At 36.4% G+C, this 112,229-nt stretch overlaps 2 protein-coding genes and 1 long non-coding RNA gene across 10 annotated transcripts; 2 read left to right on the forward strand and 1 right to left on the reverse strand.

The window, feature by feature from the left end:
• The first annotated feature begins 3,476 nt into the window (after positions 1–3,476).
• On the forward strand, positions 3,477–51,670 carry LOC138691472 (zinc finger protein 79-like). 7 transcript variants are annotated; one of them, XM_069813426.1, is made up of 5 exons: positions 3,477–3,655; positions 16,433–16,530; positions 25,787–25,924; positions 26,585–26,667; positions 30,058–37,253. In XM_069813426.1, the coding sequence occupies exons 2-5, from the start codon at positions 16,438–16,440 to the stop codon at positions 31,028–31,030; spliced, it is 1,287 nt and encodes a 428-aa protein (XP_069669527.1). In that variant the 5' UTR covers positions 3,477–3,655; positions 16,433–16,437; the 3' UTR covers positions 31,031–37,253. The 7 variants fall into 7 exon arrangements, with proteins under 7 accessions (XP_069669527.1, XP_069669529.1, XP_069669530.1 ...); XM_069813428.1 differs by lacking the exon at positions 30,058–37,253 and adding an exon at positions 29,538–30,046 and having other exon boundaries at positions 3,492–3,655; XM_069813429.1 differs by lacking the exon at positions 30,058–37,253 and adding an exon at positions 26,917–28,214 and having other exon boundaries at positions 3,494–3,655.
• A 2,503-nt stretch (positions 51,671–54,173) lies between these two features.
• On the forward strand, positions 54,174–88,287 carry LOC138691473 (zinc finger protein 664-like). Its single transcript, XM_069813433.1, has 5 exons — positions 54,174–54,297; positions 56,375–56,463; positions 63,782–63,919; positions 80,191–80,273; positions 86,295–88,287. Exons 1-5 carry the CDS (start codon positions 54,279–54,281, stop codon positions 87,115–87,117), a joined length of 1,152 nt encoding a protein of 383 aa, XP_069669534.1. The 5' UTR covers positions 54,174–54,278; the 3' UTR covers positions 87,118–88,287.
• Positions 88,288–93,016: 4,729 nt separating this feature from the next.
• LOC138691479 (uncharacterized) lies at positions 93,017–103,364 on the reverse strand. Of its 2 annotated transcripts, XR_011329879.1 has the most exons (4): positions 102,671–103,364; positions 98,921–99,611; positions 97,185–98,830; positions 93,017–96,989 (listed from the first exon to the last, which is right to left on the reverse strand). It is a non-coding gene; the product is annotated as an uncharacterized lncRNA (long non-coding RNA). The 2 variants fall into 2 exon arrangements; XR_011329878.1 differs by lacking the exon at positions 102,671–103,364 and having other exon boundaries at positions 98,921–100,022.
• Positions 103,365–112,229: the final 8,865 nt, after the last annotated feature.

Here is a 112,229-nt window from a genome sequence, read left to right on the forward strand (position 1 = left end):
AATATGACAGAAAAGAAGACAAAATCATGGTGCCTCATAATAATAATGGCCAGGTGCCTGTTTAGTCATTGGAAACAACCCGTTTATATAGGATTTGACAAGAAGGTAACAAAAGCCTTACTTAATGAAATCATAACCATATTACATGAAGTCAATTACAGTGTAGTTTCCTGTGTCTCGGATTGTGGGGGAGGAAACAGGGAGCTATGGAAAGAGCTGGATATCAGCACAGAAAAAAAAAAACATTTTCATCCTGCCACTGAAGATAGAATTTTCTTTTCCACTGATGCTCCTCACCTACTTAAATTAGTAAGAAATTGGTTTATCGACACAGGGTTTTGTCTCAATAATGGAACAATTGTTAAAAAGAGCCAGTAGTGTACTTCAATAGGAAAACGAATTCTGAAATCAACAGCTGTCATATACTTACTTCCCTTCATTTGACTTGCGAAAGGGTACAATGACAGAATGTGGCTTTAGCTACTCAATTTTTTTCAAATGACACGGCAGTAGCATCAAATAGATATTTGTCTGGGGACAACCGTCAGTTAGCAAGAAATGTCGGGAACGTCATTCAATTAATAAGCCACTAGTTTTGCATCATGAATATCTACAACCCCGTAGCACAAATTCCACTGTCACAACCATATGGCAGGAACCTAGAGGCCCAGGATGAGGTCTTGATAAATACAAGTGACACTATATCTGAAATGAGACGCTTAAATAAGCGAACAGAAAAGATGCTTCGAACAAGCCAAATATTCCTTCTGTATTAGTGCGGAGCTTCGCCAGACAGTTTCATTCGAATCTGTTATCTGAACAAGATTATGAAGGACAGAATCTCCACTACTTCTATGAAGAGAAAATTTGATTGCGATTCACGAAGAAAAATAAATAAGAAAATTATTGGATAAAATTCTTGTTGTAATACAAAATGAAATTCTTGTAATGTTGTATCCTTTTTATGTTAGATATAATATTTTAAAACGACTGTTTATTGTGTTAACATTGAACACTTACAAGCATTATATCGATACTACAAATCGACCTGGTTGGCGAGTTGGTATAGCGCTGGCCTTCTATGCCCAAGGTTGTGGGGTTGATCCTGGGCCAGGACAGGCTCATGTCAGTAGATATACTGACATGTAAAAGAACTCCTGCGGGACAAAATTCCGGCACATCCGGCGACGCTGATATAACCTCTGCAGTTGCGAGCGTCGTTAAATAAAACATAACATTTAATATTTTCGGTACTACAGTATTTCACCCACAGAACTAAGAAGTACAGCAAAACAAAACTCAGTGAAAATTAGCTTTTATAGTGCCTCGGCTGACTTCAGTGAAAAATAACAACAGAAAGAATAATTTGGTAAGTAATTTCAACGTACCAAGTATGTTTAGTTGCATGTTAATTGTTAATACAGTCATGTGAATTGAAGTTCAATACACTTCAGATGGAAAAATTAAAACGTAGTACAACACACTGTGACGTTTTCCCGCTAACGCTCTCATTGGTCGAAAGTTATGAGGCATACTATGCGCCAGCTTGTATACCTTGCGGTTTTTTTTAAAGCAAGACGTAAAGCGCTGCAGCAAGACCGTTCTTTTATTACATTTGCTTCACCGTCGCTGCAGCAGCGCTGTAGCAAGCGTGCAGCAAATCAGAACTTCGCTTTACGAGTTTGCTGCACGATCCATCATGGCGGAATGTGTGTTTTGGTCTCAACGAGTTAGAAAGAGAAGACTATAGAGTGGCCATGTTGTCCTGTACAGGTCTCTTTGCGGTGCCACCGCGAAACACGGCAGATCTGAGCTAAGCGCCCACCTTTGTAAAAATTCGTCTGCTTACAATGAATGTTGTATAACGGAGGTAAGAAGTACAAAAAAAAAAAAAAAAAAAACGAAGAAAAAACATGCCTGTTGTGTGTGCTGCATATAACTGCAATGTCAAAAGGAAAAAGACAACTGATATATCATATTTCATGTAAATTTTATGAAGTTAAGTCCATAGTTTTGTTAATTAGCAGCATTTTTTTCATGCATAAATGTGTAACAACGCCCGGCATAAACAAAATAAATGGTTCACTGGTAATGTACTTAAACTAAATACGGATAAAACCAATACAATTCCGTTTCAGACCCAGTGAAAAACAAATAGCAATATCATATTAAAACTGTATTTCGACACCGGCATCCTTTATTTCTGCTCCTTCTGTCCTTATTGCTTATAGAAGAAGACGATGAGCTGTAGCTTATAAGAAGTAGGCCTATTTCGAAGACAAACAATTAATCAAATAAATGGTTCACTAGTAATAAAGTTAAACTAAATGCGGATGAAACGGCTACAATTCCGTTTCAAACCTAGTAAAGCAATCAAATATTAAAATTGTATTTCGACACTCGCATCCAAAATAACGCAAAACTCTGGGGTAGGTCGTATTGTTGTTAGTATTTTGACTGGAAGGACATGAAAGAACATAATTGAGCACCCACGTGCAATAATGGGGTAAGTATGAATATAATTTGTAACTACTTACCCCATTATTGTACGTGGGTGCTCAATTATACACTAATAATTATCTGTGGTGCCACAGCCCTTGAAAGGCTCAGACAGACCAGCCGGCTGTTGGCCTCATGTTCACATTCTATAATAATTATACTTTACTGTAACAAAAAAACTGAAAGCGTGTTTTGTCATGTTTCACCCACGTTACAAGCTTGGAGGTAAAGGTTGTTTACTACAGATTGGGCCACTTTCATTCTATATATATGGTATAGTAAATAGTTTTGCAACGTGTAGAGACTGGGAAAACAATTTAATAAAATCATCCGAATCATACTTGTTCATTTTATAGGCAATCTTGCAGGTCGCATTTAAAAGAACCTAGGAATATTAACATTTTCTTCAGTATATTTGCTAGGACTTCTTGTCATACTACATGACAATTTTGCTTAGGTTATTCTTTTAAGCATTCCTTCTAGGAATAGCTCAAGTGTTTTAAATTTAGCGTACATAAGTTTAGATTAAGTTCCTAGCACGTATTTGACGAAATACTAGGTTTTTCCACTTCAATTTAACTGATTTATGCAAACGAAATTAAGACAGCTGACGATTCTAATGTCAGTTATCACCACGCCTACTTTGTTTTGGGCGCATAAGTTCATTACCGACCGTCGTTCAATTTTCTTCAAACATGGCGGCGCAATGACCACTCTATATCTTTCTCTTTCTAACTCGTTGTTTGGTCTTTTGCAACGTTTATTATTGTCAAAATCGTCTAGTAATAATAATTCCATGTCATTATCATGGAAGTCGAAATTATTTAACTGTTTGGTTCTTTTAGGGTTAAATTTATTACGGCAGAAACAGAAGCCAATATTAATTGTCCACCATTTTGCAGTCAGTTGACCTACTTACGTTTTTTTTTTCGACCCTCATTTTGCTGCAGCAAAGGCATGAAGCGCTTCAGTGAAGCGCTTTAAAAAAAAAAGCACGGATAGTCTCGTAACCAATGATTTTTCTATTGGTGTCTATTGTCACGGCTCGCTTGATCGTAGGGTAAGCTGTTAGTTTGGTGGGAAGTAATCGACATTCTGTACGGAGAAGTGAAGATATTCTGAATTCGGTCCATTTTCATTTTAATACTTTATAGAAGTAAGTATGTAGCCGTGTATAGCCAGTTTTTGATTTCGCTTAATTATCATTCTAGTCTTATTTGCTTATCAGAAATTTATACATCTACTTGAAGGCACTTGGATTGTAATGTTTGTTAATTGGTAATAGGAATTAATTTTTTAAATGCAATGTGGCACTTTCCCCAAAAAAAGACTCAAATATGGCTTTCCTACAGCAACCAACGCTGAAACTTCAAACTTGCATTTTTCTAAGTCCTACTGTGCGGAAATCTGTGACATATTAGATTAGTTTAGACTTCTCTTATGCCTTGCACGTATGAATCTGTGACAGGTTAGGTTAGATTACTTTACGCTTTTGGTATGCCTTGCATTATACCTGCTAAGTGAAGTGAATTATGTATTTCGCGTTGATTTTGAAGTGTTATAGGCCTAGTTATTTTTGCTTTCAAATTAAAGAGACGTCTTGTATTCTTTATTCACATTCCAAACTACCTTTCCTCTGAAATTTATATAATTGTTGCATTTTTTCGTCAAAAAAAAAAAAAAAAAAAGAACCCTTGACTGTTGCGTGCTATAGAAAACCCCGTAAATACTCAAATGTATTGGAATCCAGCAATATATTACCGCAGTTTAAAAACATTATGGATTTAGAAAACAGAAATCGACACAGAATGGAGCTTTTACTTTGAAATTGCCAAATGAATTCTTTAAATTCGCTATGTATTACGTGTTGGAAAGATATTTTCTAATTCCGCTGAAGCAATTGACTATAGGCTTATAGATTATAATATATTAATAAGCAATTTAAAGTTTTATGGCATTATAAATGTAGGCTAACATTAGGTTGGTTTGCATATTTGGGTGAAACTAGCACTGTGGGAATTCCGATGGTTTTGGAAGAAATTGTTGAATTTATAAGGGATTTATTTTTTTTGTGAACATGCAATTGGTAGTGTAAGTAAGGCATAACAAAAGCCTAAACTAATCAAACTTAACCTGTTACAGAAGGGAACTACCTCAGCGCTAGTTTAGCTCATATTTCTCATCAAATACAAAACAAAGTGCGGAAGAGATGCATTATAGGACCCATCAATGTATTAATTCCATATTGTTGTTTAGTCAACTGTCTGAAGACAGGTCTGAACCTCACAAGTGATGAGAGATAATGGGGTAGGGTGGCCAGTTCCTTCTCCCCTTATTCCATATTATATATTGTATATGTTCAGTTATTATTTCAAGTATGCCATCTTGACAAAACTAAGGACACACAAACATGTATCATTTAATAGAAACAACAGTGGAATTAAGTTCATATTACTCATCTTTATTACACACATATTTTAATGAAAATGAAATTGAAGAACAAACCAAATAGAATTTAACCCACACTAACATTACACTTTAAAACAATAAAACATTGGTATTAATATATAAATGAATTGAAGTTCATTTTAGTCTTATGCTATATTTGATTTAAATTTAATTTAATAAGCAAACCTTTGAAAACTGAAAAGAAAAAACAGTAACAGTGAACTTAAGACAGTAGATCACTGACATTAATAAATCGCAGATTAAATGACTTTTACACGCTAGCTTATCAAAACTTAAAACAGAGGAACATTAAAAACATATAAGAATTCAAACATTGAAAATAATATTATATTACGTAATTTAATTTCTTAACTGTTACAATTATATAAACATGCCAACATTGACATTAAAATACATTGCTTTACTTCTTACTCCAACCAGTTTCCCCAAGAATTTATTTGTAATGGCTTGTCCTTCATTTTCCATTCTTTTCCTATAAATATATTGAGCCAAATACTTCATAAACTCTCTCTCTCTCTCTCTCTGTTGTAGGCTGTAAATTATCCTTTTAACGTGCCTCGTGTAATTTTTATTTTGTCCGCAGGGAAACCTTTGATTTTTAGGGGGAACATAATTCTGACGATTAAATATCATTTTATTGTCCTAGACATGTGTGAGTGGGCGAATTCAGAATTGCATATAGCCTAGACTATTAGTTGGGAGGTCGGAGGGAAATAGACCTTTGGGGAGGCCGAGACGTAGATGGGAGGATAATATTAAAATGGATTTGAGGGAGATGGGATATGATAGTGGATTAATATTGCACAGGATAGGGACCTATGGTGGGTGAGAGCGGCAATGAACCTTCGGGTTCCTTAAAAGCCATTTGTAAGTAAGTAGCCTAAGTAAGACGTGTGCGAGTGGCCTATAAAGTGAAACCAAGGAATGACTATTCAATCATGATGTTTATTTAAAAACACATATTTCTCATGTAGGCTATAATTTTAACGGAGTAAATATACCAATTTAGGAGGATTTGCTTTTATTCAGATATAAGATAAACAATCATTAATATGATAACGTTTGTGTACCCTATATAACTAAGAAACATTGCAATTTGTATTTCTGTTACTATATTTTTAGAGGTTTGCTTACTCTGTCTCTGGTTACTTTATAATCTATCCTTTCCATGTGTTTTTAACATAAAAGAACTATGATGTGAACTCTTGAAATTTTGTATGATTTGAAAGGTTTTATATATATATATATATATATATATATATATATATATATATATATATAAGGATATTTGTAGCTCACAGTGGCTAATTGTATACACACATTCATTTTTACCTAACTTCTTTTTCTACTCGTGCAAGATATTTATTATTAGTCAATAATTTAAATTAAACTGTCAATTTCTACCAACATAATTATTTTACTGATTAAATTGCGAACTTCTTTACCGTGTTAATATTTAGGAATTACCTTGCTTGACAAGTTTCAAAGTCTTGTTAGGGCATTTAGAATAGAAAGTGTGGTAACTTGGCAAACATCTAATGGGACTTTTAAACCTCGTAGTGTCGCCATGGCAACAGAGTGAAACATTGGTGTGGCAATTGTTCTAAGACTGCAGTTTTTCTCTTAACCCAATGTTTCAAATTATCCTCTCTGCAGATAACGCATTTGCTTTTTCACAGGTGTCACTATTACTTGTCTTAATTAGAGGCTTGCTAAGTGTGGTAAGACTGATAATGAGAGTTCTGGTCATTGTTGAGTTTGAGATGTGGACGTGAGAATTGTTCGTTTATTTCAGCTGTGGCATCCGAGACGCAAATCAGATATGAAAGTTAAATATTGTTACAATTAGAAATTATTTTACAAATTATTGTAGATCAAATGACTCCTAATAAACATAAATATTACGTGAAACCACAATGTGTTCGATATATCTATTCATTGAGACATTACAATGACGAAAACTTATGTGTCCTTTTAAAAGGACAGTAGGCATATCCCCATATATTTTGAAATTGTTTCGCTTTTTCAATTTTAGTGGATTTTCCCTGCATAAAATGCTATCTAAGTTTGAAAATTATGCTATGGGCGAAATTTCATCTCAAATACAGACATATAATTATAATGCAGTCTACAAATGCCACTGAAGACGTAACAGACGAGGATGCAGGGGACAAACGTGATGTAACACCTACTAATCTATCTATTTCACAGCTTGCAGCAGGAGCAGAAATATTTCAGCATAGCTTTCTTGAAGAAGAGGGGAAGGGTTTAGGAATGGGGTGACAAATTTGTTGCGTGTGAAGAGCAGACACAAGGTCATAGCAATGCTTCTGCAAACACAGCAAGATCTGAATAATTTCAAGGTAAAAATTATTCTGGGGCCGGGCATCGATCCCGGGATCTTTAGGTTAGCGCATCAACCTCTGCCGACTAAGCTATCCAGGAACTACACCCAATACCGCCTCAACTTTTCCTTTTATATCCACATACCTCAGTGGCCCGACAAGATGCTAGAAACCTAATTTTGAATGCCACTGAGGTGTGTGGATATAAAGGGAAAAGTTAAGACACTGTCGGATGTAGTTCCTGGGTAGCTAGTCGGCAGAGCGTTGGTGCGCTAAGCCAAAGGTCCCGGGATCGATACCCGGCTCCAGAACAATTTTTCCTTTGAAATTATTCAAGTCTGCTTCACAGAGAGATATACCTGAAAGCCAGATTTGCACAGCAAGATCTGTTTACAAGTGGACGACTGGTGACATTCTGGAGGGACGTATTGAACGGACATAAATTTCTATTGTTTTTCATTTAGTATTTTTGGAAGAGGTCTTATTTTCTATCTAAATTGTCATTGTCATAACAATGTAGATTTGAGAAAATGAACTGAAACCTGTCTCTCGACATTGCCACAGCAATTGCTTCATTATATGTATCGTCACTTCTCTCACAATATAATCTCCTCCTCGAAACTTAAATACTCTTTTCGCCTATTACGTATTTTTACGTATCAATAGCAATATGGTACTATTCAATGACGATAGCATTCTAGAGTTAAAACGAATTTAGCCACAATGCATCGTTCTTCAGAATAATATTAGTAATAATAATAAAGAAACTATAATAAAATAACAACCTAATAATTTGTTAATTATAATAATAATAATAATAATAATAATAATAATAATAATAATAATAATAATAATAATTGTAAATTACAACAATTACATTGTTTCCTTTCACGTAAGCATAGTATACAATTCTTCCTCAAAATGTATGCTCATATGCCTACTGTCCTTTTAAAAGGACACCTGTTTCTAGCTCAACCAGTTACAACTAGAATGTTTCGACACCATACGTATACTTCAGTTATATACTGCATTAAATGTGATTTGTAAAATACACAAAAATTGCAAAAAAATATTTCAGGCATATCTGGGTTAATACTGTGGACAGAGCAGGTAGAACTCGTTCTGCTATGGAATTAAGGAGATATTTCTTGTGGTGTTCAGGTGATTTTTATTGTGCCGTTTATGTTAGTGAGTAGTAATAAGCCTAATTGTTTTGTTCTTGATGTAAATCCGATTATATAATCTGTAATGAAGAGACTAGACTATTTTTCAGAAGTGGTGTAGAGCAATTCCACGAAGACAGAAAACTGTATGCTCGTTCTTATATCTGTGATATCCATTTTTCTGCGGTTTTGCTTGTAAGAGCTGATAAATTTATTATTGCCGGTAAAGAGGTAGAACTTCCACGCAAGAACTGGCGACCAAAACCGTATGCCATAACACATATTTTCCCAAACTTGCCTCGATATCTTAAAAAAAGAAAAGAAGAGAAAATATTCAACCAAGAGGACATCAATCCTTTCTCATAACAATGTACCCTTACCAAATACCTTCTGGTTATGACCAATTCCATTGACGGTAAATAACCCATTAGTTGATATAGCATCGTTAAATATCCGAGTAAAAAAATAATTGGATGTGACACCCGAAAATCAGAAGAACACTTTAGCTAATCTTGCTCTGGTTTGCATTTATGTGCCATTACTCCACGCCTGAATGCCCAGAATTATGTCTAGTTACATTGACCGTAATTCCTTCCAGTGAATGAACCCCAGACCAGCATTTCAATCTTTAGTGTGAGTTTTTCAAAATCGATACATTTTTTGGTCGTAAACTGTGATTGTTTCGAGGGATGTAAAAATACAATAGAATTCACAATGTGAATGAACGACCTTGCAGTTACGCTGAACTCAGAGATTCCCTCCTCTGCCCTGTAGAAAAGATCCTAGCATTACACGATTTTAGAAAATATATTACACGTGTCAATACAAAGAATACGTTTGCCTAAGAAAGAACCCTTGAATTATTTATAGTGACAATTCAGAGCACTCACGTAATATATTAATTCTTATGGGATAGCAGATATAAATATATTCTGACAGAAAAAAATTTAACCTGGATCCTCTATCGCGACATTTTGGAATTAGAAAATGATTATCTTGTGATGATCACCATAGACTTTCTAGATCAGAACATTTCTCAGTCAATGTGCCGGTTAAAAAATGTTCTGTATTCAAGTGGGAATTTTGAAGTCCTAATTTAATCCAAGCATCTAGCTTGTATTTTATTTAATATATATGTTTAATTATTAATAATTTTATTTTTAATAATAGCACTTTAGTCGTAATTAACGTAAAAGTTATTTCAGTAACAAAAGTACAGTATAATTCTACTTTGCATCTAGGCTACAACTTAATCTGGTTTACAATTTTATTACATTTTTTTATTACATTTCCACATCATAAGAGGTTTCTAATCAAGCATATGAGAAAGTAATAGATCTCATGGAAAAGTCCTGAATTTAATATTCTCCAGTAAGTAGCATACAACTAGTTAATACAGTGCTACTAAATTGTTTTAATTTTACAAAACACAAAATAACCTAGGTATTTCAGAAGATCAAAACTTACATTAACATAGATATAATACTGAAGCTTAATTTATGAGTCTAAGTTGCATGTAATATTTCTTGTTTCCCTGAATTACGTATAAACCAGATACAACTGCAACTAATGACTAAATAGTAGATAAAAAGTATTGCTGCAAATAAAGTGTCTCCTTTATTATATTACATTCTTTCTTGTATATAAAAAAACTATAATTTCATGTCAATGCGTACTTTGTAATGCCATAAAAATGTTCAGTTTTGCGAGCTGTACTTTTTTTTTGCATATTTCTGGCTGAAGCCGCACAATGTTCCATTCTTCGGTTAATTACACTGGTCAAGAAAAGTTAAGCATGTTTCCAGTTTACCCTATAATACCTGATATTTATGTTTCTTTTGGTTTTATGTGGCACGTATTATGTTTACTAATTCAAATTCTTTCATTTGTTTTATTCTGCATCACTAGGTAACGTCCAAATCACGGCTAGTAAACAAAGCCTGTAATTCGAGCAAAGTTCAATCAGTGTCGTTTTGCTTCATAGTGCTTCATAGTGCAGTAAACAAAGTCTGTAATTCGAGCGAAGTTCAATCAGTGTCGTTTTGCTTCATAGTGCTTCACAGTGCAGTACAATGACTCGGAACACCCTTACAATGGCAGACCGCATCAAAATCATCACTTTGATGGAACAAAACATGAGACAAGTTGATGTTGCTAACATCCTTCATGTGAATCAGAGTATTGTGTCCAGACTATGGAGAAAGTTCCAGGAAACCTAGTCAATAGCACATCGACCTCGCGAGGGCTGTCCACGCAAAACAACACCAGGTCAGGACCAGTATGTAAGGTTATCTGCACGTAGGAACCCTATAGCCTCAGCTACAACTCTGCGCCATGACCTGCGCGAAGCCACTGGTGTTGTTGTAAGTAGCCAAACTGTGCGCAATAGACCTCATGACATAGGGTTGTATGCTCGAAGACCACTCAAGACTCCAGCACTCCGTCCACATCACAGGGGTGCTCGTGCAAGATGGTCTAGAGCACATGAGAATTGGACACGAGACCAATGGACCAGAAATTTATTCTCAGACGAAGTGAGAATGGGCCTACACCCTGACAATAACTCTATTCGCGTATGGAGACGAACAGGGGAACGAAATCATCCCTCAATGACCGTGGAACCTCACCAACAGTTTGGTGGTTCAATCTTGTTTTGGGCAGGTGTCATGTTTGGCCGCCGCACACCACTGGTTTCAATAGAGGAAAACATGACTGCTGCCGTGTATGAGAACAACATCCTCCAACCCATAGTAAGTGGTTTTGCAGAGACTTTAGGAGAAGAGTTCACTCTACAGGACGATAATGCTTGGCCTCATCGTGCTCATAGTGTGCAGCGGTATCTGGTAGAGCATGGGATCCGAAGAATGGATTGGCCAGCATGCTCACTGGATATGAACTGCATATAGCATGGAGCTTTCTCAGGAGAGCCATTTCCAATCGTCCACATCACCCATTAACGATTCAAGAACTCAGGAATGCTGCCTTGGAAGAATGGGTCAATTTGCCTCAGGAGAGCTTAGATGCGTTGGTACTGAGTATGCCCCGTCACATACAAGAGTGCCTCAGGGTTCGTGGAGGACCAACACGTTATTAAACAGGGCACTGAAAGCACCATTTCCTTTTCTTTGATGATGTACGAATTTCAACTTCCCTTATCTTTTCCGTTGTTTCCAAACAATGCAACTTTTTCATTTCATATTGAGTCCATTGTTAACAAATAGTGTATTTCTACTTTTAAGTTTATTCTGTGGAACCAAGAAACCCAATTATAATTTATCTATTTTATTTTAATTAATAAAAACCGTTATATGCCTAATTATGCTTAACTTTTTTTGACCAGTGTATTATATTTACTATTCTGGGTTGTGTTATATAACTCACAATTTGTTAATGTAGTAATATTACATTTTTAAGCAAGTAAAATATTGTAACAAAGTACTCTACAATACATTCTTCTCCAATGGGTTATTTTTAAAAACTTTTTCATTCACTCGAATAGCGATGCTGAAACTGGAGACGGAAAACAGAGCTAGCACCACTTGGTCATGAACCATTGAACTAGAGGAAGTAACATCACTTTCTCTTCTACCCGCTTTGATTGTACAAAGCCTAGTGGAGTCCCGCACTTTCTTCTGGTTTCCTGTTATGGTGGGGTGTGTTCACGATTGTGTCGAAAAGGTTGTGTGTGTGTGTTTTGAAATTGAGTTGAGTGTTCAGGATGTGGTGTGGGTGTGTTTTAGTACCGATATGTTTATTAATTTCATATACTTCTAGGGTGTCAAGTTTCTGTTTTTTTGGCTGTATGTGTAGTATTTTCATGTCGTTGTTTATGTTACTGTAGCTGTGGTTGGAGTTTGTGATGTATTCTGCATAGATTGAATTGTTGTGTAGTTTGGTTATTTAGTTATGGCTGTGATATGTTCTTTGTAACGTGTTTTAAATGATCTTCCAGTCTGTCTAATGTAGAAGTCATTGCAACGGTTGCATGATAGTATGTATACACCTGTTAAGTTGTATTTATTTGTGTGTCTTGTCTGTGTGTTAGGATGTTTTTGTAGTATGTTCTGTATGCAATGTTGTATTTTAGTTTCTTGAATGATGATCCAATTTTGTATGTGTTATGGTTTTCATATGTTAGTGTGATGTATTTGTTTCTTTCTTTTGTTTGTGTGGCATTTTCTTGTATGCGTTTAGTCTTTCTTATGATGTTATCTATTGTGGGTTCAAAGGAATGTTGACTATTCTGTGTATCATGGATCGAAATGCTGCATGTTTATGTTGTGTGGGGTGATTGGAGGTTTTGTGTATGTGTTTTACCGTGGTGGTAGGATTCCTGTATGTTTTGAACATGTGTTTCTTGTCTTTATTTGTTATTGTGATGTCTAAGAAATTTATGGATTTGTTTTTTTCCGTTTCTAGTGTATAGTGTAGTTTCAGATATATTTTGTTTGTGTTTGTGTAGGTTTTCAATCTGTCTCTTGTTTCCTTTGTATAGTATTAGTAGATCGTGCCAATATGTTGTTGTCTGTGTGTTTGCTGTTGTCCTTGTTTACAATATGTGTCTGTTCTATGTTGTGTATCAAAATTTCGGCTAGAATGCTGGAGATGGGTGATCCCATGGGCAGGCCTTCGGTTTGAGTGTAGTATTTGTTATTGTATGTGAAGTGTTCGCAATTTAATCAGTGATATTAAGTGTTAAAAGTTTATATAGAAAAATGAAGAACCATAATTATTTTACTCATACCGGTAATAGATACAATATTTATCCTAATAAGAACAAATTTAGTATCGCTGAAAACTGTTTTCATCGCTATCAATAAATCTCTGTAATATACATAAAGGGATCCTCATTTCAAGTGTTTAAGAGGTCGCTCAGGTCTAAATTGGCGATTAACTTGTTTTATAGCCTTGATGATTAATTTAGTATTAATTGGTGATATCTGTTACTGTTATGATGTTGCTATAGGCCTACATGCTTTGCGTGTCAACAGCATGAATATTATGTCATATATATCATGTTATATCATATCATGTATCATATATATCGTATTGTATCTTATCGTAACATATCATACATTTTTATGTAGTGGTGGAAGTGTGTTAGTTTGTTTTTTGTTTTTTTTTTTTTAAATGAAATAAATTCTACATACGGTTTCCTATTTATTGTATAGCCTTTTACTATGAGCTGTGTACAGTATATAAATAATACCACTTTTTCATTCATAATCCAACTCTTATTTTGATTTCGATGTCTCCAAATTGGCTGTAGGTAGAAAGAAATGTTTTATAATGGAATGTTTGAGTTAGGCTAGAAACAAAGTAAATGGAACACCACTTAAAATAAATCTTCTTCTTTTAAAGTATTAGGGCCTAAAGCATGTTACAATCTAATGGTTGAATTTTCATCCTAGCATTTCATTGGACGATGTAGAGAACATTTCCCATTTGGAGGATAGTGAAAAATGGCTTTTGGATTTTATATATATATATATATATATATATATACACACGCACACACACACTCTGTGTCCCGCGTAGAGGGATCGAGAAATAAATGCTCACCATCAAATGAAGGTATTGTTTTGACTTACATCTGACAAGATGCAGAAACTGTTCAAGTTAATGCACCAATGGTTTAAAAACAGTTGCATGTTCATGCATATGCACACTAACGTTTATCGTGGAATCAAGCCTGGTGTCATTCAGTAGAACATTCCATCAATGGACCATTCTCCTTCATCGAGGCTACAATCAAAGGGAATATGTATATGGACATGTGCAGAACTTTTGTTGTTGTTCAACTCTTCCAGGATCGGTTTTTCAGCAACATGGGGCTTCACCTCATTACTTTGGAGCAGTGCTTGGCTTCTTGAATGCAAACTTTCACAATAGGTTGATCGGAAAAGGAGAACCCTCGCCTGACCACCTAGGTCACTTGTTTTCACGCCCATTGACCTTTTTCTGGGGCTTTATGGCGAATGTTGTGTACCAATATGGTACAGTTGACACTTTGGAAAAACTGAGACAACGCATTATACAGTAAATGCAGCTGTGCTAATCACTCCACAAATGTTACGGAACACTTGGCAGAAGGTTAAGTACTTTTGGATGTCTTCAGAGTAGCTCGAGGCGCACACACCGAGTTGCACTGACCATTCTCCGAAACTCGGAGAGTTTTTACATCAAGTTGTGTAAAAAGTTATGTTTTAAATTCATTATTTATACTTTAAATTGTCCACACCTGTGGAGTAACGGTCAGCGCGTCTGGCTGTGAAACCAGGTGACACGGGTTCGATTTCCGGTCGGGGCAAGTTACCTGGTTGAGGTTTTTTCGGGGTTTTCCCTCAACCCAATATGAGCAAATGTTGGGTAACTTTCTGTGCTGGACCCCGGACTCATTTCACACTGGCATTATCACCTTCATCTCATTCAGACGCTAAATAACCTAAGCTGTTGATAAAGCATCGTAAAATAACCTACTAAATTAAAAAAAAAAACTTAATTAGCACTTATTTCTCGATCCCTCTAAGCAGGACACAGAGTGTGTATGTGTGTATAAAATGCAGATGATTTATCCATTTGTTGATAATGTTGTATGAGATGATATGACTGTTGTAGTTGTCTTTCATTACATCCTCATTATGTTTACATTTATCATACCATTTGGTATATCCTGCTGTTTAAGCATGAGGCAAATAATAATATGCAATCATAAGAAGGATTAACTAGATAACAAATAATACTTATTGAAAGAAATTACCTTCTGAACTATATTTTCCTAAGAAGTGTCCTGCGAAATAAATTAGTGTTTATATTTTGTATCACTGAAATCGGAACCCACTTAATTAGTTCATGTATATGACGTTTAAAGAAATTACCGTCCTACTGTTGCACCTCTTTTATTTACCCTGAAGTGAAAAAGTCAACTCTACCCACAATAATTAATGGAACAGATATCTCTGTATTCTCTATTTCCGTATGGCAGACATGAGCAGAATTTTCAGTTACGTGAGGCACAACATTATGCAAGGCTTTGTTTACTACGAGGTCAGAGTAGATACATACTATTGCAAGCATCCGCTTATCTTAATTCTAGGTTGGTGTATGATACAGTGATATGCTTGCAGTTCAAGTTTTTCTATGATTACGTGTCAATTCACCCCCACCAATTCGCCCCAAGTCACTTACCTCCTGGGACTTCTCAACCGATAACATTTCACCCCAGCTATTTAAACTACTACTTTTTCACACCCGAGAATTCACCCCACAAAGCCTTACATCCCAGCAACATTCAGTACAGTTCATGTATTATTTTTAATAACGAATGACATGTTTATTGTTTTTAACAATAAAATATATGTAATTCTTGTTCTGGAATGCCAATGCGAGTCATATTTGAAACTGCTGTGCATCGACTGGAGTGGTTTGTGATTTTCTGTTTTTTTTTTTTTTTTTTTTTTTTTTTTAACATCCAGACCGTACAATTTGAAATGTTGGCAAACAAAGAAACAAATGCTAGGGTGGTGATAAAAACAAACAAATGCTAGGGAAGCGATAAAATTAAACAAATGCTTGGGACGCGATAAAACTGTGCGATAAGCAGCCATGATTGGTTGAAAAACGTCCTTTCGTACCATTTTATTGGTCAAAAGTAGTAAAATTGTAATAGTCATAATAAACTGTTCCCTTAAGTTGACTAAACATATTGGGAATTAAATCAATGGCTTTCACAAAGCACGCTATGAAATGTTTCATTTAAAATAAGTTTTATTTCGAAAAAGAAGCAAAAACGAGCAAAATATTATTAAACGTGTTTGTTTGAAATATCTCAAAGAATAATCCCCCGAAATTATTGACATTACTTATGGTTCAGCCTGTTTATTGTAACCACTGTGAATAAGCCTCTTTCAACAGCTTAAATTCTGCAGATTACTGTCAATCATATTTCTGTTTCAGTCGTGATGGAAGTGATCAAGAAGGAACCTGAGCTCGATCCATTGGCTATAGAATCGAGTGATAAGACTGATGAAGATGAGAAGAAGCCCTTATCACAGGTAAACCGAAAGTCACTGCTTATTTTTTCTACAGCCGACATATATACTCTTGTAGAAAATGACATAATTTTATATGGGTTTATCTCCCAATTTATAGTTAGCAGACTCTGAGTATACAAAGAAATTCCAAATATAGACCAATTTATCGTGTTTGCCTTCATGTTACATGTTACGCACTTCTTTTTTACTCTTTTATGAAATCTTAAGAGGTGATAATGGGAGTTTTAAGATTACCTTCAATCAAAATGCTCTCCATAGATTCTCTTAATTTGTTAATGCCTTCTGTATTTTAAGGAATTTAGTATGCACGATCAAAAAGTTAAATATTACTACAACGAAGTAGCAGGGTTTAAGCTAGAAAATAAATAATTGTCGCAAAAATGAAAAATTATATTTGTGGAAATTGCGAAATGCTTGTGCAATATTATAAATAATTGAACAGAGAGATAAAATTGATAAAGTTTGCAGAAACAAAAAGTTATGTAATTTCTTTCTTGGAATTTTATTACTTTGGATCCATCTTATCACACTCTAGATATACTTATGTAAGTATTAATTACTAACTGAATTTACATCACATTAAAATACAGTGTGTCTGCAAAAACATTCCGGGCTTATACACTGATATAATTCTGTCACTATGTGTTTTACGAAATTCATACCGGTGTCATTAGAAAGAACAGTTCAAAGAATTTCAGGAAATGTGTAATTAATAATTATTGACCGAAACAACAGATGGCAGCACAAGAAAAAAGAAAAAATCGCCGTTTCCGCGTGCTTTCAGACTGAATTTTCATCATGAGGCACCTACCGACAAAATAATTCTGAAGTGGTATAAAGATTTTGTAGAGGATAGATGCGTATGTGATAAAAGGAAAGGCCATTCAGGTAAACAGCCTGTCAGGGCGGAAACTGTAGAACAGGTGCAGGAGGCGGTTGTACATAGTCCTCGAAAGTCTGTGCGTAGAGCTAGTCTGCAGTTTAACATTTCTAAATCCACCGTTTCCAAGGTCCTATGTTCTCGTCTGCGATTTCACTCCTACAAACCGTAATTAATGCATAAGTTGAAACCTGATGACCATGTAGAACGACGTGATTTCTGTGAAAATTTATTGACACTAATGGCAGAGTGGGAATATCGTCTTGATGTTTGCAGGGTGATGCGTGGAGTACACATCAAGTGTCATTGAGGTTGCAACAAGTCGCCATTGTGCATTTTGTGTTACTTCAAAATGAACGACGTGATTGATAATCCTGCTGACTGTGAGGTGAGGAGTGTGATTCGATTTTTGAATGCCCGACATTTGAAACCTGCAGAAATTTACCGGCAATTGAAAGAAGTGTATGGTGATACTGTAATGAATGAAAGAAATGTGAGAAAATGGTGCGAAATGTTCAACAATGGGCGAACAAATGTCCATGATGAAACTCGACCCGGACGCCCATCACTCATCACAGAAGATCTGAAGACTAAAGTGAACGACAGAATCTTGCAAGACAGGCGCACATCACTCGACGAATTGCATATTGCCTTTCCTGACATTTCTCGTTCTTTGCTTGGTGAAATTGTGTCGCAACATCTTGGCTACCACAAAATCTGTGCACGATGGGTTCCACGGCAACTGAGTGACCAACACAAAACTCAGAGAATGGCCTCAGCATTGACATTCTTGATGCGATATCACACAGATGGAGACGCCTTTCTTGATCAAATTGTGACTGGTGATGAGACCTGGGTGTCTCACAACACCCCAATCACGTCATTGGCATCATCCCTCATCACCCAAGAAACCGAGAAAATTCAAACAGACTCTCTCAACACAAAAAGTTATGGCTACTGTCTTTTGGGATCGCAAAGGTGTTCTTTTGCTGGATTTCATGCCAAAAGGCACTACGATCAATGCAAATCGTTATTGTGAGACTTTACGAAAACTACTGCGAGCCATCCAAAACAAGAGGCGAGGAATGCTTTCGAGAGGAGTTGTGCTTCTTCACGACAACGCCCACCCGCACACTGCAGCTTCAACTCGAGAATTGCTGGATCAGTTCGGTTGGGAAATCTTTGATCATCTGCCCTATAGTCCAGACCTTGCTCCTAGCGATTTTCACCTTTTCACTAAGCTGAAAGACTTTCTGGGTGGTACGCGTTTTGGAAGTGATGAAGAATTGAAGAAGACAGTGAACACCTGGCTTAATGAACTGGCGGCAGAGGAGTATAACACGGGAATTCTAAAGCTAGTGAACAGATACGACAAATGTTTAAATGTAGGTGGTGATTATGTAGAGAAGTAAAGGAAACTTCAGTTATGTAACAGACTTTGTTTTTTTCAAATAAATATATATTTTTTTAATTATTACAACAAAACGGTCGTTATTTCCTGGATCCTCCTCGTATATATCAAGCAACTGATGGCAATGCTGTAGCAGTTTATAACTCTGGAATGTTTCTGCGAACGCAATGTACATTATTTTATGGGCACTGTAAACATTGAAATTATTTACTAGTAGGCCCTGTGGTAACTTTCGAGGAATATCACTTTTGTTGACATCGTACAAAATTTTGTCCAATATTCTTTTGAGAAGATTAACTCCGTATGTAGATGAAATTATTGGGGATCATCAGTGCGGTTTTCGGCGTAATAGATCGACTATTGATCAGATTTTTTGTATTCTACAGATAATGGAGAAAAAATGGGAGTATAAGGGTACAGTACATCAGTTATTCATAGATTTAAAAAAGGCATATGACTCGGTTAAGAGGGAAGTATTATATGATATTCTTATTGAATTTGGTGTTCCCAAGAAACTAGTTCGATTAATTAAAATGTGTCTCAGTGAAACATACAGCAGAGTCCGTATAGGTCAGTTTCTATCTCATCCTTTTCCAATTCACTGTGGGCTAAAGCAAGGAGATGCACTATCACCTTTACTTTTTAACTTCGCTCTAGAATATGCCATTAGGAAAGTTCAGGATAACAGGCAGGGTTTGGAATTGAACGGGTTACATCAGCTTCTTGTCTATGCAGATGACGTGAATATGTTAGGAGAAAATACACAAACAGTTAGGGAAAACACGGAAATTTTACTTGAAGCAAATAAAGCGATCGGTTTGGAAGTAAATCCCGAAAAGACAAAGTATATGATTATGTCTCGTGACCAGAATATTGTACGAAATGGAAATATAAAAATTGGAGATTTATCCTTCGAAGAGGTGGAAAAATTAAAATATCTTGGAGCAACAGTAACAAATATAAATGACACTCGGGAGGAAATTAAATGCAGAATAAATATGGGAAATGCGTGTTATTATTCGGTTCAGAAGCTCTTATCATCCAGTCTGCTGTCCAAAAATCTGAAAATTAGAATTTATAGAACAGTTATATTACCGGTTCTTCTGTATGGTTGTGAAACTTGGACTCTCACTCTGAGAGAGGAACATAGATTAAGGGTGTTTGAGAATAAGGTGCTTAGGAAAATATTTGGGGCTAAGCGGGATGAAGTTACAGGAGAATGGAGAAAGTTACACAACACAGAACTGCACGCATTGTATTCTTCACCTGACATAATTAGGAACTTAAAATCCAGACATTTGAGATGGGCAGGGCATGTAGCACGTATGGGCGAATCCAGAAATGCATATAGAGTGTTAGTTGGGAGACCGGAGGGAAAAAGACCTTTAGGGAGGCCGAGACGTAGATGGGAGGATTATATTAAAATGGATTTGAGGGAGGTGGGGTATAATGATAGAGACTGGATTAATCTTGCACAGGATAGGGACCGATGGCGAGCTTATGTGAGGGCGGCAATGAACCTCCGGGTTCTCTAAAAGCCATTTGTAAGTAAGTAAGGCCCTTCAAGATTTATTGCTACCAGAGTGCTAACTCTTTTACTGAAAAGCGGTTTCTGATTCCAGTGTTTACAAGATTCATGCAACTAAATTCTCGCTCACAATTTACAATATACAATGGAATTATATAAATTAATTAGAAGGAATTGTCCATTTAACTTACATGAATTGCACCAACTCTTTGAAATCAATTCCTGAATTGCACAATACCTTTTTTAACATTACACATCTCATTAGCATTTTATTTAAATTCATATTAATTCAAACACATCTCTGATTTCATTTTCTCCATTACCATCTTCGTTTTTGAAGTACAATGTGGTTGTCGCATTTTTGCACATTTAAATTCAGAGTTTGTTGCATTTTTAGAAGTCGAGTAGCAGATTGCGAGAAATGCGACTGTGGCTTAAACCTTGCGGAGTACTCACATGCATAGCTCTCAAACACAATGTGTAATAGGTTAGATATAGCTCCATTGTAGCAACATCGTAAAAACGTAGGTGAGCCCTTGTGAATGTGTCTGGCACCTATTACTAAAACAGGACATCTTTTTACACTAAATTCTGCATACAAAACGAATTGTAATTTATAGTAACTAATTAAAATTAGCAGAGGTGATGTTTAATATTCCAAATCTATCACGCTGTCTCACTTTGCTGGTCAGGTTTGTGATTTACATGCAACATAAATCTATTTTTTATTTTAGTAGATTATTTTACGACGCTTTATCAACAACTTAGGTTATTTAGCGTCTGAATGAGATGAAGGTGATAATGCTGGTGAAATGAGTCTGGGGTCCAACACCGAAAGTTACCCAGCATTTGCTCATATTGGGTTGAGGGAAAACCCCGGAAAAAACCTCAACCAGGCAACTTGCCCTGACCGGGAATCGAACCCGGGCCACCTGGTTTCCCGGCTAGATACTCCACAGATGTGGACACATAAATCTATGTTAATACAAATGTAACCAATTATTTCTAAGAAACATAGTATTTTCGATTTTTACTGTGTTTACTTACTTACTTACTTACTTACAGATGGCCTTTAAGGAACCGGCAGGTTCATTGTCACCCACACATAAGCCCGTAATCGCTCCCTATCCTGTGCAAGATTAATGCAGTCTCTATCATCCTATCTCACCTCCCTCAAACCTGTTTTAATATTAGTAGAAAAGTTTTCCGGGCTATGAGGCCGTGGTCTGTTTTAATATTATCCTCCCATCTACATCTCAGCCTCCTCAAAGGTATTTTTCCTTCCGGCCTCCCAACTAACACACTATATGCATTGCTGTAATTTATAGTAACTAATTAAAATTAGCAAAGGTGATGTTTAATGTTCCAAATCTGTCACCCTGTCTCACTTTGATGGTCAGGTTTGTGATTTACATGCAATATAAATCTATGTTAATACAAATGTAACCAATTATTTCCAAGAAACACAGTAATTTAGATTTTTGCTGTGTTTATTTACTTACTTACTTACTTACTTACAGATGGCCTTTAACCCTGCTGTCCTGTTCGGGTCTATATGACCCAAAGTGAATATTTTTTCCTTAATATTTTCTTGAAATAGTAAGGTATGCTTATGAGATTCAGTGACTTTGTCTAATAATGCAATATACGTTTGTGATTCAAAAGTAATTTAATTTTTTCAAATAGATTTGTTATAATTTGTAATTGTTACTTATGTAATGTTTGGGTCAATATGACCCAACATAAGATTTTGTTACTTTCTAATGTGGTATTAATACTTTCTAGAAATTGCATCATACTTTTATTATAATGTGTAGAAATTTAATTATTGCCAACAATCAGATACATTCATTTACAACAATGGACTGGTTTCCTGTTATTTTTCGGAATTAATTCCTTCTAAGCTGTGACATTTTACCTGAATAAATATTTCAATGTTGTTTCTCAGTTTGAGTTCAGACACCATGACGGAAAGACCACTGAGTAATGCTCAGTTAGTATCAATTGTGAATTCCTCCGATAGTGAAGAGTTGTTTTAGAATTTGAAGATAATGTAAGTTGTGAATCTGAAAGTGAAAGTGACAGTCAATATTGTTCAGTCAGTTCTTTAAAAAATCAAGCCATAGAATGGTAGTTGAATCCACCTCCACAACAGGGCCATCTTTCTCCCTCGAACGTCATCAAGACTACACCGGGAGTTACTAGGTATGCCACCACTAGAATAACTGATATAAAAAGTTGGTTTGAAGCAATATTCTCTACGAGAATTGAAAATGAAATAATATAGATGGCAAACATAGAAGGACGGCGAGTTTACGGCCAGCAATGGACACATATCAACAGTATTGTTTACAGGCTTATGTAGGACTCTTGCTTCTTGCTAGTGTTATTCGATTTCTTGAGGAGTCAACAAAAAGTTTGTGGTATCAGAAAACGGACAAACATTTTTCGAGCAACTATGTCACTTGAAAGCTTTTGCAAGATATCACGTGTCTTGCGATTTGATAAGAATTCTATTAGAGAATAACGAAGACGCACTGATAAACTTGCTGCTATTCATTGCATTTGGGAGAAATGAGTGGAGGTCCTTCCTAAATTCTTCAATCCTGGCGAAAGTGTGACTGTTGAACAGTTAGTAGGATTTTGAAGTCGCTGTCCCTTCAAGGTGTATATTCCCAGCAAACCATCGAAATATGGAACAAAATATTGATACTTTCTGACAGCAAAACTTCATATGCATTGGTAACACAAGTTTATACAGGGAAAGAATGTGGAGCACTAGAAAAAATCGGGGTTTGAGGGTAGTGTGTGATCTTACCAGTGAGCGAAGGGGTCAAAATGTAACTTGTGACAACTTTTTCACTTCTTACAATTTGGAACAAATACTTTTGAAAAAAATGACGATATTGGAGACTACGGAAAAACAAGTCAGAACTTCCACAGCAAATGAACAACAAGGAAGTACATAGCTCTTCATTCTACTTCACAAATTAAATTACTGTGGTCAATTGTATTCCAAAGAAAAAAAAAAATGTTGTGCTAATGAGTACACTGCGTCATGACAATGAAGTTAGCAACAGGAATGACAAGAAGCCTAAAATTATTTTAGGTTATAATGCATCCAATGGGGCTGTAGATACATTTGACCAAGTAACATATACATATTGTACTTGCAAACGAAAAACAAACAGATGGCCAGTGATACTTTTCTACAACATTTTTTATGTATTTGCTTACAATGCGTATGTCTTGTGAACTTCGAAAGATCCAAATTGGAATGCAAACAAATTGACCAGAAGGAGAAACTTGAAAAATCACAGACAAATGAACATATTTCATCAAGAAAGTACTTTTCGGCTACAGAGGAAGCGTTCAGAATTGTCAAGAACATTAAAAAAACCTGAAAATTTGACTACAGTACCGGTATCGGAGTCTACAACAGGAAAAACTGTAAAACGTGCACGCTGTAAGTTCTGCCCATCAAGCAATGACAATAAAACGAAGCTACAGCAAACATATTAGTAAAGGTCATGTCACATACTTGTGTCCAAATTGTAAGCAATAAGAGAGAATTGTGTTATAAATGTATACTATACAATCATGTGATGTCACATACCTGTGTCCAAATTGTAAGCAATGAGAAAGAATTGTGTTATAAATGTATATCATGTGTTCTAGTTCCTTATGTTATGCAAAACATAAGACAGAAGTTTATCATTGTAACAGAGCACGAGCATTTTGTTCAATCTATAAAATTTCATGGCCTAGTGTTGTATTACAAGTTAAACATTTGAGTCATAAATGTTTCTTCAATTTGTTGTTATTAATGTTTAATAAGAATGCACAAAAATAAAATAACAAATGAATAATACAGGCTAGCAAAATAAAATAACAAAACTGAATAATAGTAAAAAAAGCAAAATAATGCAAAATAATAATAAAATAATAAAAAAATACTAACAGTAATGTTAACAATAACAATAATGTTAAACTATGTTATTGTAGTCATGTTCACAAACATGATTTTGTAATTTTATATGTAATTTTAATAGGTCGGGTCATATTGACCCGAACATTACATTTGTATAGTAAAATGTAACAGAACAGCAGGGTTAAGGAACCCGCAGGTTCATTGTCACCCACACATAAGCCCGTAATCAGTCCCTATCCTGTGCAAAATTAATCCAGTCTCTATCATCATATCCCACCTTCCTCAAACCTATTTTAATATTATCCTCCCATCTACATCTCGGCCTCCCCAAAGGTCTTTTTCCCTCCGACCTTCCAACTAACACACTATATGCATTGTTGGATTTGCCCATACATGCTACATGCCCTGCTCATCTCAAACGTCTGGATTTAATGTACCTAATTATGTCAGGTGTAGTTATGTAGTTATAGTAATTATGTAGTTGGGAGGCCAGAGGGAAAAAAACCTGTGGGGAGGACGAGACGTAGATGGGAAGATAATATTAAAATGGATTTGAGGGAGGTGGGATATGATGGTAGAGACTGGATTAATCTTGCTCAGGATAGGGACAAATGGCAGGCTTATGTGAGGGCGCCAATGAACTTCCGGGTTCCGCATTCACTCACTGAGGCATGCACACACACATACATACTCCAAACACACACCACACAATCTCACTCTCATTCTCTTAGCTCATTGAAGTGAATTGTAAGATAAAATTATCTTCAAGTTGAGGTGTTGTATGATGTTTTCAAAATCTGTTCCTATTTCAAAATTTTTGACTCAACATCAGTGATCAAGCAAATTATATTAGCCTACATGCTCAGTTAGGATTGTAATCTTTATTAGCGATTCTCCATAGCTTAAATAAACGTTGAAATAAGTAATAGCATGATTTGGCAATCTTTTAGAAATGATTGTAAAAGTTTTACGAACATTATGACTGCCAAGAAGAATTGATGTATCTTTTAAGGAATATGATTGTAAAAGTTTTACGAACATTATGACTGCCAAGGAGAATTTATGTATCTTTTATGGAATATAAATTACTCATGTAACTCATATTGAACTGGAATAATTAAATTTATAGTGTCTGTAATATCACTTTTCTTCTTTTACTTGATATGTTTTGTAAATTTATTTTGAGATATTTAGATTCATAGAAAATATGTAACTACAGAAGTAGAGACACAGTACAGTTAATTTCGTAACTTTGACATATTAATTCTTCTCCAAAAATAATATCGATTTATTTTTTTTGTTTCTAGGAGTAAACATTGCCTTTTGCTTATCGTATGTAGCTGTTAATGTCTTAATATTTTACTCTCGATATTTCCATAATACTATATTTCATATGTGCCTCAAATAGCAATCAGGCCTTAGCATAGGGACTGGCATGTGCACTTGGAATCACATTCATAGAAGTTGTTATATGTTACATATGCATTATGTCTCTATCTTCTGCAGAAGGAGAATTTTTTGGATCTCCACGTGGCTAGAATAAAGACGGAATGCGTGGATCACAGCTATGACCTCACATTAAAGACTAAAGTTGAGAAAACTGCAGTGGCAACTGATTTTGTTTCGGCAAAGTGTAAAGCTGAGGTAAGTGTATTCCATGTGGTGTCCTGGCTCTTCTTTTAATTTTAATATTGTATTCTGTTTGTGGCACTAAATTCAGAGGGATTTTAGCATATGATGATCTCATTAATATTTTTTATGAAAAGTTATTTTTTCCGTGACTTCAGCATATTCTAGTTTTCAACTATGATTATAACTTTATATGTATTTTTATTACATTCAGCTCTTACTCATTTACTTTCTAAGGGGTCATGATCTTAGAATCATTGTACAAAGATGTAGTGCCCAGGAAAAAGATTTTAATTTTGATGTTACATTGAAATGTAATGTTGTATGCAGTGTTAAATGCCGAGCATTGTTTAATATTAAATATTGTGGACACGATATTTAATATTAAATATTGTGGACACACAATAAAATACTTAGAAATTATCGAATAGATTTCGATTTCGCTAAATTAAAGACTGGTTAAAGACATATTTACTTGCATTTCTTTCTTACAATATGTGTTCAAATCTTAGTGTAATAAAAACAGAAGGACCTTATGAAATCAGAACTCCAAGGAGTGACGTTTGCTATTCAATTTTCTACTTGCACTCAGTAGGTTTTAAATGCAGTCCTAAATTATGAAGAATCGATGCACTATTCGTGAAAACTTTTTTTCTGTTGTTTCTTCATCTTTAGGAAGAGTTGTGTGACTTGGACACAGTAAAGGACGAGTTGAAACTGGAAATTACGACAGAGGAGAATGAGATTTTGTCCAATAGGTGAGTGTGCTGTACAAATCTTCACAGTGTCGTTTTTTTCATTGCTTATTGTCACTTATGACGTTAATTTGTAATCTGTTATGCTGTTATGGTATAGAATGATTTGTCTGTATAATAGGAATGATATCGAAAATCATGGATGGAGGAAGTTATGAAGGCAATAATCGCTAGAGAGTTTATTTTACATGTATCATTGAATAATTAGTGGCAACATTTGAATTAACAACAAAGAAAACATTTTTGGAACAGTGAGATTGTTGCAGTGCTCAGAAGTAATCTCCAACATGAAGAACCCGCCTCCACATCACAGGGAGACGATGGGTGTCATCCATAGCGTCTTGTTGTACTAATCTTCAAACAGACTTCTCTAATGCTGCTATAATTGCCTGTCAGGTTCTAAAGTGAACTCCTCTAAGTGGTAATTCCATTTTTGGGAAAAGGTCAAAATCACATGGACTCGTACCTGGAGAGTATGGAGTATGCTTCAGAACTTCCCAGTTCCATCTGCGAAGTATATTAACCACAGACGCAGCAATTCTTAGAGTGCTTATGTATTTGTTTTCAGTAATCTTCAACAGGATTTTCTCCTCTCTACGCTTTGTTCGGTATTATGTCGTGTCCATTTTTCTCATTTGCATTATTTGTTCACACTTCCAGTATTTCTGAAGAGATTAATTACAAGTCTAATCATATTGTGGGATGGAACTCTTTTACCAGGAAAGAGTCCATCAAATAGGTCTTTTACCTTCCTCAAAGAATATGTTTCCATACAGTTCAATAAATTAATTTTTTTTTTTCTGTAGTATAATGATCCATTGTTTCAAGATAAATGCCATCAAACAATTTTAGTTCGCAATAATCAGTAGATAGTATTCTTTTCTACAAGGTAGGGTCGACACCTGTGGAGTAACGGTCAGCGCATCTGGCCGTGAAACCAAGTGGCCCGGGTTCGAATCCCAGTCGAGGAAAGTTACCTGGTTGAGGTTTTTTCCGGGGTTTTCCCTCAACCCAATATGAGCAAATGCTGGGTAACTTTCGGTGCTGGACCCCGGACTCATTTCACTGGCATTATCACCTTCATTTCATTCAGATGCTAAATAACCTAGATGTTGATACAGTGTCGTAAAATAACCCAATAAAATAAAAAAAAATACAAGGTAGGCCTATACTAATTTATTATACGTGGTCAGCTATATGAAATTCCACTTTCAAGTTCTTATACATGGATTTCTTGTGATATTGTTAATTCCCTTTGTACTATAGTTTGAAATAAACATGGTATATGTACTTAATCGAAACAATTTATAGATGAAATCTAATGATATCGCTTTTTTCATTATTAATTACGTCCTTCCTTTTGCCCTTCTGTCTTTTGTTTTTTCTTGTGTTCCTCCTTTGTTAGTAGTCTCTTTGTTTTTTAACGCATTTTATCATATGAATTTGCGAGCCTCTGCGAGTTCCAGAAGTATTTCAGACTTTGTGTGCTGCAGTGGAGGTAGGGTTGCCAGGTTGAACTATCGTCATACCCGGAGATTTACGATGTCTTTAAAATTTGTTATTATTGTTATTATTATTATTATTATTATAATTATAATATTTCATTTTGTATATCAAGTTAAAAGATCGGTTGAAAATTCAACAATGTCAGATTTGATTTGATGGATAAATTAATATTTGAAATCGTACAAAAAAAATTACGTTTCCAACAAGTTCCTTGATTTTAATGCCAGATTTGCAAATTTTAGGAATTTATTTCTCCGCCAAATAAAATCCAATCATGGTGAAATTTTTAGACGTGACACAGAAAATATGCTCTCTTACATGTATATCAGTTAATTTTTTCAGAGACTCACATGAAAAAGTTGTAAAATTGTTAAAAATTCAGCAATAATTAAATCTTTACTGTATTAAGAGTAGACGTAGGCCTACGCTAAAACTTGTATTTCTTGGAGTTCCGTGCAGATTCCGTAAGTCTCTTGTTTTCAAGGCTATTTTGTAGAACTCCTGATAGCTTACACTCAAATTCATTTTAATACAAATTTCTGCTTTCACTAGTTCTGTTCATATTCTGTTCCTGTCATCTGTCCACAAACCATTCTTGACACTACACACCCTTTCCACGTGGGCGTTACTGGAACTGCTAGCACATGTCACTTTATTATTAACATATTAGGGACAGAGTTTTTTTTTTCGAAAAAAGATTCCCAAAGTTTGCAACACTGACTTTTTTATCTTTATCTTGCATCAGTTTTGTTATCATCACCTTTAAAATTGACCATTCATTATAGAGTTCATTTCTATCGAACTTGAAAGTAAATTGCAATATCTTTGCTACGTAAACTAAGTCATTAAATGAGAACAGTGATGGGCTGGATAGATCCAAGAACAGATATAATTGAAAATATGTTATTGTCACTAAAATCGTACCACTTGGCTAGATACTGCAACAATCTGTCATACACAGTGGTGAATCTTTCATTACAATTTCGGCCTCTGTGAGATTTTCAGGCGACATATTCACTACAAAACCGAAAAATGAGTCCTTTTTACGACTTTCTATTTGAGTCTTTACTCCCAACATGATTTTGTGCACCTCGGTTGAAAGCGTATTTTCACATTCTAATATTTTAATCACCTTACAGAAAATTGGAAATGTACAATTAACAAAATACAGAAAACTTTCTGCCACTGACAATGAATATTCATTTACTTCATCTTCTAGTAAACATACAAAATTTCCAAATTAAAGAATGCATTTCGTCTTCACCTTTTGCCAAATAGTACATTTTCAAAGCGCGTCGCATTTGATGGGCAGTGAATTTTCACTACAACATTGCTAATTATTAACATTTTAAACCCAATTTTCTCAGGCAAAGGTGTCCTATAGGCTGGAAATGGATTCATAAAACTGGGCACTCCAAGCGGTATCCGCAGATGTGGCAACCCAAATTGGAGGTGATACAGATAGAATAAGAGTTGTAATGTTTAAGTTCACACCTCTGGAGTAACGGTTAGCGCGTCTGGCCGCAAACCAGGTAATTTGGGTTTGAATCCCAGTTGGGGAGGTTATCTGATTGAAGTGTTTTCCAGGGTTTTCCCTCAAGCCAGTATCAGCAAATGCTGGGTAACTATCAATGTTTAGAGTTAACGTGTTATTATACATATAATATTTACATTATTTCACTTCCAAAGCATCTTCAGATTTCATAACCCCAATTGCTGATGAGGTATCCATGTTTGTTTAGTGAACAAATCGTGAATCAAGCAAGTGTTATCTTCTTCACTTCAGCTGAATATGTAGCTCTGAGACACGGCCTAATTCAACCATCTAGTTCATTTGAGTTGTAACTGTAGCGTTGTGACTTTTATACTCTGATGTTTTTATGATAGTTTTTCAGACACACATGAAGGCACCATAATGTCAGAATATGAAGGTTTAGCACACGAAGACAGGATCACTACTTGTCAAACTGCAAAGCCTTCTGTTACCTTGGAGAAAACGTTGCCTTACACAAAACAAAAGCGATTCAAATGCAATGTCTGTGAAAAGAGTTTCTCGTATTCAATTAGTTTGAAGAGACATATCTTGAGACACACAGGCGAAAAGCCTTTCAAATGCGATGTTTGTGGAAAATGTTTCGTGGAACATAGACTTTTAAAATGGCATGCAATTCGACACACAGGGCAGAAGAAATACAAATGTGATACATGTGGGAAGTGTTACTTTTTACGTGGAGATCTGGAACGTCATACACGACTACACACGGGCGAAAAACCATTTAAATGCGATATCTGTGAAAAGTCTTTCTCGCAGTCTGGTTCCCTAAAAAGCCATCGCCGGCGGCATACGGGCGAGAAACCGTTCAAATGCAATGATTGTGGAAAGCGTTTCTTTGATTCGTGTCATAGAAGAAACCATGAACGTTTGCATACCAAGGAGAAACCTTTCCAATGCAATGTCTGTGGGAAATGTTTCCCTCTGGGTGGAGAATTAAAACGCCATACAAGACTTCACACGGGTGACAAACCATTCAAATGCGATGTTTGCGGTAAATGTTTCTCGGATTCTGGTAACCTAAAATCCCATACACGCATGCATACTGGCGAGAAACCATATAAGTGCGACGTTTGTGGAAAATGCTTCTCTCAGTCTTGCACACTGATCACTCATCAACGCCTTCATACAGGTGAAAAACCATTCAAATGTAAAGTCTGTGGAATGAGGTTCCTGGAGTCGGGTTCTCTGAAAAAACATCACCGCCGGCATACCGGCGAGAAACCATTCAAATGCAATGTTTGTGGGAAACGTTTCTTTGATTCGGGTCATCGAAGGAGCCATGAACGCTTGCATACTGACAAGTAATTTGTTTGTGGAAAGTGTGTCTTGCAGTAATGTAATTTAAAATGCATGAATCTAGCATAAAGTTTTACCTCTAACCTACAGTTGAGTCGACTAAAACTAAATTGTCGAAGGAATGCAGGGGAAAATTCAGTGAAATGCAATATCTGTGCCATACACTATCTTCTCCCATTGAATGATTTATATATATACGTGAACTAGGGCACACTGGTGAGAAACTATTCTAATGCGAGTGGGTGTCCGTGCGTGTTTTTTTTTCTTAATATCCTAGTAATAAAAAAAGCCACTTATTGGTGAGAATTTTCTCTCACTCAAGCGATATTTCCATTGTCATGTACTCAAAGATATACAGGCCATAAGCCACGTTACCCCCACCCCAGTTTGATTATTTCTCAACCAACGATTGATATACATACACATAGCACAGTCTAGTATATACAGTCACGAAGCTCAATACGTAGGGAATATGCATCCATAGATAGTTGCTAAGCACTAGGATCGCTACTATTGCTTCATCACAGACAATGCAAAACAGTACCGGCACAGTCTATTGTTCCTAGTACCCTCAACAACTCAAGCTTCGTGACTGTATATTGTAGACTGTGCACATACTTTATTATTGTATCCAGAAGTTCTGTGTGTGTACCATCGTTATGATGACATAACTGAATACGTCGCCATGTTTGACGAAAGATTTTGCGAAGAAAATTTTCTCTTATATTCCTGAATGCCTGTGCCACAGCAAAATTGCAATTGTTCGATTGCAAAATATTAAAATGTTAAACGTAAAATTTGTCCAATATTCTTTTGATAAGATTAACTCGTACATAGATGAAATTATTGGGGATCATCAGTGCGGTTGTAGGCGTAATAGATTAACTATTGATGAGATTTTTAGTATTCGACAGTTATTGGAGAAAAATTGGGAGTACAAGAGCACAGTACACCAGTTTTGCATAGATTTCAAAAAGGCATATGAGAAGTTTTGTATAATATTCTTATTGAATTTGGTATTCCCAAGAAACTATTTCGATTAATTAAAATGTTTCTCAGTTTCTATCTCATGCTTTTCCAATTGATTGTGGGCTAAAGCAAGGAGATGCACTATCATCTTCATTTTTTAACTTTGTTCTAGAATATGCCATTAGGAAAGTTCAGGATAACAGACAGGGTTTGGAATTGAAGGTTTACATCAGCTTCTTGTCTATGCGGATGACGTGAATATGTTAGGAGAAATACACAAACGATTACGGAAAACAGGAAAATTTTATTTGAAACAAGTAAAGGGATTGGTTTGGAAGTAAGTTCTGAAAAGACAAAGTATATGAGTGTGTCTCGTGACCAGAATATTGTACGAAATGGAAATAAGGTACCTGGGGGTATTAAGGCCCAGATGTTATAGGGCCCTCTACCTAGTTTTACCATTAGTTCTACACTTTTGCGCTCGTTCCTCGGGTTCCTCGTGAGCGTTGCTCGTGGCTTTTTTTTATGCAGTGTGCAGCATCCAAAATACGGTCGATTAGCGGCTCTCTCGATTCCAGCTTCCTTTGCTATACCAAGTCTTTGATCCAACTCCAAAGACAGTAAATACTCTTTGATCTGGTACCCTTCTGTTCCAAAAGCGTCATTCATATTCAGCGATGGCACGCAAGGAACTTTCATCCCACAAACCATAAACATACACAATATCGGCGTATTAGCAGTCGAAAATTTATAACACATCTTGAAAAAACACAACTTTATACTTCCGATAACTGTTCAGGAAGGGCTGCCTGGTTAATTCATAAACCAGCCTCGATGGGGTTGATGGTGACAGGCATAGTGCGCGTTTTAGGTAAACTGCTTTGACTTTCTCCATTTCTGCTATGTTCCCTTCTGTGATTTGTGGCCATGTGAGTTCTGTTACTTAGATCAATATTGGCAGATTTTTCATTTTGAAAAGCGCAAGTGCTGTGTTCAGTGAAAATTTACTCAGGCTCCTTATGTAGCTTATGGCCACTATGGCACTTCTAGATTTCTCCTTCATGTGTTTTGTGAATGCTGTTCTTTGCGACTGCAGGGTGATGCCAAGGTAGCAAAAGTTATTGACACATGATAAGGGGTTTCATTGTAATAGATTGTCTTTTTTGATGTTGTTCTACCTCCGCTCCTGAAGACCATCTTTACCATTTTGATTTAATTTATTCTCAAGCGGATTTCAGATGCTCACCTTACAAGATCGTAACTTTGGAGGTGACTTTGCGATTCGGAGAGAATTGCCATGTCGTCCGCTTACTCTGAAGACTTTTACCTTGTCCTTCCTCACAGCCTTGATGGCGTCGATGGTAGCTAGGTTGAAGAGCAATGGGCTTGTAAGATGCCGATGGTTTGTTTAATGAGTTTGGTTGTTTTCAGGTTGTCGTTCACTTGCACGTTTTTTGTGGATAGGATATCTTTTATTAATGTGGTGATATAGTGCTTGGCTCCCATGTTATCGGCTAGCTTTTGTACCATTTTCCCACGATCCAGTAGGTCAAAAGCTTTAGTGAAGTCCACAAAGGTGCATATCATCCTTCCTTTCTGATGTTGGAGTACCTCGAATATATCGTTTAGTAGGCACTGCACAGCTTGGAGGGTTGATTGTCCCTGTTTGAAGCTGAATTGTTCCTTTGATATTGTGTTGTCAGTCAACTCAGTTAGCTTCTTGGTGAAGAGTTTGCTAAAAACCTTGAAAGCAGTACATTCTAAGGCGATTCCCTTGTGTGCATTCATATCACCTACGTCACCTTTCTCTTTGTATATCACTTTCATAATGGATGTCCTCCATCTTCCTGGTATGATGCTTGCTCAGAAGCATTTATTAAAGAACTCTGTCCACGCTTCTGCGAGTATGTGTAGTGATGCTTTTAGATGTTCATTGCAGATATTATCGGGTCCGCTGCCTTGTTGTTTTTTGTCTTGCGGATGGCTTCCGTCCTCTTCAATTGTTTCTCTGTGTGGCTTGGAGTTTCTTGCCGCCGCGCATCTGTTCTTGTGTGCTTCATAGCATCTTGTGTTGAACTAGGGTTGGGCTTGCCTTGAATCTGATTTTGCCGGCATCACGGCAGATTTGATATTTTCCATGGTTTCTATTCTGGCGTCATGTATCCCCTGTTGATATGTTCTATAGCTGAGTTTACTCGTGGGTCTTCAGTCTTCATTTAGTCTGGCAAAAGTTTCTTTGAACATTTCATGCTGGCACTTGGTACGGTGTTCTGAGCGGTAACCATAATGAAGTGCGCGATGATTACTATACTGTTTAACCGTTTATCTGCCGAATTCATTTGCAGATGAATTTTATTTATTTTTCTCATTTCATATGCCTAAACACCAGTCAGTTGAAGAAGGTATAGTGGTGTTTTATTTTATTTTTTATAAATTCACACTTTATTTTCTTGTTCCCAAACGGGAACATTGGCAGGTAAAATTGTCTTTTTTTATTTTTTAACAAAACTTTATTCTATCTCCATAATAGTACAATTACACAAAATTAACTAATTTATTTCTTAAAAAACATACACCAAACTGAAAAAAGATACAATGAACTGGTAAATTACTGTATTTCAAAATATAATTATTTACAAAAGTCCATGAAACAATGGAAAACAATGCAAATGCATATTTCTCGAACATTCCTAACACTGAAGACGTGCATTACTTTTGCATTGCACACAACTTCCCTGTTTGGATTCTACCAGGTAATGCCCATCACTTTTTCTTACGTATGTGGGAGGCTGCATCCTTGGCCCTGGTCTTGATCCTAACCTAGGCTGAGATCTAAGCAAAACAAGAGTCACTTCTCTCCAAAACTCTAGGTATTCTTTCCAAGTTTTCCCATGAAGCTCCCGATGAAGTTGCCATGTTCACTGCATTTGCGAAAAAATTCCACCTCCATTCTTACTTCGGAGCTGAGGTCTGTAGATGGATAGAAGGCTATCAAGTATATCAACGCCGCCCATTCCATAATATTGTAGTTGCGTATGATTCTGGGTTCAGGGATATCTATTTTCTTTTTGTTTTGTCTTGAGTACCGTTTTCCAGTACCCATTGGAAGATGTGTTTGGTGATTAGATGCTAGAGTTACAACGGCATTGTCATTCCATCTACATATGTACACCACCATCACATCGGTAATCAAACGTTCTCCTCTCTGACTTCTTCAGCGTCTGAGATGGTGTAAGTGAGCAGTGGCCAGTTCTCCTTCACGTACAGTTCCTGTAGCTTTGATTTTCATATCCTTCATATCGAAGTATATTTCTACCTGTATCGGATCATGTACAACTCAGAGTAATCCAGTGAGCACACGGGTTCCTAATGGTCCTTGATTTTCAGAATCCTTCTTGCCTGAGTAGATTTCCATAGCATAAGGATACCTGCTACTGGAACACAACACTCAAATTTTGAATCCAAAACGTATTGGTTTACCTTTTATAAACATTTTGCAAGAATCAAGCCCATAATATGGAACCATGGATTCATCGATACTCAGTTTATTGTGGAATATCCCGAACTGCTGAAGATTCTTTCCTAATTCATTAAATATTGGCGTAACTTTACCAAGCTTATCTCCTGCCTTCAGTCCAGTATTGTCCATTAGATGAAAAAACTTTTTCATATCTCTGAACTTCTGTCTGCTCATAACAGTAGGCACAATTTGAACTGAAACATCTTCTGCTGTGCTCCAGTATAGGTCTTCCGCAGGATCGGAATGGTATTCACTTAGGAGAAATAAACCGAAAATTGAGCGATGTCTTCCTTGCTGGTCACGAATTGTGTTCCTTTCTGAGCTGCATACATCTGAGTCATTGTAGCAAGATGATCAAGATAAGTTCCTGGAAGCATCTTGTAGAATGGGTCTATGGCATACATGGGCACAATTTTCGGTTACGTGAGGCACTCGATTTGAAATAGTTTGTTTACTAGGAGAGGAGACTGCAGAGTAGGATGGGAAATATAAACTCCTGTGACCTGCGCCACCTTATCGTAATCACTAAGGCAGTCAGTGGCGAATTATTAGGAAAGCGTTTGGTTAATGTGAGAGACTCGAAAACTTTTATTCAATTTGGCAAATTAATTCGGCAGCTTTAATCATAAACCTCTTTACTATTTATCCATCATTGAATTGATGTAAATCACAGGCGAGAAATTGCGTAACTAGCCATCACGTTGTCTACGTTTATTTTCTTGAATATTCTGGCGTTTATCAAGATTACTTAATAGATTTGCACGTTCTTGACCTAAAATAATTTCAGAAAATCATATTTCGTTATCTACGCACATTTGATATTTTTTTTATAAATTTCTTTTGGAAATGATACGTACAAACAACATTTAATTCCTCGTACCTTTTAATGCAGCGTGTTTAATGTATAATGTCGTATTTAGTATACTATGCAAATGTTAAGATCATAAATTTTCTTCGGAATAGTACGAAAAATAACATTTAATTTGTCTTACCTTCTAATTCAGCATGTTCTTTATGACATAAGGAGTAATGTCGTTGTATATTAAATTTATTAATGCCTAATAGGATTTTCGAGCATAATATACATCGTATGTTCTCCCCTTCTAAACAGCAAAAAAACTTCCATTTCTCATGAAATAATCGTTTTCTAACACGTACACACTGCTTTGATAATGCCATTATGCCACCACTTATATTGCTTATGAAACTGATATAGAACCTGCCCACGCCTAGGAGCTACGTGAGGGAGGAAAGGGGTCTGTGAAGATGTCACTCAGAGTGATAAGCTCTGTGAAGGTCAGTGAAGGTCTCAATTGAGGCACGATGCCCAAGTATGGTCTATGGATTCTAAAGGTATTAGTTCTGGATGCTGGTCTGCGAGAATCTTCTTACTCCTAATTTCTTCAATCTTCTCGCTAAAAATAGCAGTTTTCTTTCAGACAGGGATACTTATCATGGCTTTTTTGGAAGTGATGGGACAGCTAGTTTCTTCTTTTCCTTTAGATTAGCAGTTACCACCATCTCGCCGCAAACATCTGCAGGAATTACTCTCTCCAGAACATTATCTTGAATATTTTCCTCCTCTGTGATGTTACCACTCTCTTAAGGAACCAACTGATTAATTTAAATTTCTTCATTATGACTTACAAGACTTTCATGCTGAAGTACGAAACAAGAATGCGTAAATAAAGTTCAGTTGTTTGTTAAAATAATACAAATTTATTTTCAATCAACAACTACATTTAAATAATAAAAATTATATATATATATATATATATATATTTATATATATATATATATATTTAAAATACTGTTCCCATATGGAAACATTGGCTGGTAAACGGTTTTAATGGTTTCCTGTCTGTGAGATGTAGTCTCTTCATTTTAGAGAAAATGAGATCAATCGTGCTGCTTCCATTGTGACAGATGTAAGTCTTCTCCTGTCTCATTTATCAAAGAGAGTCCTTCGTTTTCTAGATAGGAGATAACAGCAGATGCTTTGTCTTGTGCTATATCTATGTGGTAGTTCAAATCGCCGGCTAATATTACTGTCTTCTCTTTGTTTATTTTGTTTATCACCTGGCTCAATTCGTTGACAAGATGTTGCTCTTCTAGCTCTGGCTGAAAGTATGCGGCCACTATGACAATTGCTATAGTTTTTATAGCTAGTACGCTTTCTGTTTCGTGCAGGAGGTGAAAGGGGCATAATCATGATTTTAAAAGTATGGAGTTTATTGTATAGTGATGTGGAGAGCACCAATCTTTGGTGAGGAAAGTCTCTGTTAGGACAATCACGTCTTTGTCGGTCCAGGTATTTGTGTTCAAATATTGAAAGGCTGTGACTAGGCCTTCAGCGTTCCAGCTCATTATTGTTAGGCGCTTCTTATACACCGAGGGTAACTCCCTCGTAGCGCGCCCTCCGAAAAAGAAATCGGCGGGCTAATACTCCTCTTAGCCAGAAGCCCGCAGATTCAGTTTTCTCCAGATGCTTTTCGTTTCATAAACTCATGAAAAATGCAATATCTGTGTACAATTTGTCAAACCGCAAAACAGTGTCCAAAGTCTTGCTTCCGCGGATGTACGCGATGGAAAAAGAGGAAGTATTGAATGAGATACGGTCTGCGGAAATAGTGACTGTAACAACAAACGGTTGGACATCGAGCAGTAATGAAAGCTATTTATCAGTAACTGCCCATTTCGTGAATAATGAAATGAGCTTCAACTCGTGCGTACTTGAATCTTTCAAGTATGACGCGAAACATACAGGAGAGATGAAAAGAGTGAGAGCAGACTGAAATATAGATGACAATGCTACAGATATTGTGACTGCCATTAGATTGACAGATTGGAACCATATTCCCTGCTTTGCCCATACTCTGAACTTGATTGTACAGTATGACCTTTGGAATATGAAGGGAATAGTGACAAAAATGAAGCAAATTGTGGAGTTCTTTAAAAGTGCCTACAAGCAACTATGAAACTGGAGGCTGTGCAAGAAAACTTGAAAGAGGCTAACCTCAGTTTGAAGCAAGATGTCGTTACGCGATGGAATTCTACATACGGCATGCTTAAACAAATAGTCGATGTAAAGAACTCCCTGATGTAGGTTGTCATCATTCATTACCCCAATCTCCCCAGCATCACAAATGAAGATACCGGTACTATCATTACGGAACAAATTTGTGACCTCCTGAAAGTGTTCAAAGATTATATGAAGAAAATGAGTAGCGAGAAAGAAGTCACCATTTCAAGGTCATACTGCCACACAAGGCTCTGAAGAAATGGTGTTACAAATACTTGAACAAACCATAAATTAATGAGAATGTGCATAAAGTGTCCGAAAAGCTTATTGAAGCTATAGATGAGCGTTTTCGGAACATAGAAGAAAATCTAATTTACATAGAAGAAAATCTAATTTTTTCCCAAGCCACATTTCTTGACGTGCGTTTCAAGATGCATGCGTTCTCTGACCCGAGAAATGCGGAAAGATCAAAGCGGGCAATAATATCTCATTGCGAGAAACTGATCAGTAGCTCACGACGAACATCACCTTCAACAGAGCCAGCAGAAAGTTCAGCTGCAGGATCTGCCATTTGGGATGACTGGGATATGTTTGTTTTGCCATTAATTAAAAACCAAATCCCTAAAGCATTGGCAGTTATCGAGGTCGACAAATTCGTACAAGAACTACTACTAACGAGAAAGGGTAACCCACTTGGTGGCTTGAAAGAAAAGTCATATATCCAAATTTATATAAACTGGCAAAATCTCGTTTTTCTATTGTTTCTACCCTTTGCCTTGTGAGAGGATGTTTTCCAAGGTAGGACACATAATTACGGATGCAAGCAATCATTTGAGTGGCAAAAAAGCGGGACAACTCTTATTTTAAGTGAAAATTTGTAAAGTGTTATTTTAGTTACATACTGTGCTTACTACTCAGTTCGTAACAAGAACATGAATAATTATGAAATGCAATGAAAGGAAAGAAGACAAATAAGTGATATATTTTAAAGGTTGAATAGCTATTATTATGAGTGATGTGAACTGTAGTGACATTTTCTTTAATCTCAGCTGTTGTGGAGTTGGAGGGGATTACAAGTTTGGAACATGCGGTACAATGGAATTTGTTGAGATAATTTTTAAAAGTAATGCAGAAGTACCCATTCAGACCTTTGTCATTGGGTACTTTTGAACTATCTCTAAATCTAGGCATGCCATTGTTCACGAATTAACATTTACAGAAAATTTACACAGAGTTGCCAATTGAGCCAATTCCTGGCTGATTCTCATAGATTTGAATTTCTTAAAGCTGCAAAATATGCTTGTGTGTAGAGTGAATTGTAATTGTATACATTAATTCATGCACAAAAGAGGTATTTTTGCCATATGTGTTAAAATAAAAGAATGGCTTAACAATGGATTCATCTGCTGAGTGCTGTTTGAATTATATCAAAATTACTAGTTCTTAGTTTTTTTTTTACATGTTGCATCAAGTAAATTAATTCTTCACAGTAAACATAGTTATCAGAATTAAATACAAAATATTGTTTCCTGGCAGATTTTCGCACCAGTTTAGGAGATTCTAGGAGTTAGTCGGAATCTGTCTGATATAGTTGGTGGCACAGCATCTACAGCAGACCACATAGCTGACACAGCACAGCCCGGACAAATGATTCGTGAATCATGTGTGTCAACTTTGTGAAGAGAAATGAGAACATTGTAATTCATCGCTATAAAATTAATAAATATAAAACTGAACTGAATTAATCACCCAATATGCAAGCGCAAAACAACAACTCAAAGGCATTTTACATGTACGTGTTCAATTCAGTGTTCGTTCAATAATTGTGCGGCACTCGTAACTGTATGAACTAATCTGAAAATATGGTACTTCCTGCTTAAGTTGGTATTTCTTTTCTTCAAATATTCCAATATTTAGTCCTATTAAAGGGGTCTACCTATATTTAATATATATTTTTAAACGTTAATGCATTTCTATTCCTAAGAAAATATTTTAATAGTTAAAAAGGGCCTAACTAACTAACTTCGAAAGTTTGATTTTTGTTTATCTGTAGATATGGATGATTCTGCTTAATTTTGTTTTTGGTTTATTAAAATATTCGAATATTTACTTACTTACTTACAAATGGCTTTTAAGGAACCCGCACATTCATTGCCGTCCTCACATAAGCCTGTCATCAGTCCCTATCCTGTGCAAGATCAATCCAGTCTCTATCATCCTATTTCACCTCCCTCAACTCCATTTTAATATTATCTTCCCATCTACGTCTAGACCATCCCAAAGGTTTATTTCCCTCTGGCCTCCAAACTAACACTATATGCATTTCTGGATTTGCTCATTTGCCAATCTCAAACGTCTGGATTTAATGTTCCTAATTATGTCAAGTAAAGAATACAATGCCTGCAGTTCTGTGTTGCGTAAGTTTCTCCATTCTCCTGCAACTTCATCCCTTTTAGCCCCAAATATTTTCCTAAGAACCTTATTCTCAAACATCACTAACCTCTGTTCCACTCTCAAAGTGAGAGTCCAACTTTCACAACCATAAACAACAACCTGTAATATAGGCTAATTGTTTTATAAATTCTAACTTTAAAATTTTTTGACAGCAGACTAGATGACATAAGCTTCTCAAGCGAATAATAACAGGCATTTGCCATATTTATTCTGTGTTTAATATCCTCCCGATTATTATTTATATTTGTTACTGTTGCTCCAAGATATTTGAATTTTTCAACCTCTTAGAAGGGTAAATCTCCAATTTTTATACTTCCATTTCATACAATATTCTGGTCACTAGACCTAATCATATACTTCGTCTTGGTTAGCGCGTCTGGCCGCGAAACCAAGTGGCCCGGGTTCGATTCCCGGTCAGGACAAGTTACCTGATTGAGATTTTTTCCGGAGTTTTCCCTCAACCCAATATGAGCAAATCCTCTTTCGGTGTTGGACTGCAGATTCATTTCACCGGCATTATCACCTTCATCTCATTAAGATGCTAAATAACCTAAGGTGTTGATAAAGCGTCGTAAAATAACTTACTAAAACTGAAAGAAAGAAACTATACTTTGTCTTTTTGGGGTTTACTTCCAAGCCTATCGCTTTACTTGTTTCAAGTAAAATTTCCGTGTTTTCCCTAATCATTTATAGATTTTCTCCTAACATACTCACGTCATCTGCATAGACAAGATATAACCCGTTCAAATCCAAACCCTCTCTGTTATCCTGAACTTTCCCAATGCCAGATTCTAGAGCGAAGTTAAAAAGTAAAGGTGATAGTGCATCTCCTTGCTTTAGCCTGCAGTGAATTGGAAAAGCATGAGACAGAAACTGGCCTATACTGACTCTGCTGTAAGTTTCACTGAGAAACATTTTAATTAATCGAACTACAGTAGTTTCTTGGGAATACCTAACTCAATAAGCATGTTATATAAAACTCCTCACTTAATCGAGTCATATGCCTTTTTGAAATCTATGAATAACTGTTGTACTGTACTCTTATACTCTTATTTTTTTCTCTAATATCTGTCGAATACAAAAATCTGATCAATAGTCGATCTATTACGTCTTAAACCACATTGATGATCCCCAATAATTTCGTCTACATACAGAGTTAATCTTCTCAAAAGAATATTGGACAACATTTTGAACGATGTCAACAAAAGTGATATTCCTCGAAGGTTACCGTCCTACATTTAGTCTGTTTGAATATTTACTTTTTAAAAATGTTTGTGCATTTCTATTGTAAAATAAATTATTAAACGCAATTTACTTAAAAGTTAAAAGTATTTCTTTTACAACATATGCCCCATTTTCTCAAACACACTTACATACATCTGCAGGAAATTTTTACCACATAATTCTCAGATGGTACTGGTACTGTGATGTTGCGAGTCTACTTTTGTTATATTTTCTTAAATACTTAATCTTTAAACAAATAAAATGTCTGAAATTTTGTCTAATAATAATTAAAAGTTATTGATGATCAGTATATTCAATAGGAATGTATAAATGTACCATAAAAGAATCACATTTTAAAATCCAGTCATTTGAGATAATTAGACAGAATATTAGTTTGTTCTACTGACTACTAAGTCAAATCTCCATATTAACGAATATTGTTGCAACAATAAACCTCTGTCTTGCGATTAAAAACACAGTTGTCGGCAAAAAATGTATTCATTCAATGTAAAGATTCTCCTGATATTACGATATCCTCTATTGCGATATATCTCTATTGAACGATACACTTTAATGGTCCCCAGTGTAGTGTTTTCTTTCCTTACTACTGTAGAGGACTGGTAACTGTGTCCGTGTGAGAGGGGTCTGCCGCAACTGTGGGGAAGAGGGTAGGTACTAAAGGTTCGGGATGGGGGTGGCTTTGCTATGACATTGACAGACAACTACCAGTTCTGAATATATATTGCGAGAGTGCAGTCAGCTTGAGTTTACAGTATTCTTTCCATTGTTTAATTCAGAACTTCCTTATACAATAATTACAGTAAATCTGTGTAATTTAGTGCAGTACATATATTTAGTACAGGATTAGTATAGTGTAGTGATAAAATAGTATAGGATGTGTATAGCTATAGTATGAGAATAATAGTGCGAGATGATAGAGCAGTGATATTAGCAAGAACTATAGTCTTAAACACTTTCCTTTAGTATGGCTAATAGAATGGCAAATACAACTATTCATAGTGAAGCAAGAGAAATAATAGCTAACATCATAGAGAAGTGCGATGAGGAAAGAGTGCAAAAACATTTGAGGATTCCCTTAAATAAATCAACTGAAAGAGCGGCCGAATACACTGGAGTGGGATATAGTACAATTAAGAAGATTAGGAAGGAACATAAGATAAGAAAAGAAAACAGTCCGGATAGACTTCTGAAATCACCAGGAAAGAAGAGACGAATAATATCTCGTAATATACTGCATGTAGACGACTTCGACAAGTGTGTTATAAGAAATACAATACAAGACTTTTATATTCAAGAAAAGAGAGTGCTGACAATACCTAAACTTTTGACGGTAATTAAAGAAAAAACCAATTTTCCTTGGGGCAGAAAATCACTAAACAGAGTCGTGAAAAGCAAGGGGTTTAGATGGAGAAAATGCCAGTCAAAACAAAAAATCTTGGTAGAAAGACAGGATGTTATTGATTGGAGGGCAAACTATCTGCGTAAAATGAAGTATCGAGAAGAAGGAAATTGTGTACGTAGACGAGACGTGGTTCGATAGCAATCTAACTCACCGAAGATGTTGGCAAAGTGATGACGTAATGGGATTTCAGAATAATATGAATTCGGGGAACAGACTGATCATACTACATGCTGGGGGCGCAAGTGGTTTTCTTGCTGGTGCAGAACTAATATACAAAGCTGGCTCTACAACAGGAGACTACCATGGGCAAATGAATAGCGTCAATTTTCAAAAGTGGGTAGTTAATTAACTTATGCCAAATCTTCAACCAAATTCTGTTGTCGTTTTAGACAATGCACCATATCATTGTATTCAGGTTGATAAAGCGCCATCACCCTGTGCTCTCAAAGGAGACATGATAGAGTGGCTGCGAAAGAAAGGAGTCGAGTGCAATGAGACAATGCGTAAGAACGACCTTTATAAACTGATTCTTCCACTGAAACCAAAGGAGTAGTTGTTTAGAATAGATAACATGTTGTCAGGTAGTGGACATGTTGTGATACGTCTTCCTCCATATATGTGTGATTTAAATGCCATCGAATTCGCATGGTCGAAAATCAAGAGAATTGTAAGGGACACGAATGTTACAGGAGATTTGACTTTAACAAAGCTGCGCAAAACTATGAAGAACGCAATACAGGAGGTAACACAGCAAGATTGGGCAGGTTTCCACCACCACGTCGCCAATTTAGAAGCAGAATAATGGGAAAAGGACAGAGTAGTTCCAGATGTAATTGACCAAATATCAATCAACTTGAACACTGATAGTGATAGTGAAGCCAGGGGCAGCGATAGTGAAAATGGCAGTTCATCTTCTGAAGAATCCGTGTGAAACACGACTCTGTCTGCATCCCACTGCGAGCCTACGCGAAGACAAGGTAAGAGGAAATGTTTCTTGCATGCATAATACTACGTTTACCAATAAGCTCAACTCCCCCCTTCCTCTTCGCTTCCCTCAGAAAACCTTTTCCTCACCAACAAGACCGCGGACACAGTTACCAGTCCTGTATAGTACGATAAAGTCCGGTAAAATGAAATGTTTTTTGCTAAGCGGTACAGTACTTACTTGATGGGAATCTCAGTTTAACTGATCGCTATGCATTTACTTTGGGCAACCTTTCTTCTCCTACCACCAACCCAACATTTTAATTTTCCTGGAGTCTACAAGGGAAGACATAATTGCTGAAATTAGAGGGAATCCTGATGACTAAGAAGAGGAAGAAAGTGACCTGGAAGAACAAGTCACTTCGACTATAACTCTAGGAGAGGCAGTAACAGTGTATGAATCACTTCAACAGTTCCTATCCAGTATTAGTGATGTTCCAGAAGAGTACTCTACAGTATTTAGTGTCTTCTGATTTAATAAGGTCTTTATCTGTGTCAGTTTCCGTGAAGAGAGCTCTGAAACAAACTGACATAAGTGATTTCTTTAAAAAAATGTAGGACAGTACAATGGGCAGCATATTAAGAGGGTTACATTGACCATAATTTTAACACTATGTACCATGATATACACGCCAAGGAAGCTAAATAGAAAGCCTCTTATCAATTTAACTCTTATTTTTAAAGCCCTCCTTATAACAATACATCTCTTTATAACATTATTTTTCTTTGTTTCCTTATATATCGCTATAGAGAGATTTGACTGTGTATGACATTATTTGACCTGCCCAATTGATGCTTTGTCCTTCGGACATGCGTGTCTATGGAGGAAGGTTATTTTCCTAGCCTTGACATTGGAGAGAGGCTCAGTTGAAGGACAGTCTTCTGACTGGTAAGTGGTCTCAAAGCCAGACATACACTGAAGGACGTCATGTAAACATTCTTTTAACATGTCATAGTGATTTCCGTATTTTTGATGTTCGATAGGAGAGGAAAGTTTTTGACTTTGATTGTTTTTCTAAATTCATATTTTGATTATCTCCTTCTATCCCATCTCGGGAGACTAAATTTCATGAGTAATGTTTGACCAGTTAAAGCAGTTTATTACAGTGATTAGTTTCGTGTAATTTTCTTGAGTTTACTATCAATTATCGGACTCTGAAACTTGTACCACCAGAGATTAATATTGTTACAGCTTGGTATTGTATAATTTTCGATGAATTAACATTCTGTAATTGTCACTGAGCTTTTCTAAAAAATTTAGATATTGTGACATCATAGCTTTCGTGACTACACTGATTTATCTACATGAATTCCATCATATATTAATAAATGTTATCTTAAGCTATCCGGCCTCTTGGGTAGCTGAGTATAAGCTTCCTTAATTGTGACCGACCCCTCCTTTATTCCCTAGCTGCTAGTCTGATGCTGCGTTATTATTCCCAGAAGAATTGGGCGATGGAATACTATCACAGACAATGGAGAATTATGGTGCAGTGTGTTTTTTTAACATTGATAATATAAGATAAGATAAAATTAACCTTACAGAGAAAATGAGTTTAAACATGTCGATCACTAAAGCTTACTGTTTTCCGTATTTTCTACATTTATTATTTACATTTATTTACACTTATTACTACACTTTTTTACATTAAAGATATTATTCTCAGCATGCCAGCATTGTATCACAGCATGTCAGAGATTATTGGTTATTAATCGAGAAAAAATTCGCTCTGGCGATGGAGCCCGGGACCCCAGTTCAATGCACTGGGTGCTCTAAATCACTGAGCTATACTGAGGCTCAATCCACAGCCCCGGATCGAATCTTTCTACTTTGGTATTTTCCCTTAGTGGCCTTACTCCATATTCGACATATATTGATACAAGTCACTCAAAAGAGTGTGCTTCTTGTGTGACAACAGTTGATTCAGTGTTCGCTCATAAGCCATTAACATATTGTTTTTACGTTGTGCTCATTACAAACAATACAACAGAACTAAAGCAGAACATACCGCCATGATACAATAGTGCACGATGTCATTTGTCTGCTAATTCCCACCCTACACAAGAACCAATTAGATTCACTGATGGCGGCTGATGGAGACTGACACCACCTCTGTAAGCTGATGGCAGCGGTGTGACACCAGTGGAGCATCAGTGACTCCATCGGTGAAATTCGGAACACCATGATGCCATCAGATTGCTCAGCGCTGAGATTCGGAATACGCTCTGTAAAACATTTTGTAAATATTGGTCAAATCATGCAGATTCATACAGGGAACAAACATACGTGCATTACATACAAATACATTTAATTTATTGAATGTATACATTTAGTTTTGTGTAGACCTACTTGTATATTATAATTTGTCATTTTTGTTTTCATTTTCGTATTATTATTGTATCTATTGTGCGAGCATATTATTGGCTGACTGCTGATGGCTAGCAGATCAATATGAATAATACAATAGAAATTATCACTGTTATTTCCCTCGTATTATAAAATTCAATTTTCATACAGAAAATAATTTTCTACTTATTTATTTCAGCCACAGCCATCAACCAGCTCATTACCGGTACCAACAACTCAGACACAGAGAACACAACATGTCCAGCCACAGTTGCTTCAAAGTAAAATGTCGGTGTACATTTCCGGAAAAGTCACAACACTTAGTAAAAGAAAATATATTAATGTTTACTGCAATTGTTCATACCGTAAAATCGGGTGACTTGATATGCTAGGGGGTGACTTGATACACTGGAGGGACTTAATACGTTTTGTTTCGTTCTGAAACATCAACCTACAAAACGCATCAAATCCGTCCAGCGTATCAAGTCACCCTGTTTTACGGTATTCGATTTCCAGTCTTTTTGGATTGTGGAAGACACTCGATTCAATGCTTTTATGTACACCCTCAATCCAGGATAGGAGCTCCCCAATCGTCAAACAATATTAAATAAAATGATTCCTGCATTGTACGAACGGCGTTTAAACAAAGTTAAAGATGTTATTTTGAACTGTAAGTAAAGTTTCTGTCATAACAGACTGCTGGATCTCAATAGATATTTAATCATATATAGCAGTTACAGCTCATTTTAGAGATGAAAACTTTGAAAGAAAGTCAGTTCATGGATGGTAGTCATACTGGCTATAATTTGGCCCAGAAACTCCAGAGAATTGTTAGACATTTCATTCTAGGAAAATAACTTTGGCAGTATCTGATAACTAAATGTAGGAATTATACCACAACATGAGGATATTAGGTTAGTTGTGCTTAGACTGTTGTTACGTCATGAATGACGTGACGTCTGAGGTTTGGCCAGGTTATAACTGAAATGTGTTGTGATTAGCGGCTATTGAATTTTTCTCGTGCATAGGGTTCAGCGTTGTGCTCCAGAAATTAGTTTGTTTACATTGCACTGCGATTCGTTGATTGATTAACCATATAAAGCTACAACATCACTCTGCTTATACCACGGCAGAGTTCCCTAACAGGTACCCATGCACCTGCATTGCTAGCTACGTCCATACTCTTTTTCAATAACGAACACTCTATGCATACCAAACCTTCTAGTCTTTGTGGGTAAATTGCTAAATTTACTGATAACACAAATCAAAGAAGAAGTCCAGTAAAAACGTCTGGGTTGTTTTGCTCACCTCATCAATCTGGTAGAAAGAGATGGCCTGGAATTAATAAAAGGTTTGCTGGTCGAGGTGAAAGTAATTGTTACAGTTTTCAAAAGAAGTGTATCTGGAAGAGAGAAACTGATGGCATTTCAATCCATTGGATAAAGTCAGTCAAAATCATTCTTGCTGGATGTTCAAACACGTTGGAACTCAACATTTTATATGTTGAAACGTTTTTGTAAACTTGAGGATCCCATCAAGAGTTCAGTTCCACTCATGGATAATGATTTGCCCCTGGTAACTTAAGAGGAATGGAAGATAATCCATGAAATTAATGTTCAAAATACTCAAGCCATATGAAAATTCCACAAGATCATTGAATGATAAAAAATATGCAAGTACAATAGCCACTGGGTAATGTTGAAAACAGTAACGTACTAATGAATTTAAATACTATTATAGTCACAATCATGCCATGGTATGAAAGAAAAATTTCACAACCTCGAGCGGGAATCGAACCTGCGACTTCCTGTTCTCCGGTCAGGCGCTCTACCACTGAGCTATCGAGTTCGTCTCACGCCAAAGGCTTGGAATTATCCTTTCATACTGGCGACTCTGTTAGATGAAGATGAAGATTACATTAGTAACATACTATTTCTATGTACCTTCCTTGATCCACGGTTTGGAACAATTCCATTTCAAGAAACAATGCTGTCAAAAAAGAATGGTAATAAATAAAGAGTGCAAATGGGGTACAAGTTGAGAGAATACATCTTTACTATACAAAGTGCTTTAATGACGTCACGAGTGTGAGTGGAGTTGTACCTCTTATGCTGACCTTATGCTCACAACTCACTGGTAGTGGACGTGATTTCGTAGCATTTATTCACCATCCTTCGGCAGTTCTTTGCTATCTCTCAGTGTGTTTTAATTTCTTATCCTCATATCACAGCCTGGGTACACGTTCTAAGAAATACCGTTTATTATCTATGCCTTGCCATAAAACAGCTCACTATTCTTCATCTTTCACAGCATTAGCAATTCGTTTCTGGAACTCCCTACCCAGCTCCCTCAGGAACTGTCGAACGATATTGCAATTTAAAAGTAAATTACTCAAACATGTGACCAGTGCTAAGCCACATACCGATAACTACTAGCTTCAGATTTAATTTTTCCGTTCCTTTATCCTGTCATGATTGTTTTATGTACTTTTATCACTGAAATTATAAATCTTCATTGTAATCCTACAAATTGTTAATACATATTTTACTCATTGTTCTGAAAATGTTTCTTTTTTTTTTTTCTTCCTCATTCATGTTTAATTCTCCTTTGTGCGTATATGTACTTTTCCTCAGTGTTTTATAGTTATAATTTACGTTTACATTTGTGAATTCTTGTAATTTCTAATATTAATGCACTTACCACTTGCATATTCATTGAGTGTAATTTCCAAGGCTTATACAGTAAAACCTTGCTAAAACGTACCCTCTATAAAAAGGAAACCTGCACAAACGAAAAATAAATTTGGGAACGGAATGATTTCCTATGTAAAATAATACATTAAAACGGAAAACTGCCTAACACGAAAACGGAGTCATTTTTGGGCACCATCTAGGTAAAAAACTTGGCTAAAACAGATAATTTTAAGTGTAACTATTGCTAAATTCTTTCAAACCATTTTTAATTTTGCGATAATACTGTACGAAGCATGACATATTTTTGTGTGACTGTACATGGATGGAAGACTTTCGTTATTCTTTGTCAGGCGTTGGGAGTGAAGCTTCTCTAACCATGTCACTATTCTGTGCTTATTGTCAAGGACCTTGGCAGGTTACTGACCTCCTGTACCGTTACTTCTTTCAACCCTCTGGCATTTTCTTCCATTTATTCTCAGTTTTGTGCTAACAAGCCAGTACCCTAGATCATATATACCCAGACTGCTCGACCTTTATAGGCTTTGACGGTAACAACTTTTGTCAGAATAATTTCGAGGGAAAAATTGTTCCGGAGCCGGGTATCGAACCCGGGATCTTTGGTTAACAGAAAACCACAATTTAAGTCACACGGAGTTAGTGTGCACTCGAAGTTGGTTGCTTGACGGTTGTCAGCCCACTTTGTGGTCTGTGGATATAGAGGGAAAAATTGGATCGGTGTCGGTTAGAGTTCCCGAGTAGCTCAGTGGTAGAGCGTTGGTACGTTAAACCAAAGATCCCGGGTTCGATACCCGGCTCCGGAACAATTTTTCCCTCGAAATTATTCAAATCAACTTTACAGGGAGTTATACCTGAAAATCTTGATTTGCAACTTTTGTCAGGTTTACTATGCTGCCATCTAATTGTTACATACGGAGTCACGTCTTAACTCTCATTTCAATTTCATTAGCGACTGTACTGCCATCTCATGTTCGTTTACGGGTGGCAATCCTGACGGTTGTTCTCTTCAAAGTGCTACCGATTTTAACATAGGAATGAGCAATCTGTTATATATGTGATCTAGGCCAATACAGTGATAAAGGACAGTGTGAGTGGAATAAAACTGCGAATAATTATAGTGTTGTGTCAATTTAGTTTCATATTTCTATTTATTTGTTCTGAGTTTTGTGTTAATATGCCAATACAGCGTTCAATAACAGTGCGAATAAAGTAAAACTGTGCGAAAAAAAGTCTAGATGACCAGTTCTATCATGGAATAGTGGCTTCATAATTTTAATGGAGCAATGAAACGTCAAGGTCGTAAGGTCATACTGTTTTTAGACAATGCTACCTGCCATCCAAGGATTGATTTCTCTAACGTGAAGTTAATCTATTTTCCATCAAACACAACTTCAGTTACACAACCGATGGATCAGGTCGCAGTTTACACTCTGAATTGATGCAGGACGTAAAGGAAATCCTACAACTTTCCCTTCAAAAAAAGTCGCGGCAGTGCACTTTAAAAGAAATGTGGGGGGGCCAAGAAACTAGGACCCAGATAGAGGGAGAAAGAGAGGCTGCAATTACGTAAGTTATTAATTATGAAAATATAATTCACCTTGCGTGTACTGTAGTAACTTTTATTTCAAATTATTTCTTCATTGTGTTCTTCCTACAGTGAGCATATTTTTAGTTTTGCTACAGCTCAACCATTTGTAAAACGAAGACCTGTGAAAACGGAAAGAAAATTCTGGAATGATCGCGTTTCGTTTTAGGGAGGTTTTACTGTATAATTTTGAAATTTATTATTTAGTATGTTTGCATCATTTTACTGAACTTGTGCTTGTATAACTATGTCAATTTTTTTTAGTGTTCTTTAAATATTAGTCTGTAATCTTTAATGTGTAATACTGCAAATTGTATCAGCTTGTTTTGTTTCTGGCTCAATGGAAGAGAAGGCCTCACAGCCTTAACTTCCCAGAATAAATAAATAAATAAATATTATTATTATTATTATTATTATTATTATTATTATTATTATTATTATTATTATTACGTACAGCATTTCTTTACTAATTCTTTTCAATCTTTTCTACTTCTTTACTTAATTTCATAGCATTTATTTACCTTTATTTCAAAACATCGGTATGACATGCTGAAAGCAAGTAAGTCTCAGCATTTGAAATTAAGAGTTCGGACCTCAACACTTCTCTATAGACAGTTTTAACGAGAGGAGAATACTTTTATTATATCAGTAAGTCTAGTTTCCTTAATTGTGTTTTTTTCTAACTTAATTTTAAGAATTCATATTGGATATTGCCTTGCGAAATAGACTAAAATAATGATGTATGAGTAGGTATCATATTTTAAATTCGCCCCAGCCACATCATGCATTGTAGACAGAAGATATAAAGACTGGTTTGCTGAATATCGTAAGAGGTTCACCTCTCAATTCGTGATGAAATGTATTGTCTATTGCAACAAGTGCAACCACTAAGAAAGGGAAAGTAGTGCAAAGTAAGGTAACACACATTTTCTATATGTTGTTGTTTTCTAATGCCAAGCATTTGACAATAAAGTTATTTGACCTCTTGCACTCCAATATTTTTCAAAGATATTGTCATGGTTAGCCACTGATGGCACAGATTTTGAGATGTTCTGAATCCATTTCTTGATTTGAGTTAGGAGAATGATATATTCCAATTCTATGGAGATGCTTGGCCAAACAATCATGGCCTGTTACCAATCTAAATGCAGCTACAGACGATTTGCGTGGGAAATCGGGAATCAACTGTGGATTATGATGCAGAGAGTTCCATTTTTTCCCTTGTAATTGTGTTATGAATTTTGTTTGTTGAAGTCTAAGTATGTAGATTTAATAAATCTTTTCACAGAGTAATACGTAGATTTAGTAACAGGTCTGTAGTTTCTATATATGATTAACTGTATAAACTCATTGCAAATAAGTGTGTTATAATGCTGTAGCACATTGAATTGCATTATGTACATATTGTAAATAAATGTAGTAACTTAATGTGAAATGTAAGGAATAGGTGGTTTAATATTTTGAAGTGCATTTACGGAACACTAGAACTATGTAGCTTAAACGACTGTATCATCAAGTTTAGTTGTGATTCTGGCTGAATGAGGACGGTACACTGCACAAGTTAGGATAGAAGAAGAAATGTCAGAAGGAAGTGAAATTGGGAGAGGAGTACGTCAAGGATGTCCTTTATCACCTACCCTTTAACATTCACTTGGAGAATTTAGTAAAAAACTGTTTTCAGAACATGCCAGAAGTGATAGTAGGTAGAAGAAGAATAAAGTGCATAAGATTTGCTGATGATATGGTGTTGTTAGCAGAAGAGGAGATGATACTAAAAGATATGCTACTGGAGCTAAATGACAGCTGTGAGAAGTATGGGATAAAGATAAAAGATAAATGCAAATAATACGAAGAGCATGGTCATAGGAAAAAAATACAGAAGATAAACTTGCGAATTTTAAATCAGGCAGCAGAGCAAGTGGGCAGCTTCAAAAACTTGGGGTGTACAATAAACAATAACATGAGGTCCTGGTAAGAAGTCAAAAGGAGGATAGCAATGGCCAAGGAAGTTTTTAATAGAAAAAGGACCATCTTCAGTGGACCTATGAAAGAAGAAAGAGGCTAGTGAAGTGCTTTGTATGGAGTGTGACATTGTATGGGGCAGAAACATGGACGTTATAACGAAGTGAAGAGAAGAGAACCATTTGAAATATGGATATGGAGAAGATTGGAAACGTGTGAAGTGGACAGACGAAATAAGAAATGAAGCTGTGTTAGAAAGAGTGGGTGAAGAAAGAATGATGCTGAAACTGATCGGGAAGAGGAAAAGGAATTGGTTGGGTCACTGGCTGAGAAGAAACTGCCTACTGAAGGATGCACTGAAAAGAATGGTGAACGGGAGGAGAGTTCGAGGTCGAAGAAGTCAGATGATAAACGACATTAAGATATATGGATCACATGAAGAAGCAAAGAGAAAGACGGAAAATAGGTGAGATTGGAGAAAGCTGAGTTTGCAGTGAAAGACCTGCCCTCGGGCAGAACACTAAATTAATGAATTGGAGGTATGTAATTTTGATGGGATAAGCGACGAAATGTTAAATTAAATAAAAATTTACAGATATAAACAGAACAAGCCATTTTCTAGCAACGAAATAAGCTTATAACAATAAAATACTAATCAATTAACAGCAGATGTATTGACCCAATTAGCGAGAATCTCTAATTCCACATCGTTTAAATTTTACGTAATTTTTCATTTCGTTAAGTATTTATTTTTCCTTCCAACAAAACTTCATTGTATAAAATATACATAACAGCTGAGCTTGTAATATAATATAAAACAAAACATATGGAACAAGTATTCGCAGAGGCATCCTGTGATGTTCCCGACATGAAAACAATTTTTCAGACTTTTTTTTTTGGTCAATCTGGTATTCACACTGCACTTGCAGTAATTTTCAATTTGTAGTCACCGCTCACTTGATCGTAGAGGGAGGTGCTGATTTACTACTAACTTGTAGGCTTATTTTACATTTTGTACGTGAAATTGAGGAAAATGCTAAAGTGTAGTTTATTTTCATGTTAATACATCATAGAGGTAAGTTTAGGCCAGTGAATATTGCAAGATTTTACTTCCCGTGTAGTATAATTATCATTCTCGTGTATTCGTATAGGCCATTTTCTGTCTGATGCTTTTCCAAACACCACTGGCTAAAGCAAGAAGATGAATTATCTTACCTACTTACTTGCAAATGGCTTTTAAGGAACACACAGGTTCATTGCCGCACTTACATAAGCCCGCCATCGGTCCCCATCCTATGTAAGATTAATCCAGTGTCTATCATCATGTCCACACCTGTGGAGTAACGATCAGCGCGTCTGGCCGCGAAACCAGGTGGCCCGGGTTCGAATCCCGTCGGGGCAAGTTACCTGGTCGAGGTTATTTCCGGGGTTTTCCCTCAACACAATACGAGCAAATGCTGGGTAACTTTCGGTGCTGGACCCTGGACTCATGTCACCGGCATTATCACTTTCATTTCATTCAGACGCTAAATAACCTAGATGTTGATACAGCGTCGTAAAATAACCCAATAAAATAAAAGAAGTCTATCATCATATCCCACTTCCCTCAAATCCATTTTAATATTATCCTCCCACCTACGTCTTGGCCTCCCCAAAGGGCTTTTTCCCTCCGGTGTCCCATATGCATTTCTGGATTCGCCCATACATGCTACGTGCCCTGCCCATCTCAAACGTCTGGATTTAATGTTCTTAATTATATAAGGTGATTAATACCATGTGTGCAGTTCTGCATTGTGTAACTTTCTCCATTTTCCTGTAACTTCATCCCTCTTAGCCCCAAATATTTTCCTGAGCATCTTATTCTCAAACACCCTTAGCCTCTGTTTCTCAAAGTGAGAGTCCAAGTTTTAAAACCAAACAGAACAACTGGTAATATAACTGTTTTATAAATTCTAACTTTCAGATTTTTTGAGAGCAGACTAGATAACAAAAGTTCGTCAACCGAATAATAACAGGCATTACCCATATTTATTCTGTGTTTAATTTCCTCTCGAATGTCATTTATATTTTGTTACTGTTGCTCCAAGATATTTGCATTTTTCCACCTTTTCAAACTTTCAATTTCAAATTTTTATATTTTCATTTCGTACTGTGTTCTGGTCACGACACATAATCATAATATACTTTGTCTTTTCGGGATTTACTTCTAAACCTGTCGCTTTACTTCCTTCAAGTAAAATTTCCGTGTTTTCCCTAATAGTTTCTGGATTTTTTCCTAACATATTCAGGTCGTCTACATAAACAAGCAACTGATGTAACCCGTTCAGCTCCAAACCCCTCTGTTATCCTGAACTTTCCTAATGGCATATTCTAGAGCAAAGTTATAAAGTAAAGGTGATAGTGCTTCTCCTTGCTTTACCCGCAGTGAATTGGAAAAGCATCAGATAGAAACTGACCTGTACAGACTCTGCTGTAAGTTTCACTGAGAATTTTAATTAATCGAAAAATAAATAAATAAATAGATAAATAGGCAGACAGATAGTGGGTGGGTGGGTGGATGGATGGATGGATGGATGGATGGATTAATTTGTAAAAAGTTAGTAATAGCTAAAGCATTGTTTTGAAGATATTAGGCCTATACTTGAATTCTTCCTCAATTATGAGCGACTTATTCTGAGGAATAGTATAAGCACGGCCACACACACCCGCTCGCTATTGTCCTCTCCCTCTTCCCCCTTCTTCGCCTCTGTCCCTCTCCCGTTCCATTCCCCTCCCCCTCTACCCCTCTCCTTTTCCCCTTTCGCTCCCCCTCCCCCTCCCCTCCCCTTCAATGGCTTCTGTCTTCCTCTACATTTCCCTCCTCTTCCCTTCCCCTCTCTCTCTTTCTCTCTCTCTCTCTCTCTCTCTCTCGATCCCAAAGAGAAAAGGAATCTCATTTTATGCACGAGAAATATTTGTAATCCATTGATAACGAATTACCCGCTGATATAAAGGTGTTCTATATTTCTGTAGGCCTATCCTATCTCAGATAATTAGTTCAGAGTGTTCGGAATTTTCAGCAAAATAAGTTGTAGGCCTAACCATTCCAAATAAGACTTCCAATATCTTGTATCCTCCAGATGAATGCCAATCTCTAAAAATGTATCTTTCAGTTGTGATGGAAGTGATAAAGACAGAACCTGATACTAATCTGTTGGCTATACCATCGGATGATACAGAAGAGAAGAGACCCTTATTACAGGTAAGTAATTAAGAGTGACTTCCTAATTTCTTTTCTGTGTTCGAAATGCATGATCCTGTAAGCTGTAACAATAACTGTAGGCCTACATCTTTCAGTTCATAGTTACCAGAATTAGATACGACCTACAGTGAAACCTCAGTAAGACGCTCTTCAAAGGACCGCATAAAAGTAGTGTATTAAATTGGGACCGTGTATTAGCAAGAGTGGGTCATTTTTGGATATTTTAAATTTTAACACAAAGGTATGTATCAGCATAAACATTATTTTGTTGAAGAAATTTAAGGATTAAATACTGTAATTATGCAGAATAAAAGGTTCACGAGTTTTCACTGTTGTTCTAAGCATTGAAGAATGAATTCCTAATGATTCTGCCAACTGTTTCTGATTCATAATGTTGTTGTCATCATGTTTACAGAGAATTTGTAATTTCTCCGATATCGATAAAGCTTTCCGTTTCACTCCTTTATTCATGTTGGCACTAATGAGTCACTTCACACTTGTACACGGTGCTTCAGTGACAATGCAATTTAAAACTGCCAGCAAGAAGGACAGGCTCTGAATACAGTAGTCTTGTAGGTACTCAGGGGTCACATTCTATTTTATTGTAATCACCAAACAAAGATTCCTACAAATCCTTCAATATGCGGGCACTAGCAGTAAATGTAGAAGTCAAGTATCCTTTAAAAATAATATTTTAGAATTTTCAGCAGATGAAAGAGTGTATGAAATGGGATGATGAACATATTAAGTGGTGGATTTTACATGGTTTTATATAGCTATGTCAAGGGACCGGACAAAAAGAGCGTATAATGCTGGATAGTGTAACAAATGGGCATATATCATCGGGGTTTCACTGTATTAGGTTGATATGTAAGTATGTACAGTAGCTTTTTATTCTCGTCGTGACAACACTGGTTTGTTAGAAGCATGTTTACCATTTGTTATTTGGAATGTCGCCTTAAATTCTGGGGATTTGAAGAAAGCTTGTGCTAGTTATGGGCTAAAGAGATTCAGTGTCAAGTATAAAAAATGAACACTTCCAACATATTTTTCTGTTTAAATTTAATAGAAGGGCAAAGTCAGCTGAGGCTGCTCGAAACATTTTTGCCGTATATGGCGAGAATGCCATCGGAGAAAGCACTGAAAGAAAATGGTTCTATTATTTTAACACACAAAATTTCGTGCAATGGTTAGTGGCATTCACAAAATATGATTTTATGTATCTGGTGGGATAAATACTGCGTCGTGCACTACGAATTGCTTCCCAGGAATGTAGTCATAACTGCTGACATTTATTTCAAACTACTCAGACGCCTTGCGGCTGCAATTGAAGGAAAATGACTGGGAAAATTACAACAAGTGCTGCAGCAACATAATAATACATGCCCGCACTCCGCTAACATGACAAAAGCAACTATCCAGCAGCTTCATAGGGAGGTGATTTCACATCCATGTTGTCCTGAGCTTATGATCTCACATTTCCACCTTTTTCTTTTTCTGCCCAACAATCTGCAATTGAACTCCTTTGATGACGAAAATTTTTTGTAAGCTTGCCTTTGATGACTTTTTTAGCTCCAAACCAGCAGATTTCTTCAACTGTGGAATCAAGAAACTATCTCAGCATTGACGGACATTTATAGATTATGTAGAAGAATATACCAACAAATGTCAAGCCAACAGTTGCTTGTGCTGCTAACCATCGCGTTTAACATTCTTGTATTAAACGTCATATTTTAAGAATTGGTCTTATTTGCGGGTTTAAACTGTGTTTTATTAAGCTACCAACGAAATGCATTCATATAAACCATGCTAATGATAATCTCTTCTATATTTTAATGAAAGTACAGATGTTACCTTTGGAAAGACATAAAAGAAAAAGGCTGAAATATGAGAACTGTTGCAATTAATTTTCCAGTAATCTGTAAATACATTCTAGAAGGATTGAACTCTTACTCACATTATGCCTCATCGTGCCACCATTTTGTACACAATACCATATTATGAGGCTTATTCGTAAGATGTGAGATGTAACATCTAAGGGATAGTTTTTTTCAAAAGCTGTAACAATCTCAGTTTCAAGATCATCAATATCCCTAGGTTGCTGTGCATACACATCATTGTGCACAAACCCCAAACAAAGAAACTGGGTGATGTGAGGCCTGGAGAATTTGGATGCTGTGTAATTGGCCACCATGAACTCAATGTTTGATGAAAGAGTAATGGAACAGAGAAAAATTCTCTCCGCCATGGGATTTGAACCCGGGTTTTCAGCTCTACGTGCTGATGCTTTATCCACTAAGCCACACCGGATACCCATCCCGGTGTCGGACAGAATCGTCTCAGTTTAAGTTCCAACTCTTGGGTTCCCTCTAGTGGCCGCCCTCTGCACTACGTCATAGATGTCTATGAACGTAGGACTGAAGTCCACACATGTGCTGAGGTGCACTCATTATGAGTGACTAGTTGGCCGGGATCCGACGGAATAAGTGCCGTCTTAAATCACGAAGTGATTTACGCATATCATATATATTATTTTAATGTACCGAAGTACATATGATATTTCCATGCAGATATTCTGCATCATCATATGATGAAAGAGTAATGGGTATCCGGTGTGGCTTAGTGGATAAAACATCAGCATGTAGAGCTGAAAACCCGGGTTCGAATCCCGGTGCTGGAGAGAATTTTTCTCCGTTCCAATTACTCTTTCATCGTATGATGATGCAGAATATCTGCATGGAAATATCATATGTACTTCGGTACATTAAAATAATATCAATGTTTGATGTTGAATTATTCACAAGCTGCTTTTCCTCTATGAGATGATGCGCAATCCTGCTGGAACACCATGCCCATGTTGTTTTCGTGTTGCATCTGTAGAATGAAACACTAATGTGATCCGTTTCTGGAAATCCACATATTGTAATGTCTGAACATGCTGTATGCAATAGAGGTAAAGTTTCAGGTAATGTTGACAATTCCTTTATAGGATAGCCATCTCTGCAGGCAGCTCTATGAGACTCTTCTTGGGACTTGCTGTCATTCTTGTGCTGTACCCCACATCATGCAACGTAGTTCATAGAGGTCACAGCTTTTTAGCCACTCAAAAACAGCACGAGCTATTCACTCTTAAAGTTGCCCTATTGTAATGTTGAGACTCATTTGCTGTTAGTTACGGTAAGTTAAATACTACATGCACCCAGACACATTATTGTAGCGATGAAGAAGATGAGACGTATGAACTAAGTTGCGTGAAAAGCATTATAACAGCAACTTCGATTTCGAGAACATGCCCATGGACACCAGTGTATGGCATGTTAACAGATACACTTTCTTCATAATTGTAGTAACATAACCTTACCGACTTGTAATTCACAGCTTTCCGAACATGATGCCTATTATTAAAACAATGGCGAACTGATATTAGGTATATACTTCCAAAATTTTCAAACCAGAACTCATTTCGCTAATTGCTGCAGTAAATGGCATTTTCTTAAACTTCCAGGTTTTTGGTGTCATGTTGGAAGTCGATTACCTTTCCTAACACTCTGGTAAAACTTTTGTGGGGATTTTATTTTATTATGTCTTCTTCTAGGGATCAGATGTATGGGAGATTATGTAGTTCAATTTTACTACAAGTGAATAGCTACTTGGATGGTTGTTAAATACATGTCATTGGGCACTTTTAGCTCCTCTATGGCATCTTTGTTGCAAACTGAGATGAATTTTTGTGATTGCTTTAGTCATCTATTTCTGAAAACAGAAAGCCTTTTTTTACATTACTTTCCATACACAAACTGAGTCAAATTCGAAATTATACAAATTAATTATGATCAGTAGAGTTAGTGTTCTACTTCTTCTACATATACTTCTTCTTCTTCTTCTTCTTCTTCTTCTTCTTCTTCACTACAAGTAGCAAGTCAGCTAGCCATAGGGTCTACACTTCAAATGTCATAATTCAATTTAAATCCTCCCCAAATTCAGCCTCGGAAATTTCAAGCGCAATAATTAACAAGAGATCCTTAATAGAAACAACAATAGCCCAATTTCTTGGCTTACAAATCGATATTATGTTAAATTGGAAAAATTATGTTGAAGAAATAAATTCAGCATGTTTTGCTATTAGATCTATGCAAGAAACAGTAAATATCAATAGCCTACCTTGAAAACAATACTTTGCATACTTCCACTCGGTAATGAGTTTTGAAATAATATTCAGGGGAAATTGTACAGACAGTAGTATTTCCTGCTACAAAAAAGAGTAATTGCCAAATCTGAGGAATTGTGTAGGACCATTTAAAAAGAACTACAAATAATGCCCAAGGCTTATTAATATATTTTTTCATTAATAATCTTCCTCATATGTAATTGTGAAAACTTTTAAACTAATTCAACAGTTCATAGTATAAATATTCGTCAAAAAATGTCCTTCATACCCCATCAGCAAGTCTATCATACTACCAAAAAGGAGTGCGTTATATGGCAGTAAAAATTGTTAATAGTCTCCCTATGTATATAAAAGATCAAACTCAAAACATACGATTATTTAGGGCCAAATTAAAGAATATTAGTTCTCACGTCTTCTTTTCTATATGTGAATTTATGATATTCAGCAATGCTTCATGAATATTTCTGTCTTGTATTAAGTATGAACACTAACCCCTTGTGTTGTACTAGTAGGATATTGTAAAACTCTTCTGTTTATTTCAACTAGACTGTGACTATAATTGAAGGGTTCAGAGTCATAGTGGGCCAAGCACCATTTATTATAAATGGGGAAAGCAAGGGTTAAAGTTAAGTGAGTGCCATGAATGAAGATATCATTTAGTTTTAATGTGTATGCTTTATATTACTTGCTATATGTTTCCATTGAATTATGGTAGGTTATAATTTCATTTTAACCCTTGTTTTCTACGATTTTAGTAAATGGTGTTTGGCTCACTACGGTTCTGAACCCTTCAATTAAGACTTTGTAGTAGCCTACTAGGCTATTAAGATTTTTTTGACATGTTCTAGATTCTAGTTCTGGAGTAACGGTTAGCACGTCCGGCCGCAAAACCAGGTGGCCCGGGTTCGATTCCCGATCGGGGCAAGTTATCTGGTTGAGGTTTTTTCTGGGGTTTTCCCTTAACCCAATGTGAGCAAATGCTGGGTAACTTTCGGTGCTGGACTCCGGACTCATTTCACCGGCATCTCATTCAGATGCTAAATAACCTGAGAAGTTAATAAAGCGTCATAAAATAACCTACTAAAATAAAAAATATCTGTATTCTAGCTGTGAAGCAATGTTCGAATACCATGGAATGTAAATAAAGACAATACAATATAACACCAGTGTTTCTTCTTTCTTGCGGCCTGTAAGACTCTTCATCCATTTGTTTCTCACTCAGCAGCCGGAAGTTCTTGTATTCTTGAGCTGTGTCATTGAAGCTATTAGTGTTCAGTTCTTTCCTAATGTTAGTGTTCCTCCTTCTGTGTAATAAAGTATAATCTGTTGTGTATCTTAAACATGTCATCTCAGCTGCTTGTGACCTGATCTCTCTTTTCATGTATTGTCTAAATTTCACTACTGTATAGGTGTGTTGTTGTTGCCCTTACTCTGTAATATTTAATTACGGTATCTCTTCTTACTTTCTTCATCAGTATTCTGCATATTGTGACAATCATCTTGTTCAATCTGCTAGAAAAGTAGTAAAAAAAAACATGGATATCTACTTCTCTATGAAATGATACCTTTGCTTCCTAGGAAATTGAAACAACGGCCTTACGTAATTGATTTGTTATTATTATTGTTATTATTATTATTATTATTATTATTATTATTATTATTATTATTATTATTATTATTATTATTTTAGATCTCATTGGTTCAATGCTTCTGAAGAACATTACTTAGTTTTTTCAGTTCAAAAGTATTAGAGTTAGTGTATAATGATCCAAATCTATTGCTTTCTCTCTTTTTGCTGGTGAAGTCCAGGCATTTACATGGAAAGTTAATTCATGTAAATACAAAGTTAAACATGTAGTTCGAAATTACCGTGGCAATAATATGGTTTGTTAAATAAATTGTATGTACAGTTGAAGTGGTTTTAATGGCGATCACAGTTAGTACAACACTTTAACTACAGTGATAGTCATTGGGAAGTATGGTTTTTATTTTTATTAAGCAAATGTGATTTATTAATTTTACGAGTACACATTTTTTATAACTGTCTCGCTTATAGCGACATTTAAAAACAGTGTAAATTCTATAAAAATCAATGTTCTATGTACATTAAACAGAGGCTGTCGTTGAGAGTAATTTCCAGGTAGTTCATATAATGTCATTACGAGATCAGATCTTGAAGGTCATTTCTAAGGATTGTTGTACCAGATCCATTGCTACTATAAGCACTCAGGTGAGATCTCACGTCATTATAAAATTTCAAAAATCAGTTGTGGAATGTTCTCCTCTCTTGCTTCTACATTAATCATTGACACACCATTTTAAATATCGTCCAGTCAGAAGATTCAATAGCGAACAATTTTTTTCCAAGACATTCCCACACAAATATTGATTTAAGGAATATATATTTTATGTTCTAAAAACTAATGACGTGTATTTTTATTACCCTTTGCTCTTTTTGAATTCTGAAAATTCTCTGGTTGTAACAGATAGAAGGTTAAAAGTGCAGACTCACTCTGAATTGTTCTCTAAGATTGTTTCGTATTTCGCCACTGAATATATTTTCATTGGGTTATGTAAGAACATATCTACGTCTTCTATTAGCAAGGTCAGTGAAGAGTTGAAGACATAGATCAGAAACGGCTGTGCCACAACTTGTCATGAAATGCATTGTATCTTGATTAAATGTTGCGATGATGTGACACAAATTGGTCATATTTCTCGCATTGTACTTGAGAACCAATAACACCAACACATGTTTGGATTTTTTCACTTGAAAAGTACGTTATAAATTTATTTTTAGGGTAGTGCTCAGTACCAAAGTAAAATATCCGATTTGAATAAGAAACATTAGGCCTACAGTTACTGTATAGGAAATATTTTATGTTATGTAGGTCTAATATGAATTGAAGTCCATTGCAGATTTGACTCTATTTTATTCACGTTCGTATGTGAAGCATTACTTTTTTTCGGACATATGCTGCTTTTAAAATCTTCCATTTTTCCTTAAATTAGTTCCATAAGTGCTATCCTCTGCTGCAAGTAATATTGAAGCACTAGCATGCAGAACCAGAGTGCAACTTGTAACACTTGTGATCAGCTTCTGTCACATTGTAATATGTTACTAATTTATTATTCCTCTTTGTTCTTCAGGAAGAGAATTTATTGGATCTGCACGTGACTACGGTAAAGGAGGAATGCTTGGACGACAGCTACGATCACACATCAGAGTTAAAATTTGAAGAAATTATATTGCCAAATAATTTTCCCATAGCGAAGTGTGAAGTCGAGGTGAGTGGTGTTCATTTGTGTGTTGGCTCTTCTTTCTAATGTTTATCTTATATCACCATGTATCAGCAACATGTTTACTGCATGGAATGGACTCACATTCATCATATTTCTACCTACTGTACACTTGGTCAAAATGAAACTGACCGACCTCTTGAGCAGTTAAAATTTTCCAAGTCCCTTCCCGGTCGAGGTGGGTTCCGACCGGAGGGTGCAATGGTGGCTCTCGTGCTCTTCTTTTTGGCCATTTTTCGTCTTATCACCAACCACCCCTTTTCGTTCTCTCGTCTTTTTGATCACTCTATCTCTCTATGCCAGCCACCATTGCATGCGGAACGCCCACCACATCATCACAGCCATTTTCACTTCTCCATCCCCGCTGTTAGTTTTCGCCACGTCCGCCACCATGACGGGATTTGTTAATGCCTGGTGAGGTTACATTATTCTTCCTCTTCTAGTTCATTATATTCATTATTAGGTTAAGGTTCTTAGGCTTATAACTCACGTCTCACCAGTGGGGATCTTTCCTATCTCCGTGGTCCTTTCCCATGGTTTCGAGCGCGATTTCCAACGAAGCAATAGGGGACTCTTCATACTGCCCCTATATGCAAGTTTAAGTGCCGAACCTGGACCAGACGTTAAGTGCACTCACGTAGAGCCCCCATGGGGGCCCAGGGCGATTTAGACGTCCCGGTGACCGACTGCTCATCGAAACGGATATATCGCTCCGACGTGTTACCGCTGACTGATGGGTGTCACAGTGTAATCAACCACAAGTCCCCTGAAGCTGCGTGCGATCTCGGATTGCTCCGGCTTTGAGAGATGGGTCGGAGTTAGCCGAGTAGTCTGGTGGTTGTGTAGTGTAGAGTGGGGAGCCACGGGCGGTTATTCCCGTGGTAGGGGCATAAAACTGCGACACGCCTCTGGTGCAGAACTTGCCGTTTGGTATGTAATGTCCAGTTTGAAGGGTAACTTGCGTGAAGTGGGTTGCTTGGGATCGGGCTGTGGGGGGGGGGGGGGAGGTCCCCACGGCCGGCACAGACCGCGAAGAATATTTCGGTGTCTTTTTCTTCCCCCCCCCCCCCCGGTGGCAGGCTGACGCCGACGGTTCCGTAGAGGGGGGCGGCCAGTTCGAAATGTCCTCGCGCTCCAACCTTCCTTCAACTCAACAAACCAGCAATTCAAAGAAACGGAGAGTGGCAGATGCCATTATGATTAATCCCAACTTAGTAAAGATTGTTGTGCCGCCTGCGAGATATCTCAACATGACCCTTGACAGCACCGAAAAGACGATGACAAACATCAGCCCGTTCTACATCAAGTGCACCCTCGATCAGTTGGTAGGAAAGGTCAAGAATGCAACTCGCCTCAGAAATGGAAGTCTGCTCATAGAAACATTAAATCCGAAACAGAGTGAGACTCTATTAGAGGCGAAGTTGTTAGGATCGTACCCTATTAAGGTTGAACGTCACTCCTCACTCAACAGCACATGAGGAGTCATTCGTACGGAAGCTCTAGATGGTTTATCTGACGAAGAAATTGAACTAGAGTTAGCGGAACAGTCTGTTTCCAAAAAGCTTACCGACTAACTGGTAAGAAGGATGGACAGACGTTCCCTCTGCGTACAATTTTCTTGGCCTTCGAAGTTCTGTCTCTCCCAGAGTGTATCTACGTCGGGTATGAACGTGTTCCTGTCTGTGCATATGTGCCAAACCCTATGCAGTTGCAGTGTTTCCACTGCCAACGGTTCGGACATACGCAAAAGTGTTGTACAAATACCACCGTTTGTGCAAAGTGTGGCGAGTCTGATCATGGTGATGCCCTATGTTCTCACGCTGACCATTGTGTCAATTGTGACGTGGACCATGCATCAAACTCAAAAGTCTGCCCGAGATACACTGAGGAGAAAGACATACAGGATCTTCGTGTGGAACAAAATCTTACCTTTTTCGAGGCGCGGAAGAAATATTACAATGACAAAAAGAAAAATAACAAACCTACGTATGCGTCAATCGTTAATAAATCAATGCAAGGTACTGATGCATCAACAAAAACGCCACCTCTCACAGCTGCTACAGTTTCTGGAAAAGTCGAATCCTCGACACAAACATTTGTCGATTGCGCCACCCAGACAGAGACAGATGATAGCTGTGACCTTACCATCCGGCTGTATATCCGTCAGCCTCTTCCGGAGATGGCGAGTACAAGCGACTCGAAACCTGACAGTAGGTCTCGATGTTGCACAACCCGATCGGAGGACAAATCTTGATCCCAATCTGGACACCGCCGTACGGAGAGCGAATCGCCACAGCCTATCAGTAAGCAGTCTGGAAAACCGAGTGGCGTCAAAGAAAGGAAGAAGAACCGATCCCCTGTGAAACCACCATGAAACTGTTATGTTCATAGATATAATACAATGGAACGTGAACGGTGTTCGCAGCCACTATGCAGAACTACAGCAACTGGTCTATCATGAACAACCTTCTGTTGTCTGTCTTCAGGAAACACACCTCCTGCCCGAACATTCTCTGAGTCTTCGGGACTATAAAGTCTACCGGTATGATCATCTAGTTGGTGTACGAGCCAATGAACATTGTGCTATCCTGACTAGAGACAATATACATTCCTCTGCCATTGATATTCGTAGCCATCACCAACTTACAGCTGTCAGAGTAACCTTACCATCTATCTCTTTTACTGTCGCTTCTATATACTTTCCTCCCAATTTACCATTCACAGAACAGGATTTGCAGATTATTGCCGCACAATTGCCTGCCCCATTTCTCCTTGTCGGAGATTTCAATGCTTTTCACCATAACTGGGGCTCGAATACAGATGATGACAGAGGACGAAAAATAGTAGAAGTCTGTACCCTCCTGAATCTTATTGTTCTTAACACAGGCGAGGCCACCCATCTATCGATGGCCCATGGTACATACTCCATGATAGACCTCTCCATTTGTAGCCCAGTTTTGTCTGCGCACTTGGAATGGTCGGTCATCCGTGATCTTCATGGTAGTGACCACTTCCCTCTTCGAGTGCGTCTTTCCGCAATACGTCGTGCAGAGTCTCGTTCTCCTAACTGGGTTATAAAGAAGGCAGACTGGGTTGGATTTTCGAAGTCCTTGAGATTCACTGAACGTGAATATGATACCGTGGATTCCATGGTTGAGGAATTCTCAAAGAAGGTGATTGAGGCTGCCGAATTGAACATCCCCTGATCATCCTGTAGACCAAGACGCATTCCTGTGCCTTGGTGGACAGAAGCGTGCAAGGAAGCTATCCGCGAACGGAAACGCGCCCTTCGCCTCTTCGATCGTCATCCAACCCAAGATAATTTTGTCCAGTATAAACGTCTCCATGCTCGAGCACGTCGTATTATTTCTGATGCGAAAAGGGAGTCCTGGACAAAATATGTATCATCTTTAACGAAGAATGTCCCAGCTAAGGTAGTCTGGGACAAAGTCCGTCGCATAATGGGGAAATGTAGTTCTGCTATTCCGGGTCTTCTTAATAACGGAGATATAACTACAGATCCCGTAGAAATAGTTGAACTACTAGGTACTTCTTTTGCCCATGTAAGTAGCTCAGCACATTATGACCCAGGATTTTTAACACACAAAAGAGCTGCAGAAGAACAACATTTGTGTTTTACCTCTGATAATGTGACACCATATAGTGCACTGTTCACGTCCGCTGAGCTGCAGGCGGCACTTGAGAAATCCCCTGACACCTCCCCAGGTCCCGACAATATCCATAATCGAATGCTACGCAATTTACCACCAGCTGGTAAGTCCTTCCTCTTAGATATATATAACAGAATTTGGACTGAAGAGACCTTTCCTTCTTCTTGGCGATTGGCCATAGTAATTCCAGTCCAAAAAACGGGGAAGGACCCATCGTTGCCTATTAATTACCGACCTATTTGTCTAACGAGTTGCGTGTGTAAGGTTATGGAGAAAATGATCAGTAAACGCCTTCTGTGGGTACTCGAATCGGAAAACCGATTATCCGGGATTCAATGTGCTTTTTGTAGGCACAGATCTGCTATAGACCATCTAGTCCAGCTGGAAGGTGCCATTAGGGATGCTTTCCTGAAGAAGGAACATCTAGTGGCTGTCTTCTTTGACCTCGAAAAGGCCTACAATACCACTTGGCGGTATGGAATCCTTCGAACTCTCCACAACTGGGGTCTTCGTGGAAGTCTCCCATCTTTTAGTGCCAACTTTATGGCGGAGCGGTATTTCCGAGTTCGCATAGGTACCACACTTTCCACTGCTCATCTCCAAGAAAATGGCGTTCCACAGGGGTCTGTATTGAGTGTGCTTCTATTTTCCATTGCGATTAATAGTATAGCTGACAGCATAGGCCACTGAGTATCGGCTCTTCTATACGTGGATGACTTTAGTTTGTATTATAGTTCGAGATATCTGCTGTCTATCGGACGACAAATACAACTTGCCATCAACGTATTGTCTGATTGGGCTCGTCGCAATGGTTTCAAGTTCTCCACTCAGAAGACGCAATGTATTCATTTTTATAATCAACGTGGATTACATCCCCACCCTGATCTACGTCTCGACGGAGTGGATTTAGGATATACAGACACTGCGAAATTTTTGGGACTCATCTTTGATTATGAGCTATCTTGGGAGGCACATATAGGGGACTTACGATGACGATGCGAAAAATCCATAAATATACTTTGCCTCTTGTCAGGGGTATGCTGGGGTGCAAACTGAACAATTCTTTACGCTTGTATCTTGTACTTATACGTTCAAGACTTGATTATGGATGTTTTATTTATGGCTCGGCAAGACAATCTAAACTTCGAATATTAGACGCAGTACACCACCAAGATCTGAGACTTGCAATGGGAGCCTTTCGAACTAGTCGGATAGAGAGTCTCTACTGCGAGTCTGGGGAATTGTCTCTGTATCAGCGACGAAACATTTTGTTGTGCGCATACGTGTTAAAATTGCTCACACAGCCTGAGCATAATACATTCGATAGCTTTCATTACTCCCTGTTTGCTTATCGGTACAGAGAGAACCCACGGCGTCCTCATCCAGCTGGTGTCTGGTTTCGTGACATTCTCTCTGATCTTGACATCACACTCCCAACAGTTATGGGAATTCAACACCCTCCCACTCTGCCGTGGATAATGATTCGTCCCCTATTTGATTTATGCCTGAGCCAAAGTTTTAAATCCTTTACACCCTCTTTTATTTATCGAAAACGTTTTAATGAATTGCTATCACAATTCCCCGATTTTAGCCTAATTTTTATTAACGGATCCCATGTTAATGATTGTGTCGGTTGCTCCTTCCTCGCAAACGGTCAAACGTATAAGTTTAAGATGACGTCATATACCAGTGTTTTTAGTGCAGAGTTATATGCTGTCTACCGGGCATTGTTGTTTTAATGCCAGGGAACCTCGGGGAAGATATCTTATCTGCTCCGATTCTTTAAGCGTCATTCAGTCTCTACAGTGCTTCTACTCTGACGATCCTCATATTCTACGAACCCAGGCTCTTTTCCACTCAGTCCTGTCGATGGGTTCCGAAGTCGGAGTAGTGTTGATCCCGGGCCATGTTGGAATACCAGGAAATGAGGAGGTAGATGCTGCAGCCAAGGACGCAGCATTGAATGGTACACCGGTGTATTATCGTGAGAGGTGGCGAGACGTCTTCAACACTTTGAAACATTTAATTTGGCGGCAATGGGAGGAGGAATGGTCTACACAACAAGGGAATAAATTACGAATGATAAAGGAAAGTGTTCGGGAATGGGATTCGTCTAAAAGAGCGTCAAGACGCGAAGAAGTTTTAGTTACGTGGTTGAGGATTGGCCACTGCCGTTTTACACATGGCCATCTTTAAAATGGTGAACCTCCTCCGGTGTGTGACTCGTGCCATGTTCCAGTTTCTGTGGCACATGTGTTATTGCACTGTAGGAAATACGACCGCTCTCGACGTCAACATGTGCCAGGGCTCTTGGAAACGATTTTAATCGTGTGAACGCAGTTTTAAAGTTTTTATCTAGTACAGGTCTTGACAACGTCATTTAATTTATCGACCCCTAGACCATTTACATCTAGGGGACCCGCTATTTACATTTTATCTGCTCTGTACTAGGACCTTTATATTCGATTACATTTTATGTATTAATATTTCTGGTCACCAGACATTTTACATCTGATGACGGTTTTAGTAACCAACTTCCTGGTGATATATATGTATATTTTTTATACCTTCCGGTTTTAACACCGAGATTTTAATTGATGTCGCTTTTACGTATACCAGTTTTTAAATGGGTTGTTGTACTGACTCTTGCTCAAGGGCGCAAATAGCCATAGACGCTGATGCGCCCTTTAAACACCATCAATCAATCAATCAATCAATCAATCAATCAATCCAAGACCCTTCGGGTAAGCTCGCAGTTCACCTCCATGCACCGCTGTAGTTAACTCCATAATACAAGGCACTGATTTGGGCTACCTCCACAGCATGCTTCTAATCTCCGTAGAGAATTTTTTGTTCTGTCCTTTCTTTTATTTTAGTGTAATATATTCAAATAAATTTGCTTATGTTAATTCATGTTACTTACAGATAATTACAAAATCTGTCATAATTCCAGGAAATCAGGATATCTTTTGTCATCAGAATTATGGTTTTTCTTCTCTTTACAATTACTACGTTTAGGCCCTGATAATCACAGGTTTAAGTTAGTATAATATCATATTCCCTGTAGCACAACTTGCAAATTAATTATTGCCAATTATTTATTTAACCATCAACATATTTACTGAATGTTACTTAGACAAGAGAATGTAAAGCAGCAGGGATTAATAAAATAATTAACACAGCATTTTAATATGAAAGCCCCTAATTGTCGTCTTTAGTGTTACTTCCATCTAGCATCAAAAGTTTCTATTAGCACGAAAAAAATAATAAAGCGAAAAGTATTCTAAGGATAAAAAAATAACGAAATCTTGCTATATTTTCACTGATGCATTAAAAAAAAAAAGATTTTGTGCCTCCACGAAGATCTGAACTTGCAACCTCAAGAACACTTAGCTAACGCTCTACTACTATATGCTAAGAGTACTACTGCAGTAAGAATGGCATTGTAACGAGCAATGGTCGTATTCCACTTGAGAACCTGTTATACATTATATACTGTCATTCTCTGAGGAGTTTAGTGCTGAGAGGAATGCGGTTCCAACTAGTCTAGCGCGGTACTGGAGTGGGAGGGAACAGTGACAGCGGCAGTCTGGAAGGACGTCAATCATACTAAAAACATTCACCCAATTTACGAGAGGAGTATGTCTATTAGTTTTCTAACGTATTATTGGTGTGATAGAGATACAACCATTCGTGCTTACGTGTTCAGAGAAGGAAAATATTGTAGAAAATATTATTTATTTATTTATTCATTCATTCATTCATTCATTCATTCATTTATTATTTATTCATTCATTCATTCATTTATTATTTATTTAGTTATTCATTCATTCATTCATACATTCATTCATTTATTATTCATTCATTCATTCATTTATTATTTATTTATTCATTTATTTATTTATTCATTCATTCATTCATTTATTATTTATTTATTTATTCATTCATTCATTTATTATTTATTTATTCATTTATTATTCATTTATTCATTCATTCATTCATTCATACATTCATTCATTTATTATTTATTCATTCATTCATTTATTATTTATTTATCCATTCATTTATTTTTTTATTCATTCATTTATTATTTATTTATTCATTCATTCATTTATTATTCATTCATTCATTTATTATTTATTCATTCATTCATACATTCATTTATTATTTATTTATTTATTTATTTATTTATTTATTTATTTATTTATTTATTCTGGTGAAGTTAAGGCCATCACACCACCAGAAATACAAATACAATAAAATAAATAAAAAGAAAAATCATAATAAAACTACAATAATATAAATGAAAAGAAGAATCGCACTATAAAATTTAGTGATTCGTAGAATTGAATTAAATTTGGAAAGTAATGAATTTAAATATACTCTACTCCTGAACTCACTTGAGAAGTAAAACTACTTGATTTGTATTTTAAGATATCACCAACAAATGATTTTCGCATGACATTATAGGGATCTGTTTTTCACGATACCAATCACACATATTCTACAATTCCAATAGAATAAAACCAAAAACTTTTCTACAGCATGTTTCCTTAAAAATGACTTGTAACAGTGAAATATTTAATATGAGTAATTCATATAATATTAACATATCTAACATCAGGGAGTTATAGTACAACTTGAACAGTAGACCATACTGTGTAAGGGCAAAGTCTTGTAATAATCCTCTCTCGAAAAAATAACGTGCTAATATAATGTACAGAACTTCATATATTTTTGTAGCAAAAAAAAAAAAAAAAAGCGAGAGAAAGACAGTCGGATAATCCGACAATCGGTTAATAGGATGACGGATAATCGAGGTTCTACTGTATTTATTGCTTGTATCTTTGCTGCAGAATAGTCTAAATTTAATGTGCGATGTGGCTGTTAAGTTTTAAAGAAAATACTTTCAATGATAATGCATATATTTTTGGCAAAGTATGCAGTCTTGCTATATAGAGTGAGGCACCTAATATTACCATCTTGAATATCCCTTAATGATTGATGTTATCAATATGGTCCTTCTCTAAAATTAAAGACTAGATTCAGGCTCACACATTTAACATACATTAAGTCTGTGAGAATTATAGGAAAATGTTTTCATCACTATAGTTATTTACAATATAAGAGTTGAAAGTAGCATTTTATTTCGTGAGTAGGGATATCTGTGAAACGAGGCCGCTGGTCGATTGTAGCAACCTACGATCAAAATATTATCACTTTTAACAATGGTTGTAACTGTCTTTTAGACAGCCATTCATCCATGCTGGTAGGCTATAGAGATAATCCCTCTTATTCTGCAGTGCTCTTTCCCTCCGCATTGTCTTAGTGAAACATTATCACATTAAAATGAGAAGTGGTAGCTTATAGCCCAATTGTGGAGCATTTGACTAGAGATTCGGTCAAACCTGGGTGTCCTCTAAATTTTTATAATTTCATTTAATTCTCAATTGTTTCATATAGTCATCACTAAAATAGTTACTGAAGCAATTTACGTCATTTATATACCTTTCTTAACTGAAAACAGTTTTGACAGCATCTCTAGCATTCAAATATCTACCATGGTTTAGACAGAACAATATTTATGTTCATAGCAGAAATTGAACTAGATGATATGAGAAGAACAGTGATCCCTGTTATACTTACACAGTGATGGTAGTTCGTGAGATGCTAAAGAAGACATTCCTTTTATTTACTTTATTTTTATTTATTTACCGGTACTATTGCTTATTGTGCTGTACAACAGCCAGAGGCCAATAACAGTTCAGCACAAAGCATAATTACAATATGATAAAATCACAATAAAAGTGCATAAAATAATTATTGCACATAAAGACAATAATTACAATTAACGACAATAATGTCATTGAAAGGAAGGAATAAAATGGATGAATAAAATACATAAAATAATGACAATTAAAAGTAATTGTAATTGAAAATTAAAGAATGGAATCATATAAATGAATAAACTAGAAAATGATATGAAAGATAACGGAAATAATATTATAATACATATTTGAACAAAACACATAAATTAAACTGGTATAACACTCCAAAGGTTTATACTACACATTAAAAGAATCCAAGTTAGATCCATGCAAATTAGCACATTTTATACATCTGCAGACCGGAGGGAGACAGAGATTTAGAATTTCTATTGTAAAACATTTTATCAAATGTTAAACCCTTAGCAGGAATACGAAGACTGATATTGCTTAGGAAAGATTGACAATCAATATCACCCTTAAGGACTTTACAAAAAAATAAATAGTCAAGATTTTGACGTCTTGCAAATGAACTACAGCAATTAAAATATTTGCAGCTAACCTCATGTTTATAATCATCAGAATTAGGTAAAAATCTTTTACAAAGTAACTTAATGACAATATCTATATTATGATAAGTTGGGCATCCCCACATACTGTGTCTACAGCCAGTGACCTGGTTTTCTGTTCAACCAGTCTGGATTTGATGTCCAAGCAGGTATGGTGGAATTTATTTTGGATAAAACAAAGGTTGCAGACATTTCTCTAAGAATACTCCCGTCTCTCTCTGTCATTTCACCATTACTTCGTCTTCTCATGGTTTGAAATAATGAAAAATAGGTTGGGGTGAAGTCAAGTATTCATAACAATCTGTACCTCGAGAACCCAAGCCCAGCTGAAATCATATTCATAATGTGAATCTGCTGTTTGCCTTAGTAGACATGGGAAAAACGACACATCCAGCTGTTTCGAAACATTCAGAACGACTCGGTGAAATGTTTCGAAAGACTGTTTCGAAACTCGACACATCTACTGGGAGGCAAAGTGCTGACTGTCACTGTATTGCGGTTTTGTTTGCCGTCAGATGCGCTGATTGGAAACTCTGTACACAAGATACGACACATGACAACCTTGCGGTACAATACTTGATGTTTCGAGCTTAAGTAGGAACATTTATTAGTAATCACGTCTACTTCAAAAATGTACCTACTACTGTCACGTCATTTTGAAGTAGCTATCAGATTCCAAATGTAGTCATGAGTTTAATCTTTAGTACAGAATAAATGTGATGATTATTAACCATTAAATAAGTCTATAGTTAATGTATGTATGGTATGTATTTGCTCGTAAGTCATAAGTATATAAATCGAAATGCTTTGACCGATATTTACCAAAGTTTGCACATTAAGACTTCATAACTAGGAGAAAAACATAGGCCACATTAACATTGAGCAAATGGACGTTGAATTATTAAAAAAAAAAGCAATAAAAATAAATACTATCAAAAATCATGTATAATATTAAAATTGCATATTCTACAGTCAAATGTTGGTTATTTCTGTTATATTCAACATCGACTTTCGAAAAAATAACATAAAATTAAATAACATTATGAAAGGAAACCCTAGAAAATTCATGCAATAAGTAGTAGGCCTATTCAGATTATTAACGTTATTTCAATACATACGACAAATATTATTATTATTATTATTATTATTATTATTATTATTATTATTTTATTTTATTTTTTTTTTTTCATATATAGCTACTCAGCTTGATTTGAAAGTATGTCGGCAAACTTCCGTTTGGTTTGCAAAGCAGTTTATTTGTGACAGGACACATGGGATGGAATGCAGCTCTGAAGCGCTTTCACTTTCAACCAGTGTTCCGAAACATTGACTGTTTCATTGGTTCTCTTCCCTTACATACATTCGACGCTCGATACTGCAGAGTACAGTCAATACACAGCATCAAACCTTGGTGAAACTGAAACAGTTACTGTGTCGAAACATTTAAGTCCGAATGTTTTGAATCACAGAACATCTCAGTGTGTCGACACACTGTTTCGAAACATTCACTCAGTACTTATTTACTGGCTTTTAAGGAACCTGGAGGTTCATTGCCGCCCTCACATAAGCCCACCATTGGTCCCTATCCTGAGCAAGATTAATCCATTTTCTATCATCATATCCCACCTCCCTCAAATCCATTTTAATATTATCTTCCCATCTACGTCTCGGCCTCTCTAAAGGTCTTTTTCCCTCCGGCCTCCCAACTAACACTCTATATGCATTTCTGGATTCACCCATACGTGCTACATGCCCTGCCCATCTCAAATGTCTGGATTTAATGTACCTAATTATGTCAGGTGAAGAATGCGTGCAGTTCTGTGTTGTGCAACTTTCTCCATTCTCCTGTAACTTCATCCCTCTTAGCCCCAAATATTTTCCTAAACACCTTATTCTCAAACACCCCTAATCTCTGTTCCTCTCTCAAAGTGAGAGTCCAAGTTTCACAACCATAAAGAAAAACTGGTAATATAACTGTTTTATAAATTCTAACTTTCAGATTTTTTGGCAGCAGACCGAATGATAAAAGCTTCTCAACCAAATAATAACAGGCATTTCCCATATTTATTCGTGTTTAATTTCCTCCCGAGTATCATTTATATTTGCTACTGTTGCTCCAAGATATTTGGACTTCCCCACCTCTTCAAAAGGTAAATTTCCAATTTTTATATTTCCATTTCGTACAATATTCTCGTCTCGAGACATAATCATATACGTTGTCTTTTCGGGATTTACTTCCAAACCACTTTCACTCAGTATTTGAATAAATATATTGTTTATTTTTAAGTCAGTGAATGTATTTATTCAACTAAAGATCTTTAAGTGCTATCTGAAAAAAAAAAAAAAAAGGAAACCAAAATGAATTGCAAAATGATCTCCAAATTGTGAATCTGCTGTTTGCCATAGTACTCTGATAATTTATTTAAACTCTGCTTATGTTCGTGTTTCGTTCTTTATGGATAGCATATAGGCATCGAGTCTTTTGTAGTATTTCGTAGACGAAAGTCATGTTAGGTATTGTACAGGAAAATGGTATTTGCAAATGGAGGAAAAGCTTATGATCACAGTGTGTGGTGAATGTAGGAAAAATACAGTGTGCCTTGGTAATTTGTATGCAAAGAAATATTCTGACAGACGTCGACCATCTCGACAAATGGCGAATCTCTCCTATCAGAAGATGCTCTAAATGGTTACACCATAAGCATTTTTTAAATTAAACAGTGATTGATTTAGAGGGTGAAGTTGGTGTTGTAGCTGCTGTTGCTGTGAATCCATTCACTAGTTCTCCTGTTATCTGTCCAGCAAGTGGCATTAGTCAGAGAAGTGTGCCGACATTCTTCATCTTAACAAGCTCCTTCTGTGTCATGGGCACCATTTTATTCTAGTGGGCATTAAGACCTACTTACTAATGATAACGTGTCACTATCATTATATGCTGAACGTCCACCACATCATTCGTCATCCCCCTGTTCAGTTTGCCATGTCAGTTTTCCTAAAGATAAGTTGTTATACTTGCCTGGATTAATAGGCATGTTTCTTCTTCTTCTTCTAGTTATTTATACTTGTTATTAGGGTGCGCTGATGTAGCTCAGTGGTAGCGTGTCTGTCTCCAGACTAGCCAGCCCGGGTTTGATTCCCAGCAGAATCAGATATTTCCATGCAAAATTTCTACCTCGGGACTAGGAGAGATGGTGGTGCACAAATTCTAATCAGTAGATTGTGCACCAGTATGATTGGGTTAAATCCCAAATCTTTTCACAGTGCATATGAAGAGCAGGCATATGTTACTGTTGAAAGTGATTCATCCATCGGACGAGGATGTTAAGCCTGACGATCCCTTGGTGATATTCAACAGGAATAGGCTATGTGCTGTCACCAAGTTTCCCATTCTCCCTTCCTCATCTTCATCATTGTCACTCATTCCATACCCAACACTTACACAAACACTTACACATACACTCACCTTAGTACACGACATAACTCTCCACAGATACACATCATGTACAGGAGGGGTCGTCAGCACAGAGCATGGTGGGGCTAGTGTCTCTTACCCGCTGAAAACGCAGTGCACTTTGGTGCACTCCGTAGCTGCTAGCGGGTATGCTCTCTATCTCTCCCTGCTGCACGACGGTGCACATGGGACAGCACCGCGTACCCTTTGCACATTTGAGCTAGTGCTGACGACCACTGATATACAGCATAAATGGTCCAGTCATCTATCCGCAATATGCAGAACCCAAATGACGGAAAGTGAAGTAGGTAGGCATTACATACATACATACATACATACATACATACATACATACATACATACATACATACATACATGTCGGCCTGGATGGCGCAGTTGGTATAGTGCTGGCCTTCTGTGCCCGTGGTTGCGGGTTCGGTCCTGGCCAAGGTCGATGGCATTTAAGTGTGCTTAAATGCGACAGGCTCTTGTCAGTAGATTTACTGGCATGTAAAATAACTCCTGCGGGACAAAATTCTGGCACACCGACGACGCTGATATAACCTCGGCATTGCGAGCGTCGTTAAATAAAACATAACATACATACATACATACGCACACACGCACGCACACACACACACACACACATACATTATAAGGTTGAATTTCGAGGATTATTACAATGCCTTAGCCACTGGCGTGGCTCAGTTGGTTAAGGCGCTTGCTTGCTGGTCTGAAGTTACGTTCGGGCGGGGGTTCGATCCCCGCTTGAACTGATTACTTGGTTGGGTTTTTCCCGAGGTTTTCCCCAACCGTAATGTGAATGCAAAGTAATCTATGGCGAATCCTCGGCCTCATTTCGCCAAATATCTTCTCGCTATCACCAATCTCATCGATGCTAAATAACCTAGTAGTTGATACAGCGTCGTTAAATAACCAACTAAAATAAATACAATGTCTTACCAATACGCATCTTTCCTGTCTTCGTGGTTCTATCCCACTTTTTCGGACGTGGCTTTCGATTTGTGTGAGTTTTCATACTTGTGGCAATTATTTTCATTGCTGTTTACACTAGTTGAATGATTCATAGAAAACACAATGAATGGTGCGGTATATCTCGATATGCTTGAAAATTTTGCACTACCCCAGATTCCAGAGAGGTTCACCTTCCAGCAAGATGGAGCTCCCCCTCATTATTGAGGACCAGTCGTTGAAACTTTACACAATCATATCCCAGAAGGATGGATTGGTCGTGGTGGTCCTATTGCATGGCCTCCACTATCTCCTGATCTTACACCATTGGACTTTTTCCTTTGGGGATTCGTGAAAGACCATGTCTACAATACCAGAGTGGATAACCTTCAAGTGTTACGTCAAAGGATTATCGACACAGTAAGATCTGTAACTCCGCTGATGTTACACAATGCCTGGAGAGAGATTGAATACAGGTTAGATGTGTGTTGTGCTACTAGAGGGGAACATGTTGAGATTTACTGATTGTGACATAAACTTGAGTTGATTAATATTTTCCCCTGGTTTGTTTTTGTGTGTCATAATTAAGGAATAAATTATTTAGTATCTTTATCGGTTGGTTTCATTTCGGACACAGTGTATAAAATGGAGCAGAAAACAGAAGAAAATAGAGGAGCAAATAGAGTAAAAAATCGAGGGAAAATATAGGAGCAAATGAGGAATAATAGTGGAAAATAGAGGAGAGAATAGATGAGTAAAAGAGGGGAAAATAGAGGAGAATAAACAGGAGAAAATTGAGGAAAAATAAGGAAATAATAGACGTGATAATAGAGAGAAATACAGAGAGAACATATAGGGGAAGATAGCAGAAAATGGATAAAGAAATAGAAGTGAAAATAGAGGAATTATAGTTTATTTCTCCTCTATCTTACCTCTATTTTCCCCTTAGTATTGGCTACATTTTTTCCTCAATTTTCCCTCTAATTTCTCTACATCATCCTTGCTTTCTTATCGATTTTCTTATCTATTTTCCTTAAATTTTCCCTCTTTTCTCCATATTTTCTTCTCTATTTAGCACTGATTTTTGTCCTCCATTTTATCCTCTGTATTACCTCTATTTTCTCTCTATTCGTTTTATCCATTTTTGTAGTTTACTCGTTTTCTCTTTTCTTTTTCCCTCTTTATTTTGTTTAAAGTACCGGTTCATATTCTGGAACCACTTTTTGCATCCCCTGTGGATGATGATTCCATATTTGGACCCATTATTTCTCCTTGCAACAATATCCTCTTCCTAGTAGCAGCCATTTTCACAACACGAATGTTGCTTACCATTGTCTTGACTGGAGTGCAATGGTGTCTCTATTTCAAAATTGTTCTTACAATCTTCATAGATGGCAGAAATGACCAAACAAATTACAGACATGGATAGTAGAACAATGGAACATTCAGAAAGTGGTGTTATCCGTATATGGTCCATTTTGGCACATATCATTGACTTCCCCAAGACACAGAATTGTAACCTGATCTTCCTGAATCCTGCTCACGCATGATTATATTAGAATAAGTTTCCGAGTGTCACTCTTGTTTATTCTTTCAGTTAACTTCTATTTATAGAAATCTTACTTACAGGATATTACTTACAAAATGTCATGTTACTTTGCTTTTGTTTTCTCTAAATTTATTTGCATTTCGTACATTATACCCGCAATGTTTGTATAGTTTACTGGATTAAGTAGGATTTAAAAACGAGTCTGCAGCATATAAAGTACAATCCAGTGATTCTTCAACTATTATTATTCTATATCTTGTTTCTACATAATCTTCTTTTCAGGAAGAGTCATTTGAGTTGGATCAAGTGGAGGAGGAGGTCAAACTGAAAGTAACGACAAAAGAGAATGAAGTCTTAATCGAGAGGTGAGTGAAGTGTCTGAAGCTATACTTTGTTGTAATTTTCACTGCTTTATTGAAATAATGACAAAATAAATATATTTGTAATTGCATGGCCATCTCATATGTGGCGAGCCTCAGCCGGAGTGCGATCTATGCCATGTTCCACTTACGGTGGAACATTTTTTATTACAGTGTAGAAAATACGACCGTGTCCGTCGGCAGTATGGAATTCGGCGGACTCTATGTGATGCTCTTGGAAATGATTTTAATTGTACAAATGCAGTTCTGAGATTTTTATGGAATACAGGACTTGACAGGGTGCTGTAGTTTTTTAGTGACCCGTTTTACTTATCCTCTGGACTCTTTACATCCGGAGGTTACATTTTTTAGTATATGATTTTAAAAAACTTGACATTCGGACTTTTTACATCCGTGCATTTTATAAATGCGCCAGACAATTTATTTCTGGTGGGATTTGTTTTGTTTTGTTGTTTCTTTTTAAATACTACTTGGTTTTTATGCTTCATCTTGTTGAAACTACATTTGTTTGCCTCATTTTAACCGTGACAACGCTTTTTAGTTCTTTTAAGTATTCTGGTTATTGTATTGTGTTTGTGTTTAGTAAAATATTTTAGATAAGGGCGCAAATAGCCATAGTAGCAGATGCGCCCTTTTTAAACCCCACTAACTAACTATTTGTAATTAATTATTTTTAACGCGATAGTTGAAATGAATGACTCATATAGTTTTATTTTCTTTATTTTAAATCCATCAGCAACAGAAGCAAGCTTCCAATTGTAGATGGCTTACATTGATACATATACAAAATACATAATAAGAAAAAACAAAACAGACAACACAAACGAAAAAAGAAAGATACATAATAGATGCTAGAATATAATATTGCAGGTAATATAGTGTCAAATGTCAATATAATAATGCAAATTTATTTCAAAACTAGAGAAAAAACATTATAATACACTTATTCATAATTTAAATATCTAAGGAAATACAATTCTTTTCATATTTATTTATTTAATCTGACAGGATTAAAGCCATAAGGCCTTCTCTTCCATCCCACCAGATAGCACATATAACTACAAAAAATAAATACAGACATTGATGAAAATAATACAAATTAAATTGTAGCCCTATAGAGGGTCAACAGGGTAAAAGAACACTATAGAGCTCTCATCGAGCTTATAGAAGAAAAAAAATACAGAAAAACAGAGATAGCAATGATGATAGTGATAACTGATGATAATAATAATAATAATAATAATAATAATAATAATAATAATAATAAATACATTACATATTAATTGTCAATTTTACAACAGCATAGTTACAATATTTATTATATGTCATGGGTTAAGCCGAAGTTGCGCAACCTGACAGGTGTTCAAAAAGCAATTCCTGAACCAGAATATGATTTTTTAATTTAAATTTGAATTTTGATATTGTCCGACAGTCTCTTACATGATCAGGGAGAGAGTTCCAGAGGCGTGGAATAGATATGCTGAAAGATGATGAGTAGAAGGGTGTTCTGTGCAGAGGAATAGAGAGAAGGTACATGTTCCGGGTTCGAGGTAGTGAAAGGTAAAGAAAACGAGATGCTAGGTAAGAGGGTGTGGCGGTGTGGATGATTTTAAATAGTAATAAGAGAGAGTTGAAGAATCATCTTTCTTTGAGTGGACTCCAACACAACAATTGTAGTGACGGTGTTACATGATCGAATTTTCTAATGTTACAAATGAAACGAACGCAGATATTGTGAACACGCTGTAATCTATGGGCAAGATCAGTATTTAGATTCGTGAATAGAGAGTCGCAATAATCGAAGTGGGGCATCACTGATATTTAATATTGTATGAAATGTTTTAACTGTTAAACTGAAATCTAATTGAGTATTACAGTTTACAAACAGAGAGTTATAAGTATTGCACATAACATACTTCTTGAAGAAAACAGTTCTAGGAATTGGAACAAAAAGTTGCCTATGATGTAATTCTGTTCTTTTTACATTGAACTGAAGGAATTTAAGAAAATCACAGTTATTCAATATACCATTAACAGTTTTATGGAGTAAAATTTGGCCATTTATTAATCGTCTAGATTTTAAAGTTTTATAATTAAATTAAAAAAGTAACTGATTATATGAAATTTCCTTCTCATAAGACGACACGTGATGTTTTTTAAAATATGAATACCGTAAAACTCTTTTCTGTATCCTTCCTATTTGCATCTGATGGGACTGGAACTGAGGTGACCATATTATAGACGCATACTCTAGCTTACTCCTAACTAGAGTTTTATATAGACCAGGAGTCATCATCTCAGTGCACTATGGTGCAGGTACAGTTTGCTCGCTTGCTCAGTTCTATCCATTAGACATCAATTGTGCAGCAGGAGTTGGGGGGGGGGGATTCAGGTGATGTCACTGGCGTCCGTTCACTTGTTCAACCCTTTTAATCAGTCTCTAATAATTATAATAAAAATAAGCACGGAAGAATCATGTACAGTACTTAATTTATTTTAAGAGCAACTGTGTAATAAGTAAATCACTTTTCAGTTTAAGATAAGAAACAAGTTGTATTTTTCCGTTATGTATTGTAACGGTTTTGAAAGTAAATAAATTTTTTCATATTAAAGTAGTTGAGTACTTACAGATCTATAATGCATTTTCACTGTTACAAAATATTAAACAAATCGAATCCATTAGTAATATTTAAACCATGTCATTCTATTCCTTTGTTCAAGTGTCGTCAATAGAATAAAATAAATTATCCATTTTTTATATGACACTATATAGACCTATCACGAAACCAATTATTTGTTATTATAACATATGAAACATATTGTCGTTTCTGTTACAAGACTGAAGTAGGCCTAAATTATTTTATTACAATGTAAATAACAAATGATAAAAATTATTTTCGCTGATGATTAGCATTGGTTTTCCTGGACTTTTTAATTCGTTTTTCCCTCACTAGCTAGTCAATGTTAGGTGCCAATGCTCGTGTAGAACACAATCGAAGAAGACGTTGTAAATTATGGTCAGAAAGTTGGCTTCTGTGATGGCTTGGCTCGACACACTGCACAGTACTACCTCCTCAGCCAGCGTCTTGGCGCTCCGAACTAGTATGCAGGCCAGTTGACCATGACTCATATAGAGTATCAATAGTATTTGGAGACTTCATTGTTACGAGTTACTTGTCTGTCCCTCTGCCTGTCTGCCTATATGTCTGTCTGTACATCTGTCTATGTGAATATGTTTCTGTATGTCTATGATCTGTAGGAGGAGATATTTGATACCGCAAAATGTGGTGAATAGAATCAATTTCAAACATCTCAAATTTTTCACAGGAAAAACTACAGAGGAAAATTTTAGTCATAACCAACTCATGAGACTTTAAGACAGAGTAACCAATTATAATCATAATTCATTTATTTATTTACCCATTAAATATTTTTTTTGTTTCGTGATCCTATTCACCCCTATAATTTAATGCCTTATTCTTTTCCAATGGCCTCTGTGTGAATAGGTTCACTACCAATTTTTTTCTTTTATCCTGACACTGTTGTTAAATGGGAAACGCAATTTATAAGTAATACTCACTGTAAGTAATAGGTGAAATCACAGTAAAACATAATTTGACAAAATTAATAAAAACTGAAAAGATAAATTATAATATGATATGTGCATGTAGTTATATATTCTGAACACGTTGAACAATATTACAGTGAAAATCAAAGACATAGCTGAAAACAAATCAGTCCAGCGACAACCTTAACATAGCAAGTTATTATTAAATTTGGACTTAAGCTGAAAACAAATAAGTCCAGCGACAACCTTAACATAGCAAGTTATTATTAAATTAGGACTTCATCGCCATGACGAAGACAACTAATGACTGACAAAAGTGAAGTGTGCCCTTTCTTAGACTTCAAAACAATGAAGCTGTAACTACACCTATGAAGGTGTATCTTCACTTTATTCACATCAAAAGCCAAGTTATAACTAAGGTACTGGAAAAACGAAATCTAAACTATAGCAGTAGCTGTTGCTACCTTTTATTCACACCAAACGAAGTTGCAACTTAAAAACACCGAAGTGGTAGCTTGATCTACTATTTATTCACTTTACTGATTTAGTTTTAGACTAACACTACACCAATATCCCAACAAAAATCAATCATGTCCACACCTGTGGAGTAACGGTCAGCGCATCTGGCCGCGAAACCAGGTGGCCTGGGTTCGAATCCCGGTCGGGGCAAGTTACCTGGTTGAGGTTTTTTCCGGGGTTTTCCCTCAACTCAATTACGACCAAATGCTGGGTAACTTTCGGTGCTGGACCCCGGACTCACTTCACTGGCATTATCACCTTCATTTCATTCAGATTCTAAATTACCTAGATGTTGATACAGCGTCGTAAAATAATCCAATAAAATAAATAAAAAAATCAATCATTAATCAACGTCTTTCGTCATTTGCAATTTGTTGGCAGTAATCACACAATTTTCAAGATACACTGCACATTTTTGAGCTTCAGAAGATAGGGGACTTTTTTCAGTGTCACTAAATCAGTGGTTCTCAACCTTTTTTGTTCACGGTACACTATCCCATGTAGTGAGTTCCCATGGTACACTAAAGTACGAGTTGGCAACAATGCAAGAGCCTCGGTGTAGCGTGCTCACAGCTTCCCTTCACCAGTCAGTTTGTAGACTTGCAGTCGTAAAGCCATTTTGTCCATATTCTGGCATATTTTGAGGTTGAATTTTAGTTTCACGCGTGTTATTTGCGTTATTGTGTTAATCTAACTTCAGTATGGATAAGTTTTTGATTAAAAGGAGAAAAGTTGAAAATGAGTCAGTGAAAATATTTTAGCAGTAACAGAAGTGAGAACGAACCAATTCCAAGTGTAATTGTCGTGAAAGCAGCACAGAGGGGCGTAGAACCTACTGGAACAATTCGTAACTACCAAGACCAGTATTTAAACTTTGGATTTACGTTCAGTGGACCTGAAAACCGTCCTGTGTCATTTGTGGAGAAAATCTAAGCAACGAATCCACGACCTCTAGTAAATTGAGAAGACTTTTGAATGCCAAACATAGTAACTTATCTGGTGAAGATAAGTATTATTTTAGCCGATTGTTGTCATTGGAAGAAAGGCAAGCAAAAGCTATGGACCGGAGAGACACTATTTCTGAAGAAGCGTAAGTGGCCAATTATAAAGTTGCCGAAATAATAGCGAAAAAAATGCAGCCCCACACTCATTTTATCTGCCTGCAAGGAAATAGTGAGATCAATGTCAGGTGACGGCACCCAGGATATATCCTTGGTTCCATTGTCAGTCGATACTATTTCCCAGCGGATTGATGACATGTCTTCAGATATCCAGTGCCATGTACGTGAAAAGCAAAGCGACAGTCGAGTATTTTCACTACAGCTCGATGTATCAACTGATATAACCTAAGTATGAAATGTAAATTACTGAGATTTGTTCATGAGGATTCGAATATTGAACAATTGCTTGCATGTATTGCATTACCCTCAACATCATCCAGGGCAGATGTATATAATTAGCCAGCATCTTGGAACAAAATGGGCTGGGCTTAAGACACTAACAAACATAAATGAAAAACAAGAAGCGCAGGAGACTTCTCTCAGTTTAACAAGAAATACGTGTGTGTTTGTCTTCAATTTCACCACGAATTAAACTCTTGTGTAAGAAGCAATAATAAATATTGAATGAAAATATTTTAATTACTTTTACCAACAATAAAGTGTCAGAGAGTTTCGCTGCACACCTAGCTGATCTCGCAGCACACCCATTGAGAACCACTGCTTTAAATAGTTTTCAGTGTTTGTACTTTGCTTTGATATGCCGATCTCCCTTCCAACACCAGAGCTGTCCAATATATCTAACCAGATATTCTATGCAAAATCCTAATTTCTTTTCATAGTTTTATGATAGCTAACATCTTTAGTAACGACGTTGATAGCCTTTGTTATAACTTCACTAATGAATTCTTTCCATTACAGCTCCTTGAACACTGACGAAAATGAAACGCCACTGGTGAATTGCACCAATCATGAACATTGTGTCTCCTTGGAGCATCCTGTCAAAGAAAGTACAACTGAACACCAGATTTGCGATCAGTTCCTTACAAGGAATAACGTGGAGGCAGACAGTCTTAAATGCGATTTTTGTGGAATACATATCGTAGGCTTACAGGCGGGGCATCTCCCACAGAATGCATGTAATCATTGTAGCGAGAAACCTTTCAAATGCGATGTTTGTGGTAAATGCTTTTTAAAGTTATATTATCTCAGAGTCCATGGACGTACTCATACAGGGGAAAAACCCTTCATATGCAATGTTTGTGGGAAACTTTTTGGATATAAAAGTCATCTGATTGTTCATTCTCGTATTCATACGGGTGAAAAGCCATTCAAATGCGATGTTTGTGGGAAATTTTTTCGACACACAAGTGATCTCACAGTTCATGCACGTACTCATTCTCGCGAGAAACCTTTCGAATGTAATACTTGTGGAAAATGTTTTGGGCACACGAGTCATCTTTCAGCCCACTCACGTATTCATTCTGGCGAGAAGCCATTCAAATGTGATATATGTGGCAAACGTTTCTTAAATTCCACCAATTTAAAAAGGCATTCGCGTACGCATTCTGGCGAAAGGCCTTTCAAATGCCATGTGTGTGGGAAACGTTCTGTAGATTCGAGTAACCTCAAGAAACATTTACGTACTCACCTCAGCGAGAAACCGTTCAAATGCGATGATTGTGGAAAACGTTTTCGACATACAAGAGCTCTTGCAGTGCATGCAAAAACGCATTCAGGCTAGTGGCCTTTCATACTGTGATGTGCGCGGGAAATGTTTTACAACTCAAAAGGCATTCACTTACCATTTCAAAGAGAAGCTGTTCAAGTGTAATGATTGTAAGAATTATTTTGGACTCTCCAGTGCACAATCAGTGCATGCACGTTCGTATACTTGTCAACTGTCATTCATATGCGATAAAGGGGGAAATGGTTTGTGGAGTCGAAAAGTTTTTCAAAGAATTTTATGCGAAAAGCCATTCAAAAGATGATGTTTGTGGGAATTGTATTGTACAGTGGGGTAATTTCATATTCATTTACACACGCATTCTGGTAAGAAACCATGTGATTCAGGGATTTTGGCCCCTGCAAAAAGTAAGTAGATAGACTAAGAGTGCGTTACTCATCACTCCTGGCGGGCTGGGTCACACAGGTCAGGCCGCGCAGTTATAACACCTAACACTTTCTTCTTATCATGTCACGGTACACTCCATCTTGAAACATAATATTCTCCCACACATTCTTTTACTAACCACTACGTCTATTGACTAAGCAATGTCATGATGGCTTATATTTTCTTGACATGAGTGTCCCTCAGCTTTGAGCATAGATATTTTCATTTTTCCTCTTCCCCTCCTACGCACTTTTATGATTAAATTTCTTTCTTATGACGCAGCACAAAGCTCGCTCACTAGCCAAACAACCAAGGGCAGGGGCCATTAACGCTGAATCGAGCTGTAAATATACTGTCCATAGCAAGGTTCTTCCGTGAGATCATTTTCTTATATTCATGTACGTTTGCGCACCTGTTAGAAGATATTTCGGTATGTTGTCTGTAGGAATTTTTTCTCTTATTTAGTACTTAAAGCCAAGCAAAATTATTACAGTTTAAGAAGCTATCACTTTTTTACGTTCGTATTAAAAATTGCCTACTGGTGAAAACCACTCAAATTTCCCTTGAAATTTTTTGTCTCGTGACATTCTCATTGTCATTCCTTTTTGTTCTTGCGAGTTGCTACACTGCACGCCATTATTTGAAATCGCACTTGTTTCCGTCATTGTTTTTGGTTTCACCTTAAATTTTCTCTTATAGGATTATTATCAGCTGCATTATTATATCTTATTTATTTCTTCATAAAATGCATTATGTATAAATTCATTTTACATTAAATGAACTCATTGATCAACCTCTACATTACTTGATTCATTAGTTTTGAAATGCATAGAAAAAAAATTTCAAAACTTGATCATGCTAATGCGCTGATAACACACAAATTTTGGGACTACAGCGCAGAGGAGGGAATATGTAAACAAAATAAATTATATAAAAATCTTGCTTAATCTATTTTTGGCATTTGTTCTGCTCTTCAGAAAATATGTGCATCCATGCAGCTACTGTCACATTTCTCATTCACATAAAATTATAGTCACTAATTCTCTGAACTTTTTGAACATAATATTGGATAGCTCTATCTGACAATTATTCACTATAAATTAATATTTTATCCAAAATATTGAGCTACGATAGTGGGGTAATATCGATGAAGACAATGGAAACCTTTCCCCCCCCCCCTTTATGTCACAGAGAAGAAAATTTACAATAAACACCATGTCCCGCTTAGAGAGATCGAGAAATAAATGCTAATAAAAAAACTCAGATGAAGATATTGTTTCGATATACAGCTGACAAGATGCAGAAACTGTCCAAGTTTATGCACCAATGCTTTAAAAACAGTTGCATGTTCATGCGCATGTGCACTAACATTTATCGTGGAAACAAGCCTGGCACCATTCAGTAGAACATTCCGTCATTGGACCATTGTACTTTATCGAGGCGACAGTCACAGGCAATGTGTATGTGGACATGTTGCAGAACTTTTTTGTTAATCAACTCCTCCCAGAATCGGCTTTTCAGTCCACACCTGTAGAGTAACGGTTAGCACGTCTGGCCGCGAAACCAGGTGGCCCGAGTTCGATTCCCGGTCGGGGCAAGTTACCTGGTTGAGGTTTTTTCCGGGGTTTTCCCTCAACCCAATATGAGCAAATGCTGGGTAACTTTCGGTGCTGGACCCCGGACTCATTTCACCAGCATTATCACCTTCATCTCATTCAGACGCTAAATAACCTAAGCTGTTGACAAAGCATCGTAAAATAACCTGCTCGGCTTTTCAGGGACATGGGGCTCCACCCCATTACTATGGAGCAGTGCGTGGCTTCTTGAATGCAAACTTTCCCAATAGGTTGACTGCAAGAGGCCAACCCTTGCCTAGCCATCTAGGTCAACCGACTTGACGCTCATTGACCTTCCTCTGGGGCTTTGTGACAAGTGTTGTGTACCAACGTGATATAGTTGACACTGGAAAAACTGAGACAACGCATTATAAATGCAGCTGCGCTAATCAACTCATAAATGTTATGGAACACTTGGTAAAAGGTTTAGTACCTTTTAGATTCTTCAGGGTAGCTCGACGCTCAAACATCGAGTTGCACTGGCCATTCTCCGAAACTCTGAGAGTTTTTACATCAAGTAATACAAAAAGTTATGTTATAAAACCATTATTTATACTTAAAATTAGCACTTATTTCTCGAAAACATTTTAAAAATTTAAGTTATGGTTTATTTAACGACGCTCGCAACTGCAGAGGTTATATCATTGTTGGTGGTGACCCGGAATTTTTGTTCCACATGCCAGTAAATCTACTGAGATGAGCCTTTCATATTTAAATACACTTAAATGCCATCGACCTCGGCCGTGATCGAACCCGCAACCTCGAGCATAGAAAGCCAGCGCTATACGAACTGCGCTACTGAGGGCTGCTTATTTCTTGATCCCTCTAAGTGGGACATGGTGTATATGTATCCAAAATAGTTATCTAGTCTAAGAACTCAATACATGTAACTTTCATACGACAAATTGGCTTTCCACAGCACCTTAGACTATTCGTTGCTTCATGGGTAACTACGCACATTACAAAAGCACTTAATATGAGACCCAGTCATTGAATTTTTTCTCTGTGCTAATCGAAACAGTATTGATTATTATTAGGCCATTGCTCTAAAATCAATTATTCATTCTATTCTTTTTATAACTATATATTTATACGAGGCGCGTTCATAAAGTAACTTTCCCACCCGTTCCACAGCTAGCAAACCATATGTTGCGCCAACCGACTGCGTGTATGTCATAGAGTAATGTCCTGGCATGACGCATGCGCTAGCGGAACTTCCCGAGTGCTCTCAGTAGCTTCATTACATTGGATGAAGATGGACGTTCCTATTCCAGCTCCCACCGAGTGAAGTGCAGTCAGTGATAAAGTTTTTGAATGTAGGGGACATAGCGCCGATTGAAATTGATCGTCAGCTGTGCCAGGTCTATGGGCAAGCAGATGATGCATTGCTGCTGTAGACAATTTTCAGCAGGACGCCAAAATGTGCATGACGAGGAGCGCAGTGGGAGGCCAACCGTCTTCACAGACGACCTTGTGGAGCAACGCACCATCTGCTTGCTCATGACGTTAGGCCCATAGACCTGGCACAGCTGACGATCAATTTCAATCGGCGCTATGTCCTGTGCATTCAAAACCTTTATCATTGACCGTACTTCACGCAGCGTGAGCTGGAATAGGAACGTCCATCTTCAACCAATGCAAGAAAGCTACTGAGAGCACTCGGGAAGTTCCGCTAGCACATGCGCCATGCCAGGACATTACTCTATCACGTACACATAGTCGCTTCGCGCAATATATGGTTTGCTAGCTGTGGGACGAGTGGGAAAGTTACTTTATGGACGCGTCTCGTATTATATGAATAAATAATCTGTGACACAAGAACCCATGAAGGACCACAGCCGACCACTCAATTGCTGGCCTCATGTGCATATTCGCGTTTTTTTAACTAATGGCGGGTACTTGACTTTCATCATTAACCCATATGAAGCCAGTTATGTAGACCAATTTACCGAGAGCCGTTGCCCTGGGTGCATCATAGGAGGCTGGTCTACACTACACCCGAGATGAGATGATTATGGAGATTTGTTGGGATACCACAGGGGAACTTGAGCTTCCCGAAGAAAACCCCTGTCACCTGAACCACAAGCTTGTCCAACACCAGTTATAAATCGGGGGTACACCGGGGATAGAACCCAGGTCCACAGGATTATAAATTCAGCACTCTAGCTGCTAGACCACAGCCATGGCTTGATCATCCAAACTGTATGGTGATAACGACCCCCAGCCATTATTATTGGTGTTCGAAACCGAATGTTGCTACATGTCTTAGGTCCTCAAATACATCACTGGCCGAAATTTCATGAGAGAATTTCTTCGCCATGCAGACCAGTACTGGTGATTATTATGCAACGCTAGTGCAGGCTGTGATGTCTTAAGACCCACTCCCACTTAGCAGAATCGAATCAAAATGAAAAGTCTGCTGCCACTCACATCTAGTGGAATCGAACCAAACAGTACTTTTGTGTTGTGTCATACAAACGAGAATAATTATTCACAAGATTTATTAATTTTTCTTCGTTCATATTACATTGTGATTTTTGTATGCATACTATTTCACCAATAACTTTTAATAGTAAACAAATTAAGCCGCCAAAAATGGATGTGGTTCATTTGTTTTTTCATGAAGGCTTCACGAGAACTTACGATCTTACCCAAAACAAGTAATTCTATTCCGGCAGTGGAATAAATATTCTAGCTCATGAATTCTGTTCTGTTCGGTTCGCTATGACGTGCTGCTTTCTGCTATCTTCTATTTAAATACATTGTGAAGAGAAATTCTGTTCGATTCGATTCCGCTAAGTGAGAGTGGGCCTTTATACCACACGTCTATGTTACAGGACACACTGATATTATAATGTAAATATTTATTTATTTATATATATTTATTGTGTAATCAAGATGTATAAATATTTATGTTATTCGCGTGTCTCATTTTACTCTCGCAATTGGTTTTGTTATATAAACAGTATCGAAATGTCATACTTACTTACTTGCTGCAAGTAACAGGAGTAAAGATTTCAACATCTTACATTATGCTTCTGGTGGGTACTAATCCACCCTGATTGTATCTGGATGTAATTCCGAAATATTTGAAATGTTGTGTTCCAAGATATTGTGAGACACCCATTTCTCATCACATTCACCGCGAAAGCAAACATTGACATAGCACATTACCTATGTCTATGTGAAGAGATGTTAATGTTGAATAGCATTTTCATACAACAAAAAAAATATGAACAAAAATCCAATGTTTAAGCTAAGTGTTTGTCAGTGTTTCAATTCTTGCATAATAGCAATGTGCACTTTGGAAACATTTTTAAGTTACCAGAATTTGTCATGTATTTTGGGATCATTTCTACCCAAGTGGAAAGAATATTTTCAATCAATAACAAAATGTTAAAAATTATGTTTTATCTAACGACACTCGCAACTGCCAAAGTTATATCAGCATCGCCGGTGTGCAGGAATTTTGTCCCGCAGGAGTTCTTTTATATGTCAGTAAATCTACTGACATCAGCCTGTCGCAATTAAGCATACTTAAATGCCATCGACCTGACCCCTTCGAAACTGGTGAGTTCAAGTGTTAAATTGAAAGATATTGTCTCTGCGTATTGTTTGCAAGGTCCAAGTGACAGGTTACCGATGCTATCCTCTACTCCAGGGACATAACGTTTTTTTTTTTTTTTTGTCTGTGTTTTCACGCGTGAACAGTGTAAGAGTAAACAGCATTATTTAAAAGTATTTATGTAACAAACTTATGTAAATAAGCTAATGGTTTTGTTATCAAAATTCAAATGTTTAAATTCACAAATGTTAGAAATATTCTAAAGTTTAATATATGACAAACAAATATGACAAATATTTATACTGTATAGAAATTAAGTAACATTTAGGACAAACATATTTTGATTGGAAGCATCTGGGAACTATGATACTACTCTTTAAAATAATTAAGATATAACTATATTACTGATAAGTCATTCTAACATAAAACAATGGATATTCTTTTATAATTACTGTATCCTTATAATGGGTCTATCCACTTAGTCCTATTTTTACTGGGCAGAGAGATAATCTTCTATTTCCTTACTCTACAAACTCCTCTTGAATTTGTGACACTAGGTGGAGTTATTTTTTTTTAACTCTTTTTTCCTCGTACCAAACTGTATCTTTTTTCTCTGGCCTACGCCATCCAGCAGGTCCACTTTTTACCATCACTGACACCAGATATTCCTGTTCATTTTCTAAAAGTCTGATTCCCTTTATCTGCCCTGGAAAGTATTCAGAATCATATTCAACTATCTGTTGGAAATTTCTGCTTTCGCAGCTTTCTCCATCGCTCACAGATTCAGAATAGACTGACATATCAGAATCAGATAAGCTAGTATCTGAATCAATACGGTGAACTTTTTTTGTTTTTCTTGGTAGCTTTCTTCTGCATTTCTTCCATTTTCTTTTGCTGCTTCATTTCCCTTTGCTTTTTTCTTTCATCCAATTCTTCTTGTTTCCTTTTCTTCTCATTTGTTTTCTTTCTATGATATTCTTGCCAAAGGTCTGAGGTTACGACTGATGGTATTTTCTCTTTTTTTCTGCGTTTCTTCTCTTCGGGCCAGAACAGCGCCCTTTTGAAAGGAGATGGTATGTTAGCTTTGGATGACTTAGGTGTACTGCTGACAATAGATGATGTAGAAGGAATAGCTTCTTCTGGATTGCTTAATTCCTTCTTTGAGACTGGTGATGCAAGGTTGGAAATAGTAGGGGAAATATTTTGAAGGCTCTCTAATATTGGTGATGTTGGAGTTATGGTGGGTGTAACAGGAGTGATGTCTGGAAATAGCTGAACAGATGCATCAGTAACAAGTAAGTCTATCTCACAAGGCAGTTCCAAACCTGCAAAAATGGAATCTTCTTGAACACTAACTATCAAACTGTCACTTGCGTTACCCTGGGCCTGCATCCTTTTCCAAATATTGAAAAAAGAAGTGTCTGCAATTGGTCCAGGCCAATTTTCATGTTCAGCATTGACATTAAAGAAAGCAAGGGTGTCCTTGTCAATGAATCTTTCAAGAGCTTTCAGATGTTCTGTCATTGTGTTTGACGAATACTCTGATGCTTTGGTATCAGCAATAGGATTCATATTATTAGCTGTAAAGTATTCATCAACAGCAGATGGATGTCCAATAATCACCTGAAAGACAGGTGTGGCAGAATAAACGAAAGGAAACAGGGTGTCAGGTTCAGGTTACTTTTCATGCTAGTTGCCTATACCTGACACAGAGGGGTCAGCTATAGGTTCCCTTTATTGGAGGATAAAATGGAAAGAGTATACCCTCTAGCAGATAAATATTAAACTTTCGAAAGGTAAAATGGTCCAAAACAGTTTTGCTCCTAAGGCTGAGAGTCTGTCAGCTATAAGTACAATGTCTATTATGGTGTACCATTAGCTGACCCACCATTTTTTATGAGAAATTTAGTAAATTTCACTAAAAATACTCTGAAATATCGACATTTATACATTAAACTTTCAATTAAACATTAATTTTATCTTTAAAAGTCAATAAACAAAACACAAAACCTTATTTAGTATTACTAACCTGCTTATAAAAGTTGCTAAGCTTTCTTCTTCAAGCCTTGTAGTAAACCAGCACATCTCAAACAAAGAAGTCAGAGAGATCAGTATAGCTCACAGCATTACCAACTTAGTTTTATTTCCAAAGAGCAACATTTTAACTATGAACTAATCCAAAGAGAAATAAATTAGGAGTGGAGTTTCTCTTATTTTTTACATTTTAAGTTGAAGTGTCAGCTATTGCCACAGGGTCAGGCACAGGTGCATCTACCTTATTTACCACTACAGTATATAAATGTCACAGCAACCAATGAAACAAAAAAGAAATTGTGCCTAATTTATTGTAACTTCTCTGGGGAAATACCATATATGCTATAACTTGTCTACTTCCTACTTCAGTTCACTCTTGTAACCTTTTAATGGTATATTAAAGTGGTTATGAAGGTATTGGTAACATTTCTTGTGCTGGAACACCACCATTCTCATGTTGCTCCTGAACATCTTTATCCTGCAAGTTGCCCTCTTCTTCAGGAATTACATAGTTGTCCAAGTTACTTTTTGAAAGATTACAAAGCACTACACAGGCATTGACAACCTTACCAGCAAATGGTGGGGTTCGCACGCATGCTGCAGCTGAGGGCAGGAAATTTTTCTTTCAGACGTCCGATTGCACACTCTACTACCCTTCTTGTTTTTTTTTTATGTGCCCTTACGAATCTCTGTTGAGACTGATTAGCGAAATTTTGGATTACTGGCGGTATCAGCCAAGATTTTAGAGGGCAGATAGAGTCTCCTAATAGAAAGTTCTCAGGAAATGGTCTCCAATCATTTTCCATTCTATTATTTGAGCCGCTCAGTCTCAAAACTCGAGGATTGTTGACACTGCCAGACCAATTTGCAAAAATATAGTAGAATTCTAAGTCTGGCCCACATACAAGCATTACATTCAATGAATGTTTCCCATGGCGATCTACAAATGCTGGTTCAAACATACCTGGTACATCAATGTTTATCAATGTTCCATCTACTAACCCACAAACTAGAGACATAGCTCCAAGTTCACTGAACCTGCCTATTATTTCACCACAGTCAGCTGGTGTCTTGAAGAAGGGTGTCATTTATAGCCTCAACAACTCTGCACAATTCTACAAACTGTGCCTTTAGAAACTCCATGCATGTCAGATACACAATGATATTGTGCACCACTACCCAACCAATGGAGTGCAATTTGTAGCTATTGCTGAAAAGTTAATGCTTTATTCCTTCCAGTGGGATGTTCTAACAAGTTATCAATTCTTTGAAGGACATAATGTACCTGTAATGGGCACCAGAACTGGGTCAATCAAATACAGAAAATTGACTGTGAAGTAACAAGCATTATTAATATCATGGGTTAAAATGTGGCAAAATAGATTAATAAAAATTTAATAAACTGTATTACACAATTCTAAGATGAAATAAAATTACAAAAGGATCACAGAGATCTTGCGAATTAATTAGGCCCTACAACTTTTCTGTTACAGAAAGTTTTTTTTTAGTAAAAGTGTGAACTAACTGACGACCTTGCATTTTGAGTTGTGGTTGAGGTCAATAATTGCAGATAAGATATATCTGACACATCATTTTCAATTATAACAAAGTCCTTTTTACTTCCGGCTGACTTGAGAGCTTGGACACGCATAATCTTCCCTTTCACTTCCTGAATCACACATAAATACACATATTTTGTGGAATTTCTTTTCCCATCAAAGAATGACACAAGAGCAAATTTTCCCTCCTGAATATCAATGTCTTCTGAGACAGGTTCTCCTCACTTCCCGTGTCTTCACTTTCTTCCCAAGGTGAGTCTCCAGAATCATTCATTTCTAGGACAGAGGCTTCAGACGATGAAGAGAAGTCTAATGATCTTTTAGCATTTTTTGTTTTTCTTTCTTCTGCTTTTTTCTTCAGTTCTCTTTCCACTTTTCTTGTTTCAATTTCAGCTGCTTTGTCATTTTTCATCTTTTCCTTCTTTTGATAATATTTTATCATATCTGGAGAAGTTACAACTGCAGACAGCTTCTCTCGTCTCCTTCTCTTCGTCTTCTTCTTCCGGCCTGGAAAGGGCTCTCTTGAAGGGAGATGGTATTTTTGATGGTCCATATTATACATTAGATTATCCAGCAGTCGGCCTAAACGTCTTCTGTTACTCAGTATTTGATGGTCCAGGCACATTAGATAATCCAGATTAGGGCTACTATTCTTCTGTTACACAGTACATGCCTTGCAGGTTCAGGAGTTTCCTCTTCTTTCTCTTCCTCAGATATGACTGGCACACTCTGTAACAAAAATAAAATGTATGCTTATTTAGAGTAATAAAAAGAAAACCATAAAAGCCCAAATACGTTTAGTTTCAAAATTGTTTCCTCAAGAAATTTAATTTAACTGAGAAAGTAGTTCTGGATTTAAGGTTTTTTTGGTATCCAACTATAAACAATACAAATCCCTTTGCTCAATAGGACCTTTCCAGTCACCTTCATTCTCCTTGAATGTCTTTCATTTTTCGATCCCAAGTTTTTCTTCCAAAATTCTGAAGAAACAAGACATCTCTCTTCCCTTCCTTGGTGTATTTGGCAGTCTCTTCGGTTATGGTTCTGCTGCCAAGATAACTTTCTTAGGATCCCATGGAACAAGCCCACATCCTTTGAAACCATTCACAACTGTCTCAGTTGTTAAGCGAGACAGTGCTGATTTTAGGCTAATTCACACAGGGATAGTTTACAGGAGTCAAGTGCTTGGAGCAAGTCGACTTTCCTTAAACTTTCCCCATGTGATATGGTCGAGACAGTCAAGTTGTGACTTGGCGGTCAAGCAGAATTTGAGTTGACGACCCGTCAACTTTTGTGGCCACTTTCCCGTCACGTGACCAACTTGACTCCACCACTTCCCGCGTGTGAATGCGAACTTGTAGCAACTTGGCAAGTAGAAAGTGTGTAGTTTTAGGCCTACTGTCGAAGTAAATGAATAATTATTAGTAATGAGCGCCCCTAAGTGGAATTCCAACGATATAATAAATTTTAACGTACCTTATTAACATTAAACACAAGAAAGTTCTTATCATACATATTCCGAAGTGATACAGTGTTAAAAGTTGTGTAATCAAGATGTACAGATATAATAAAGTTTTTGGAAGTGTATGAGAAGTATGAACTTCTATGGAATATACGTGACAAAGAATACATCAATAAAAACAAGCGGGAATTATTATTCCAGAAAGTAGTCAGTGAACTCATGGAACAAGGTTTAGAAAACTTGACGTATAAAGTGGTTCGAAAAAAGTTAAAAACACTTAAAACAGGATTCATTCTGAGATGTTTCCTGTATTCTGCAGGACCTTCTTCAGCTAATTCTTTCAACAAGGTATTAGATGCACCGTGCATAATTCTACTACGAATCCATTTCTTAACCCATTTTCTCTTTTCCTTTTTTTTTTTTTTTCAAGAATATTTTGTAATTCAACAACCAGGCACCAATTAGCTGCACACATGCTTGAATATGTGCTGGTGACATCTTCAGTTTCAGCAAACTAAAAATGCCAGTTCACTATTGATTTTTATTAACTATAACAGAATACAAGAATTCAAACACCACTACGAATACAACATTCAGCGTGCGCTTTTTTTCAAGCATAGTTTCAATTTTAATGTCTCTGTGTGATCACAAATATAGCATCAAGTTTAGAAGCTTCAAGCACTTGACTCCTGTAAACTATCCCCATGTGACTCGGGTTTTTAGCACTTGTGGAAAGTCCTGCTTCTGTACCTGCTGTCCTTCATGGCTCATTCTAAAATTTATTACTTCCTGTCTCCAAGCACTCTTGAGAGTATGGAAGACAGTAACATCCATTGGTTGGATTAGGTGCGTGGCATTCGGGAAGAGGGCCACCAATTCAATTCCATGGGACTTGCAGAATGTGCTTAATACTAAAGACATGTGGGAAGTGTGTCCATCCATGAAGAATATTATGGGCTTCTGTATGTCCTGCTTTCTCAAATATGGCTGAAAAATCTTGGTCATGTACTCATAAAAAGTTTCTCGAGTCATCCAACCATTGTCTGACCTTCCAATGGCTCAGTCCATGTGCATAGCCTCAGCCACTTGTTGTGGAATTCTTGCGTATCTGTAAAATGCAAGAGGAATATATTATAATACATCTTAAGAGTCTAGTCAGTTATATGCAGTCAGTTATTTTTGTTGTAAGTAAACTTACCTGTAAACTACCACTGGTGGTGCAACTTCTCCGGCTGCGTTGGCTGTTAACAGAACAGTCAAATTTAGTTTTTCATCAGCTCCTGCTGCAGTATAGGCTACACCTTTTTTGATCCCTTTTCAGCAAAAACCTTTCCTGGCTTTGGATTCAAGAAAAAAGCAGTCTCATCAGAGTTGAAAACCCTTCGTAGATGTAACAGAACATCTTCAAGTCCATTATTTTTTAAATAAGTTCCCACCTCTAAGAACCATTTATTGATGTCTTCTTAAGTCACTTTCTGTCTTCTTGTGGTCAGATTTTGACTTGTCTGTAATGAAATCTCAGGATTGCGTTTCAAAAATCCCTCGTACCACTTCCTCCCAGGAAGAGTGCCACCTTCAGGAAAAATTACTCCCCGTTCTTTTGCCAACTTCTCCACACTGTAGTGTTTCCTTTGTAACAGGAAATCCTGCATTTGCCATAGTTTTGATCCAAGTAACAATGACACTCTCTTGACCTTTATAAAATACTGTACTTTGGACCTTTCTGTGTAACCAATTTTACTCTCTCTTTCAATTTCCTCCATAAAGTTGCTTTTGGAAAGCAATGTATTTGAGCGACTTTACGAACACTGTTACGTTTCTCAACTTCAGCTATTGCTTTCTGAATCTGCTCTTCTATATAATTTTGCTCTCTTCTTCCTACCATTGTCCTAGAGTGAAGTGAAATAAATATGTTGAAAGGGAAATATGTGCTGCTCCAATAGTAGGCCATGTGTGCACCAGTAGAGAGCCATGGTGGCCCACTACTGGTTCTAGTCATAATATTTCCAAATAAAATATATAGAAAGACGTGCCAGAACAAAGGCTAAACAGTACTGCCCTCCCAAGCCAAAAGGGCGTATCTCAGAACTTGAATATTTTTCAGTATTGAGGATTTTGTGAAAGATCAAAGCGTGCCTACTTTTAAAGTTAATTTATTGGAATTTTCGGCATATTCATTATTGAAATATATTCAAAATATATGGAATATAATTTTTAGACTAATTAGCTTACAATTTTATGTACAATTTGAGATACGCCTAATTTGCTAAGTATTAATATTAATTGTTAAAGATACTGATATGGTTAGCAAATTAGGCATATCTCGTATTGTACATAAAAAACCAGTAAGTGAAATTAATTCGGTTTAGTTTATTAATTATTTCTTTTATTTTATTAAATTATAAAACATACTGCATAGCAGTACTGCAAAAATTACTGCAGTCTAAGACAATTATCACCTAGAAAATTAGTGAAGAGACAGGAATTCATTTACCAATGATTCTGTTAATATATTAATGATACAAAGATACAACACTGAAGTTGAAAATACATGTTTGGTTATATTTACTAAGGTACACAGTTCACTAAATACTTCTACATAAATTACTGAGGTAAATAAATTAACTAAAAAAATAACAAGACACTGAAAAGTTAGTTTATACCAAATAATTGATACTTGAACACAATAAAATTTTAGTCATCATTTACTGGAAGATTCTCCCAAAATGTCAGTCTGTTTTTCATTATTCCACCCAAATTGCAAATTATGGCACTCTTTTTTTTAAGCAGGGAATCCAAGAGGTTTTCGTTGCTGCTCAGGACGTGGTAACTGTTCCTTCCTTTAGTTTATTTTTCCAGTCAGGAAATTTATGTTGAATGATGTATCATGAAAGTCATTTTTGTACTGCATACTGTATGATTATCTGGAAACCGATATTTCAACCGTATCATGTAGACAGGTTCTTGGATGAATCAGGTTCAATTTATATTGTGATGAGTAGTCAGACCAAATGAAAAAATACTGAAGCTCCATTGGTAGTACCTCAGTCTGGTAAGATGCTGCTTTTACTGCATCTACAAAGTCTGCAAAATCATATACTTTATATCCACGTCTTTTCACTGACTGTTTTACTTTGTGATGAAAGGATCAGGAGACTGGTTCAAAGTATATTATCAAAATTTCATTAGCACTTACATCATTTGAATTCACAATGTAAATAAAAAATGAAAAAAAATGTCCAGTTTTTGTTCTGGGCCGTGCAGTTGTCCAACCATAGAGTAATTTTTGAACAATCTCCCTTGTACTTGAAAAAATTGTAGAAAGTGCTTACGATTTCTTCTTTGCTTCTTTTAAAGAGAGCCTCATGCCAGAGAGCTGCAAACAGCTAGCACAATTTTTGGTTTCTCCCAACAGGAACGAAGCTCTCATGTAGACAGTCAAACATTTGTGAATATAGCTGCCTTAAATGTATCCAGTCTTGGCAACAAGATAACTTTTTGAAGATCTGCACAATAAATTATTTTGTTAAGCTCTTCAATTTTTTCAGCATCTTCTCTGTATTTGGCCCGAGATTTTGATGCTCTCTCAATATGCGTTTTCCACATTTTACAAGTTTAAAAATTAGTGTCCAAATTTTCCTTTGTGTGGCTATTATTATACACATTGAAGATTTCACAATTTTCACATTCCTCATGCCCCAGTTTAGCAAAATATATGTCCATTTCACTGGCTACCATTCGGCACTTTTCATATGAACATTTATAATTAACATTCTGAGTAATAAAATCATGGTGCATGGCAGTCAGAGTTATATCATTTGGTAAATAAAGACAATTAGGTGCATGCTCCCTCCGGTAATGTACTAAAGTGATATGGTAGGATTAAATGAATTTATGTTTCTACGAATAATTTCATTGTCCATTTTGTTGTCTCTAAAATATTTGTGCATATGAACTATCAGTCCCATAGTGATAAAAATAAATATTATTTTACTTACGTGGTGATTATAATGGCGTTTCTAAAATAAGATTGAGTAGAATCAATATTCTGCGTCTTGACTATATAACAACTAACAAGCAAATGAAAATTGTGACATGTTTTCAATAATAAGCTGGAAAAATTAATCGGAACACCTTGTATATTAATTTTCATGATCAACAATGAATTAATTATAAGAATTATGTTTAAACGATGGGAAATAAGCATACGAGTAGTGGCGATTACATTGCTGAGAACGGATTAAAACACGAAGGATTTGTTACTAATGCAGTTACGTCTAATTTGACTAGAATGGCAAATAGGAAATACTAAGCGAAAAGAGCGTATGTCTGAGAAACGGCCCTTTTGCTTAGAAAAATGAACTTCCGCCAAATTCGCTTAGGATTTTATATTAATTTTGAGATACGACTTTCATTAAATCACATTTTAAAGGCACAATTCATTGAGAAACGGCCATTTCCTTTAGGAAATAAACATATTAGCATCTAAACTCTCCAATTATGTAAAAAATTGATTTTCAGAAAATCCTTGAGATACGCCCTTTTGGCTTGGGAGGGCAGAGTAAAGTACCTAACTCAAAGTGGACCTATGTGCTAGTACTGGGCCACCTGTGCCCATTATAGGAGCAAACAGGAAAACCATGATCCTATACTGGGCCACCTTTTAAAAACTGTATTCAGCTTAATTTTTGTTTGTTATTATTGTGGATAAAATAATACATGCACAATGCAATACTATTGTAATACTTAAATAAAGAATCAAATAAACATTTGAAGGAAAATACTGAAATTTTGAAGACTGACCTCTTAATGAATTCTATAAGAACTAGTGAAATAATTGCAAGTGTAATACCACTTCAGACAAACTTCCTTACAACTCAAAGACCAACAGATTGCTGATGCCTGCCTTTAGGCAGGTAGTGGAGAAAGATGCCAAGCTACCACCTACTGTTGTTTGTCTAGTATTCCAAGCGTGACCTTGAAGCTTGTTTTTCAGCCTTAACATTTTGTGACTCACTATAAGTACATGGCTCACTATAGGTACTCTTGCCTCCAAATGTTTCAAAATTTAACCGGAACATCTCATTATATTCGTAAGTTTGTTCCATATGTATATGTATATATGTCCTTGTTTAAAATTTCTCGGACGTCGGATATACACCCCCTCTTCATCACTATTTGAGTAAGAATTGTTCATTTCAAATGTTTTCACGGGTTTATCTTCAGAGTAATAAATAATATTAACTAAATACTTTTATGAACGAGAATAAGAATAATAATATTAGGCCTACTTAATGTTTTTATATTTTTACTAATAGTATTAATTTATTACTTTTATGAAACAGGCCCCAGGGTTGGATTACACCCTTCCTTGTTTATCCTCTCAGGTTGTTACTAAAACAATACGGCTCCCACGCCTCGCCCAATCTTCTGTGTAAGCGGTTTTTTTTTTTTTTTACGTAAACTGGTATCACGGCATTTTCGATCACTACTTTCTGAATATGCACTTAAGTCGATTTGAAATAATTACTATTGGGTGTGAGTAATGCTGTCAGCTGGGCGCGAGACTTTCGTGCTGAAAGAGGTATATAAATCCATTATTCTTTCACAAAAGTAAGTAGGTCTATATTGGGACAAGGTAGAGTATCTGAATTAATATTGCACACTTTTATCACTGCCACAACACATTTCAATATTCACATATATATGTGGTATTATCACTGCATTAACATATTGATTATATGATTGATGTACAAAACACGCACTTAACGCACTAAGTATAATTGAATCGCCCCATGCAGAAAGGGCTTGTCACAAATTTTGAAAAAAAAAAAAAAAAAAAAAAAAAAAAAAAACGAGATATCGATGGAAATGATATCTTTATGGGTGGCTCCATCGGCCTGTGCAGAAAGGTATTCAGTCCAATGCTTGGAAAGATAGAAACTGAAGCGTCAGGCTCAGAGTTCTATGCAGAAAGGAATATAGTCTACAGAATGTTTTCTTAGTGTTCTCAAAACTAGGTCTAATGGACTGAAGCCTTTTCTGCATGGGGCGATTCAATTATGAAGAATGGAGACAAGAGACTCTCGCCATCACGTTCCACTTCCACTCGATGGCACCCAACACGGCAATGGTAAAGTTTAGCGGTCCCTGCTTAGGTCGTTCTTGCACGCATGAAAATAACAATGGAATTTACACTCTTTGGACAGGAAGTACTACGTGACTCAAAAGGATGACGGGAATAACAGAAGGTTTCATCCTAGATCATATATACTAACAGATAGCTCTTTTATATAGGCTTTAGGGTTTGCAGTCGAGGCCGGCTTGATGTAGTTCAATAATTGTCAACAGATGGCACAATGACCAACACCATCACGAGACACGAACTCTGAACCGGTCTGGTCGGTCTAAATCGATTATTGCTTGCTTACGAGATATTCTACTGTCGACAATTGATGATCATGGATAAATATTATTGGCCTATATGACCTAGGCAAGTTCGGAACGAGGGAGTTCTAATTATAGTTGTCACGTGGGCGAAGCGGAGAGATAAGATAAAGTACGCCTTTGTATTGAATAGAATACAATGCAGAGTCTCGCGCAAAGCCAATCTAGCTAGAATTTTTAGACCATGTTATAAAGTTATCGGTGGGCTAAATTATGATTCGTTATCCCTTCTGTTTTTATATATTTGTCGTGAATATTATTTATATTATCAACTGAGTGTATAACATAATTTATTCGTTAATTGATATTTCACTAATGATAAATCCAAAGAACAATGGGAAATAAGGGACTAAACACTGAAAAATAAATAAAATAAGAGAATTTGACGTTCATAATTATAATGTTCTCGGAGTTTTGTTATACTTTACTTTGAATTATTTTAATTTGCACCACAAAAACTTATGAAAATTAATGTTAACATTACCTATTTAGTTATGGTAGTAGTATATTGGAAAATTTGTGCATATAGCCTGATTACAATATATAAGTAATCCTATCCTAACCTAACCAATGGTAGTCTTGTTTATTTCAGACATGTTCGTATAATTATACAAAAACAAGTTTGCAGCCTGTGATATTGTCTCGTTTACAGTATTATATAATATACATATTACGATATTTACTAGGTACTTTAACAATATATAGTTAATAATATTATAAAATATACAGGCCTAATCCATTACCAAGAAATAGCCCTTCCCTCACATGTTCAATACTGTTTACCTCAAAAGGCCTTCAAACCTTAAAAACTATTAGAAACTGGATTAAAATAGTCATGTTGATGTAGGCCTACAACATTACATTTTTTGTCACTACTCCTGATCCCATTCTAACAGTTTCAGGTTTTGTAATTTGTAACAATACTAACAATACTGATGGGTCATTCCATAGTCATACACGTAACATTTTCGAAGTAACTATGATCTTCACAGGATACTTAATCAAATACTTAGGAGTTCATGAAAGACACATCACTGTTTTTTAACGTAAGCATTCCAAAATATAAACAGAAAATCATAATGAAAAGGAATAATTAATAATGTAAAAAATATTAAATATTATATGGTGTGACACATGAACATTTTCTTGCCACGTAATTTATTGCCAAAATGGAAAATGTTCATATTATTGTGCCAAATGTCATAAATGCATTTAGTTGTTTTTGAAACAATTAAGACATTTGTGAAGTACATGTATCTGCTAAATCGCATACTTTAATAAAAATAACAGTGCCATTAACAAATAAAATATTACAAATTATATTGTGACACACGAACATTTCTGTCAAGTTGATTACTAATCTTTTCAAATGCATATAGAGATTTACCGTATGCACTGTGCCTACAGTTCTTATTATACAAAGCAACACTTGATTACACTAAAGTGTCCACACCTGTGGAGTAACGGTCAGCGCGTCTGACTGCGAAACCAGGTGGCCCGGGTTCGAATCCCGGTCGGGGCAAGTTACCTGGTTGAGGTTTTTTCCGGGGTTTTCCCTCAACCCAATACGAGCAAATGCTGGGTAACTTTCGGTGCTGGACCTCGGACTCATTTCACCGGCATTATCACCTTCATATCATTCAGACGCTAAATAATTTAGATGTTGATACAGCCTCGTAAAATAACCCAATTAAAAAAATTACACTAAAGTACACTTTCAGATTTAAAATATCCACGGTTGTTTACGGTGGTGATATCTCCTGTGTAATGTCACGTAACAAATACATCAATATAGGCTATCCACTTTTTCTGCCATTTGTAGTACTTCCCTTTTCTTAACGACACAGACGCTTTAAATTCTTCGCCACTACAAGCTTTTGTAACTTCCTCTGCTTATCTAACGTCTTTTTTTAAATTGTTTATTTAACGATGTTGTATCAACTACTAGGTTATTTAGCCTCGATGGAATTGATGATAGTGAAATGATATTTGGCGAGATGAGGTTGAGGATTCGCCATAGATTACATGACATTCGCCTTACAATTGGGGAAAACCTCGGGAAAAACCTCAACCAGGTAACTTGCCCCAATCAGGATTTGAACCCGGGCCCACTCATTTCACGGTCAGTTGTGCCTACCATTACTCCACAGCAGTGGACCGAACATGGGTTATGTACATTAATTCTTTTGACTTTCGGTTAGCTTTCTTAAGAATACGCATAAAGAAATGTAGTGTTTTCCAGGCTATCCTTGTAATATTAGTGACTTATTTCAACCAGTTTGTTACTAAAATATATACAGTACCTAAGTGTTTACTTGTGACACTGGTGATCCATTTAATTGGGATATGAGACGAATTTAATTTTGTGTTTTACAGAAGGATACATATTGATTTACTTTTGCTCACATTGATTTCAATTTTATTTGTTGTAGTCCAGTTTTCAATAACGTCAAGCTAGTTTTGCAAGGCGGTGATATACTCTTGGTTTCACAAGTAAAGAACCTTCGTTGCAGGGTTGGGTTCAGGAAGCCATAAATCTGACTGACACGCTCCCCCAATTAGTGAAACTGTGGACAAAGATACCGCCAGGAGACCGCCGAGAATGCTGTGTTGTGAATTTTCCATTTTTGAAAGAATCCAACCAGTTGCAAAAGAAAATACATTTAAAGAGTCCAGTCAAGAGCAAACGTGGCAACAGCTTCCCCTAACTGGCCTGTCAATCACTGTCATCTGTGTAGAAGTGGTGTGAGGCCAGGGTTCTTTACTTGTGGAGCCGAGAGTAAGATTTATCACTAATTTTTTCTGTATATTATACAGTCATCCACGAATAACCTTGCCTGAGAAGTGACATTTCTATTCAAATCCTACAATAATTTTCAGTAAATATTTTGCACCGAGAAGCTATTATACATTTAATTTTACTTCTGAGACCAGTGAAATATATGCCAATTGTATTAGAAAGGTGCATGTATAATTATCCAATAGCATGATATTATCTGCAACAAAAACTAAAGGGCATGAAAGAAAAGAAGAAAACATTAATGCTGTGGTTCTTAGAGTTCCATTAGAGTTACACGTTCATTGTCCACTGAAAGTTGTATTTCTCTATTGAAGTGTAAAAGAGAAACTCTCATAAATTATGTCAGAAACAAAGAAAGGCACCACCCAAATATGTGGGATAATTAATTTAATAATGTTATTACCGGGACTTGAAAAAAGCAATCATATGTAATGGGTGGGGAAAAAAATACTTTTTAATCGCGCTTCTATAGTTCGACAATGCTGACTATTCAGAGTTTTGCCTGACAGGTGAGCTACCATAAATTCCTTGAAGTCCTAGTTATTACTGAAGCCAAATGTGTGTCTCTTGTCAAGAGTCCATTTTATTTATACTTGTTAAGACATCATTCATAGACTAGTTACCGCTTTCAGTTTTGATACTACATACACTGAAATTAATCTATTATTATTCGTCCTATTTATACATTTATATTGAATGATTCGGTCTACCTTCATAACACATCTCATCAACAATACTCGATAAGAGTTGAATTAGCTTCCATGCTGCGTTGTATTTATTTTGTCATGTTCCTATAGCAGGAATATTAAATAGGAATTCCTTAAAACAGATTTATATTCACTCCTATGCCTTTATATAGAATACCAGTACATATACTGTATTTCTTAAGATTTGGTTACTTTATAAACAGTATGTTAGTGCAAGAACTCTTTTTTTCATATTTAATAATTCTGGCATGTGTCAATAAATATGCTTGAGACCTCTGTCTCTCTGAATTACTCTTTACTAACTGGAAACATATTCCAAATTTATATTTTAAAAAAGTATTAAAATATCCTCACAATTTAGAGCATAACAATTCCCGAAATAATCATCCTACATTAAATTATTAAGATAAAAATGATTCAATCTATCGCTTGTAACAATACCTTTATGGTCCTAATAAATTAAGAAATAATTTACATCCAACAGATTTATTTTAAAATGGTCTGCAGTTATTATTTTGAATTTTATTGTACCTTAATAAATTGAGTTAAGGTACAATAAAATTTCATCAAGTTTCAAACAAAGTAATTCCATCTTTCCAACAGGGGGACAATAAATACTTAAAGTAATGCTAAACTCGAAAAACTTATTGATGCAACTTAATTTCATATTCTATACCACTAACACCAAAAAAAAGTGTCTTATTGTTCATACTGATTCAAGATGAATAGTTTCTTAGTGTTTGTCCATTCCACTTTTTTATTGTCCTTCCCATTTCTATTTCTCTCATTTTTAGTAGGTACTTCACATGTAGTATATATTTTATTTTAATACATATAATGACCATGAAGATATTTGGATATGTCTTACAAAATTCTTGCTGAAGACCATTGTGGTAATATTCTGCCGCATCTGTAGTTTGTACATTTCGAAATTTTCGTGCTTCAGCCCAGAATTCAGGCGGGGGGAGGGGAGGTTGATGTGCCAATGTAGTTTTCCAGAATATAATAATATTCAAAACATTCTCTAATAGGAGGGGCCTCTGATATTAGCTCTGCAAAAAATCTGATATCGGTACTTCTGTTGCTGGTAAATAAGAAAGAACGAAATATAAAAATTTTTAACCACTTTCGAATTTCAGGTGCTTTGTGTCTCAGCTGCTGGTTTGATATACTGTTTGTTTCCTTTAATTTTCCAGAGCAAAAACTGTCCTAAGCGAAATTTACACTCTGTAATTTTAACACTGGGAACATTTATTTGGCAGCATGTGTGATGCTATTTCATAATATAACAAGAGCTTTGAAATGATTAACTGCTAACTACTTACCTGGGTGAAGCGGTTCCTGTGATTTCTGAAGTGAAAACCGTTCAATTTATAAGGAATTTTTTTGTGGAGATGCATTTGATTGTATATGCAAGGTGTAAAAGTGCCTAAACTAACTGACCCCAGTGCTCTCATGGAGGCCACACGAAGCCATATATCGTATGGAACCTACAATTTTTTTTTAATTAATCGTATGGGGAAATGAAAATTTTGACTGTAAGGAGCCATACGGCATATGGGTGCCTAAGTTTTGTACGTGGAGATCTATACAGATCTTAGATCATCTCTTCCTGTTCCTACTGTACCTACCGCCTATTTTGTTTGATGTTCATAAACAAAAATTATCCACCTCTTCAGCACTGGAATCCAGAATTATATAAAATAATGGTTGAAAAACAAGAAGTGCTGCAAATATACACTCCAAGATTCATCGAGACAAGTGTGCATCTATGGTGGTGCTACATGGTGTATTCTTTAAATCAAACTTGTACAATTAAATTGTAAAGCAAAACAATTTCTTTACTTCTTCTTTAATATTAAAAAAAAAAAAATTAAATGACAATTGGAGAAATAGAGAGAGGAGAGTAAAATATATTTCAAGGGAGAAAACAAGGGGTGGGGTGTATGGCCAAGAAAAAAATTACCATGACAGCACTGACCAAACCTAACCTGTTACAGACTCATGTATGTAAGGTGAATAAGCTGAGTATGAAGGAAACTACCTCAGCGCTAATTTAACTCTTATAGATGAACTATATAAAGAACTTCAAGTGTCAATATTGTCTCAAAGGTTTCTGTGTAACAAACTTCATTTAGAAATGCCCATCTGCGATTATGTTAACTGTAGAAGAAGGAAGAAATATTGTCGTCATATGAAGTTACTCAAATTTCCAATTAAGGACAAGGAAAGGCTACAAAAGTTATTTTTGATTTCACCCTTATAAATTGAACGATTTTCACTTCAGAAATCACCGTAACTACCTCAGCACTAGTTTCAGTAATTTAAGGACCAGTATAAAGTAAATTTGATTAAAGTGAGAAAGAAATTCGTAAGGGAGGCGGTCAGGAGGGATTGAGGTTGTCTACTAATTCGTTGCAAACAACTATTATAGGCTATTTCATTTGACTAACGATGATTTATAGAGAGCAAAATACCTACAGTAGGGTAAAGAATCTAAATCAGTACGTTTGAGAACGGATATAAAAGTGTCAGGAAAATAACAGAATTACCGTAATTGCAATTAACTCTGCATTGGCAGAGAAACCGCACAGGGTATCGTAAATCTGCTGAAAATTAGAAAATTGTGTAAAAAAAATGCATTCAGAGCGAATTTTCCAGCCTGATAATATCTCGCCCACGTTATGGACATAATTCAATACCGTAAGACTGATATAAAACGAATACTAGAACAATTTGTTAACCAAAGACGATGTTCAGTAGTTATTTAACAACATACAGAGCAAATAAAAACACAAATGCATATTCTAGCAATAGTTCAGATGAAAAGAAAATGATTAGTACGACCGCTTATTCGTAAAAAGAACACTGCCAGCTGTGTAGCCTACATGAAGCAATATATCAGGTCTACGTTATGAACACGTTGAATTTAATGTGGACGAGAAACGTACAGTTATTATTTATCTGCTTCCATATCGCATCATATAATACACCTGTAAAATGAAAACATATAGGCCTAGAAAAGAGGAAACATGTTTGGGGGAGGGAGTTGTAATTCTTCCCCTTTCGGATAAATTTCAGAAGAGGGATACCTGCTTTTCCTTCATATTCAAAATTTGTAATCTTGTTCACACAAAATAAATTAGTGCCTTTTCGTGAGCATCATGATGTGCATTCAACAAACGCAGACAAATCTGCTCTTTTTAGTATTTTGTGATAATTGTTGCTAGGGAGGTATTGTATACTGAAAATTAAAAACAATTAGATTTCGTACATCAAATGATGACAGATTATATATTGAACGCAAACAACATTATATCAGCCATGTACCAAAATGTCATCTATGTGTGTTGATGAATTTGGGTAAAACAAGCTTCTGTATACTACAATTTAGCGACACATCAAAGTCTTATTGTAACATAACCTCACATTGCAATGAGAAAGAAATTTGGAGGTGGCATGACAAAAAAGTCATCCCACAGTCGTATTACTCTATGTACTGTTCAGGTACTCTGCCATCTAGTGTTTGTTATTGCAAGCTCATTTCTCGACACTAGCGACGCATAGCGTCCGTTATTTTCCAGTTGCGTCTAAATTTAATATAAGCTTGATCAATCTGTTTTATATATGATCTAGGGTTTCATCTATGGAATTATGGAAGTAGTTTACGAAGGCTGTTTTAAATTGACGTGTTTTTTTTGTTTAAATTGAATTCAATTTAAATAATGTTATTTAGACTGGGAAGTTATGAAATGAAAGTCCTGTATAATGTGAAGGAAAACATTATCTGTAAGACATTTAATGTGCTGCAACTTTACGATGTATATAATTCCCTGAATACAAATATGTCGCAGAAAATCATGGAGAACAAATGAATTATGATTATACCAAAACAAAAAATTAACACTAGAAGGATCAGAGATTCTGTCTACCTACAAGGACCGGACCCGTCATTTTGATGGGTGCATGTTTAATAGGTTTTCTTTCCAAATATTTAACACGTTTGAATAGGAATGTTTATTTATTTAATGTTTTAATGCTTTTAATGAATATGTATGATTTTTCTCTAACATATGACATTTTCTAAATTTCAATATCTATCGAGTTTATCTTAAGAAATCTAAGTACAAAAATGAAAGGAATAATTTCCACATTTAAACACTATGCATTACACTATAAACAAGAAAAAAAAACTATTAACAAGAAACACAAAAATAAGCATCCTTTCATGATTGTTTATTCAAAGCCACCGGCTGCATCATAACACTTTACACAGGTATACTCGGAACTTGTTAATCATGGTCCACATACGTACTTGAAGCACTTTGCACACTGATTTTTACTTCTGTTCTTCCCTCTGCATCCTCCAGCCTGACATTTCTTGCGGACGTTGCTCTGCTGAGGAAGGGCTGGTGGTCTAGTGGTTACATATCTGGCTGCTAGTTCTTCTCTCAACTTGAATATGAACTGGCGCTGAGAAACATTGTCACCTGTTACCTCCTGTACAATCTGCGTTGATTGCAGCCAGGTCCAGCACATTGAAAAACACTTGC

This window comes from Periplaneta americana, chromosome 16 (assembly GCF_040183065.1).
Source record: "Periplaneta americana isolate PAMFEO1 chromosome 16, P.americana_PAMFEO1_priV1, whole genome shotgun sequence".
In the NCBI taxonomy this organism is placed as follows: Eukaryota; Metazoa; Arthropoda; class Insecta; order Blattodea; family Blattidae; genus Periplaneta; species Periplaneta americana.

Bases quoted from the DNA above. Each gene is read 5' to 3' on its own strand.
- LOC138691472 (XM_069813426.1), top strand. From the start codon at position 16,438: ATGGAAGTGATCAAGAAGGAACCTGAGCTCGATCCATTGGCTATAGAA. The intron at 25,925-26,584 runs GTAAGTGTATTC...CTTCATCTTTAG, and splicing joins CGGCAAAGTGTAAAGCTGAG to GAAGAGTTGTGTGACTTGGA. The intron at 26,668-30,057 runs GTGAGTGTGCTG...TTTTTATGATAG, and splicing joins AATGAGATTTTGTCCAATAG to TTTTTCAGACACACATGAAG.
- LOC138691473 (XM_069813433.1), top strand. The intron at 63,920-80,190 runs GTGAGTGGTGTT...TCTTCTTTTCAG, and splicing joins TAGCGAAGTGTGAAGTCGAG to GAAGAGTCATTTGAGTTGGA. The intron at 80,274-86,294 runs GTGAGTGAAGTG...TTTCCATTACAG, and splicing joins AATGAAGTCTTAATCGAGAG to CTCCTTGAACACTGACGAAA.